Raw genomic sequence first — 144,179 nt, 5'->3', positions numbered from 1 at the left:
ATCCACCAGCCTCTGCCTCCCAAGTGCTAGGACTGAAAGGTGTGCTCTACCACTATCTGGCTAGTTTTTGTGTTTTCATGTGTGTTGGTGCTCATTTATGTGGAGGCCAGAGGTCAACTGAAGTGTCTTCAATTGCTCTCTGCTTTATTTTTGAGACAGGACCTCTCACTGAATCAGTTTGGTCAGATTGGATGACCAGTGAGCCCTGTATGGTGATATTTTATTTGTGCTGAAATGTGATTTTATTTGTATATTAATAAATAAAGTTGCCTGGAGATCAGAGTTCATAGCCACTAAGCAGAAGTCTGGCAGTGGTAGCACATGCCCTTAATCTCATCACGTGGCAGGCAGAGTCTCTGTGTGTTCAAGGACACAGCCAAGCACGGTGACACACATCTTTAATCCCAGTACCAACCATAGAGACCTGGAGATATATATAGATAGGCAGCGATGAGGAAATCATGTGGTTGGGTTTAGAGCCAATGAGAAGGTAGAATAAAAAGGCAATAAAAAGACAGACACACAGGAGAAGGTTGCTCTGAGGGGAAGGATAGCAGTGTGTGGTAAGCTAAAGGCTGTGATCACTTGGGCTATTAACTCCTCATTTGGCTCTGTGTTTCTTATTTAATAAGACCATTTAGAATTTCATCTACATTTGGTGCCCAATGTGGCACAAATTCATTAAAAACTATTGATGGCTTCACAGGCCAGGGGTTTCAAACCCCAGAGCAGCCAGAGTTTACAGGCCCCAGGCCCGGTCAGAGCTACCGGTCTGGCTGCACGAGGTCAGAGCTGCACTCGACTGCAGCTGCAGCAGCTAAACGCAGGCTGCAGCTGGAGTTGCTTGCAGCTGAACCACCAATTCACATGGTCGGAGCTTAAGGATGCCAGAGCTCAGGACCAAATTGGCTCAAGTGGGAGCATGTCGCTGGAGTTTGGCTTTTAGCCAAAATAATACGTGGCTACTCTTTCTTTCTTTCTTTCTTTCTTTCTTTCTTTCTTTCTTTCTTTCTTTCTTTCTTTCTTTCTCTCTCTCTCTCTCTCTCTCTCTCTCTCTCTCTCTCTCTCTCTCTCCCTCTCCCTCTCCACAACCACACTCAGTAGCTGTTTTGAAATTCCCTCAGATTTCTACTGTTCTACACAATTAAGATATCAGATATTTTAAAGGGTAAATCTAATTAAAAGAGAAAATTTTCTTCACATTAAAAAATGGGTAATATCTGTAGAATAGAAGGAAATAGATCTTTGTTTGAAAAACATTAGGCAATCTGAAAATGGAACAATTACATGAGAGGATTAATGTTGATGGGCTATATGTAACATCATTTATGCATATTATTAGTTTACTTATCCTTATTTTACAATTTAAAAAGATAGTCAATTTAAGTGCCAGGATAAAAGCTTTAGAAAAACCTGTTAAAATGAATTATAGAGAAATTCAGACTCAGAAGAATTTAAGGGTAAAATTATTTCAGGATTGGATTATAAGGTTACAGAAAGAAAGCCTGTTTTCAAACAATCAAACTTAATTTATCCAGTAACTGTACAGCAGCTATCTGATCAAGTGAATGTAGAAACTAATTGGACTCCAGTTGAAATGTTAGATTTAAGAAGGTTTAAGGAAGCAATAGTATCTTATGGCATGCATTCCCCATTTGTAAAGCAAATGTAAAACTCCTGGTCAACTTGTAATAGGATTATCCCTCAAGACTAGAAAGAGCTGGTAAATGCTGTCCTTGAACCCAGAGCACAGCTGCAGTGGTGGGCATTTATTACTGTGATGAGGCTAAGATGATAGAAAGTCAATGGAGGGCTAGAGGTGTGGAAATCCCAGGATCAGCTTCTTGGAGAACGCCAATATGCTGAAATACAAAGAAAAATTTTATATGATAATCAAACCCTAATTCTATGTTGAATGGAAGCCATGAATGCATAGGGTAGAATTGAGGAAGCAGGAAAGAAAACTGAGTCATTCATAAAAGTTGTAAAAGGCCCAAAAGGATCCTTCATGAATTTCTTACAAAGAATGTCTTCAGCAGTAAATAGAATGGTCCTGAATTCAGAAGCTAGCCAGATAATAATCGAATCTTTGGCTTTTGAGAATGCAAATGCAGCATGCAAGAGAGTAATCAGGCCAGTAAAGGCAAGATCTGCACCCTTGGAGGACTGGATTAGAGACATGACTAATGTTGAGTCTCATGGCCATGATGATATGGAGATAGGAGACGCAATTTCAAGAGGTTTGAGGAATGTCAGATGTTTTGGATGTGTAAAGCAACATCATTTGAAAAGGGACTGTAAAAAGGGCATTCCTAGAAACAATATTTCTTCAAGGAACTGAGAAAGAATTGGCCTTGGTAGAAAAGAAAGTACATGAAGGGCACATGGATTGTATTGATCCAAAGCTGGATTACATTTTGGTTATTTTACCCTCTAGGCATTCTCCTACAGAAATTTTAATGCAGAGGGAAGATGTTATATTGGAATGGATATTTTTTACCAAATAAACAGAGTAAAAATTAAAAACTTATGTGGAAAAAATCTGTGACTTGATTTTGAAAGGAAAATTGAAACTTCATCAATTAGCAGGAATAGACCCAGCAGAAATCATCATAGCTTTAACTAAGGAGGACATTGAAAAATTATGGGCAGTAAGTGAACTTGCCAAAGAGCTTGCAGTAATTTTTGGGGTTTAACAGCTAATATCCCCAAAGTGATAGATTTGGTCTTATAAAGAGAGCTGATTGGATTTTGCCTAGAATTATATGGGAAACACCCATATCTGGAGCTTGTACATTTTATACAGATGCAAACAAACAAGGAAAGGCAGGTTGCAAATCAGAAAATTTAAGTAAATGGTTCAAAGTCCTTATAATTCAGTTCAAATATCGGAACTGTATACTATCCTGTTGGTATTAATGGATTTTTTAGAAACTTTCAATATAGTAACTGACTCTCAGTATGCTGAAAGAGTGGTATTAAATATTGAGATGGCAGAATTTATCCCTCATGAATCAGAATTAACTTCACTATTTATTCAGTTACAAGATATAATCAGGAACAGGAATCATCCTTTATATATAACTCAAATCTAATCCCATATGGGTCTGCCAGGCCCTCCAGCACAAGGTAATGATGAGATTGAGAAGTTATTGATAGGAAATGTGACGGAGGCCTCAAAATTTCATAAAAACATCATGTCAATAGTAAAGGTTTAAAAAATAGTAAATAGTAAAGTAATAGTAAAGGTTATGATTTTTCCATAACCGGGCAACAAACCAAGGAAATTGTAAGGAAATGTCCTACTTGTTCCTTTTACAATGAGATTCCATTACTAGCAGGATGTAACCAAAAGGGTGCTCAGAGGAATGAAATCTAGCAGATGGATGTGTTTCACTTTGCAGAATATGAAAAATTGAATTATGTACACCATACCATTGATACTTATTCAGGACTTCAATGGGCAACTGCTTTGAGTTCTGAAAAAGCTGATTCTGTAATCATGTATTTGAGGAAGTTATGGCCATCATGGGTATACCTTCACAAATCAAAACTGACAATGCTCCAGCATATGTCTCTGTTAAAATGAAACAGTTTTTTGCTTATTACAATATAAAGCATATTACAGGTATGCCACATAGTCCTACAGGCCAAATGGTTATAGAAAGCTCAAACAGAACTCTAAAGGATATGCTAAATAAACAGAAAGGGGTAGCAAAACCCCCCAGAGATAGACTGCATAATGCTCTATTAACTTTGAATTTTCTCAGTGCTAATGAGAAAGGAACAACAGCTGCAGAGAGACATTGGATAATAGAAAAAGCTACTGAATTAAATCAGCCTATATACTTAAGGACATGCTGACCTCAGAATGGAAACCAGGGTATGTGTTACGTTGGGGACAAGGTTTTGCTTTTGTTTCTACAGGAGAAGATAAGCTGTGGGTATCATCAAAATTGATAAAGGTTCAATTTGAACAAGACAGACCTCTTAGTTAGAAGAGGTGATAGTTCATCAACCAGCATGACCATCCAATTTAAACTACCTTAAACCATTAACACATGCATTTTCATTTAATCAGATATAACTTGTCAAAAGGGAGCATCCCCAAAGTTAGTCTTAGGGAAAGGTTTTTGTTTTAGTCTTTTAGCGGAATTAAAGCTAAGGAATCTGAAGAACACTGGACAAATGAGACATTTGAAGAAAAAGGACAAATCATCTAGAAAAAATGTCCCAAGAAAAAGAGTAAAATGTCCTATTGGTATATCATCTATAAAATTTCATGAGTTTCCTAAATGTTTGTTTCTGCTCTTCTCTAAAAACATTTAACACAAATGGTCTTCTTGTAGTCCCAGTTCAATTAAAAATTAAAGCTGGCTTTGGAGTTGGAGAATGGTTCTCTTCTTCTTTAAACCCAAGCATGTTGTTAAAAGGAAAATACAAACTCCCTGTATCATGTCAGAAGAAAGAACCATCTTCTGATATGGGACAGAAGAAAACAACAACAACAACAAAATAAGGGACTGTTCTAATACTACTAATCTCAATTCTTTGATTCTATTCTGATTCTTGAAACTTTTCTTAAAGTATGAATTTTATATCAAAATTTACAAGATATATATATGTATATATATATATATATATATGTATATTAAATTTTGTTAGGATATTAATGGTCATATAGAGTACTAATTCTAGAAAAAAGGCTTCAATTAGCTGCTTATACATGTCTTTGTGTTCAAGTCTCTATCAGTTTTCTGTAGGAAATCACCACCAGACATCAACTGAAGTTTCCAGGAAGAAGATGGGGCCCCACAACAACAATGATTCCATGCGGACAATAATAATACCACTAAGCTGACAAACATCATCTAGAGATCAGCTTTGGACTACAAACTGCTCAGAGCAATTTTGAGATGACTAGCTGCGATGATCCAATTTCACAGACTACTTGAATAAGGACCTAAGATAAGCCCTGAACTTTGGCATTATGCAGAGACTGGACAACAAATGATATAGCTACCTTTCCTAGAATTTGACAATTAACCCAATTTTTTTCTTTTCAGAATAAAGATGCCTTTGCCCATATCCAACAGGAAGCAAATTTAAGAACATGACATACACATTCCCAAAGAGGTGGTACGGGGCAGGTAGTTTTTTGGTCTTTCAATGGTTTTGGGGTCTGGGATAATTTTCATTGTTTAGGAGGGTTGGTTACAAGTTTTTGTTAAGGGTTAGAAAATGTGCTAAGCAAAGGAGATTAGATTTAAGGTTCTCATTTTTAAAAAAGATATATAGAAATGATGGACTAGAGGGTAGATTATTGAATCTACTCTGAAAGTAAAGAGAAGATATAGATACAATATAGATAAAAAGATAGATTATTGAATCACTTTTAAAAGTCAATTACTAGTTTTAAATACTTTACATTGGACTGGATTTTTGTATATTGTATACAAATTATATATATTGAGATTGATATTGTTAGAAAATGCTATATGTATATTTCTAAACTTGTTCAAGATATTGTACTTACACAGTTCATTTAACTATGTAATGCAATTTGCTAATTCTTGAATGTTATTATTACCAACTATTAGAATATAAAGAAATGAAAGTTAGTAGTTAGAAATTACAGTTAAACTGGTAGTCATATTAGGTATGATTTCAATGTCAAGCAGATATATTTTAGATAGACATGTCATCTTCAAACCTTTCAGAGATCTATAGAATAGAGCATTTAAAATGTTTTAATAACTTAGAATTTTTTTCTTTTTTTATGACATTGAGACATGTCAGCTCCTGGCAGCACCAATACTTCAGAGAAGACTTGGGCATTCAAGAAACTGCATATGGAGTTAACTTTCATTACGGTAAAAGTTAGCCACTGGACAACAAAGTGTCCTCTAATTGACTGCTGACAAACAGGAAAAAATGGACAGAACATGAAAAAAAGGACTACTGATTCTTGCCAAGACAAGTGTGTTTGTGGCTTTAACAATAGGCATTGTCTGAGGCCAGGACAATATGGCACCATCCCTGAAGTGGCCTTTGCAATCAGGAAAAGGTACAGTGCCCCTTTCTTCAAAGGCAGCTAAACTCTAAACTAGCAGTGGACCAATGGCTTCTGATGTGCAGTGGAACAGCAGCTAAAACAGTTATTCTTGAAAGAGTAACTAAGCTGACAGAGTCTAACCTCTAAATGGTAGACTGGCATTTAATAGAGATGAAGCCACCCACAAGCCGAGAAGAATGGACGGCTGAATTAAAAAAAAAAAAAATCAACAATTTCCAAAATTTGAAATCCTGAATCATGACATGACACTAGTGGAATTCAGGTGTTTCTGGTACATGGACTATCCTCACAAAATGTGAGGTCAAACTGTAGGCCTTGTGTACATCCTAATTCACAAATGAGTCTGTTGGATATGCTAAGCCTATAAGCTGAAGATGATGCCCCAATGTTGTGGAGAAATCTTGGGTGACTGTCTAGGCAGCTGGCTGTTTCTGTCAACTCACTTTTTTTTGGAAGCTGATTGCTTGTACTTCCTGGTTTTTTTAAGGTAATATTATTTCCTTCTTGGGTCTCTGAGGGAGTTGAAGTTTAGATACTTATAGTTACAGTTATAGTTAAGGATTAGATAGTTATAGTTTTCTTTGTTAAAAATTTCAGAGAAGAAACTCACTAAAGAGGTGTAAGTGTATAAATTTGAAAGACATTATAAGATAGTTCTGTCAGTTATATAAGTTAGGATAGAAAGTGAATCAGGTACATTTTGGACTTTCCAAAATAGGATAGATAAGGGAATATTTTCTCTGAGTCTATCAAATACAAATGGACTAGACATTGTTTAGGTATTTATTGCTTGTACATATTGTATATAGTTATTGTACTTATTGTATATAGTTTTTCTTATATTAGTTATAACCTTTTTTCCTTTTTTCTTTTTATTTGAATAGAAAAGGGGAAATATGGTGATATTTTATTTGTGCTGAAATGTGATTTTATTTGTATGTTAATAAATAAAGTTGCCTGGAGATCAGAGGTCAAAGCAAACCATAAACAGAGTCAGGCAGTGGTTGTACACACCCTTAATCTGATCACATGGCAGGCAGAGTCTCAGTGTGGTCAAGAACAGAGCCAAACATGGTAACAGGAGCCTTTAATCTCAGTACCAACCATAGAGACCTGGAGGTCTGTATAGACAGGCAGTGATGAGGAAGTCATGTGGCTGGGCTTAGAGCCAATGAGAAGGCAGAACAGGAAAGCAATAAAAGTGCAGGTTAGGCAGGAAGAAGCTTGCTTTCTCTGGGGAAGCTACTGCTGGTGGTAAGTTAAGGCTAGTTGTGGCTATTGCTCTGATTTCTTTGGCTATTTCCTCTACATCTGCCTCTGTGTTTCTTATTTACTAAGACTGTTTAGAATTTTGTCTGTACTTACCATATTTGTCTTTCTGAGTCTGGGTTACCTCACTCAGGATGATTTTTTCTAGATCCATCCATTTGCCTGCAAACCGTGTGATGTCGTTGTTTTTCTCTTCTGAGTAGTATTCCATTGTGTATATGTGCCACAATTTATTTATCCATTCTTCAGTTGAAGGGCATCTAGGTTGTTTCCAGGTCCTCGGGGGAGACCTTGATCTGGAGGAGGTGGGAATGGGGGGTGGGCTGGGGGGAGGGGTGGGCGAGAGGGGGAGAACAGGGGATTCTGTGGCTATTATGTTGAACTGAATGGTGTTGTAAAATAATAATAATAATAATAATAATAATAATAATAATAATAATAAAAAACAAAAAAAAAAGAATTTTGTCTGTACTTATAGCCTAACCAAACTGACAAAAATCTCAGAACCTGCTAGGAATATAACACTATATTGAAAAGACCCACATATGACTAGAGCATCATGTCCTCCTCAGTATCACCTTCCCTCAAGCAAAGTTTCAATTACACATTCATAGCTAGGTATCACTTAATGCTAGGTACCTTAAACTCAACCACCAATGTTACAGGTACACAAAGAGATGGTGTTAGGGCATTCTAACTGCCCCCTGCCTTACAATCAAAGCGTTCTCTCTCTCTCTCTCTCTCTCTCTCTCTCTCTCTCTCTCTCTCTCTCTCTCTCTCTCTCTTTCTCTGTTTGTGTGTGTGTGTCTTTCTCTGTCTCTCTCTATCTCTCCCATGCTCTCTGTCTCTTAAACACACACACATACATACAAACAACTATGTATCTGTCTGTTACTTCTAGAAATTTCCTCCCCACAGCAAAAGTCCCACATACACACACAGGGCTAGGTTTCTACTCCTGCTAGATACAATCTCCCTAGGAAGATCTCAGAAGAACCGCTAAGAGGACATGTTATCTAGCTGTGGAAGAGGAGTATAAAAGCTAGATGTCAGGTACTTTTGGTATCCCCTCCCCTCTCTGTACCTCCATGTTTTATATTCATTTCAGAAATTTGGGAGCCAGATACAGTTGATGGAGATGACCTCTGACATTTGTCTTCCTGGATCTGGGTTCTCTCACTCAATATCATCTTTTTCACATCCATCCATTTACACAGAAAGATGACTTAAAAACAAAGAGGATTATTGTGCTGAGTGTCTGAAACTAGGCCTGTGATTTTGCAATTGCATGCAGTTTACAGGACTCATTTCTTTATTAATGTGGGGCCTAATGTGGGAGCTACAGGCCCAATGTGGGTGCCTCCACCCCTGTGTGTTGGTCCCTAATTGTGTAAGAAAGTAAACTGAAGTAGCTGTGAAGAGCAAGCCAGTAAAGAGCTGTCCTCTGAATCTGCTAGAGATCCTAGAAAACTTCCCTAATGATGGACATTGAACAGGACATGGGGACCAAATAAACTCTTTCAATCACATTGAGTTATGTCAGGATGTGTCTATTAATAATACAATGTATACTAGAACAATATCGCAGGACTGGCCTTAATTTGTAATCCTCCAAACTTCACCTACTGAGTGCTGGCTTTAAGAATATAATATAAACCAGTATGAACAAATGGAAGTTTAAAGTTGACTAGATCTCAGGGAGAAAACAAGTCAAGGACCAGTACAATACAATTCCATGAGGTCAGATTATTTTAATGAAGTTAATCATCGAACACATCTCAAGCAGACAGATTCAATAAATACTGCTGAATGAGGGTGACAGAAGAAATAGTGCCTGATGATATATACAGAGACAGGGAAGGAATCTGAGTGTATTTTTAGTATAAGTACCAATCAGAGGGTATAAACAGAGAAGTGAAATCATATGACTTGAGATAGTTAATCATGGGACATATAAGCAGCAATAGTGGTTGCAGGAAGGTCAGTTTAGGAGGCTGGCAAAAGTGTGAAAACATCATGGCTTGTTCACTTTCTGGATCCAGTGTTGGTGAATATACCCACTGCACTCTGTGGAACATGGCTCATGAGGTCAGAATATATGTTAGCACATTGTGACCAGCATATACAACCATTGTAATACACATAACCTGGCTCATGAGATCAGAGCATGTAGGATATTCTGAATCCTGCCCCAGCAGACAACTCATCTCAATTCCTGTATTCTGGTTGGTGAGTTCAGAAGGGATACCATTTCTAGATCATCCAGCATCAGGAAGTTATCCCACCTACAAACCGGCACTGTGTGTCTCCACACTTGAGCTCAAGCAGAACACAGATGAGCCTAGCACAACCAAACTCTGAACACCAAGCATCAATCTAAACATTCCCCAACATAAAGGAAACAGAAGCACTCAAGTAACAAACTAAATCCAGATGAGCCCATGACAAATGCAGAAGTAACATGAAAAACCCAGGACAACATTGTTGTGGCTACATCTTGAGACCCCTGAGCAAGACCACCATAGAGCTGATATCCGATGCAAAACACACAGGGGTTTATTGATAGCAAGCAAGCCCGGGCTTGGTCCATGTCCAACACTCAACACAGTGGGTGGAGGAGGACAGCCCTGACCTCTCAGGGTGAGGGGTTTTTAATGGAAAAACCACAAGCAGGGTGGCACAAGCCTTGGCATCATATGATTGGGTGAGGGTGTGTAACCTTTGGATTTACTGGTTGGGTTACAGTTATCATCTTGGAGGCAGGCCTGGACAAGTCCCAGGCTTTGTCCTTGAGCTGCCATGGGGGTTGGCTGGCCTAGCATGTACTGACTGTGGGAACTGTCTCAGTAGGCCAGGCTCTGTCCTTGAGCTGCCATGGAGGGTGTCTGACCTCACATGTTCAGATAGACCCATGTACGTATCTCTTAGCTGGTGAGGAGTCCCAGACAGTAAACAACTGGCTGGACCTTGAGCAGTCAGAGTACTTACAGAAAGAGAGCTACTGCAAAAACTATGTCATAGCCCTCCCAGAAACTTCTTGCTCAAGTCTCAGGAAACTGAAATTGAGGCCTGATCTCTGGGAGAAGACTGACAGCCTGTTATGGCATCTGCTTGGTCCTTTCAATGTAACTCCTCCCAAAATGATCAATCCTAAAGTAGTGGCCAACAATAAGAGAGACTTCAACCAAATTCAAGGTTGGGTAACAAGGAAAGCCCAATGGAAGATGCATGGATCTCCCTGGGATTGGGAAAAAAAGAGATCTCCTGGGTGAACTGGGGTCAGGTGAGGATGGGAGCATGAGGGGTTGGGTTGGGAGGTGCATGAAGGGGCACTCTACTGAAATAGGTAACTGGAACAGGGGAGCAAAATGGGGTCAGGTAGAACATGATGCAAGGGGAACTCCCCGAAATCTATGAGGATGAACCCAACTAAGATGTCTAGTAATATCGGATACACAGCCTGAACTGGCCATCTCCTGTGATCAGACTGTTGACTACCTCAATTGTCATCAGAGAGTCTTCATCCAGTAACTGATGGAAATAGATGCAGAGACCCACAAAAAACATTAATCATCTTTGGGTTCAGGGAATTCTGCTGAAGAGAGGGAGGAAAGATTGTGGGTTCAGTGGGGTCAAGAACATCCCAAGATAACAGAAAACAACTAACGTGGATCATATGAACTCAGTCTGAACCAACAACCAGAGAGCCTACTTGAGACTGACTAGGCCCTCTACATATATCTGACAGCTGTGTAGCTTGGTCTACTTGTGAAACTCCTAACAATGGTAACAGGGGCTTTTCCTTGGGCTTTGGCTGGCTCTTGGGAACCTATTTGTGAGTCCCTGCTGTGCAGTGCTCTGTTTCCCAACATGTACTGCTCAATATAATCCCAATTGGACAAGTCCTGACTCACAGAAGGATAGAGTACACTGAGATGAGGTCCTTAGATGGACAAGAAAACATGGCTATTACTCTGGGAATATATTGGTGTCACTGGGCAGATACTGTTGTGGGCTGTGGGATGTGAGCACTTTTGAAGATCTGTCAGATCCAGTGCTGGGTGGTGATTAGGATAACCCACATGGCAGGGATCATGTCAAGGAAGGACTGATGCTCCATTAGTGGAAGCAAACTGCCCATGAGTAATGTCCCCAATGGGTAAGGCTTATTATTATGCATGTCTTTCCTGATCTCACCCAGCAGCTTACTCCCCAGCTTGTCCATTGCTGGGACCCCAGGAAAGTTAAAGCACTCTGAGAGCAGTGGGCTATGGAACCCACCTGGTGAGACTTAAGGAGGACAGATCCACAGTGATGCAAACCCGAGTAAAGCCATATGGAACGCCATGACCATTGACCTTCAGCTGTGTCTTGGCCACAGCATACCTCTCTTCCCACCTTGGGTTTGAATTATACTATGTAGCCATTCAGTGTTATACCTTAATGTCCAAGATCTCATATAGAAAACTACACCCAAATGATGTTGATCCTCCATGGATTATAAGAATGAAGTTAAAGATCAAGACCAAAGGGCAAGTGGCATGGCACTCATGACTATGGGATCTGTTCATTGCTGGTTCATTGCCCACCAGAAAGAAGCAGATGGAATCCATACCATGAGAACTCTTTGGGAATGAAAGCTCAGCAGAGTGGGGAGATTGATTGGAAGACAGTGTCTTCTGGAACATAGAAACTATAGGTATTTCATTCTGGAAGCAACTACATATTTTGAGATTGGAGTCAATTTTGGAATACGATCATTGAAGGAGGACATGACACTTTTAAACATGGTCAGTTCAAGGTCATGTATCCCATGCTTTTTAGTGTAAATGAGAGAGGGCTGGGGGAGAGAAAGAACCACAGATTGACTGTATCAGTCATGGCACCTAAAATGTCACTTGGCATTGCCTGACTAGAGACACATGATTAAGATCACACTAACTACTTGGAGAAGACAAGGATATGTCAGAAGAATATTGAGATGACAAATGCCATAACCAACTGGACAACTCTGCTGATGTCAATGCCATTATTTCCTTCCATTGGGTTGACTTGTGTTTCTATAAATCTGAAGTTAAATAAACCCTGCCTCCTGTAAGTAGATCTTTGCCAACTATTAGACCACACATGAGAAAAATTAGTAGTTGGGTGGCTGGAAACAAGAATGTGAGAGAAAATAAAATCACTATAGCTTTTTGCCAAGCCTTGATTGGACCATAGCATGTGACATCACATGGAGTCCAAGTGATGTAAGCTAGATATCAGCCAATAAAAGGGCGCCACCTAGGGCTGGGTTTTGTGTTTGTACTTCAAAGAAGCAGTTGGTTGATGGAAGAGCAGTTGGATTCAGTTGTTTCTCCTGAATTTGGACTTTTCAAATCCTGTTGGATCTCGACTTAGTGAGTATATTCCCCAGGTTTTCAGTTTAGGCTTTTGTCGTTTGTTATCTATTCATTGCTTTATTTACATCTTTGGTTTGGGTTTTGATTTTTGCCTGTAAATGCTTTTTCCTCATTTCACCTCATTTTCCTTTTATCAATTTCTTTCTTTGTCATTTTTGCCTTTGTTCTTGTGTAATTCACACATATGGTGATATATATTATCTCTATAGCATGAGGAATTTGATCATGACTTCCCATATCTATTTTGCATTTTGATCATATTTACATGGTCTATTTCTCTTACCCACTCATTGAATGTAACAAGTACTTTGAAATGATCTAAGGTTCTTTTCCTCTGCTTGTTCAGGATCCCTAGGAAACAAAATGTGACAGTTGTGTTGGTGGAACTGGAATGTTTGAAGTAACACTTTCTCTAGTTCCAAAAGTTTTCCTGAAAAAGGCATTTCATTCCTTTGATGTCCTATTATAGGACTTACCTCAATGTTGTGTGTACGTTCTGCTTTGTGTCAATTTGTATGTGTGGACGAATCCTAATGTTCCTAGGTTAAGGAATTCTGAAAATGAAGTATGGTCTCCTCCTCCTCCTCCTCCTCCTCCTCCTCCTCCTCTTCCTCCTCCTCCTCCTTCTTCTTCTTCTCCTTCTCCTTCTTCTTCTTTTCATTTTTTCAAGACTGGGTTTCTCTGTGTCATTTTGGTGCATGTCCTGATCTCGCTCTGTAGACCAGGCTGGCCTTGAACTTACGTAGATCCTCTTCCTCCTGAATGCTGGGATTAAAGGCATGTTACAACACCACCTGGCAAAGTACGGTCTTCTTAATGTGCTGTTGAATTTGGTGTGAATTATATCTCATTAAGGATACTCTAATTTATGTTACTCAAGGATATTGCCTGATATTGGCTTTTTTTTTTACCTTTTATTTACTTGGTTTGAGAATAAGGGTAATGCATCTTTTATGAGAAAAAGTTGAAAATGCTCTTTCCCTCAGACTTATAGGGTACTGAAATATCTGAGAACATTGCTGTTAGATGTTGAGATAATATAATTCATCAGTGAATTGTCCTGGTCACTGTATGAGTCTTTCTTGATACTCAATACTTTCAGAGTGTTTTATCAAGTTTTATTTCCTAGACTTTAATTTTCCCTTTGACTTATTATTTCCCTCCTTCTTGGATGTATTTTCTTTTTTTATCAGGGGAGGGAGGGAATGGCCAGAGCTTACAGAAGGACAGTGATGCATGGACAGATCTTCCTTTCAGACAAAAGGTCATTAGTAATGATGCACTGGACATTGAGGGAGTTTTATTCCCACCAGACAAAGTGTGTCTTCATGAACTTCATGGTATTTGTGGGAAAGGAGTTGCTTCAACACCAAGAAGCAGGCTTGGTTAATATGAGACCTATGCTACATGATAGAAAATGGGATCTGAAACTTAGGCTACTTGAAGGGCTCATTGATTATATTCACAGGATGGGTGGGAGGGTTATGATCAATGTGTGACTGTGTGACAGCAATGAATCTATTTTGGCTTCTTGGAAAGTAACAGGAGTGTGGTGGGGATACATTGCAGCCCTCTTTGCTAAGGGCATTAGTCCTTGGGGCAAGAACGTGGATGGAAAAAATAATTTAATAATTTAACTGAAAAATAATTTAAAAAATCACTTTGGTTTTTTGCCAAGCCATGATTGGTCCATTGCATGTGACATCACACAGAGTCCTTGTGAGGTAAGCTAGATACTAGCCAATCAAAGGGCACTGCCTGAGGCTGAGTTTTGTCTGTACTTTGGAGAATCGGTTGGTTGGTGGGAGAGCAGTTGGACTCAGTTATTTCCCCCATATACTTGACTTTTTCCCTGACCTGTTGGATCTGGACATAGTGAGTTTGATTCCCAAGTTCTCAGTTTGGCCTTTTGGCAATTGTCTATTCTTGCGGGCCGCAGAAATATATCATAAGAACTCAGCTGGTTATGGCAAAGTCACTACCTGGAGGGATCAGGGAATTCCTCCAGAGGAAGCCAAATCCCAAGGAGTTTTTGGTGTTACTTGGCTTGTTATATATCAGCTGTCTTCTGTTATGAAAATCATGTGTGCCTTCATAGTTTTCCCAATTGACTTTCCCCTAAGAAGGACTAACAGTGTAGACTGATCACTCTCTGGACATACACATTCCAGGTATTTGGAGAACAGCCTCAGGAAAGGCTTTCTCTGGAACCAGTTATCTCCCTTAACCACTTTCAGGGACTACAGGAAACACCACCCAGGTGGACGCCCAACTTCCAAGGACTAACAAGTGATAGCAGCCCACGTACAAGTCTCCTGACTTACAGTAAATTCACAAGAGGACGCCGACTAGGCCAGGTGGACACTAAGTAATAGTTTTACACAATTTAGCTTAGGCCCTCCTTTCTTACAGCCTTACTAACTTTATAGACCTCTAACTACTTACCTAACCACTTCTAGGAATATTTAGATAAACTTCTGTGCTAACAGCTATGCTCAGCCAGAACTCCCAGTTCAAACCTCCCTGTATCACCAGAGGCATCTAGCTGTACACAGGTTGCCTAGAGACTGAGCACACTTTCCCCCACCCTGCAGTAAACGGCAGACAGCTTGAACAGATAGGAGCCACAGGAAAAAAGAAGACAGTTTTATTTTCTCCCATTGACCTAGCAACTTATAGATTTTTAACATCCTTTACCAAACACATTTAAGGTTATAGTTGTGCACATAAGACCCCTCTTCTTAGATATTACCCATATTTAGCCTTTAGTTAATTCATTAGTCACTTCCCCTTTGGGTCACAAATGGTAATTAACAACTAGTGCCCCTCTTTGTAATTCTTATCAACCCTCCATTTGATCCTGATAGCGGACAATCACTGCCTGAGGAAGTTCAGGCTGAGTGTCCTGGGTGGAGGGGAGGATCGTGATTTTGGGGAGATATATAACTGCAAAGCAGAGGACATTAGAAGAGAAGAGAGAAGAGAATGGAAGAACGAGATGGGTAAGAACTTGAGATGAACAAGCTGAGATGGGGAAGAACTAGATTGAAGAGCTGAAAGAGAGGACTAGAGGAACGAGATGGAAGATGAGGAAGAGCCAGGTGGGGAAGAACAAGATGAGGAAGAGCCAGATGAGAGAGAAGGAGACAGGAGAGGAGCTGATAGGGGAAAGAACTAGATAGATGAGAACCTAGAAGGGACAGAACTAGATGAAGGAATTAAGATAGAACATAGAGGGGACAGTAGATAAATATAGAGAGAAATCAGGCAAGAAAGGAGCTAGACATGAGAACAGAACTGAAGCTGTGTATAAAGGATGTTATGCCAGAGGAAATAAAGCGAATGGATCAAAGAACTCTGAGTGCGTAGACTGATTTACCGACCCTAAAGATTCTCTGCTGGTTGATAGAGCCTTCTGCGGACCCTGGGAGGGGACTATCGAGGGGCTGGACCCCCATAGTCCTCGTTAGTCTATTACTTCTTTCTTTGGGTTTTTCAAGACAAAGGTGTAGCTTTGTGCCTCTCCTGCGTCTCGCTCTGTAGACCAGGCTGACCTCGAACTCACAAAGATCTGCCTGCTTCTGCCTCCTGAGTGCTGGGATTAAAGGCTTGAGCTACCACTGCCCGGCATTTCTTTATTTACATTATTGGTTTTGGTAGTAATTTTTCCCTGTAATTCCTTTTTATTCATTTTAAATGATTTTCCTTCTATTAACTTATTTTGGTCATTTTTGGCTGTGTTCTTGTGTTTTTTAAAAATTTAATGTTATGTAGTAAATGCATAGGTTGAGGAATTTGATCATGACTGATATCTGCCTGTACTCTACTTTGATCATATTTCTCTGTTATACTTCACTTCCTGGCCCATTACATTGGACAATTACTTCCTATTATACAAAGGCTATGCCTCTGCCTGCTCATGATCTGGAGTGAACAAAATGTGATACTTGTGTTTGTGGAACTGGCATATTTGTAGTAACACTTTTACTAATTCCAAGTTTTCGCCTGAATTAGGCATTCCATTCCACTGATGTCTGATTTAGGACTTACCTCAGTGTTGTGTGTATGCTGTGCTCTTTGGCTGTTGATGAATCTTGAGTGTTCCTGGTTAAAGACATCTTGAGCATAAAGTCTTATTAACGTGGTGTTGAATTTTATGTGACCTATCAATTACCCTCATTCAGGTTTTTCTAATCTGTCAGTCAAGGATATTGCCTGATACTACGATAATTTTGAAATATCTTATATAGTTTGGAAATTAGGGGAATAACTCTTTTATGAAATGTGCTTGAAACTGTGCCTTCCCTCAGTTTTATGAACTACTGAAATACTTGCCGGTCATTGTTGCTAGCTGTAGAGATTGGAAAGTTGATTTCCAGTGTGTTGGTTTTGGCTCCTGGGATTTAGATTTCCTGTGTCATATTTATATTTATATTTTTCAGTTTTTCTTTATATTTCATCTTTTTTCATACAGTACATCCTGATTGCATCATTCCCTCCTTCCGCTCCTCCCAGTTGCCCCTCAGCTCCTCTCTCCACCAGATCCACTGCTCCTCTGTTTCCCTTGAGAAAAGAGCAGGCTCCAAGGGATAGCAACTGAACATGGAATAACAAGATGCAATAAGATTATATTAAATTTTTTTGTTTTAGTGATAATTTGTACTTATTTTTATTAATTTCCTCAATAAATGTTACCCAATTTTCATTTTTGAAAATTCAGCCTTTTATTTCCCTTTGGTTTCTTTTCTCCTTTAAAGAAAACATTTTTAAAGTTACTGGACTAAATAAATATATAAAGCAATAAGGTGTATTATAGGTAACATATATGTATAATATAATATTTATAACTGTGTATATTATAATAGATGCTGAGTATATTATGTATAATTCTACTAGTTTAGAGTTTGAATTCATTGAACTATATTACATAATCTTGATCAGCTTTGTTAAGGGGTTTGCCTTGTGGCACATCCTTGTAAAGAAGCAGCTCATTCTTTCAGGGATCTCAGGATTTTCTTTTGCATGCCAACTTTACTTATACCAACACTGATCTTTCTTATGATTCCTCATCCACTGCCTTGGGTTTAGGTTCTTCTAGTATTTTTATATCCTTGAAGAGCATCATTAGATTGTTTGGGATATCTCAGATCTCATGACAGGGAATTCCAAGCTATAGCTTTCCCTCCTTAAACTACATTATTTTTCTTTTAGCATTGTGTGCGTCTGAAATTACCCACAAGATAAAGTGGTTGAAATTGAGCAGAACACCATGGGCAGCCACATGGAAGAGGACATTCTTGAAAAGGATTTCAGGATGTTAATATCTCTAGGGTGTGGTTCATTCGGGGAGGTGAAGCTGGCCTGCCACCTTCCCACACATACACGAGTGGCTGTCAAGGTCCTTGAGAAAAACACCAACAGTGTGGCTGACATCAGTACTGAAGTGAACATACTTCAGTCTTTAGGACACAGGAACATCGTTCGATGTTTTCACATGATCGACACATTGACAACCACTTATCTGATTATGGAGTATGTGGCAGGAGAAGATCTGGAGAGCTGCCTCGGGGCACTGGGCTGTTTTAAGGAGGAGGAGGCTAGAGTGATTTTCCGGCAGGTGGTGTCAGCAGTTCACTTCCTCCATCAGAGACACATCGCACACCGTGATATCAAATTGGAAAACATCCTAGTCGATGCAGCAGGAAATGCAAAGCTTTGTGACTTTGGTATGGCAATTGAAATCACAGAGGGGCAGATGTTGGAGGAGATCTGTGGCTCCTTGCTCTATTGGGCCCCAGAGATCTTGGCAAGAAAGCCCTATGATGGACTGGCAGGTGATATGTGGAGCTTGGGTATCGTCCTGTATGTCCTGGTCACAGGGCACTTTCCATACATGGAAGAAACCCTTGAAGGTATGCACAGGGTCATCACCACCACAATGTGTCCCATTCCTTACCATCTGTCAAAACCCTGTTATTTCATCATTGCCCGACTACTCATGGTCCCTATCTGGTACCGATTCACAATCTGTCAGCTTGTGGAACGACCATGGCTGGGCCCCATTCAAGAACATGTACTGCCTGCCACCAAAGAAATCCTGCCCAGGGTCGTGGAGACCATGTGCACCATCGGCTATACCTGTGAGGAGATTGTTTCATTCCTAACTCACAGGCAAGAAGATAATCATGTAACGGCTACATGCAACATTCTCAAACATCAGTTGAGTGGTGGGGACAGCCATCAGCAAGATCAGATGCCCTGGTTAACTAGCAGCCCTCCAGGTCCTGTTTGCCTCCCTCTCCCCTTGACAAGGAGAGCCAGTGAACCAGCATTTACAACCAGTACACAAGCTGGGAAGAGTCACGTTAAGGTGGAGGGTGTGGAAGAAAGAGGCAAAGGATGTAGAAGCTACAGCATGCCTCACAGACTCTCCTTCCTGGAGGCGATGCCCGTTTCAGACAACACAGTCCCAGAAATAGATGCTCTTGTGGCTGATGTCATCAACACTGCTACAGAGGACACTGAAGTCAAAAGGAATTCTGTTGACCCCCTGCCTGGCAATCTCTCTTCTCCCGAATCAGTCTTCGAGGCTACACCCATGGAATTTCTGAACCTGGGCTTCTGTGAAGAAGATTCATCCCAGGGGTCAGACACTCCCAGTGACCAGCCCCAGGTGGCACCCATGACATCTAGATCCAGGACACTCAGGATCTGGAAACTGGTGAGGAAGCAAATTTCCCATGCACTGAGAGCACTGTGCTGCTGCTGCTGCTGCTGCTGCTGCTGCTGCTGCCTGCCCACCCCAAGGTGAGCCCTGAACCCTTGCATCAGGGGTTCAAGGAAAAGAGGGGACAGTGGAGACCAGTTGGTTGGGCCACACAGATGAATTCCTACATTGTATTTTCAATATACTATTTCAATATCCTATTTAAATGAAACGTTGTACCCACTCAGAGGGCCCAGAATTTAGATATGTGGTACATTAGATGGCAAATTCACAGCTTCCTGTTCATGTAAAGTCCTAGAAGGCTGAGGCAAAAGCAGGTAGCATAGCATGGGAAACACAGCATGGGAAGGAAGGGAGGAGAGTTTGGCTAAATAGGGCAATGATTCAGAATGGAGAAATCAGGGGAGGAATATGGCACAGAACTTTGATCTGCCAAAGTCACTAATAGAGGTGCTTTCATGTTTCTTTCTGCTTTGAAGTGTGGAAACTGAAATGGCCCAATAGAATTCAGACCTCGTGAGGAGCCACGGAAGGGACCCAAGACAGATCGCCAGAGTGCCAGCTCCCTCCAACACAGAGCAACAGGCTCCTGCCTGCATTCATCCTCCAGCAACTGGGGCTGAGCTGCCAATCTGCATCTCTTTCAGCTCAATTCAGCTTCAGAACTGTTGTGGGACAATTGGGGGTCATAAGGCATATGGCTCCCATGACCCTCTACCTTCCTAGCTTTGGTTGTGCTTGTAGGACCACTCACACTTCATGGAAAACAGCAGCCTCTACAAACAGGAAGGACTTCATACCAATCACGGGTGCTCATCATCTTTAACCCTCCAACTTACTCTGTGACTGCCTTATGGACAAAACAGCAAGACCTGTGCAAATCCTCTGGAGAATGGAGGTGGGTGAAGGAGATAAAGGGGACTAATTGGGAAACAGTTTCGAGACAGGAAAAGGGGACATGAGAGTTGTTGTAGAATAAGGAGTAGAGTCTGTCCTGAGGAACTTCCTGTCAACAAAATGACATGAAGGAGATGTGTGTGTGCTGACCTGTGACAGGGGCCATGCACAGTCTAGAGCAGAACAAACCTCCCCTAAAGTGCAGAGTGGGAGGGAGCTAGGAAGAGCCAGCAATGTGGAGGAGAGGGCCTGCTCTGATGGTTCCTACCATGTGTCAAGGCACACAAGTAGGATGTTGACTTGGAAATAACATCCTGTTCTTTCCTACAGATCTGGGGTGAAGCAGGAGAAAGATGCCGCACTATTGCTCAGTGGAGTCCTGTCCTCTTATTGCTGAGTAAGTCCTGTCTGTTAAAGTCACTAAGAGAGGCACTTTCCTTTTTCTTTCAGGTTTTTTTTTTTTTTTTTTTTTGGTTTTTCGAGGCAGGGTTTCTCTGTGTAGCTTTGCGCCTTTCCTGGAGCTCACTTGGTAGCCCAGGCTGGCCTCGAACTCACAGAGATCCGCCTGGCTCTGCCTCCCGAGTGCTGGGATTAAAGGCGTGCGCCACCAACGCCCGGCTTTCTTTCAGGTTTTATTTGGTAAAAGTGAACTGGTGTATTTGAACTACAGTCTTGGTGTGATGTAGTGCAACAGGAAGGATCCAGGCTGGAAATCTGTGTCCTGTGTGATGATACGTTAGGACCACAGTTTCCAGTATCCATCATCCAGGTTAGGGTATCAGCTGCCATCTTCCCCATCCTTCACCTCATTGCTGCCCCTGCACTGTTGCTGAACATCCCTGAGAGTCACGTGTAGCATCAACCCAATGAATGTCTACATCCCTCATGGTTCCTGTAGGACCAGGGTTCCACGACATCTAAAAGGGCTGCCTCTGTCAACAGGACAGACTTGCACATAGATCTCAGGCTTCCCTCTTCTTTGATTCATTCATCACCTCCAAACTGCTTTCTGACTGTCTTTCAGAAGAACTACAGCAACTGTAAATCCACTGGGAGATGGGAGAATGGAGATAAGGGGGAGGAACAGGGGAAAGGAGGTGGAAAGGATAAAGAGAGGACCTGTAGAGAGGGGTAGAGTGTGTCCAGAGGAGCTTACCTGAAATGAGTGGAGAAAAGGAGGCTTTGCTGGGGTAGGTTTTGAAGAAGTGAGACCAGGAACGAATGTCTCAAACAGAGCAAAATGTGACCTCAGCTTTAGAGCCAGCAATGAGGTGGAAGGCCTTGCTTGTGCTTGGCATATGTCAAGGTAGAGAACTATGAGGATGCTTTGGAAGGGATTCTGATTCTGGACTATTGAAGAAGGGTGTTGCAAGAGAAGGGTGGCTGCATCATGCAGTGGGGTCCTCTGCTGGTCTTGTCTGTCATGGCCTTTGGCAGATCTGATGACATCTATGTCTTTTTCTCCATAGCCTCCTCCATGGTGCCTCCAACCTCCTGATCCAAAAATTCTGCATCATTTTTCCATCTCATAGAGGCATTTATAACTGATATTTGACCTTACATTAACATTGTTCTACTCCAATGTGGGAAGGTAAGTAGGCATTGCCAGGCCTGATGCTGAGTATTGCCTTTACAAAAACAGCAGCGATGGGAATTCTTTATGACCAATGACCACCATTGGGGTCAGACTCAGAAGGAAACCTTGATCACCATGGATCTCTTAATGACAGCCCCTGGTGCAGTGTGAAGCACTGGTTGAGTTGTAGTGTCTCAACTGTTTTCCAGGACACCTTCCAGTTAGGGAGCAGCTCACTGATTTGGCAAGGGGAAATGAACTTGACAGGGAATCCAGGGTCCTAATCTGTATGAATCATGCACCTGAAGGTAAGATTGAGTACAGTAAGTATCTGTGTGTGGCAGAAGATAAGTCTCTAAAGTCTGGTCTTGATGTGCTGAAAAGGATCCCTTCAAGTAGCATGTGCCAGCATCCCTGACACAGAGGGAAAGTTATCATTGACTTGCTCAACTGAAGAGCAATGGGAGACTGAGAGACTGCAGAGGTGTGACAAGGGAGGAACCAGCTTCTCTGCTGCAGTTGACCTCAAGCTCCACTCTGACCATCTGATCCTGGGCTGTTAGCAAACACTGATGCATGTTAAAGTCTTTGGCCAGATCTTCCCAGTGGATGATAGCCAGCTTGTGTTGTCACTGACTTCTAGAACCCTGACCATCTGGAGAGTCCCAAGTGCACAATACAAGATCAGTCAGTTTGTTCAGGAAGAGAGAGAGAGAGAAATTTTCAGTTTGTGGGTATCACCTGGTGTCAGACTGTGTTTCTGCTGCATATCAGTGAAGGCAGGGCTGAGAAACGGTTGAGGAGTCTGTTGAAATCTGTTAATGAATAGGGAAATTTCCTGAATCCTCATTTTATATATTTTACTCTTTTTGAGACTGGATCTCACCTTATGGCCCTGGCTATCCTGATACTCTCTGTGTAGAACATACAGCTCTGAAACTCATAGAGATTGACCCCCTTTCTCTGCTTCCTGAGTGCTGTGATTACACATGTGGACTCCCATGCCTGGCTTCACATACTGTTTGTATAGCATCAATGGTAAATTTCTCCAAACATTTGAAGGAAAGGAGACAAGTCCTATCCTTCTTTCATCTCAACAGTGTCAGGGATTGAACTGAAGTTTCTTTCATCCAGGATGGACTACAAACAGCAGCAAAGTCCAAATCTAACTTTCAGAATAGAAGTCTATGTCCACCAGTGAACAGATACCTGGAGGTGAGAACTGCTGTCATGAATTCTTCTGGGGACACCAGTCAGTGGGCTGGAGGCGGTATGTCCTAGCTGATACATTCTTGGAAACAAGGCACAGAGCATGCAAAGGCTACTCTCTAATCCTCTTTTCACAGGATCCTCACCTGCAGTCCAGGCACAAATCACATGACTTCAACCTGACCAATCAGGAGAGTCCAGATTGGCTACCTGGTCTGATTAATTGAGTTCTTTCCATTTGAGCCTTGAGATCACAGCTGAGGACTCAAGGTGGGTCACTGGGACAGCTGGTGCCTGTCTTGGGATGTTGAAAGCAGGGCTCTCACTTTAAGGACACCAGTGGCAGAGGCAGTGCATGAAGCCAAAGATTCTAGATAGCAGCTTCCAGTTCTATTTATCTGACACACAGATTCTGTCTGCTTGTCTGCTGACTTCAACGACTCCTCTTGATCATGGGTCCCACAATGCTTTTGCTATTTGTCAAAACCACTTTGGGTTGCTTTTAGGCCACTGAATCTTGTTCATACTCCCTAGCTAATGGAGAGCCAGGGCTGCAGGTTTCTGGATTCTGAACCAACTAGGACCTGTACACCCCACTCTAGACAGTGCATGATGGTAGAGGTGATCAGCCTCCCAAGAATATTGTGGACAGTTTCAGGAAGACCACTGTCCTATTCCATGTCCTGAGTGTTCTGTTGTTCATGTTCTGATGCCTATAACCTGCAGATTTTGCATATGAAAAAGAAAGTGACCTTTGTCTTTGGGACAAGCTTGTTACACGTAATACAGTCATCCTCAGTTGTATCTGTTTTCTGAAAAATGTGTAAATTTCACTCTTTGGGGGTGAGTATGTGCTCTTTCCCCTGTATGCTCTTCATTTATTTATTCCATTTACTTATTTATTTATCCATTTGTTTATTTATTTATCTATTTATTTATTTCTCTCTATATACATATATATATTCATTCTCTGTGTCTTTTACATCAGGTATTTTGATTACATTCATGTCCCCATCATTTCACATCTGCCCTCCACCCCTACAACTGCCCCAATACAACAAAATTTAACAAAAAAAGGAAACATAAGGTAAAATTAAAAAGGGGGAAAAGGGGGAAACTTAAAGGTTTCCTCATGGAAGCTGCAGTGACCGAGTGTGACAGAGTGAGTCACACTGTGAACCCCTCTGTCCACATATCTTCACTTGTTAGTGCTCATTGCAGAGTCACTGGTCTGGTTCCAGGCCTTCAGTGTCTATGACACTAATTTTATGTTTGATACTGTCATCTGTCCTTTGCATTTGGCACATTAACTTTTTTCACTGACTTCAATATCACAAGTGCCACAGTACAAACCCACTTCTAAATAAAGTGTCATGATTGAGCTGGAGATGGAGAGCAGAGGAAGATAACCAGGGATTGCAGAGGCAGCAGGAAAGAATTGACTAAGGGAGGAATTTAGAGAGAATGGGAGAGACAGATAGGAGGAGCCATGGGGAGAGGGATGCACAGTAGGTCTAGCTTAAGTGCTGCATATTTCAAATTCCCCAAGAGTCTCTTCCCCATGTTTGTCCTCTTTAAAGTGATGAGCTCTCTACATCAGGAGACACAGGGTGACGATTTGCAGGTGTGGCCTGAGACAGCAGAAGCAGGAGCTCTGCAGGAATTCCAGATGGCAGTGTGCCCACTTCCCCAGCATGAAGGGTCTGTGTCCAGCACAGGAGGAGGTGAGCCAATTACCATAGATTTCCCTCCAGAAAATCCTCATTATCAAGGTAATATGATCAAGGGCTGGTGTTTCACAGCATCCTCCTCAATGGGGGCCATGAGCCATTATCACGTGCAAGCTGCCCTTGAACATGCAGACCCTGTGGACCAGACTGCAGGGGAATAACTAGCAGTACTCATTAACCTGTCCACCCTTTAGGTTTCTGATCCTAGTGAAATGTTTCCCCACATGAGGGGAAGGAAGCTCCTTCCTCTCCTTCCTCTCCCTCCTTCCCTGCTGTTGAATTTGAAGCCTTCATTTATCTCTGTGTCCTGACTATCAGAAAAGACATAGCCCCACTGAATGCTGGTCTAGTTTATATGATTTTGAAGGGGCCTCACTGTACGGAGTTCCATCAAAACCATATTTGTCTCCTAACAGGAAAGTGACAGCAAGCTGGAGGAAAATGGGTACCACTTTGGATGGAATGCTGGGACATTGCTCCACTTTGGAAGTGAGTAGGCCTTAGCTAGCCTAGGTCACAGTGGTCAGAGGTGGGGTCAGCACTCCTAAAACTACTTTGTATCCAGTTCCACTGGGTACAGCGGTCAGGCCTAGACATCCTTGTTGACCATAGAGCTATAGCTTTCTGCTAGGCTGTCTGCTTGCTTGTCCTGCTGGGATAATTGTTTAAACTGTTTTCCCGTGCACCTGACAGGCAGATGGCCTCTCCATTCAGTGAAGGATGGCCACTCTGAATGGAATGATTGTCAAGGCTCATTTCTGGGCAGCACATGGCTGAAAGCATCACTGAGACCACTATCTAACAGCCTGTAGTAGATGATTAGTTTTTGGTTTCTGGTCTAAACTTGACTCTGCCTTAGAGGTTAGGAAGAATGAGGCTTCTCAGGCAGGTCTGCCTCAATCCCAAGGGTAGGTGATCATTTAGCTTGTGTTACAGAAGAAGAGAAAAAGAGGGAGAGGAAGGAGAGGAAGGGAGGGAGGGAGGGAGGGAGGGGGAGAGAGAGAAAGAGAGAGAGAGAGAGAGAGAGAGAGAGAGAGAGAGAGAGAGAGAGAGAGAAACAGCTGAGGCATGGCTACAGAGGATATTGAGATAACTTGGTGTAGGTGGCACATCTCTCCCCTCTGATCTTAATACCATTGAGAAGGAACACTTTGAATCAAAGATGGTGAACATCTTCTCAACACCTGTATGTTGTGACATCCATTCTGTCCCTGGACAGTGACTTAGTCTGTGTTGTTTCCAGAGACTGGGGCATGGGGATTCACACAACCTAGCAAGGGAAACCAGCCAAGAGACAATGACCTGCTTGCTCCTCAGCCAATGCCTGGTCTGTTGGTCAATGAGTAACCACTCCGGCAGGCTTCACCCTGATGCACTTAATCGAAACCAGGGCTTGTAGAAGGGAGTCTTGGGTACTATGGCCAGGCATGCAAACTCTCAGGAGACAGCACATGTACACCAGGGCCCTAAACCCTGGTAATAGTCTTTGAGAATGTGGATGTCAGGAAACAGAGTTGATGCATAAGAGGCCAGGTGAGTATAATGTGAACTTTTTATATCCCTGGCCACTGCAAGGAGCATGTGGTCGCCTTTAGATAGTTACATGAGAGAAGTCAGCTTATGATCAGACTCACACACTCAACACCCTCCTTCCCCCACTGCCTGCCTCCTGGAAGCAGTAGGAACAGGTGCAGACAATACATGCTCTTGGTACCAAGAACTTTCCACACACTACCCCAAAGTCGCTCAGTAGTGTTCACTTCCTTGTGGAGAAAAGAGAGTCCGCTTGATCCCGGGTAGCTTGCTCTTTTGCACAGTCTGACTGGTTGGGAATGTTTAAATCACTCTTAGTTCATTGACACAGATTGGATGACTGTTGTGGTAACAGCCTGAGTCTCTTGTATCTGAGAGGTCAACCCCACACCTCTCATTGACATCCTTTCTTTCCTCAGATCTGCAGGTTCTGCTGGATATGTTCTGAGACAAAGCTCATCTTCTCCGTATGTGCATCCTGTCTCATCTAGGCAAGTGTTCAGTGAGCTGGGTGCAGGAAGCACAGCGTCTAGAAACAGACATGTTGGTGAAACTGCATTTCCTTCTTGATCCTAGAGCCCGTTTATGGGACAGTAGCAGAGCAGCTAGGACAAACCAATCCCTGCAATCAGGGCTTCTCAAGGAGACCCCACTGAGTTCTCCCACAGGAAGTCACATGGGAAGAAAAAAGTCATTATCCCTGCCTCATTAGGTCCTGAACTCCACCAGAAATAAACCAGCTGTTATCTGAAAGGCCACAGGTCTATGGTGGTGAATGAATCTTTCTGCCAGCCTCATCTATGGTCTAACATAAGCTTTTTCTTCTAGGTGCCTGGCCATATCCTGAATCGTGGACCCGGAGAATTCCTGACTTGCATGTGTGCACACTGAGCATTGGTGACATGGAGGGAAAAGAGCACCTCTCCCCTCCCCTTCCTGGCAGACTAGCATGCCATTGTCTGAGCTCCAGAAGAACTCAGAGGCTCCACACAGCAACAGGAGGACATGCTGTGGAGGACGATGACATGGTTTCTCTTCCATCATCCAGCTACAGACAACCACCCCAAATAACCAACAAGACCTGGGGAATCTACAGGAGCATCCTTTTGTGGAAGCCTCCCAGTGTTGAATCCTGCCCAACTTAGACCCATCTACATTTTGACAGTTCAGAAAGTCACCTATGCCTCTCTGTCTTCACAGATAACAAAGAAAACCTGCCCAAGCAGTTAAAGAAATATCTCAGAAGAGCCTTGGGAATTAAATGTGCTTCTCTTTCTGAACTCTAGAGTGGATCTCCTGAGAAGGGCAGTACCCATGGACCACCTGTCCCAGGCCTCCAATAACATGAAGAGGCAGAACTTGAGGTCATACATTTGGCCCATCTCTCCCTGGTATAATCCAGAGACAATTTACAAAGCAATACTAAAGTATTTAATTAGAATTCCAACATAATTTCTATAAATTGGCATTCAGAATGCTTTTACCCCTGAAAGAGAGAAATCCAAAGCTATATGAGCTCCCCGCTTCTACCAGTTGTTATTCTAAAGGTGACAGATGTTTGCACTTCATCTATAGACTCAGCAAAACCCAGTCTGATGCTCAAACACAAGATGCATCAACCAATGGGACCTAGACCTGGAAGACATGGCCAAGGACAGGAGAGATCCCTCCACACCCAGATCTTCTTCTTCTAGGACTTCCCACCAAGCCTCAGAGATCCATAAAGGGCTACATGGAAGTAATGGAGACTGGATATGTGGAACAGAACAGAAAGCTCAGAAACAGACCCAGTGAAATCCTGCCAGCTGATTTTCTCATGGTCACCCATGGAAATCCAGGCAGAGAGAATGCCTTGTCCACAAATGATTGTAGAAGAAGATTTAAAATCCAATAAGAAACCCATTGAAAAACTGAACACAGTCAGCATTTCTATTGACCTCAAATACAAACATTATAATGCTCACATAAAGTTATAGAAGAGGACTACATGATTTCCTGCCTTATAGAAAGGAAGATCAAAAATAACACAGAATAGATGAACTGTGGACTCGGGAGCCCTGCTGCCACCAGCCATGAAAATACAGAAGCTGGAGCATGGCTGGAGCAGACACTCCCCCAGGACATCTAAAGAGAGAACCTGGCCCCTGACACACCCCAGCAGACAACAAATCCCTGACAGTGAACGTTGTGTGGCTATGAAGAGGTGGAGGTGTAGTATGTGCTGTGTGGTGTGAGGATGGCTGAAACCTATCACATTGTGTGGGATGGAGATGAGCTGTCCAGCTGATCTGATAACAGCACTGTATTGATGATCCAGTCAGCTGGGGAAAGCAGCAGGTCTGACACCTAGATAATCACATGTGCTACGCATGCCTCTGCCACTATTAACAACTTACATACAGTGCCATGACTGTATATGTATGAAGGACTCCCCTCACCCACATTCTCCACAGAGTTCTCTAGGTATTAGGCCTAGGTATTCAACTCCCTTCTGATGTCCCACATACAATGCTAGATTCTAGACCATGCTAGACAAGCCTCCAACCACAATGTCCTAAGACATGGGGAAATGTACCAGGCCCTGTTGCACACTTTATCTTCTGACAAGGACACACAGTTACTGCTTGGTTCAAACACTCCTGGAATCTTCCTGCACTGACATACAACACTAGGTATAATGCAACGTGGGACACTACAGCCATGCCACCTCACTTGTACTACCAGCTGTCAGACCATGATAAACAACCTCTACAACACACACACACACACACACACACACACACACACACACACAGCCTCTAATACACTTCTAAGTCTTGGGCCATGAATGACTTCTCACCCAACCACACATTGACTGCTAGGTATCCGGCATTGCTAAACCCTCAGACATACCTTACATGTATTCCTAGGTCTGGATCTGGTATGTCACCCACATAATCCTTTATTAACAGCTACTTATCTGGCCATATAGGACACTCTCTTGGTACTGTACCCAAATACTCTGCTAGTATTGGACCCCACTTGACATCTCATCGTCCACTGCCAACCAACTTCAAAATGTGATCAGACCTTGACAGACACCAGCTCAGCCATGAGCTGACACACACTCAGTAGGGATTGTGCAGAGCTCGACACCCCATTCTCCCACTGCTCCCCTCTGACATAGTTATCATCAAACACAATGGACACACCTCCACCCCTGTGACCACACATCCACTCTAGGTACCAGGTCCAGTTTGACCTCACACCCCACATTAATCGACAGCCATCAGACCATGCTGGGAACATTCCCCCTGTCAGGTCTTGCACAATACCTAGCACTTAGCATTGACGGACCCCCTCCTTCTGCTGAAGATACATCCACGCTGCTAGGCATCAGCTTCTACTGGACTCCTTCCTATGCTATACCATGTGCTGGGTCTCAGGCTCTACTGCTAGTTACTGGGCCATGCTGGACATTAACCCCTGTCCAAACCACAGTGCATATAAAGTGATGTGTGTCAGGTTCACTTGAGCACCAGGCTCCATCACATGGGACATGCTAGGTATCCGACAATGTTGACACACACCCTTACCCCCAATATACACTACTGGCCCAGTGAACACTGCAATTTTAAGGCTCTTCTAGACACCTCCATCACTGACATATCAAGTTTCTTGCTATCAGACACTACCACTCTGTGCAGATTTCAGTCATGTATATTGAAGTATATTGTATGCATATACAATAATTGGCTTCAAGTCTTACCCAAAATAGCACCATTCTGTTGACAACATACACTACCAGACAGGGGTATGGGTCTAAGCACAGCTGAGAATTAGCAGGGCTATTGTGGCAGCAGGATGGGTGAGGAAAGAGAAACTTATTAGATGAGGCCTGTTATCCTGCACAACATCCGGGTTAGGACTGGGGAGTCCTGAGGATGTGATACACAGTAGGGCATCCAGGCCTCAGGCAGGTGTGCAGCAAAGCCTGAAACCAAGCAGTGTGTTTCAGGCTATAGTGGCAGGGGTAGGAGTGTCCAGCAGGGCAGTGGTACATGGGTGGGTTTGGCAGCAGGACTAGGGGGCAGTAGCCAACAATGTGCTTCTGCTGCTAGGTGTCCATTACCTACAGCCCATCTCTCTCTCTCTCTCCTCTCTCTCTCCCTCCTCTCCCCTCTCTCCTCTCTTGCTCCTCTCTCTCTCTCCCTTCCTCCCCCTGATTGTCCCCCCCCCACATGTATATATGTACATCTAAGCCACTATACTTATAGGTATATACTTGCCTAGAGACAAAGACTTCCAATACATACGATTTGACTGGTTCTTCAGGGTATTGCCTGCATTATAGGCAAAGCCACCCCCCATCAATACATAAAATATACATACACACACACACACACACACACACACACACACACACACACTAGTGCAGTTATGTGGCAGGTTCTGTTAGATATACACCTGCCTTAGAGTCAAAGCCTTCCAAACAGGGCTAGGTGTCAGCTTCTGTTAGGTCCACCCTTTCCTACAGCCAATATTCCTCTTACGCAGCTAGGTATCCTGACCTCCTAGAGATCCACTGTGATATAGTAAAGTCCCATGCACAAGGCTAGGCATCACATCCTGCTAGGAACCCCGGACACAGGCAAACACCCAGGCACAGCTCTCATATTCATATAAGGCAAGTGTCAGGCTCAGGCACTTGTCTCTAGCCTTACAACCAAAGTTCCACATACACAAACATGGTTAGGTTTTAGGATCTGCTAGGTGCCTTTTTCCCCACAGCAAAACACCAGGTTAACAAACATATAAACATAGAAATGCAAGCATGCACACATGAACATATGCAAACAATCATGCATGCAGGCCTGTGGGAACCCTCTCCAGGAGTTTTTCCCGAAGCCCCATGAATGGAGCTATGGATTTAGGGGAAGGCTAGGACTTGACACCTACCTCTGCATGTGTGGCATTGTTGTAGAATTGGGGTCTTCCTTTTAGGACCGGACAAGTTGTCATGTATGTGTTTATAGCTTTGGCTGTAAGGGTGGGAATACAATGCTACCATTGACACCTAGACCTGTGTGGAGAGCTAGTGCTTAAAATAGAAAGAAGTCCATTAGGACTTGACTTTGTGTGTGTGTGTGTGTGTGTGTGTGTGTGTGTGTGTGTGTGTGTGTGTGTGTTTGTGCTTTAGCAAGGTGAAGTAATACCTAGGTCTTGACATACCTACCTTACAGCCAAAGGCCTTCATACACATATATGGCTCACTATCAGTTCCTGCTGGATAAAACCTTCCTTACAGCCTAGCCAAACTGACACAAATCTCAGAATCTGCTAGGAATACCATACTCTATTGAACAGACCCACCAATGACTAGGGTATCATGTCCTCCTCAGTATCACCTCCCCTAAAGGAAACCTTCAACTATATATTCATGGTGAGGTGTCACAACATGCTAGGTACCCTAATCTCTACATCCAATGTTACAGGTACACAGAGATGGTGTTAAGTCATTCTGACTGCCCCCTGCCTTATAATCAGTCTCTCTCTCTCTCTCTCTCTCTCTCTCTCTCTCTCTCTCTCTCTCTCTCTCTCTCTTCTCTCTCTCTCTCATACACACACAACTGTGTTTCTTTTACTTCTAGACATTTTCTCCCCATAGTAAAAGTCCCACATACACACACAGGACTAGGTTTCTACTCCTACTAGATACCATCTCCCTAGTAGGATTTCAGGAGGATCTCTAAGAGGACATGGTATCTAGCTGTGGAAGAAGAATATATACAGTCAAAGCTAGACACACAAAGCTAGTGTCAGGTACTTTTGGTATCCCCTCCCCTCTCTGTACCTCCATGTTTTATACTCACTTCAGATGTTTGAGAGCCAGAAACAGCTGACGGAGATGACCTCTGGCATTTGTCTTTCTGGATCTGGGTTCTCTCACTCAATATCATCTTTTTCACATTCATCCAATACAAAGAAAGATGCTTAAAAACAAAGAGAATTATTGTGCTGAGTATCTGAAAGTAGTCCTGTGATTTTGCTGTTTCATGAAGTTTACAGGATTCATTTCTTTATTAATGCCTAAAGTGGGAGATCAGGCCCCATGTGGGTGCCTTCATCTCTGTATGTCGGTCCTGAATTGTGTAAGAAAGTAAAGTGAAGTAGCCCTGAAGAGCAAGTCGGTAAAGAACTGTCCTCTGAATCTACTGGAGTTCCTAGAAAACTTCCCTAATGATGGACATTGAACAGGACATGGGAGCCAAATGAACTATTTCTACCATATTGGGTTATATCAGGATGTATCTATAAACAATACAAAGTATACTAGGACAGTTTCCCAGGACTGGCCTCAATTTGTAATCCTCCAAACTTCACCTACTGACCACTGGCTTTAACAATGTAATATAAACATATATAAACAAATAGAAGTTTTAAGGTTGACTAGATCTCAGGGAGAAAACAAATCAAGGACCAGTACAATACAAATCCATGGAGTGAGGTTATTTTAATGAAGTTAATCATAGGACACATCTCAAGCAGACAGGTTGGAGAAATACTGCTGAATGAGGATAGACACAAGAAATAGTGCCCAATGATATATATATAGAGAGCCAGGGGAGAAATCTGAGTGTATTTTTTAATATGATAAGCACCAGTCAGAGGGTATAAACAGAGGAGTGAAATCATATGACTTGAGATAGCTAATCATGGGGCATGTAATCAGTAACATTGGTTGCTGAAACTTCAGGAGGCAGGCAGAACTGTGAAAACATCATGGCTTGTTAATGCTCTGGATTATACACTTTGGTGAATATACCCATGTCACTCTGTGGAACATGGCTCATGGGGTCAGAATATATGTTAGCACATCATGATCAGCACACACAACCACTGTAATAGACATAACCTGGCTCATGAGATCAGAGGATGTGAGCCTTTCTGAATCCTGCCCCAGCACACATCTCATCTCAACTCCTGCATTCTGGTTGGTGAGATCAGAAGGGATAGCACTGCTAGATCATCCAGCATCAGGAAGTTATTCCATCTACAAACCATCACTGTGTGTCTCCACACCTGAGCTCAAGCATAACACAGATGAACCTAGCCCAGCCATACCAAGGATTAATCCAAATACTCCCCAACAGAAAGCAAACAGAAACATTCAAGTAACAAACTAAATCCAGATGAGCAAGAAGTAACATGAAAATCCAGGACAACATAACTCCTCCCCAAATGACCAATCACAAAGTAGTGGCCAACAATAAGAGAGACTTAACCAAATTCAAGGCTGTGTAACAAGGAAAGCCTGATGGCAGATGCATAGATCTCCCTGAAAGGGGGAAATAAAAGAATATCTCCTGGGAGCAGGTGAGGATGGGAGCATGAGGGTTTGGGTTGGGAGGTGCATGAAGGGGCACTCTACTGAGAGATGACTGGAACAGGGGAGCCTAATGGGGCCAGGTAGAACATGATGCATGGGGAACTCCCCAAAATCTATAAGGATGATCCCAGCTAAGACTTTTAGTAATAGTGGATACACAGCCTGAACTGGGCATCTCTAGTGGTCAGTTTGATGGCTACCTCAATTGTCATCAGGGAGCCCTCATTCAGTAACTGATGGAAACAGATGCAGAGACCCACAGCCAAACATTAGGCCTCTTTGGGTTCAGGGAATCCTACTGAAGAGAGGGAAGAAGGATTATAGGTGTCAGAGGGGTCAAGAACATCCAAAGATAACAGAACAAACTAATCTGGCCCATAGAAATTCACAGAGTCTGAACCAACAACCAGGGAACCCACATGGCAATGACTTGGCCCTCTACATATATCTGACAGCTGTGTAGCTTGGTCTACTTGTGGGACTCCTAACAATGGTAACAGGGGCTATCCCTTGGGCTTTGGCTGGCTCTTGGAAACCTATTTGTGAGTCCCTGCTGTGCAGTGCTCTGCTTCCCAACATGTACTGCTCAGTATAATCCCAATTGGACAAGTCCTTACTCACAGAAGGATAGAGAACACTGAGATGAGGTCTGTAGAAGGACAAGAAAACATGGCTATTACTCTGGGAATATATTGGTGTCATTGGGCAGATACTGTTGTGGGCTGTGGGATGTGAGCACTTTTGAAGATCTGGCAGACCCAGTGCTGGGTGGTGATTAGGATAACCCATATGACAGGGACCCACAAGGAAGGACTGATGCTCCACTGGTGGAAACAAACTGCCCATGAGTAATGTCCCCAATGGGTAAGGTTTGTTATTATGCATGCCTTTCCTGACCTCAACCAGCAGGTTACTCCCCAACTTGCCCATTGCTGGTGCCCCAGGAAAGTTAAAGCACTCTGAGAGCAGTGGGCTATGGAGACCACCTGGTGAGACTTAAGGAGGACAGCTCCACAGTGATGCCAACCCCAGTAAAGCAAAGTGGAATGCCATGACCATTGACCTTCAGCTGTGTCTTCGCCACAGCATACCTCCCTTCCCACCTTGGTTTTGAATTATAATGCATAGACATTCAGTGTCAAATGTTAATGACCAATATCTCATATAGAAAACAACACCCAAATGATGTTGATCCTCCATGGACTGTAAGAATGAAGTTAAAGACTAAGGCCAAAGGGCAAGTGGCATGACACTCATGACTATGGGATCTGTTCATTGATGGTTCATTGCGCACCAGAAAAAAAACAGATGGAATCCATACCATGAGAACTCTTTGGGAATGAAAGCTCAGCAGAGTGGGGAGATTGGATGAAGGTAAAAGTTTCCATAGCAGCCCATGCCACGAGCAGCTGAGTGGGTAAGAGGCCTTATTTCCTACACTAACACACCTTATACCTTATACCAGGCAAGTGTTCCCCAATCACTAAGGAGTGACAGGGGATCTGTCATCACCCTCAGGTACTCTGTCTTTTCTGCAGCCATCACTGAGCCAGTCCTGGACACTTCTCTGGTACCCTGACTCACATGTAGACACAACTGAAGATTCTGACTCTAACTTGTATTGATGAATTCTCAGGGATCACATGGTTCTGTGGGTAAGACAAAGGGAGAACACTACCCATTTTCAGTCCTTGTGAGACTTTTGGCCCCTCCTTTCATCTAAACACTCCCCTTCAAATCAAGATTGGGACTGAACTTCAGAGTCTCAGAGCTCAATGAACACTGGCTTGAAAATCTTCTGCTGGTTTTCCCTGGTTCACACCTATCCAGTTCTTAAATTCTCAGAAGACTTTTGGTGATAGGGTGAACATTACCTTTGCATTTAGATTTTACAGTCCTGGCAGGTAAACCAGGAGCCTAGGGTTACATATCCTCACTGCCCTGGTCGTCATCCCTTATGCCAAGATCTGAAAACAAAGTAACCCTGACTTACCTGATACAGGCCCTCAATCTGCTAGGAAAGTCATTGAACTTTCTGATAAGTTTTTGAACCCTGAAGGCAATCCAAATTAAACTGAATCAGAATTAGAAAAGCCCAGGATTAATGGTTAAAGTGTTCCCAGATGAATCCCCCTCCCCTCAGAGAGGAGACAGGGATGGTAGACTGGAAGAACCACATGTCTGTTTTCTGGGATTCAGCTCTGGGGGAGGAGCTGTGTTTGGCAGGCTTTGAAGGGGTGGATTTGGGGAGGAACTGTGTTTGGTGAGCTTTGAAGGGGCAGGTTTGGGGAAAGAAATGGGGGAGGGGAGTTAAGATGGATCTTCCACCAGACTCCTTCCAAACATTCCAGACTCTTTGGGCATAGGGAAGCCAGGGTGCCAGGGGCTGAGGTGGAGATCCCACCCAAATATTCCAGACTCTTTGGGTATAGGGGTACTGGTTCAAGTCTGACTACTTCCTTCAGGCATGGGGCGACATGAGGAAGAGGGGTTGGGAGTTGCTGGGCTCACATACAGCAGAAGGTGTGAGGGGAGGAGCCGCCAGTCAATTGTCATCCTGGAGACATCAGGCATCTGTTTCCTGAGGAAGCAAGGAAGGCAAGTTTCTATGAAATATACATTATTAACATCTGCTCTAGTTGTACTGTAAAGATGAATGTACAGAGCAGAAGAGCAGACAGACCCTTTATTGGGACATCTTGGAAAACAGAGGGTTGCTGAGGATGTCTTTCTGTATGCTGTGAATGTGTGTTGCTTTGATTTGGTTGATAAATAAAACACTGATTGTCCAGTAGCCAGGCAGGAAGTATAGTGGAGGTGGGAAAAGCAGGGAGGAGAATTCTGGGAACAGGAAGGTTGAGTCAGGAGTCACCAGCCAGACACAGAGGAAGCAAGATGACAAGGCAGAACTGAGAAAAGGAACCAAGCCACGTGACTAAACATAAACAAGAATTATGAGTTAATTTAAGTGTAAGAGCTAGTCAATAGTTAGCCTGAGCTAATGGCCAAGCAGTTTTAATTAATATAAGCCTCTTTGTGTTTACTAAGCAGCCTCAGGGCCACAGGAGCCAGGTAGGGTCAGGAAAACTTCAGCTACAGAGGGTGGAGGGACCCAGCTGCTGGACAGACCTTGTATCCTGAATAGGTGCCCATTTGAGCCTGGAGAGATGGTACCAGCATGGATGTCCCAGGAGCTTGGCCTTGAGGGGGTGGTGAGGATCACAGTATGAATGGAGAAGGGATCTCAGGAGAGAGAGGGAGGGGAGGTACCTGGATAGAGGGGGAGTTTTGGCTGGGAGGTAGCGATTGAGGAGGAAGGGCCTTCCATAAAGGATCTCAAAAGGCCTTAAACATGTGGGAGAACATGGGGTGGCCTGGAGGTGGGTAAGGGCAATGGGGAGATGGGAGGGCCAAGATAACCTGAGTACAATAGAGAGCTTGGTGAGCTATTGTTTGATGAGTCCATTGGCCTTCTCAGCCTTTCCTGAGGATAAAGGTGTCAGCCATAGTTAGGGGATAACTGAGTTCTTTATGTGTGGGCATGTGAGTGAAGCCCACCTGCCAACCCTCGCCTAGTTGGTGTCCTCCAAACTGGTGCAGAGGCTGACATATGTGGAAGACCCCAGTGAATTGGCCTGTGAAATATTCAAGAGAGTGTGGGGGCCAAGGTGAGTATGGCCCCCAAAAGGCTGAGAATATTGTGACCAAGCAGAGGTGCAGGGCAAGCAGGTATGACCAGAAGAAGAGTGTGAGAAGAATCACCATGCAAGAATGCAGGGCAGTATCTGGGTCTCAAGTGGGAAGGAAGGAATCCTGTCCACCCCTGAGACAGAAATTGGTGAGGGAACTGTAGGACTTGAGTGAGATGTCAAAACAGAATATGTAGTTCCCATGTCCAAAAGAAAGCCAATGGACTTACCCGTTACCTGCAGCGTCACCCTAGGCTTGGAGAGCACAATGGGAATCAGCAGGTCTAGACTGTGTCAGTTCTCCACCAGGCTTAGGAATTCTCAGTTGCCAGGATGAACCTGTATGGGGGCATTTCCAGTGCCCAGGCTGTCTGCAGACAGGGCATGGCCTCCTGGGTGGCTGGGGGTCAGGGCAATACCATGACCAGTGGCCCTGCTTGCCGCATTTGAAGCAACTTTTTGGCGGGTTGATTTGGGCTGAGCTCCAGCAGGATTGAGCCTCATGGCTGACTTCCCTTGTACCCCTTGTGGGGGCCCTGGTGTCCTCAGAGAAGCTGCTTAGGCTTGGGCTTGGAGACTATTCTGTTACAGCTCTGTCCGTGGGGTTGACTCAGCTGTCATTCTCAAGCATTAAAAACTTTAAAAGCCATTTTCACCAATTCCTGTAGGGGAGTTTGGCGATCCTCCCCAGCCTTTTAACATTTCTTTCTAATATCTGGCACTGACTGAGAAATGAAATGGGTGGGAAGGCAGGAGTCTGGTGAGACCAAGGATAAGAAGAAACCTGGGAAGATTTGGGGGTGTTAGGCCAGTGTGTAGTTTGAGGCATTGGGAGATAGGGAGAGGAGTAGGGGGAGGGAGGACAGGAAGGAAGATAAGGAGGAGGAATTTGGTCTTAGATTTGTGGCCCCTGAGGAGGGGGTTGGTTAGGTAGAGTTTAGGGGAAGGGGGCGGTTAGTGTCTCCTGCAGTGAATGGACCATGCTGTGAGACATTGGCTCCTGTAGGGAGGGCAGGAATGCAAAACCCAAAAAACGTGGATGTAGGGCAGTTCTATTCAATTATATCAAATAGCTCCAACTTGAATAGATCTTGTAAAAGGCCCCACAGGTTTGTTTCGGGATCAGGCTTTGAAAGGCAAGTGCCATTTCTCAAGTCTATGTCGGGGATCCGAAGCCTAGCAGAATGCATCCACTGTGGTAAGTCTTAGGTCAAAAAATGGGTATGTGTGTGAAATTCACTTCAACAGAATATCTTCTGGAGAAGGGGTGCCATGGAACAAAATTCCTAAGGAAATTAAGTGCTGAAATGAAATTCCATAAAACCCCCTCCTTCGTTCAGCTGGAAGCAGTTAATACAGCTGTGTCCACTACCTTGCAAAGCTCAAAGTTTCTCCAGTCTATCATAAGTAAGTTATTCTGTTATATTTATTCATATTGAAGAAGCAAGGGTCCATGAAAGGGATGTGATGTGCAATGTCACCATTGTCACATAGGTTTGTATACTTGTCCCCACCAGACTATGCTCTTGAGGACATAGTGCAATCCATGCAGACAGAACCTACCAGAAAATCTTCGGTGATTGGAGGAACAGGGGATGAAAATGTCATGTAGGCAAGTACATCACACTCCTGATGTACATCCTAGGAATTTCCACATTATGTTTCCTTATGCCTTGTAAATCTGAGGTTAAAGAAGCTCCCCTCTCATAAGTAAATCATTTAAAGCTACTTGATCACAGCCATGAGAAGAATTAGTGTAGTTGTTCAGGATGGAACGGGAGAGGAGGAAACAACAACAAATACAAAATACTGTTGGTTTTCTTGAGCCGTGATTTGCCCATTGCATGTGACATCACAAGGACTCGCTGTGAGGCAAGTTAGATACCAGTCTCAGGACCTCTGGAAGAACAGCCAGTGCTCTTAACTTCTGAGCCATTTCTCCAGCCCAGGTTTTTTTGTTTTTCCATATGAAGTTAAGTATTGTTATTTCCAAGTCTGTGAAGAATTGTGTTGGGATTTTGATGGGGATTGCATTGAATCTATAGATTGCTTTTGGTAAGATTACCGATTTTACTGTTAATTCTATCTATCCATTAGCATGGGAGATCTTTCCATTTTTTAATATCTGCTTTGATTTTTTTTCTTCAGAGACATAAATTTCTTATCATACAGGTCTTTCACTTGCTTAGTTAGAATTACCCCAAGGAATTTTATATTATTTGTGGCTATTGTAAAGGGTGATGTTTCTCTGATTTCTTTCTCAGTCCATTTATCATTTGTATATAGGAGGGCTACTGATTTTTTTGAGTTAATCTTGTATTCTGCCACATTACTAAAAGGAGTTTATCAGCTGTAGGAGTTCCTTGGTAAAATTTTTTGGGTCACTTATGTAAACTATCATATTGTCTGCAAATAGGGAAAGCTTGACTTCTTCCTTTCCAGTTTTTATCCCCTTGATCTCCTTTCATTGTCTTATTGCTCTAAGTAGAACTTCAAGTACTATATTGAATAAATATGGTGAGAGTGAACAGCCTTGTCTTTTTCCTGATTTTCTTGGAAGCGCTTTGAGTTTACCTCAATTTAATTTGATGTTGACTGTCAGTTTGCTGTAAATTGCCATTGTTATATTTAGGTATGTTTCATGTATTCCAGATCTCTCTAGAACCTTTATCATGAAGGAGTGTTGGATTTTGTCAAAGGCTTTTTCAGCATCTAATGAGATGATCATATGTTTTTTTTTCCTTTCAGTTTGTTTATGTGGTGTATTACATTGACAGATTTTTGTTTGTTGAACCACCCTCGCATCCCTGGGATGAAGCCTAGTTGGTCATGGTGGATATGTTTTTTATTGGGTTTTTGGATTCAGTTTTCCAGTATTTTATTTGTTGAGTGGTCTTCAACATTGGTATAGATAGCAACCCTTCAGCTGAGTCTTCTTCTAGCTATTTACGAAGTTCCCAAGGTAGAAGAAAACTTTGCTGCTCTGAGCATTTCAAGGAAGTATTTGGTTATGAGTGTTCCTCCTTTCACTGAATTATTGCAGGATTCCTATGTCTGGATGGTGACATTATATGTCATAGTCACTCATATTAAGTCCATTTATGTATGGGGTGAACTTTAAGGATGAGAACATCATCCTGAACGTTCGGATCCTGGTATTTTGTCAAACATTGTCAGGTCTAGAGGCAGTTTCAGGTAAATGAAGGTTCTAGATTGGGTTCATACGTCAGTGGGAAGTTGTGACCACCTTTCCAGCAGGGGCCCCATTCATCTGCTCTTTTTTATACACAGCAGCATTTTCCATGAATGCTCACAGAAATGGATGTGCAGAGAAGCCATGCCAAGAATCTTCTCAAGAAACACATTTCACGTGGAGGTGCACACCCACAGTGCCATTTACTCTGGAGGCCCAGGCATGTGTAACCCTTGAACTCGGGGCTTTGAGATCATCCTGGGCATCATAGTAAAGACCAGCCTCAAAAAATACACATGATAAACTTAGTGTTGAAATACATTTTTTCTTCCTATTGTATGTTTCTTCCCTAGTCTAGGGATGAAGGTCAATGGGTCAGTTGTTTACCTAGCATGCACATTGTCCTGGGCACCATCCTCAGCACTCACACAATAGGGCATGGTGCTGCCTGCCTGTAATTGAAGGACATGGGAGGCGAAGTCTGATGGATCAGAAGTTCTAGGTCATCCTTGCTACACAGTGAGGAGTAAAAGGGCCAGCCAGGTGTACATGAGACCCTGCCTCATTAAAACAAACAGTGTACTGTCTCTCACACAGGTATCCTGGCTTTGAATATTTTCTTTTGTGTGTTTTTGGAGTACATGTGGAAGCCAGGTAATTAGAGACAGGCCATTGGGGATGGACTCGTGAGAGCAGGTGGGTTTAGTAAAATACAGGTAAAAAATCAAGGTAGATAGGCGAAATGCTCAGAGTGGAAAGGTTCAAACATGGATTTGGAAGGGACACATTCGGAAAAGACTTAACTAGAATGAAGGGCATGTGAAAAAGCTATAAGAAAACCTACATCTTGCGGCCAAATAAAAAAATACAATCAGAAGGGATAGTAAACACAGGTGGCATGCAAGAATGGGGGAGTACACTCCAGGTTAAAGGCATAAGTTTGGCTGGCAGCAGGCTGGTAGGGGAGAGCGGGGTGGGGAGGGTAATCTGTGCAAGGGTGAGTTAACAAAAACTAAAGATGTCGGAAGAAGCCTTTTGACCATCCAGTCTTTGTAAGCTTATTACAAATGAAACGAAGATAAAAGCATGTTGGTAAGGATACTGTCCCCATGTCATTTCCATTCCAGTGCAGTAAGAGGCTTAGCTGTGAATGAAGCAGATGCTGAAACAGTCAGTGAGGAGGTTTTGTAATGCTGGTCCTTTAAAAGCTGGAGATCCAAAGGTTAACAAAGCTACAAGTTTCACTAGGTGTTGATGTCCATTTCTTAATCTACAGAACCTGTGATTTCAGTGCCCACAATGGAGCTGAATGAATGAATCGATTAATTGAATAAAGCATGCAATCCGGGAGACATCATGAGCAGAAGAAAATGAGACTGAATGGGTTTTCCCGGTTGGTGGTCATTAGGGACTTGCTGGATGAATAATTACAGTGGAACAAATATCCATGTGTGACCTAGCTACAATTTAACAGCCAGGTAAATCGTGTATGGAACAAGTTAAATACACCTGAACAGCAGGAGTTACAGTTCCCTGGGTCTGATGATTCACACCTGTTTATCAGGGTTCGGGAGACTGAGGTAGGAGATTACAGGCATGCAGAAGATATCAAGTTTACGTGGGTGCTGAGGATTGAACCCAGGGCCTCATGTATGCTACACTTCTAGTCCCTGGAAGGAATATGAAATTTAGATAAAACCCTTTAAATTTTTAATATGGATTTTTGTGCAAATTTGAGGCCAGCCTGGGCTACATGGTAAGATCATGTCTAAAGAGTAATTGTTCAACGACATCATGGGAACAAGTCAGAAAAGGACTAAAAATATCCTTTGAATTCAGCAAAGGGTTTAGATACCAATTTTAGGTGATAGATTTGCTCATTACTTTGACACAGCTATTCTTACCTCTAACACTGTGCATAGCACAAGGTAGTTCCTAAAGTAACTTATTTGATATTGTTATCATTTGGCAAAAGTCAGTTAACTTACATTCATATTTCAGTGGCATTAACAAGACCAATTTCAAAATTTTAATGTTACCCACTGCGTGCAGATTCTGGGAGGAATGACAACAGAAAGAACTCACACTATCCGTTGTCTATGCTGGAATAAGAAGCTCAGGGCCACAGTACTGTGCTGGAATTCAAGAAGCAGTTCTCAACCTTTGGGCCTTGACCCCTTTATGAACCTCCAAAATAGCTCCAAAAATATTTACAATTCAAAACAGTAGCAAAATTACAGTTATGAAGTAGCAATGAAAATAATTTTATGCCTGGGGATCACCACAATATGAGGAACTCGGCCTGTTTAAGGAGGCACTGAAAATGCCTGAATGGAAAGACATTGAATGACAGAGAGGATAACACAGGCGTCCAGGAGACAAATGTAAATCACGTGCGGACAGGAACTGGGAAAGAGCATCATAGATTTGATCGTGAAGCTCGCCTTCAATGACTTTAAAATGTTACATCATCTCCATAAACACAATGTGATATCCTCTCTTAAGGGGAGATGTTCAACCAGCCACGGCGGATCGTGTCTATAAGTCCAGTCCTCAAGAGGTTAAGTCAGGAGGCTTGCCTGGAGTATTGAGGCCACGGCCCATCTGAGGGCACACCAAGGATGCTCCCTGTGGTTGGTGCCTTCCCATTTCCCAGCTCCATAGAGCTGAGAGAGGCGGGTGCTGCAATAGTCCTGCCCCACCTCCTGCTAGCATTTAGTGCTTTCCCAGTGGGGCTGGAAACCTGCCCCTCTGAGAGCAGTCTTGAAGGTACGCTCCCTTTCACCGCCCTTTGCTGGAAGATCTCAACCAAGTGTGAGCATAGTACTCACCAGGCATGCTGGCTGCGGAGACACCCTCCAGGTGCAACAATATGCGGTCCTCTCTGCCTCCTAGCGGGCAAGGCCGAGAAGCTTGCAGAAAACTGGCAGACTCCTCCGAGTGGGGCGTGGGATGAGTTGCGGGTGCAGCAAGGCAGAACTTAGGGGCGCACCCAAGCCTGGGCCGACGGGTATTCGAGCCAGAGAACGGGGATCCTTAGAGCGATTCCCTGAATCCCTCCCAGACTGGACCAGGCTGGGACTCTCTCTGAGGTCTTCTGAGCGTGCTCAGAAGGTCTAGGTTTCTACAGAATATCACCGCTGCGATTCATCCTTGCTAGGCAGCTTGGGAAGTATTGGAGCATTGATCTTTTCTTCTCAGAATTCGAGTTTCCTTCTTTTCTGAAAGGAGTTTTGTATCACTGATGGGAAGAGGAAGAGTCGGGGAGTTACGAAATAATTGCTTGAGAGTAATGTCTGGAAATTGATACAAGTCTACACCTGGGTGTTGCTAATGGCATCCACAAGTACTCAGTGAGAGTCAAGAAACCAGGTGTAGTGAAGCCTGCCGGTCAGCAGCACAGGGCTCGGGAGGTGGAGGTGGGAGGGTCCAGAGTTCAAGGACAGCCTGAGTTACTTGAGATCCTGTCTCAAAGAAACCATTTTTTTTTCTTTTCTTTTTTCTTTTTTATATTAAGACAGGGTCTCAGTTTGTAGCCCTGGCTGTCACAGAACTCCCTATGGAGACCAGGCTAGCCTCTAGCTCACAGATCACAGAGATCTGAATGAAAAATGAGGAGTGGCTGCTCCAAGGAATGGTCGACAACAAGGTTTATTGTACATGTGAGGGAAAGCCAGTGACATCTGGAAGAATCCAGACTGGACCTGACCAGAAGACTGAGCAGCAGGAGAGAGAGGGACAGAGGGAGAGGAAGAAAGAAGGAGCAAAGACAGCACATGAAACCCAACAAACCAAGCAGGCAAAATGCCTGAGTTATATAGAGAAGAGAAGCTGGGGGAAGGGAAGGGAAGCTCAGGGACTGGAGAGGTGGAGGGTAGGGGTGGGGTGTGTCCTCCAGAAGGACTCTGTAACAGGTACTTGGTATGCTGAGAGATTCTGGGAGAACCTCTTGGCCAGTGTCTACTTTGATAAGTTAAATAGGCACCTCAGACAGACACTTGTCCCAGGGTTCTTTGAGACCTAACAAGATCCACCTGCCTCTGTCTCTGCAGATTATAGGCTTGTACCACCACACCCAGGCCTGGGCCAACTTTCTCTACTATGGCTCTGTCATTTCTAGACCCACATCTAGAACACCTTACAATTCCAGCAGAGGCTGGATTCTGACCTGTAGGTCTTACGTGTGTGTGTGTGTGTGTGTGTGTGTGTGTGTGTGTGTGTGTGTGAGAGAGAGAGAGAGAGAGAGAGAGAGAGAGAGAGAGAGAGAGAGAGAGAATGTGAGAAGAAAACTAATAATGACCAAGATTAGCCTGGTGATCACCCTGGCACAGATAGTGCCAGACCCACAGCAGAACCCACAAAGGCAGCTCAGAATAGAAACAATCACCTGGTCTTTAGTGAGGACCTAAGTGCCTCCATTTACCTTCTTATCTTTATGGCAAATTATGATGGAATCCAGAGCATATTGTAGAAAAGGCATGTATAAATATCACTGAGCCAAGACAGAGCATAGGGTGGGAGTGTGTGATTCTAGGCAGAGGCTCCACCCATGAGCCACAACCCCAGCCCCTCATAAGGGGATCCTAGGGAGGGGCTATACCCCTGAGCAAGACCACCAGCCTCTCACTGGGGGACTCTGGACAGGGGCTCTACCCCTTAGCCACGCCCCAAGTTTCTCACTGGGGGATCCTCGGCAGGTGCTCCAACCCTGAGCCATGCTCTAACCCTGAAAAGAACTATTTTTAATAAAATACATTTACTTCTGAAGGCTATAAGAACAAAGAATGGGTTGATGCTCCTAATAGACTGTCTGGCATCTTGCAGAAAGAGACACAAATGCCATATAGGTCAAGTGCATGAGACCATTCTGCAACAACTGAAGACAAATGAGGCCTTTGCTCCAGGCCAGCAGGAGAAGCTGGTCTATAACCCAAGAAAAAAATGAAACACAGTAGGAGTGTCTCTTCCAGATCTGACAGGCACTCTACAAAAGGTATGGTAACCTAAAAGAGGGGCTCTGAAGGATGAAGAGGAGTTTGTTCATGATATTGGCCAGTAGAAGGAGGGTGTGGTAGTTTTCACTGCCTGCTTTTATAAATATTTATATCAAGGCAGAATATTGCATGTGGCCACTTTTGCTACAATACCAAAAAATGAATAGTCACAAGAGAGGCTGAGGGCTGACAAGGCTGTGATATTTACCTCTTGGTCACTTCCAGACATTTGAGGCCTCTGACTTTGCAGAAGTGTGACTCAGCACCACAAGCCTGAAAGTCCAACAGCCTAGGGATGACATCAGCTCTGGGATCCTGTGCTGTGAAGTAGCAGGAGGGACAAGGCTGAAAGAAGCTCCCCATGACAGGGGGGGGGACACAGCAACAGTTCCCACAAGCACCATGGGCATGCTCAAGACAGACAAGACACAAGCTTCAGTTTTCTGGTCTTTCCCCACATTACAAGGAGCCATCTTTTGGTAGAATATGGATCATTTGAGGCCGAGGTGCAGCTCAGTGGTGGGGAACTTGCCTGGCATGTTTGAGGTCCTGGATTCTATCCCCAGGCCCCCCAAATAAAACACTTGGTTCAATACAGACAGGCACACCTGACTAACAGCACACAATGTCACCCTAGCTACTGGGGAATCTAAGGCAGGAGGATGTGAATTTAAGGCCAGTCTGGTCTACATCGTGAGTTGCAGGACAGTCAGGGCTATACAGAGAAAGCCTGTCTTTTATTTTTCAGGATTTAACTGCCTTTATTTTATGCTTAAAATATACATATAAAAGAGGGGTGGGAGAGATTAAGGGAAAATAAATAGACTGTGCCAAAACAAACACTTGAAGTTCTAGCCAGAGGTAAGACCCATAATAAACGACCAACTGATGTTGGAAGGAGGTAAATTCGAGAAGTCTGATTCAAGCCTGTATGAGTGGTGTCTCATTAGTTCCAACTTTATTGTATCTTCAAGAACACTGGCATTCACAGTTGTCAGGTCCACTGCCACATGTGGGTGGGTGAGTGTGAGAAATGGCTCTCCATGCCTGGGGTGATATAGAGAGCTCCTATTGGAATTGGGTGGAGAACTGAGGAGACACGGGCACAGTCGTCACCAGCAGCTCACTTTACTTCACCTCCACTGCTGAGACCAGGCAGATTGGATTCGCCTTGTGTGCCAGCTCTTTCCTTAGCCTGGCTAGCTCCTCCTCTTCCTGTGCCTCTTCCTGCTGCCTGACTTCCTCCAACTGCTGCATTTTCAAGGCTTTCATTTCAGCCATTCTCTTTTCCGTCTCCTGCTGCTCCTTGGCTCTCTTCTCCCTGGGCAGTTGAAAGGGTTCCTGAACTAGGGAACCAGAGAGGTTCTCAGCAACTGATTTCTTCTCTTTCTTGGGAAAAAAGGGCTCCTGGAAGATGATGGTGTTTGGACCAGCCTTGAAGCAGGTGGCTTCCTTCCTGCTGCTTCAGTTCTTCCTCTACCTGTTGCTTGCTCATCTCAGCCTTATAGGCACCTCTCTTGTCTGTCTCCAGGGAGAAAGGCTCAGCTTGAGTCACATTCTTTACCTTTTTCTCTGGCAAGTTAATGGTGTCACAGGAAGGGCCTTGAACTTGGGCACCTCCCCTTTCTGCATTTCTTTTATTTTCTCCTTCTGGAGCAACTGGCACTCTTTGTCCCGGGTATCAAAGGAGAAAGGGCACACCTCCATGTTTCTTGCCTCTGGGAGGTGGGGCTTATAAGGCGCCCCATAATGTGGCACAGTTTGAGCTCTTTTCTATCCTATACCTCTAAGTGGATCTTTTAACCATGTGTAATTTTTCTATTGCTATATTTTATTCTTTTATAAAGTATTTGTAAACAAGTCTCATCATGCAATATTAGAGAAACTCCTTGTATTAATGTTACCACCTTCCTCAGAAATGTAGTTAAGTACCAGAAACTGCTAAAATTCTGGTGAGAGATGGTTTTCCAAAATTGTTAATATTTTATATTTAATACTTTAGGTATTTACTCATTTATTTTTGAGTCATGGTTTTATTATGTAGACCTGGCTGGCAAGGAACATGTTATATAAACCACACTGGACTCAAACTCACAGAGATCCTCCTGTCTCTGTCTCCTGAGTGCTAGGATTAAAGTAAAGGAATGTGCCACCAACCCTGGATGGAATTCATTTACCAAAATATCAATTTTTAATAAAAATTTTAATTTAACAACTGTCTAGTCATTTGTTGATTGTTTTCCTTAAATACCAACTCCTTCTCAGCACACAATCAACAGGAACCAGATCTAAGAGTTGGGAGCAGAGGCATGGGCTAATATGTCAGATTTTCTTTTAAATCCACCTACCTATGTGAAAATTTGATTCAGTGTGTTGTGCCCTGAGTAAGACCACCCCAGAGCCAATATCTGATGAAAGCACATGGGTTTGTCAATAACAAAACATGCCCAGGCTTTGTCTGTGGCCCACACTTAACATAGTGAGTGGAGGAGGATGCCCCCCAGCACTCACTCCAAGGAGTTTCCTATAAGAAAGATTTATGTGCAGAGAGTTACATATCTCGGGATTGGATGAAGAGGCGAGGGGTGAGGTAGTTCTTTGAAGTTACTGGCTGAACTATAAGGTAACTATGAGGTTACTAGTGGCTAACAGGATGCAGGGTATCTACAGAGACATATATCTTTTACTCCCTATGTCCTGCTTTTGCTGAACCCAGGATATATACATTCAGATTTATTGTTCCAGTCCTATTTTTCCATAAGTTCAATTTCTGGTTGGTTGAGTCCATTACTCCTCATATTCTGTTTTGCCAAGTCTGGGTATATAGATTTATTGTTCCAGCCTTATCTTCCCATGAGTTCAACTTCTGGTCAGTTCTAAAATTGCTGGTCAGCAAATACCTTTAGAGGAGGGGGAGGGAGCATCTCTCAAGAGGGCTGCTGATTTTTCCCTTCAATTCCCTCCTCTCCTAGTAACTCAAGGACACCCAGTCATGGGTTGTCAATACCTAGTTTGCAAATATGTACCCTAAGTCAAGCGGGCCATTTTTATATCTTGGTTGAGGATCTGATATTGAGTTTGAGTCCTTTGCACCATTATTTGGGTGGTCTCGAAACTTTTTCTGATGAATTGCATCAGCCTGTTTATGAGGAAAGGCCCAAATTAATTAATTTGATTTGATTTAAGTTAATATGAGGGCTAGTAGCATTAGGGGTCCCAAAAGAATGGAGGTTAGAGTTGTTACCCAGAGGGAACTGTTATACCAAGATTCAAACCATCCTTGGCCAGCTTCCCTGTCCCTCTTTCACTTGTTGAGGCCTTTTCTTACTTTGGCCAGAGAGTCCTTAACCAGCCCAGAGTGATCTATATAAAAATATCATTTCTCTCCCAGGGCTGCATATAGTCCCTCTTGTTGTAAGAATTGGAGGTCTAGCCCTAGCCTATTCTGTAACATGACCTCTGAAAACAAGGTGAGGGATTCTAGCATTATCAGTTTAGTGGCATCCAAACAGGAATTATTGTTTAGATAAGACTTCAATGAAGTAAGAGCCAACAGTAATTAGCAGAAGCAGAAGGGCCTAAAGCCCTGTGATGGCTGACAGAGTTCCTTATCCTGAAGGAACTTGGAAATGAAAATAGGACCAGTTATTATTTTATCTCAGGTTCTCTGTGACAAGAATTTTTTTTTGACCTAACATTCCAGAGGGAATAAGGGAGATGTTTTCATTTCTGTAATTATTTCCTGCTGATGATGTTGGTACATTGTTTTCAGGGCCCTGAAAAGCAAGAATATTAGCCAAAAGCAAGGAGGGGGTTTAGAAGCATCTGGTTTATTGACCAGCTGAAGAGACAGCATTTAAATTGGCTGGATTGGTCCATATCAGCTTTCAGCAAGTCCATGTGCCGAAGGTTGAAGTCAGTAGCCAATGCCTGGATCTATCTGCCAGCCAAATGGAAGCCCGCTGAAACAGATGTAGACTAGAGACAAAAGTTAACTTATTTGGAATTTTTAGGCCCACAGCCTTAGTAAATATATTAGTATTATCCATCAGTACTGAAATACATATTGTAGAAAAAGCAGGTAACAGGAATCTATCTGTAAGTCTACATTCAGAAGATAACCAAAAGAAACCAAAAATTTTGAGCGCATAATCCAAACAGTAAGCAGTCATTACTCTATTATCTTATCAGAATCCTATTAATGTTAAATTCTGAACTTTTTAAGTTTTAATGCATAATGATAGTATGATAAAGGAAAGAAATTTTGTAGTATCTTTTATAAGAACAGCCATTCAAATTATGTTTAAAACCTATTTGTCCCTTAATATGAAGCATGTAATGCAAACCTGTTTGTCTCTTTCTTTTTTTTAGGAGACCTAGTAGCTTTAATTATTTATTCATTGTTCAACAAATTAATAAGGTGGCTGCAACCCCATGGAAACTGGTTGCTTGATGTTGCTAAGCTGACAAAGTTGTAGCTACCTAATCGTCAATGCCATCAGAGATCTGAGAAGGATAAATTTTACCTGAGTACAGACTTCCAAATCTATTAAAGAATGGCAGAGACTATCCATTGCCCAGACTGCCATCATCCCAAGCTCCTGTTGTCTTCATAACCTTGGCAGGACAGGTGTCAGGACAGCATCAATCTTGGCTGCTGGGCCCATACTGTGAAAGTTCTTGTGAAGGGGCAACTTTGGGAAAGACTGAGCTTATCTTGTCAGTGTCTCATATGTCCATTCTAGGCCAGATCCCTGGCAGTAGGTGTTGAGTCTGGGTGTCATCTTATCTTGTCATTGTTCCATGACTTCTTGGAAACCTTGGGAGTTAAAGCTAGGAACTGGGAGTCTCTGTTTGTTCTAGTGAGCTAGTAAGCTTTTTATCAAATAATTTAAATAATATATTCATTAGATCTTTGACAGGTTTGAGGACCATTGTCTATTAAATATATCTGAGCTAAACAAGTCTAAGCCTAATCTTGAAAACATCTCCAAGTTTGGTAACAATAACCAGGTCAATTTGTTATCCTGTAGATGCATTAGTCAAATGGACCTCTCAGGTTGTTTTCTTTTTTAATAGCTTATTGTTACATAAGAGTTAACAGTTTATGCTTTAAACTAGTACCTGGATAGCTGGGTGACTAGCATTAGCATGTATTCCTTAACAAGGAGGACATACAAACTCAGACATTCAAAATCAAACATACAAGTGGCCCCGTTTTTATCCATACCTATAGAGTACACAGACATTTTTAAAACTATAAACCTTTGGAGTCTCAGTGTAACAGCAGAATAGCAAAAGCAAGAGATCCAAAAAATGTTTTATTTTTCATACATCTCAAATCATTTTTTATCATTACTTAAGTCTTTTAATGCTCAGAATTTGATAAATTTCTTTTACATATTCTAATAACTTGCATTTCATATATTTTCCTTCTTCCCAAAACATTCTTTTTATATTCCCATACCTAAAACCTTTATATTTTAGACCCCATATAAACTTTATTTATATTTAAATCTCATAACTTATTTAAAATTTAAAGTTTCATATTTTTATATCTTAAACTACTTCCTCAGACCCAGTACAGTATGTATTCAATCTCTAATGACATACTTAAGCCTTTAAATTTTTATAAAAATATTACATCGTAAAAATATCTTTTTTCTGCTTAATTCACTAGTTATCTTCTACTTGGAATTTGATATGTTTTTTTCTTATCTTAACCAATAATAATTTGTAACTGATCCTCCTCAATGATGGCAAGTATTTGTAACCCATTTAACTGAAATGACCAAAATCCATGTATTTTGTGTGTATGTGTGGAAACAAAATTGCCCCGCCTGCAGTACTTCAACGGGTTCTCAACCACCCTAAGGAGGGAATGTAGGGACAGGAGATCCAAAGGAAAAGACACCAAGTCTAGATTCTGATCAAGGTGCTACTTTATTTCTCTTCCACAAAGGTTTATATAGTTCCGCAGGGTGGGGGGAGCAAGAAGCTGTCATCTGCATAAGGTGGGGCAAGCTAACAGGATGTTTGTATAGGATGTTTACAGGGTGAAAGGGTCAAGGGCTCTGACTCAATGTCCTGTTGCTAGGCAACCTGACTGTAAGCTGATCTAGTTCCCTGTCTTATGGGGGTCTGTACTTTTCCACTAACTAGAGATTCTGTCCTTGTCCCTGACACAAAATCAAAATTTTTAAAAACATAATGTATCTTTAACATTTTTTCTAAGCATTACCAGGACAGAGAAGGTTTAACATGGGAAGCTAATGATGAACTTGGCTTAGGAAGGAAGGGAGGGGGATTTAGATTCAGAGTGTGCAGGCAGTAAACTCCCCACCTTACCTATCTCCCCCACCTCTGCCTGCCTGTAGAGAGAATGCATTTCCCCCCTCTGTGAGAGCCACAGGAGCCTCTCCTGCAGGCTAATACCAGCCCTGCCCATCCTGGCCCTGAGTCTGTTCCAAGCTCCTGTGAGGAAGGCATCTGCCCGCCCACCCAGGGCCTCTCTTGCAGGGTCTGCCTGCTCTGGGAATTCACCTCCCTGCTTTCTTGGGGAGGGCCCAGTCTCAGAACTTCCAAGTGATAAGCACTCAGCATGTGGCCCTGCTGATGAGCTTCCCTTGCCTTCCAGTGCTGTGGGCCTGATAGCAATAAGGGAAGCTAGTAGACAGAAACAAGAAACATTTACATAGACATAAGTGCCAGAAGGGCCAGTGGTGAAAGGGTTGATTCCCACCTTGATCAAGGAGAACAGTAGCTCTTATGGGAAAGGCAATCTAACCAGGATCAGGAGTTTCTCCTCTCTGCCCCTGTGTACCTTCACAGCTGGCACAGCTGGTCTTCCCCCTAGGGCAGGGTTTGTGGGAACCACAGGGAGCTCTTCCTTGGCCAGCATCAAAGGTTCCCTCAGGAGGCCAAGTAAACATTGGAAGAGACCCATTCTGCACCATTACAGCATTCAATTGATAATAGAACTTTATTCAATTATTACATTAAATTATAAATAGAAATAAGAAAACACTTATCTCTTTAATGAATGCATTCTCATTTTATTAACAAATTGAAAAAAAATACCATTTCTGTTGAATTTAATAATTTTATATTTTTTAAAGCTGAAGGGCACTCACACTAAGACCAGTCTCAAATTCATGAACCTCCTGCCTCAGCATCCCAAGTTGGTAGCTTTGGAAATATGCACCACCATACCAAATAAAATGTATTTCTCAAACTGGATAGTCAGATCTATGTACTTACATTTATAAGGTATATGTAATTGGAGTTTATATAGCTACTGCCAGGTTGCCCTCTCTAGAAGCAACTGCAGAGTTTAAAATGAAACATAGGTCTGTTTTCCAGTTTCCTGTCTCAAACCTTGCACTTGTGTCTTTCATAGGGCCCTACTGTTATTGAGTGGAAGTTTGCATGAACAAAGCTCTAGATAGATACTTTGATGAAGGTAGAACTTGCTACCTCCTTTCAATATTATCCCAGCCCAAAATCATTCTTCTATCTTGGCAACTGATTCAACAACACCTTTGTTGGGGATTTTGCTGGGCTTCAGCTGCATGACCGCACATGCACAGTTCAGGAGCTACACAAGGGGTCTGGGGTCTTGTGTCTTAAGTCATCACTATGCGCTGGTGATTATGTATGCCTCACGAAATCTAGCATGCATGGTGTAGCTCTGTAAGCTCATCTGCACCCTTAAAGAACCAGACACAGACCTCACCTCCTCTCTATCTGTTTTGTTCTCTCTCTTCACCCTCCACCCACCATCTTTCTCTCTCTCTCCTTCCCCAGGCCTGGTTCTCTTGTCCCCCCCAACCCTCTTCCTCCTAATAAAGCTCTGATACTGATACTGGGGTTTGTCATGGCCATGACTTTTCCTCACAGTAACCAGTGCTGGTAACGGGCACAGATTATCATTATTCCAACCTTCAGAACCAAAAGTGACCCTGATGGAAGACAGAGGAGGCACATCTTGAGAAGCCTCACAGTAAGACTAAAATAAAATCTGTTTTCATGGACACAAACTGTTTTCCTCCTTTCTCTTCTGCATGACAGTTCTTATCTTAGATATGATAAAATCACTCAAACATATGCTTTTGACATTTCTCAGCCATGAGCCACTAAGCCATTTTACATGCCAAATGTTTACCAAACCACGTGGGCAAGTGAATGATAAGGGTGCAGTCCCGCTGATGCAAGCTCCTTGTCCATGCTGAGTCACAAGAATGCCAAGCTGATGACCTGATACAAAATCAACATTGTTAGGTACCACTTCCTCACTGGGACTCAACACAGCCAGTTCTGCGGAATAGACGTCAACTCTAATCTAGCTGTCTGTGGAATTGACTTGACTAGGGTCCCTGTCCCATACCAGCAGCTGTGTGATTTTGAGAAAGAGACTATTTGGTTGTCATTTTAATTTTCTCCTTTTTGCAATAAAGCAGCACAATCTGGTGGCCTTTCAGAGGGCCAAATGGGTTTTCTGCTAAGGTAAGAGGATGTGAGGCTAGGTCAGGTTAAGATGAGGCAAGGTGAGACAGTACAAGAACTATGGGATGGTAGGTGTGCAGCTCTGGCCACAAGGCCTCCCTCTGTCATTTATGAGCAGACTACCTAGGCCTGAGTATCCACTTGTCCTGTGCTGATCTGGAATTCTGAGATATGCAGACCCCAGTGTTGAGAGGCTCCACAATATCTGTTCCTTTGAGACACTGTAGACATTTCTCACCAAAGCCACATCCCACCAGAAAATGCCAGCCTCCAAATAGAGCCACATGCAACACATCCAATCATAAATGGCATGTGAGGCTTAAGCCCACCCCTGAAGCACTCTGGCCCAATGAGCATCCGGGCAGAGACTCTAATCCTCCCCCATTCCACCTTGGTCTTCCTGCCTGGGACATTGAGCATGCTCAGACTTGAGGACGTTAAGGAAATGCTGAGGAGCTGCTGAGCCGTTGTGGAGGAGGTCTCTGGAGTTTATCTGGTGAGGGCAGTTCCAGGCCAGGGTGGCCAGGCTCAGGGTCTCTTCGGAGTCTGGACTTCCTCACAGACCTGGTTCTGGGGAGGCTGAGGTGAAGACAAACCTGCCTTCTTGACAGCAGTCTCCTCTTAGACCAGGTCTAGTGAGGCTGTCTTCTCGAAGCCTGGAGACTCCTCACAGCCCAGTCCTCATGAGGCTGAGATGGCCTCAGTGAAGATCCAGGATGGCAGGATGCAGTTCTGAAAAAAATTATAGGCTTTCATCCAGATTATTATGGGCTTAATGTTTTCTGTATTTCTTTATTTCATGTTAGTACCTGTGGGATCTGCAATATCCCCTTTCTCATTCCTTATGTGAGTAACTTTAATAATCTTTCATTTTTCTTTGCTAGTGTGCCTAGAGATTTATCAGTGTTGTATAGATATACGTCTTTTTCTTTCCTTTGTCATGTTTATTTTCAATTGATTGAATTTTAAAAATTGACTAGGGGCTTCTTATTCACTTTCTTTTTAGTATTTATATAAAATTTATGTCATAGATTACAAATCTACTTAAGTCAGGTGTTAAGTATTTCATATCTATAACCCAAGCCCTTGGGAATCAGTATTCTATGAGTTTGAGAACAGTGTGGGTCACACACATAGCTCTGGATACACTGCTACAGAGTGAGAGATCTTATTGTAGAACATACAAACAAAATCCAAATGTATTCACTTTCATATAAAGTCATTTAATGTTTTAGTTTTTTCTAATCATGGTTTAGCTTATTCCATAAATTTGGTTATATTTTATTTCCACTTCAATACTTTTACCTTCGCTATGACTTTCTATTTTAATTAATTGATTATTTTAAGAATGAAATATTTAATTTTCATTTACTGGGGATTATCAAGATACTATTCTGTTCTTAACTTGCCTTTTAATTTCACTGTATTCAGATTGCCCACATCACTTTATATCAGGTTTTTATGTTTATTTAAACCTGTTTAGTAGCTTGTAACGTGGAGTATGTTGAAAAGTGACTTGTGTGTTCTGGAAATGCTGTCTTAAGCTGTCATTTGAGGAGGTGTTCTGTAAATGTCTGTCAGGTGAAATTGATTGACAGCAGTGTTCATGTTCTCCTTGTCCTTAATGACTTTCTCTGCTTTTCATTCTTTCTTTTCTCTTTTTACTCTAAAAGAACTTAATTTGGTTATAATTTAAAATTTTCTTATTACCAAATCTTGTCATGTGGATATATCAGGAGTTAAATGGAATTTTCTATTCCAAATACAACATCTTAAAGCCTTGTTATATAGGAACTTCTGTCCCTATGTCAAAATTGCACTGAGTTACTCAATATGTTCATGTTTTTTAAAAGTCTAAAACCTCCTTCATTTGACAGCTTCTTATTGTTTAGTTCATATCAACAAATGGTAGAAAGTTAAAGTCAATTTTTTTATGCATGCATTGTATTTTTTATTGATTCTTTGGGAATTTCATACCGTACACTCTAATCTCACTCCTCTCCCAGACCCTCCATATTTGCCCCAACCTCTTGTAGAGTCCCGTCACAAAGGAAAGCAAAAAAGGAATAAAAATAAGATAAAAAATAAACAATAATAAAAAAAGAAGAAGAAAACAGTAAAGCACTTTGGTCCCCCAGCCCCCATCTTTCCCACCTCTCCATCACCTCTCCATCATCTCTACACCATCATAGTGGCATTGGGAGCTGTTGTGTGTCATGCAGGTCTAGTATTGATGGTGTACTGAAGCCACGGTCCTTGAACCTGACCAACATCCCATTACACAATGAACATTTGCAAGGGAAGCTGTTGGACTTTCCCTCCTTTTGTTCTGTCGACTCCCATCTCCAACTTTAATTGTGGATTTGTCAGTTTCCATCCACTTTCTCATCTAGGTTGTAGGATTCGTAGTTATATACTTCTCAAGGGGAGTGTTCTGTCTGCCTGAGAAATTAATCCCCTTTCAACACACACATGTATAATATTTGTGTTATTCAGAGTAGATACTTTCCCTGGTAAAACTTACTGTTCAGCAGTTTACTTTGGTAGCAGCATGGGTACTAGAGTGTTTTTAAGAATTCTGCCTTTTCCTGCCTCATTACTCTGACACTCTGCCCATACATTTGTTTTCTATACATCATAGAGTGAAATCCTGTGTTGTTGTTTATATTCTCTGGTGATTTCTCCCATCTAGAACTTTATGTTTAATGCAGTTACATGGTTAGTTTGAGTCTTCTATCTTGATTGTTTTCAGTTCTCTGTTTCTGTCCAAAATGTCTTTTGTGTCTGGTTTTGGGTTCAGTTTATCATTCTATTTATCCCCTCACCAAGTTTGTTATTTAGACATCTTTTAGTGGTGCACGCCTTTAATCCCAGCACTTGGGAGGCAGAGGCAGGCGGATCTCTGTGAGTCCGAGGCCAGCCTGGGCTACCAAGTGAGTTCCAGGAAAGGTGCAAAGCTACACAGAGAAACCCTGTCTCGAAAAACCAAAAAAAAATAAAAAAATAAAAAATAAAATAAAAAAAATTAATAGCTGCTTTTCAGGCACTGAAGTCCTGAGAGCTACTAAACTCAGAGCTCCTTCCTTGCTAAAAATGCCAGAAAGCTGCCAGACCTCTGGAGCTCATCCATTATGTGTTATATCAGCTGAGCCAAATAATAGTTTATATTTTACAGATTATTTGTGCCAAAATTTCTGTCTTTTGTTATGGTGGAATTCAAGACTTTTGTAAACCTCTCTTAATTAAATACACATGATGAATGACAATATGGTGATGGAACACTGTGCCTTTTAGTGACTGAAACTAATGAAATGCTAAGAAATCCTTATAAAGTTTAAATTTTATGCAGATTTATTTGTATCAACTCTGTACAACTCAGGTGTCTTGCATGATCCAACTATTTTATATTTCCCTGGCACTATCTTTTTATGGTTCTGGGTTCCAGAATGACTTTATGGTACTTACATTCTGTTTGGTCACAATCCTTTATTCTTACAACTGAGAGTATGAGATGAACTAACATCATGTACTGCATGGGTGTAAGCCTCTCTGCCTCCCTGGGTCCATAAAATAAACTGAGAAATTATGAAACAATGATTTGAAAATTGCACATATGTATTTAGACATGTAGGTATGTACACATGAGTGCAGTTCCCACAGAGATGAGAAGAGGCTCCAGATTACCTGGAACTAGAGATATTGGTGTTTGATTTTGGGTCACGGTGATGGGTGATGGAAACTGAACTCAATTCCTATGAAAGAGTACAGGGTGCACTTTTCTGTTAGGCCAACTCTAACACCATCATTCAAAAACCTTAAGAGAAGTTTGGAAGATAGTAAAAATGTAGTCATTATGATTAGTTGTATAAAAATATATGAGCCCTTGTGCAAATAAGTAATTCTTTTTCTGTTTTGTTACTTCTAAAATTAATCTTATTATTCTGTATATTTTAATTATAAAAAATAAGTCATTTATTTCTGTACACCACCTTGTTTCCCAGTTATACTCCCTTCATTTAAAATATTTCCCCTCACACTTCCTCAAAAAAATTTAACCCCTTTTTCCTATTTTTCTAGATTCCATTTATGAGAGAAGATATGTGTTAATTGTTTTTGGAGAGTTGTCTGTTTCTCAACTTGATATATAGTTGGAACAATTTTCTTGAGAATTATGCAAATTTTTTCTACAATTTTTATTTTGAATTATCTTGCATTATTTATACATATTGTGTTGTTTTTCATCATTCATATAATGGTGGTCATCTGAGCTCATTCCCTGAATCATCTATTGCAGGTAGTACAGTGGTAAAAAATTACACACAAACTCACCTTACATATTTAGTGATTCACTGTCATTAATTTTGATCACTATGCACACCCAGGAGTGGTACAGCGGGCATGTCTATGTTAAATTTTCATTCATAACCATCGTTATAGCGTCCACAGTACCTGTAATGTTTTAGTTTACAATGGACATGGCGTATATGTTCTTGTTCCACCTCCTTTGCAGCATTTAAAAAATTATATTGGGTGAAAAATGTAATCATTTTAAAGACACTTAAAGCTGGAATTATGGGGCAATCTGAATATTATTTTACTAATGTGACAAATGGGTCTGGGGCCCAAGAAAATGACCACAGAGTCTATAGTATTTGAGCCAGGCTGTAAGTCCTGCTGACAATTTATTCTATTGAAATATTTGTCATGCATTGTTCTGAGTGGTCAGAGCTGGACCTCATATTACTTCATGGCTGGTGACCTCAAATTGGTCCATTTGGTAAGAAGAATGTACTTGTGAATACCTACTTTAACTTTGCACCCATATTTGTAGTTCATATATTTGTTGGCATGTGAGATACTGTCTCAGATATACTGATTGTGAAAAATTGTTTTCATCATGCAGAAAATGAAACTCTGCTCTCTATCTTCTACCATACACTAGCTCTGCACCAAATGTGCCATAGACCAGATACCCTGAAAATGCCAAAGGACACAGTAGAGAAAATACTCCTACTGCTAAGCACAGGTAAGGATTTTCTGAATAGGACTCTTGTCCAATAGTAAATGAGACCAAAAATCAACAAATAGGATCTCATGAAATTAAGACATTTTATTTCAGCATAAGAAAATATAATTTAAGTGGTAGCATACAGAATATGAGAAAGTTACTCGTGTAATGGTGGCATGAGCGTTATTGTGTAATTAACTTCCTTCTGATCTGGTGAGGCCTTCACTATAGGAAGGAATTGGTACCTGCTACTGTGTACCTGGTCAAAAGACATTGGCTTGACAGGTCATAGCCCTTTAGATGGTGCTACCATTGTTACTTAGTGTAGTAGCAACTGCTTTGTAAATATTTTTGTTTCACACATAGATCTCTTCAGCTCTCAGTCTTGGCCAGAGGTTCTCTTTCTGTGGTTTGCAGCAGCAAATGCACAGCCTCATAACTTCAAAATGTTGAAATGACCATGAATGCTCATTCCTAAATGGGACCTGTAGATCAACCACTTCCCCTAGGATAGGAAACATCCTGGAAGTTGGTCCTGAATGTCCTGACTGAGCATGAGGGAACTGCTGTGACATGCTGTCCTTTGGACATAACATAGCCATTCCTCACTCACAAGAGTTGTGATCACCTGCAGCTTCAGGTGACCGTGTTCAGGACTGACTGTGAACATACCTATCTGTCCCAAACCAGACAGCTGGAAGAGGCAGCCTGCTGGTGGAAGATAAATCCTACTGAGCCTCTGTCTCAGTACAGAAAATAAAAAGGAAGCTAGAAGTTGGCCTTTTGTATTACTTATCATTTCCCCTTTCTTTATGTGTCTGCCTCCCAGGGAAGACTGTGATTCCTATTCCCTCAAATGAATGAGTTTATTGAGGTTAATACAGGTGTATAGGTATGGGATCACTTATAGGAATATGAATAACTCTAATGTGTGGCATCACAAAGGCTCTCATTAGAATGGGTGACTCATGAGGACTAGAACTCTGAATGTGTCTCCATGACTTGTTTGCAGCTGAATGGGACAGAGGGTCTCCTTTCTTCAGTTCTCCTTAGTTATCACCCATTTAACATTGGAAGTGGAAGGGCCTTGTTAATCCTGTAAGTTTCAGCTTTCTTAGCCATGGTTTAATTGCTGGATATTATGAACCTCTTCTCTTTTTTCATAAAACTTTCTGAGACTTAAGGGAATAGTCCTGCCCAGGGAAGAGCACACCAGTTGGATACTCAATATCAAATGGTCATTCCTGAAAACATATATGCTAGCCATACAGAATGATTGGTTTACATTTAGGAAATATAACTATATGTATGTATATACATATATCTTCATACACACACACACACACACACACACACACACACACACACACACCTGGGTTTAATCCTGGTCTACTTTCACTTTAGGTGCTTAGCATGGGCTTTTTCAGGGGCCTTGTTGGCCTGGGGTACTTTCAGGGTGTGTCTGTATCTAGTCAGCTTTTGTGTTAGAGTTAAGCTTGGTTACATTGATATTCGGGGACTGTTGGTACCTGTTTCTCTTCAGGGTTGAAGCGGGGGATACTTTTGAGTGGAGGTTTGACTGAAGCTATTTTGTATTTGTAATCTGCCTTGGATTATGCTCAGCCGTTCTGAATAAAAATAATATGTGGATATTGATAGAAGACTGTATTTATTGTGTTTCTCTTACATCTCAAGTATATTCTGAGGAACATTGGCTCTTTCAAGGGAAATGGGCACAGACACCAACACACAGCGCAGACTCTAGATGAAATAAACTACATATTACACAAATAGAAAGGTGAAGTAGGGAGGAGACAGTGGTGCTTGGGGAGTCCTTTCTGCTGCATTGGTGACTGTGGCCACCATGTGCAAATTGTTGCTTCTCAGTAAAGATAACAAAATAGAGTCCCAACAAGGACTCTGCTGCCTTTCCTTCCTTCTGTGGTCTGCTCCCATGAAGGCATATCACAGGCAGTTAATTTAACAGCAGAGGCTGGTCCTCCTTTGATCTAGAGGCTGCCTTGATAGGCACATGAGGGATGTACAGATCTTCATGATGCCTCTTATGCAGTGTGGGTATGGTGTCCTGTCCTATATGTCATTCATGGCATGCACTATGAGGGTGTTCCTCTTGTCCTTGCTATGGAAACACTTCTCAAAATGTCATTTGTCTTCTACCTTGAAAACCCCTGGAACAATGAACCAGTCCTTTGTGATCCCTTTTAAGAATCCCTTTCAAGATCCCTTTCAAATGTCCACTCACTGATGTGAGATAATGTCTTCCCACAAAGAATGTTTGCACTGACTTACCAGATTGATTCCTGTACATGTTATTATTGTTGTGACTCACAGCCCACTTTAATAGAGTGAGCTGCCAACCTGTTACGGGCACACATGTAACCATGACAATGATTCCTTGTGTAGTGTCACAGAGGCCAGGCCACACTCTGTTCAGTGAAGCACAAAGGTGGTCAAGCTATGCAGATGTCTTTGTACTGGTAATTAGGGAAGGTGCCCGAAGGCTACAGTTATCATCATTGCTCAGGGGCAACATCCCACCCAATTGTCATGTCCTACTACAGAAGCTCACTGCTGAGAAGAGGAAGGTCATTGGAGAAGGGACAGACTCAGTCCATATGTATATGGTTCAAATACTGGTCTATCATTGCTGAGACTCAGTTTATTATCAAGAGTCTCTCATTATGAAGCTATTATTGTGCCATCCGTAGTACCTGGGTTTGGGGAACAGAGCTGTTTGAAATTTGCCCTCCAGCCTGTCCCTTCACCATCATTAAACACACCTTGAAGTGGAATTGACCAGAAAGCAGAAAGCCATGAGGTTTTCCCTACCTCCTCTCATCATGGTAATTGATGACTTCTGAGGCTGTCACTCACTGGATAGCAGTGTAACAGCAGTTCATCCTGTCCCATTTGGAAAGTGGAGTCCTGGGACAGGTGCTGACTCTGCCTCAGCTGTTGTCATCTTTTCTAACAAACACAAGTGGAAATTAGGAGTAGAAAACAAGGGACATATCCCACTCTGGGCATACCCCTTCCCAATCTCCCACTGTCCTTTGACTTCATGCCTCTGTCCCTCCCTGAAAGTTTATCCCTCAAGGCTGGTCTCAGATTTCCAGCAATCCTTCTAACTCAGGGTCCTCATTATTGGGTTTGTTTTTATTCTTCTTTGTGGGATGACTCATCCCTAACAGGCTTGAGGGCCACCTGCCCCATGCAAGTGAAAGATACTTTCTGAGAGCCAGCCTGGGTCTGCCTAATGGTCATGGCAACAGCAGCTGAAACATGATCTGGAAATGACCTGGATCAATGAGAGACAGCATGTCACACCAGCTGATGCATATTCATCAGACCTCCCCCCATGGAGGGGTGGAGGGTATATAAGGCTTGCCTCTAACTGAATAAACTGAGCTTGTTGGTTCCACATTCTCCCTGATTCTGTGTGATTTGACTCTGTGTCTACTTGGCCCCTCCCACAAAGGGAACAACAGCAAAGGACCCCGCTACACTTCTTTACCATGGATGCTTTTTTCTTGCCCTAACGCGACATTTGAAGGGTAGTGGGAAGGAGGCATCTTAGCTCTCTGAGGAGTTAGTCAAGATATCACAGTGTTCCATTCGTCTGTCTTATTGCAGATGAAAACCTACAGTTAAGAATTGTGGCATGCAAAAAGAAAGAAAACAAAACTGAGTTAAATCTTTTTCTACTGGTCCTCAACCAATCAAATCTCAGTTATAAAAGAAAAACTGTGGGGAAATTGTTCCTGTGATTTCTAGATGAAGTGTAAGCATTGTGCTACCCTCAAAAACTAACAGGATTTAGGGAGGGTGGCCTCAATTAAACCAGCTATCTAATCACAGAGCTTGAAATCCTTTTCCTGTCTGCAGCAGCAGAATCTGGAAGAAGAGAAGTTATACAGTTGCCCAGCAGAGATGCCCCTTTGCTGTCTCAACCTGGATGCCTGTTGCAAAAGTTGCAGTAGGAACAGCCCACTGGAAATCTTCTTGTCAGCATCATTGGAACCTGGGAACCCACAATTTCCTGCTCTTCACCAAGTTCTGGATAGCTAGTAAGCATTGTTAGACTTACTTGATGGGGGGTGATTTACTATAATCTGAAAGGGCAGTGGAGGAGGAAGGAGAAACTGAAAACTTACCTGTGCTTGGTGTCAAATGGTATCTGAGGAACTTAACATGTGACATAGATTGTAGATCTCCATCTAAGAAAGATGCTGAAACATCTACACATTGTTAGTAACATCTTAGACAACATCAGTGCTCTAGAAGCATGGAAGTTCCATGCACAGAGTGAAGCATGATCAAGCATGCCCCACCTCACTGAAATAGTGCTATTACCCCATCATAAAAGATGAGGGCACCATCAGTGTTGTGCCACAATACACACATGCTTGTTTCTATACAACATACACAAATATGTGCACACATTTATACATTTAAAAACATGTATGTGTCTACACCTTTGCATGCACACACACAGACACAGACACACATACACACACACACACAGAATTATACTTTGAATTCTATTTAGATGTATAATAAATTGGCATAACAAGAAATTAAAAAGAAACAAACAACCTTTGTGGCATTGGTATGCATGTGTATGGTATGCATGTTGTATGCAGAACTATGAGTATAGTTATGTGCATATTTTTATAAGTATCTATATGATATACCTAATATGTAAAACCATATCTAACTGTATATACATGTGTATATAAATATAAAGATAAACTGAAATCCCAACTTCCAGACACCAGCCAAGGAGGCAGCAGAACTTTCCCAGTGGCCAGCTTGATGTGTCAGCTCTTTCCTGCCTTCAACTCTGAGTGCCTGTTATGTTTATTAACAGTATCATTCATTTGAAACAAAATTCTGCACAAATTTTTCACAATGCCCTTTAATATTAAAATATTCTCTAACTTTCAGAACCACAAGAAAACACTCTAAGGCAGAAAGCCACGAGTTGATCATGAAAAGTACCAGGGAATGGCCAATGAGATGGCTAGTTGGGTGGAAGGAAAGAGCTGACTCCTCCTAATTTGTTCATTGTCCATATGAACAGAATGACAGAATGGCATGGTGTGTATTCTATGTTCATTCTCTCTCTACCATATGTATGTATTTATTTCCTCATCACAAAATAGATAGATGTTATTATATTAAATACCAATCAGAAAATGTCTATACATTCATCATATGAAATACTTATTTTTAAAATAATGAAAAAAAATCTTATGCAGCTCACAACTTTTGTAACTCCAGGACCAGAGTTTTCAACACCCTCACACAGGCATACATGAAGACAAAACACCAATGCACATAAAATAGTGAATAAACAATTAAATATTTGTAGGAACTAGTGGGGTCAGGAGCCCTACAAGCATCCCACAGAACTTACTGACCTAGGCTCATAGTGACTCAGAGACTGAACCACAAACTTGGGAGTATGCATGGGACTGAAGTATGTCCTCAGCATATATTTTACAGTTGTATAACTTGGTCATCTTGTGAGACTCCTAACAGCGGGAGCAGGCTTGTCTCTAATGCCTGGTTTTGGGACCCATTCCTCCTACTGAATTGCTATGTCCTGCCTTAATTTAAGAAGTCCTGCTTAGTCTCACGACAACTTGATATAACTTGGCAGGCAGATATGCCCTGGAGGTCTGCACATTTTTGAAGAGAAAAAAGAGAAGGAGGAATGGATGGGGAGCAGGAAGAGTGGAGGTTGGGGGAAGGACTGAGAGGAGAGGATGGAGGAGAAATTTTGGTTAGGATGTAAAAAAATAAATAAATAAATAAATAAAACTAAATTTATTCCAAAAGTGGAAGAATATTGATGGTTATCATATTTAAATTTGAGATACTAAAAGAATGTCCCTCCAGAGACAATGCCACTTATTCTAACTTTATAATGTGTTTGCAGTTGTACAGCGATTGCTGGGGATGTCTTTCTGTATGCTGTGAATGTGTTGCTCTGAGTGATTAATAAATAAATGCTGATTGGACAGTAGCCAGGCAGGAAGTATAGTATAGGCAGGATAAGCAGAGAGGAGAATGCTGGGAGTGGAAGGCTGAGTCAGGAGAAGCCACCGCCACCATGAGAAGTAAGATCAAGATACCAGTAAGCCACAAGCTAAATGGCAACTTACAGATTAATAGAAATGAGTTAATTTAAGATATAAGAACTAGATAGCAAGAAGCCTGCTGCGGCCATACAGTTTATAAGTAATATAAGTCTCTGTGTGTTTACTTGGATCTGAGCTGCTGAAGGAGCTGTGTAGACACAGGAAAACTCCAACTACAAGGGATAATTAAATCATGTTAGGCATAATTTTGAGCTGGTCTAATACATAATGTGTTTGTGTTGTACTCTGAATAATTATATAATGTTTAGGCAATATTAAGACCTGGATATTGTTTTACATTTGGAAATTAGTCATGACATCAAAAGATATAATTGTGTGTCAAGTTGACAAGTGTGCAGTTGTGATAGCTATTTTTGTTTGTCAAATTTATTACATCTGAAATTCATTAAACCCCAAAATGGAGGGGCATGCCTGTGAGGTATTTTTGCTTAATTTGAAGAGAGAAAATCCACATGTAATCCTGATATTTGCATTAGAAAGACATTCTGTTAATCTGGATATTGATGGGGAAAGAAACACCTATAACTCAGATGTTTTGAGCCCCAAAACCCCACTTGTAATCTCAGCCAGGCCTTGTGCTGGAAGCCCATATAAAGAAATGGAAGAAGGGAGTTTTCTCTTTAGCTGCTTGCTCTCACCTTGCTAGCATGTCCATGCCTTCACTAGCATTGGAGCCAACTGCTTTGGGATTCCAGACTATACTGCTGATGGGCTGAGACATCAATCATACTGGACTGAGCAAGTACTGGATTCGAGGACTTTGCCATTATAGCCAGCCAATGTTCAATTAGCTGGACCACAGCCTCTAAGTCATTCTAAAACATAGCCTTTTGTATATATGTATAGAAATTCAGTTACCCCATAAAACCCTAACCAATGCACCGGACAGGTATAGAATTTTTAGAGTAGTTTGGGCCTGAAATTAACTCTGAGTCCCATGGATGGGAAATCCTTGTGCATCTCAAGTTTCCTGGAACTTAATGAGATACATTCCAGCCTGTGAGTTCAGGGTTTACAGGAGTGTGAAACCTCACCTGCCTAAAGAAGAGTCTCAGAGTGAAGTTTGAAATTGCATTTTATTCATAAATTACATTCATTTTACTCAATGGGTCTTTCAAAACAGCAGTCCTTATATACAATGTATAGCCATAGCAAACTATTAAAACAATGACAAGAATATAAGACATAACAAATATTAACAAAACCTTAAACCAAAATGAAAAAAAACAAAATCTAAAGCATAAATATCCCAACATATAAACAAAAAAATTAAGCACATTTCAGGATCACTTGGAATTTCATTACGGGAGAGCAAATGATGTGAGGAACTAGCTTATTCTCTGCAGTGAATTATCTTCAGCAAAACTTGCACATGACATGGCTTCAAGTCAGCTTGCACAAGTCAGCTTCAGCACTGCACTGGAGAGAATCTTATGCTTTTGGGTGAGGTCTGTCTGGATGGCAGTGTGATGTTAACACAGTCTTCCTTGTCAGATTTCCCATCACATATGGAGTCAGCTTGTCAAAGCCCTTGATAGTAAGCTGACAGAAGAACTCTTGCTCACCCACATGTCCTCTTCATTTTGTTTTGCCCGTCACTGGGGCCACGTGCTGATGGATGTCAGGGTTCTTAGTAATTTGTGTTGTGCCCTCTGAATCTCAGACAAAATGTGATACAATCTTTTCTCTGGGAATAGTGAGCCACAGATGTGGATCAGATTGTGGCTGGATCGCCTGATGGTAGGTTGATATTTACCTCACTAGTGAGTTCACAGCTGAAAAGAGGTGGCATTTTCTGAGGAGGCCGAGAACCTGGAGTGTAGAATGTCATGCCTTCAAGGTGTCTCTGGCTTCTTCCAGCCTTCTCAGTTTTCTGAAGAGGTGCTGTTAGGGAAAATCAACAAAGAAAATATTCAGAATCAGTTTTGCTGTGCCACTGTCAAGAAAAATCAGGGACTATTTATCCCTAGTAAACAAAAGTTAAGAAAGAAAACACACCCCATGAACACCCTGGCTGCTGGGGATGGGGCTCAATGGTGGCTTACTTGCCTAGAACATAGTGTTTCTGCACCAGCAGCTCCTTCTGCAGGAGGCTCTCTTCCTGGGCTGTGGTCTGCTCCAGTTCCACCTGGAGATTTTCAAACCTAGGGGAGGAAGGCAGCTGGGGCACAAGCCTGGTGGGGACCTGCCATGTCAGCTTTTGAGCCCCCACCAGCTCTACTCAGCTAAACAGTCGAGCATTACCTTTCAGCTGAGTTCATTCCTTGCTTGCCTAAGGGAAAAGGGTCAGAGAGCACCTGGGCAGGATTTTTTTCTCAGCTTTTAAAAACTGCTAGAAGTTGGACTGGTAAACATACTGTGCTGCATTAGAAAAAAAAACAGCATATTTCTCCAACAGTCCAAAAACATCATTTTGGAGAAATATCAGTATGTTAAAGTCTTACGCACAGTTCAGGAAAGATATCACTGGCCTTGAATAGATACCAGGTGAATGTCAATATACTGGAAAACTCTATGCCTGCCCTCTAGTGGAGTCTACACGGCAATGCAAAGAAGGCTCTGGTTATTCCTACAACTTAGAGCCCTGCATGGGATTAATTTGTCAGCTCCTCCTCTGTTTATGACCAAGAGTAAATCTTCTCATGAGAAACTTATAAACACTGCAAAGAGCCTGCAATCCACGGGAGTGTGCTTTATGCAAATTAGCAAAAGGTGGACACTTCTCTCTAAACGTGATGTTCCTGATGGAAAAGATGCAGGAGGACACACTTTCCTTCATGATCAATGATCCTCCTTTCTAGGTTTCTGGCTGCCATGGGAATATTTGTTGGGAGATCTAATCTAAGAGATGAGATACTAGAGGATACTAGAGGTCTCAGAAAGGAAGAGGAGGACACAGTCCCCATCAGACCAAGGAGAAAGCATATTGCTTCCTGTTGACTGCGCCAGCAAGGACACTCTGAGGGTTTCTTTCCCTGGGGTGGCTGGCAGCTTTGCCAATTGACAAAACACAAAGAGGACAGAGATCCAGGTACAGTGGACCCACTTGGATCCACCTGCTTCTGGAAGCCTGGGCTCCTACCTCATCTGGGACACAGTGAAGTGATGCTGCAGCTTTAATGCCAAGTCCCTTTGCCGGGTGAGCAGCTCCTTCTGCTTCAGCAGAGACTGAAGATTTTCCTCAAGTGTTTGATGTTCCTGTTCATTAGAAGATTGTGTTTTTAGTGGAGGTTTCCTCACCATGTACATAAACATGCATTCTCTCTCTCTCTCTAGGACATACATGTATATAGATGCACACATACAAGCAGACTACATTCCATCCACACTTAGTTTCCCAGATACTCTTATGTAAGAAGAGATCACCTGGGATACTATGGAGAACAAAGTTACCTTTCATTAACCTAGAACCTGTCTACCCATATTCCTGCCCGGAGGCAGGAAACACAGGATGCTCTGAGCACAGGGATGTGGAGAAGATCATGTACTTTTACTAAGTGTTGATAATTTTTCAGTTTATTTTTAATTTATATGTGCAGATGTACAGCCTGCTTTTGTGTCTGTATAACATGTGCATGCCTTGTGACCTGGTAGAAGAACTCAGTGTGCAGATAAGTCAATGCAGTGCTTGCCTTGAAATCCTGTACACAGACAGGTGAACACCAGGGTTCCTTGATCTGTAATCTAAGCTCTCCTAGCAAGTTCCCCAGTCTGTGCATTGAAGGCTTAGTTCTCCAGCACAGGACCACTGGATGGCAGTGGACCAGCCCCTTGCTCTCACTCAGTGCTTCCCAGTACCTCAAGGAGGGCAGCTTTCTCCTAAAGAAGTTCTGTATACCACAGGTTGCCTCCATTTAGGCCCAAAGGAATGAGCTCAGAAAACTAGAAAATCTCTCCAATCCGGAGTCTATATTAAACTTTCCTCCAAGTAATTTGATTGTGTTAGGGATTTCTTTGAGTAACAGAAGGTTGACTAACTCACGGCCAAAAGACTGCATATATTATTCCATACTTAACAATATCCCATGGACCACATTGTATGTTTGCACTCATCAGTGATGGGTATCTGAAGAGTTTGTAGCTGGACTGTTCTGATGAGTCCTGCTGTATCCCTGTTGTCCCCTATTCTCTGTGGACAACACTTTCCATTCTGGAATCATTGCTCCACCTGAAGTCTGTAGATCCACTTTCTGAATAATTGCACATAGCTTCTCACAGGGCTGCACCATTTTACACTACTAGCAATGTCTGAGAGATCACACTTCTCCCAACTCTCCATCAGGCTGAACTTAACTCAGTATGAAGAAGTTTGGAATAAAAGCAATTTCTGAGTGCTGCAGAAACAACATGGAGTGGGTACTTGAGAGTATGATAAGCCTAAGCAGTGCCCTGAGACAGCCTCTTCTCACACTTCAGCATAGCTGTGGGACTTCTGCTGGGCTGGGATGCAGCCACAAGCCCCTCTGCAGTTCAGAATTTCTCTGAGAATAAAGTCCAGGACAGCTCCAAGGGCAAGGTTAGCTGAACCAAGTTTAGTCAAAGGTGAAAGGAAAATGGCAGCATGCGAAGTGGAGAAAAACAAAACAAGTGCAGGGAAGTCATCAGTGGTCAGCCTCCTTTCACACAGAGGAGAGGGACACAAACCTTTCCTGCCTTTCCTGCCTCTCAGTAGCCTCTCTCTCACCATCATGGACCCCATTACTTTGTTTTTTTCCAGAGGATTTCTTTGCAGAAATATAATTCTTCCCCTACAAATACCTGAAAAACTTTAGCTTGAATCAATTTTATGTCTTATGTTGTAATTAGTTGTGTGGACATGCAGAAGGATGGGCAGCTCTGCTTGTTCTTTGACTGTGGCAAAGTGGTACTAACAAGATTAGGCACAGTACTTTCTCATTGAAATCCATCTCCATCATCCTTAAAGATGTTCCATTGTTTCGTGACAGAGTGAACATACACTTAGAGGCTCAAACACACATTCTCATTCCACAAAGATACACATAGAGACAACACACACACACACACACACACACACACACACACACACACACACACACACACACACACACCTACCTTTCTTGAATCCAGAAAGGCAAGGTAGAAGACTAGAATGTTGCAGCACCTTTTCTACTCTAGGGGGAGGTAGTGGGTCCTCCCTGCAGTCTACAAGCCTCTTAGACCCAGCCACGCTCTTCTGCCCTGGCCTGAACTTATTTCCCTTCGCAGGGAAGTTCTTATCACCAGACTCACTGATCATACAGAGAAGTAACAACCTCTGCACAACTGAGTTGGACCACACAAAACCAAGTGCTGGGGGAAGAGGGTCGGACATGAAGCCTCCCGATAGATTTAAGTTGAATCATCATAGTCTCCTCACTAAACTTACCTAGACTCCTCCACAGAAGACATTAACAGCACCAGAGACTAGAAGTCACCCATTGTCAATACCAAACAGGTTTTGACCAGATTACAGTGCACATTACATGAAAACAGGCCAGTCAGTGGAAGGCTACTTAGATCATCCACAGGACTTTTCTAAAATGCAGCACTCTATACAACTATGAGTTGGACTCTGTCCTAAGAGTGAGCTTCAAAATATCAGGTTCCATGTTGTGAAGCCAGTAGACAAAACAGACCTTTTCAGGGAAGTTACCTCTATGGTGTGAAAGAAAACAAGTCTACTTCTTTATTTTTAAAGTAGCTCCATTGTTTGATTTTTGTTATTTATTATAAGACACATTAATTCCAAAGTAATAAAAATGTTTAAAAATGAAGAGAAACCTATAAGTCAGTTCTTTTTCTGAACAAATGAACCATTTAACAATGAAATGAGACAGAAAAAGACAGGCTGCTCTACTGTGAGGAGACAGGAGATACAAAGATCTGTGGCTATCCAGCTTAGCCAGAACAGAAATTTTCAGGTTCAGTGAGAGACTCGGGCTGAAGGGAATAAGGGAGAAAGCCACAGAGGACACTTGATGTCATCATCACACCTTCGAAAACACGCACAGATGTATGCGCCCACACACAGGCATACTCACACACAGACACAAATCCCTCAAATCATCACTGATCAGAACTCAATGAGGAGGACATGACACTGGATGAGGATGACATTGCCAGTTGGTTTTAGACTCCTCACAGTAGCTGTTATAAGTGAGTCCCACAGTTCTGCATCATTTGGGACTAAAAATGCCTAGAGAAACATGCTGTGTCTCTGCAGGCTATGTTGATGCAGTTGGCTCAAATCTGTCACCCTGATCCCCGCCTTTCATAAGCCCTTGTCACATCCCTGGTCATCCATTGAGCTTCTGAATGTAAGATCCAGGATGGGAGAACTGGCCAATGCCACTCACAGCAAATAGTACTGACAAGCTGTTAATTTAGTTTCTGTCACTGTGAACCAAGAGCTTGGCCAGGTAAAGAGAACACCATGGCAGTCTGGGAACAAGAGGGTAAAATGTCATATGACAACCCAAAAGCTGTCTAGGAGCCCTGGTCATTTGGCTTTTTCAGGGGGTGTTCCTCCTTCCATGCTGTGTCTGCCTCTGATCTCACATGACCCCTGCCAAGCAAATGAGACCCAGACCCTTGACCTGACTCACTCAGATCTCTGTGGCTCCCATCATAGCACGGCTCCTCCCATACTGACATACAGGTGAGTGGTATGTGATTGACCCATCTCCCTCAATGGGCTGTGGCTTCCAGCAGAGCAGTAGGGTTTGCTTGCTCTAAGAGACTAACTCCCAGAAAGACTTGTGAATGATCACAGAAGTGAACTATTGGATGGGATGGGTCAGGTGGAGGAGTGAGTAAATGGTTGCATGGGTGTGAATATATGTGTGTGTATGGTCAGACTGGTGGCAAGGTTGGCCCTGCTGCTTCAACCTACCTGCAGCTGCCTTGTCCAGAGGTCATAGATCTTCTCATGGGCCTCTTCACCGAGCCTCTTTGCCTCCTCACAGGACTCTTGTAGTAAAATCTGTTCCCCCTGCAGCTTTTTCTTGTCATCTAGCAAGATTCTTACTTTCTCCTTCAGCTGAGTCTGTTCACTCAGGTGCTGACTGTAGAGGGTGCTGAAATATCACCAAAAATGATGATCTCTGCCTCCATCTCCCACTCCTGCCTCCTAATACCATGATTCCTGCAAGGTCCCATGTCCCCATCCCCAACAGACCTGTGCTGGAACCCACATTAGTCATGGCAGCATCACTCAGGTGCAGGCCAAAGCCAGAGAATAGCCCATTCCAGAAAGATTTACACTACTTCTGAAGACCCTGACAGCAAAAGGGATCCATGTACCTCTGAAGACTGGATCTTCTGCATCCCACAAACATACCCTGGTACTTAACTGTTCACAGTATTGGGAAAATATTAGGATGTAGAGGGAAGCCATGCTCTGAGGGAGACAGAAGACACATCAGGAATACTTTCCATCCATGTGTCCGAAGAAACCAGCTCTCTAAGTTCCTGCCAGAGCCACAGAAACCATTCATGGTGCAAACTATGTTTTCTGTCTAGAAGTTCCAGAAGCTGACCGGCAAAAGTTGGGAGGGGCTATCAGACTCTTAACACTTAGGAGAACTCAGTCTAGGAGGGACAAACCCAAGAGCAATAAGGCAGGCTGCTTGCTAAGAGGTAAACAGACTAGAACCACCGCCATCACTTTGGTTTAAAGGTGGAGAAGGGAAGAAGATGCTGTGGGATGTCTTTCTGTATGCCGTGAATATGTATTGCTTCCATTGGTAAATAAATAAGCTGCTTTGGCCTTTGGCAAGGCAGGAAGGAGCTCGGCATGAAAGTCCAGGAGAGACAGAGAAGAAAAGCAGAACTGGAGGAGATGCCAGCTGCCACCCAAGGAGCAACATGCCAGCAGCCTGGCATTCAGCAGCCATGTGGGAAAACAGTGATGAATAGAATTGGGTTAATTTAAGATGATAGATATAGCTAGGCTGAAACTTAAGCCATTGGCCATATAGTTTGTAAGTAATGAGTGCTTCTGTGTGTTTATTTGGGATCATTTTGCTGCAGGAGGCAGGTGGGACAGATTCCTCCTGGCAGCAGGGTCAGGCAGGACTGGAGAAACTTCAGACAACAAGAAACACTCCTTAGCAAGTTCTGGAGTCCACCCAAGTCATGCACTCAACAGTAAATTTTGGTCTCACTCAGCTCTGTGCATTTGTACAAGGCCTCACTAATTTCTTTGGGTATTTTCTTCACATCTGACATATCCTTCTTATGCTCTGTGTTCTGCATCTCATTATCCGAATTCAGCCTGTGGTAGGGCATAGCCCCAGGAGCAAAGAACCCTGTGAACACAGGCCTCAGGGACCCCATGAATTAAGGTTGCATTTTGCACTACCCAAGTCTACTGGATGTCACATCCTGAATCCTATGTACTGGGAACTCCTCATGTGCATTAGACTTTCTACCCTGCCCCAGGGCCAGGAAAGGCTGGGTGTCAACAGGGAGGGAGACAGGGCTCCATGAGCTCCCTCAGTAGGCCTAGAGAGGTAGACTAGCACTCTAAAAAGGTCCATCAGTGTGGGCATACCTGAAAACTGTGATGACATTTCCACTGGCATGAGAACAGAAATGCTTGTCCTTACAAGGATAACCAGAACTCATCATCAGTATTGCCATGCATGAGGCACTCCATGAGGATGGCTTTATAAACTCACAAGGGGATTCCAATGGGGCACCAGGGTGAGCACAAAGACTGAGAACAGTGATGCTCAAAGTGGAGCTCCCTGGTCTCAGCCCTTATATCACCTGAAATGTTTGAAACAGGCAAATCCTCAGGCCTACTATCAATATGCAGCTCACAAGATCTGAAGGGACACACACACACACACACACACACACACACACACACTTTAAGCGAGCCTCTCAGAGACAGTACAGAAGACACTGACACCAAATCCTGAGCACAAAGAGATGCATTTCCCCAGCAGGGCAAGCATGGCATTGGGAGCCTGCCTCTGGATCAGGCAAAGGCAGACAACATGCAGCAGGCTTTTTTCAGCAGTGGGATTTTAAATAGAAAGGTTAAGTCTGTGCTAGGGTGAGTTGCTGAGATCTGATTGGACAGGTTGGCAAGTGCAGCCGAGTAATGAATTCTGATTGTTGCACTTTGGTGTTCACTTTTAAGAATGAGCCAGTGTCCAAAAAAGGGAATGAACTTTGGGGACTAAATTTAGGAATCTAATCTAATGGTTTATCAAGGGAGAGGGAAGTGAAAAGGGCAAAACCTGACACTGCCATGTTTGCGATATTTGGGCCCCTTAGAGGGCAATTCACATGCACACAAACCCACAGTTAGGATGTCAGAGAAATGCAGGTGGGTGGCATTGTCTCACAGTACAAGGAACAAGACCAGAGAGGAGCTGGGATGGACAGCAGGCCTTCCAGACACACAGAGATGGACCAAGTATGACCACCAGGCCCTTCAAGCTGCTCCCAGAGCAACAAGCAAAACTAAATATCTTGTCAAATACAGAGACTCAGGTTAAACTCAGAGCACCCAGCATCTCCTACAAGCCAACACTGTCAAGGTCTCTTGAAATGCATGTTGTGATCTTACACCCTACTGCCCCTCTCTGTGGATTGTGATTCAGGCCACAGGCTCTGGTTTTCATAAGGAGGAAGCAGAACAGCCTGTGTCCCTTCTCACTCCTACAGACTTCAGTTCTGCCTCTCAGATGCATTCAGGAAAATTTGTTTGTGCAGGTCACCCTGCAGGTGCAGTTTCCAGTGACCTAAGGACTGCTGGAATTGACACAGGAGGGTCAAGGCATTCACCAGAGAACAGGCACGATGAATACCTGTTGTTCAATTCATTGTTGTAATGGGCCAGGAATTCACGCAGTTCATTCCTGTCATTGGTCATCATCTGTAGCTGAAGTTTCAGTTTTTCCACCTGGTTCAGCTGCTGCTCCTGTTCAATGAGGTAGAAAGTTGTGGATGATGCCTTCCTAGCAGCCCCTGTAGGTACATAAACACAAGTGATTTTCTAGAGATGAATGGCATAAGCCAAGATCATCATGTGCAGTCCCAAGAGGAGGCCTGAGGAAGAGGAAATGCATGGAATCCATTGAAGCCCTCAAAGATCAGAGCAGATCCTTAAGCTGGTCCTCATATGCCATGTGTCTGACTCCAATCACTATGGCTAGATATATGCCTCAGCCCCTACTGCAGCCCCACTGGCCCTGAAATAGATAAGCAAGGCCAGCCATGTTGGTTTGGAATTGTCATCTCATACCTGATGTGATGCAAGGAAGTCCAGGAGTCCCTAGTGTTCTTCGCCTAACAGCCCTCATAACCTGTGTCCATGACTAAAAGGAACTGAATGTCTCAGACCTGGGTACATGGATGGAAACTTTCCCTTCCTAGTATTTACATCAGATATAAAATGCAACAACATCCCATTCTGATACCACATTAGTGGTTCTGGGCCTCCTGTTGCATTCTTTGCCACTCAGAATGAACTGAAGGAGGTCACAGCACAGCAGCTGCAGCTTTGACCATCCCTGGCCCTCTGCCAACTAACCATCAGGAATCCTCCACCTTGAATCTGCTCTTTAAGAACCAGGATAAGCAGCATAGGCCCATTGCTTCATGATCACAGCTACTGAACCCCAATACTAGAAGGTCAAGTTCTAGCCTCACCTCCTTAGAAAACTCTCTCTGCCAATCAGTGTGATCAGTCTTGCCAACATGTCAATTTGGTGAACTCTATAAGTACTTGGTGAATGCCTCAAGGGCAGTTGGCATTGCCCAGACTCTGGTGATTTCACAGACGATGCCAAGGGCTCTCCAGGATACAATAGAATTTCCAGAGAATGGACTGTTAGGGCCACTGCCAATGGTCATCACCTATCTGATAACAAGCTCTTCCCCGATTCACCAATAGCCAACCTGCCCTCTCCAGGAGCCTTTCCTGAATAACAAGGGAAGGCCTTCAGCACCTCCTCCTTCCAATCCTGAGATCTCTCTGATTCATTAGAATCTAGTTCATTCTAATTCAACAGTTCATCATGTGTGGAGAGCAAGAGTCACTTTCCAAACACTGCCCAAAAATGGCTCTTCTCATTCTTATAATCCCAAGCTAATAAGATGAGAAATTAAGGATTCTAAGAAAATAGCTCAGGATAATGGGGTAGGAAGATCTGTTCCATGAGATGAACAAGAACATTAGAGAAGATCCACGGGGCAGTTACAATGTATTGGAAGGTGGATGATTATGTGGGTCCTGTCAGAACAATGATAAGTCATATTGGAAATGATGGAACTTTTGCTAAAACCTTCAGCAGAACACATTTCAACCATCATGAAGGTAGCAAAAGTGTTATCAACTACTAATAGGTATGACTGAAAATAATTAAGGACTGGGCATCCCCAGGTGAGCTGTCAGTCACCAAGAACAAATACTTACAGGAAGAGTGATGTCCCAGTCCTGAACTCAAGGTAGAGGAAAGAGGACTGGCTAGTGAGAGGGCAGGAACTTAGAAACCTTAGGGGTCACTGACATGTGGCAATACTTGGTGGCTCCTGCCCTGCCAGTGGTTGTTATTTAAAATGTGAGACTCTCTAGCTCTGGCCAGAGGACTTTACTCTCTCTGTTATTAGTGACACACACCAAAAGAAATCCAGTGTGGGTGAAGTGCAGGGCTGGAACTGAAACCTCTTTAGTCCCTCTGTGCTTCCTTCCCACTCAGAGTGAAAGCAGAGGGCCCTCAAAAGAGCAGCTTCAGCCTTTAACTTCCCTGGCTCTCTGCAAACTAACCATGGAAAATCCTCAACTCTGGGTCTGCTCTTGAAGAACTCAGAGGACCAGGATAGGCCCATTGCTTCTCAGAAACTCTCCTCTCCTGAGCTCCACTCCTGGAAGGATCAGCTGAAGCCTTCCTCCTTCAGGAGCTCCCCTTCCCTTTCCCAGGACTCACTGTGCTTTCCCCAGAACCATTTGTTTCTTGATGTGTGACATGGTGACTGAAGGCCATCTTCCTTCTGCCTCCCTCTGATCTCCCTTTGCTCGCCATCCTGTCTCCCAAGAATCCTGTTCAGTCTAGTCAGCATGTCTGTCGGTGAAACATGAGACACACCACAAAGGCCCCAATGACAGTTGGTGTTGCCACAACACTGGTGACATCACATGGAATGCCAGGGCTCTCCAGGAGACAGTAGAATGTCCATATGCTGATGTCACATGGTATAGCTATTTCATTCCTGCTACATTCCTCACCCCAAAATGACTTGAAACCAAGGTGCCATTTCCATGAGCTTCTGTGGTCACAATGGGAGCCTTTAGGTAGATCCTCCTTCTAAAGTCAGAAATCTAGCCCTCTGCTTCATTAGAAATTTTATCTAACTGAAGTTGTATTTCATATATATTCCTTCTTCCCAAAATATTCTTTTTATATTCCCATACCGAAAACCTTATAGACCCCATATAACCTTTAGTCCCATATAAACTTTATTTATATTCAAATCTCATAACTTATTTAGCTTTAATGTTCCATATTTTTATGTTAAACTACTTCTACAGACCCAATACAAAAATTATACCATCTCTCAAGACATACTTAAGCCTTTAATTTTTATAAACATATTACATCTTTAAATATCTTTTTCTATTTAATTCATTGAGTTATCTTCTGCTTGAAATTTGACCCAGTTTTTTCTTATATTAACCAATAATAATCTGTAACCAATTCTCTTAAATGATGGCAAGTATTTGTAACCATTGAACAGAAATGACCAAAATTCATGTTTTTTTGTCTCTGTGTATGTGTGTGTGTGTAAACAAAATCATAATTTTTTAAATCATAATGTATCTTTAACATTTTTCTATGCATTACCAGGACAGAGAGGGGTTAAAATGGGAAGCCAATGAAGAACTTGGCTTAGGAAGGAAGGGAGGGGGATTTAGATTCAGAGTGTGCAGGCAGTAAACTCCCAACTGCCCCTATCTCCCCCACCTCTGCCTGCCTGTAGAGAGTGCATTTCCCCCCTCTGTGAGAGCCACAGGAGCCTCTCCTGCAGGCTAATACCAGCCTTGCCTGTCTTGGCCCTGAGTCTGTTCCAAATTCCTTGAGGGAGGCATCTGCCCACTCAGAGCCTCTTCTGCAGGGTCTGCTAACTCTGGGAACTCACCTCCTAGCTTGGGTAATTAGGGGAGGTGCCTGAAGTCTACAGTTATCATCATTGGTTGTGGACAACTTCCCTTCCAATCATCCTGTCCTGCTCCAGAAGTTCACTGCTGAGATGAGGAAGGACATGGGGAAGGGGCAGACTCAGTCCATATGAACACAGTTCCAATACTGCTTCTATTCATGAGACTCACTTTATCATCAAGATTCTCTTATCATGAGGCTTTTATTGTGCCATCTGCAGTACCTGGGTCTTGGGGAACAGAGCTGTTTGAAATTTGCCCTCCAGCCTGTCCCTTCACCATCATTAAACACACCTTGAAGTGGGATTGACCAGAAAGCAGAAAGTCATGAGGCTTTCCCTACCTCCTCTCATCATGGTAGTTGATGACTTCTGAGGCTGTCACTCACTGGATAGCAGTGTATCAGCAGTTGATCGTGTCCCATTTGGAAAGTGGAGTCCTGGGATAGTGCTGACTCTGCCTCAGCTGTTGTCATCATTTCTAACAGACACAAATGGAGATGAGGAGTAGAATACAATAGACATATCTGACTCTGAGCATATTCATTCCCAATCTCCCACTGTCCTTTGCCTCATGCCTCTCTCCTTCCCTGAAAGTTTATCCCTGAAGGCTGGTCTCAGATTTCCAGCAATGCTTCTAATTCAGTTCCTCATTGTTGGGTTTTCTTTTTATTCTTCTTTTCCATAGATGCTTTTTTTCTTGCCCTAACATGACATTTGAAGGATAGTGGGAAGGAGGCATCTTAGAGATCTGAGGTCAGGGTATCACAGTGTTCCATTCCTCTGTCCTATTGAAGATGGAAAACTACACTTAATAACTGTGGCATGTAAAAATAAAGAGAACAAAACTGAATTAACATCTTTTTCTACTGGTCCTCAACCAATCAAATCTCAGTTATAAAGGCAAAACTGTGGGGAAATTCTTCCTGTGATTTCTAGATGAAGTGTAAGCATTGTGCTACCCTCAATGCCAAACAGAATTTAGGGAAGGTGACCTCAGTTAAACCAGCAATCTAATCACAGAGCTTGAAATCCTTTTCCTGTCTGCAGCAGCAGAATCTGGAAGAAGAGAAGTTATATAGTTACCCAGCAGGGATACCCATTTGCTGTCTCAGCCTGGATGCCTGTGGTAACAGTTGCAGTAGTAACATCCCACCTGGAAGTCTTGCTGTCACTATCATTGGATCCTGGGCACCCACAATTTCCTGCTCTTCACCAAGTTCTGGATAGCCAGTAAGTGTTTTTAGACTTACTTGATGGGGATGATTTACCATAATCTGAATGTGCATTCGAGGAGGAAGGAGAAACTGAAACTTATCTGTGCTTGATGTCAAATGGTATCCGAGGGACTTAGCATGTGACATAGATTGTAGATATCCATCTTAGAAAGATGTAGCTAGAGTTTACCTGCCTGGCCCACAGTCAGGACAAATCTTTATTACCTGACAGTCCCACAGCCGCTCAGACCCAACCAAGTAAACACAGAGACTTATATTGCTTACAAACTGTATGGCTGTGGCAGGCTTCTTGCTGACTGTTCTTATATCTTAAATTAATCCATTTCCATAAATCTATACCTTGCCACATGGCTCATGGCTTACCGGCATCTTCACATATTGCTTGTCCTGGAGTCAGCTGGCAGTGACTCCTTCTGCCTTCCTGTTCTTTCTTTTCTCCTCTCTGTTAGTCCCAGCTATATTTCCTTCCTAGCCACTGGCCAATCAGTATTTTATCTATTGAGCAATCAGAACAATACATTTGCCATAGAGAACATCCCACAGCAGAAAGACCCTGAAACATCTACACATTGTTAGTAACATCTTAGACAATATCAGTGCTCTAGAAGCATGAAAGTTCCATGCACAGAATGAAGCATGAACAAGCATGCCCCACCCCACTGTAATAATGCTATGACCCCATCATAAAGCATGAGGGCACCATCATATTGTGCCACAATACACACATGCTTGTTTCCATACAACACTCACAAATATGTGCCCATATTCATACATTTAAAAACATGTACGTGTCTACAACTTTGCATGCACACACACACAGACACACACATACACACACAGAATTATACTTTGAAATTAAATTAGATGTACAGTAAATTGGCATAACAAGAAATTAAAAAGAAACAAACAACTTTTGTGGCATTGTTATGCATGTATATGGTATGCATGTTGAATGCAGAACTATGAATATAATTATGTACATATTTTTATAAGTATCTATATGATATACCTAATATGTACAACCATATCTAGCTGCATATACATGTGTATATAAATATAAAGATGAACTGAAATCCCAACTCCCAGACACCAGCCAAGGAGGCAGCAGAACTTTCCGAGTGGCTGGCTTGATGTGTTTGCTCTTTCCTGCCTTCAACTCTGAGTGCCTGTTATTTTTCTTAATATTATCATTCATTTGAAACAAAATTCTGCATAAATTTTTCACAATGCCCTTAATATTAAAATATTCTCTAACTTTCAGAACCACAAGAAAACCCTCTAAGGCAGAAAGCCATGAGTCAATCATGAAAAGTACCAGGGAATGGCCAATGAGATGGCTAGTTTGCTGGAAGGAAAGAGCTGACTCCTCCTAATTTGTTTATTGACCTCCATAGGAACAGAATGACAAAATACATGGCATGGCATGTATTTTATGTTCATTCTCTCTCTATTGTATATATGTTTTTATTTCCTCATCACTAAGTAAGTAAATAGAGAGATAGATATTATTATTTTAAATACCAATCAGAAGATTTCTATACACTTATCATATGAAATAATTTTTTTTTTTTGGTTTTTCGAAACAGGGTTTCTCTTGTGTAGCTTTGCGCCTTTCCTGGAACTAACTTGGTAGCCCAGGCTGGCCTGGAACTCACAGAGATCGGCCTGCCTCTGCCTCCCAAGTGCTGGGATTAAAGGTGTGCGCCACCAGCGCCCGGCTTGAAATAATTTTTAAAAGAATGAAAAAAATCTCATGCAGCTTACAACTGTTGGTAACTCCAGGACTAGAGGAGTCAACACCCTCCCACAGGCAAACATGAAGGCAAAACACAAATGCACATAAATTAATGAATAAACAATTAAATATTTGTAGGAGCTAGTGGGGTCATGAACCCCACAAGCATCCCACAGAACTAACTAACCTAGGCTCATAGTGATTCACAGACTGAACCACCAACCAGGGATCATGCATGGGGCTGACCTAAGCCCTCTGCATGTTTTTTACAGTTGTATAACTTGATCCTCTTGTGAGACTCCTAATGGTGTGAGCAGGGCTTGTCTCTATTGCCTGCTTTTGGAACCCATTCCTCCTACTGCTGTGCCCAGCCTCAATGTAAGAAGTCATGCCTAGTCTCACCACAACTTGATATAACATGGCAGGCAGATATGCACAGGCGGCCTGCCCATTTCTGAAGAGAAAAAAGAGAAGGAGGAATGGATGGGGAGCAGGAAGAGTGGAGGTGGGGGGAGGGACTGAGAGGAGAGGATGGAGGGGAAATTTTGGTTAGGATGTAAAACAAAAATAAACAAATAAATAAAACTAAATTTATTAAAAAAGAGGGAGAATATTGAAAGTTATCATATTTAAATTTGAGATACTAAAAGAATGTCCCTCCAGGGACATTGCCACTTATTCTAACTTTATAATGTGTTTGCAGTTGTAAGGGATTGCTGAGGATGTCTTTCTCTATGCTGTGAATGTGTTGCTCTGAGTGATTGATAAATAAAATGCTGATTGGACAGTAGCCAGGCAGGAAGTATAGTATAGGCAGGATAAGCAGAGAGGAGAATGCTGGGAGTGGAAGGCTGAGTCAGGAGAAGCCACCACCATGAGAAGTTAGATGTAAAGTACAAGTAACCCACAAGCCACATGGCAACTTACATATTAATAGAAATGGGTTAATTTAAGATATAAGAACTAGATAGTAAGAAGCCTGCCACAGCCATACAGTTTATAAGTAATATAAGAATCTGTGTGTTTACTTAGGTCTGAGCTGCTGAAAGAGCTGGGTGGACACAGGAAAACTCCAACTACAAGGGATAATTAAATCATGTTAAGCATAATTTTGAGCTGGTCTAATACATAATGTGTTTGTGTTGTACTCTGAATAATTACATCATGTTTAGGAAATATTAAAACATGGTTATTGTTTTACATTTGGAAATTAATCATGACATATTAGATATAATTGTGTCTCAAGTTCACAAGGGTGCAGATGTGATAGCTATTTCTGTTTGTCAAATTTATTACATCTGAAATTCATTAAAACCCCAAAATGGAGGGGCATGCCTGTGAGGTATTTTTGCTTAATTTGAAGAGAGAAAATCCACATGTAATCCTGATCTTTGCTTTAGAAAGACATTCCATTAATCTGGATATTGATGGGGAAAGAAACACCTATAACTCAGATGTTGTGAGCCCCAAAACCCCACCTGTAATCTCAGCCAGGCCTCATGCTGGAAGCCCACATAACAAAATGGAAGAAGGGAGTATATTTGGTAAGGTAGTCTTGTAGAGTTGCCTTAAGAGTATAAGCTTGTAAGAATATAAATAATTATATGTTGAATGTGAGTTTGTGTAAAAGTGTAAATGTTAAATGTGAGTCTATGCTTAATGTATATGATGAAGGAACCTAGGATACAGAAAACAGTGTCCATAGCGAACTGCAAGCTAGCAGTCTGGGCTGTTTCAGAAACTTCAAAAGCTCCTAAGAATGGTAGATGCCAGAGCCACCACAATGGCCATGGTCAGGCATCCACAGCTGAGACCTGTGTAATATCAACACAGCACTGAAAAACCTGAGCTAGCAGCAAAAGCATTGCAGTTTCTATTTGATAGCTAAAAGAAAGTCTCTTTTGAGAGGACTTTGCACCAACCAGCACTTATGGAACTAACAGCTTTCACCCTGAAGGAAAAACTGCCATAAAATGCCGCTGTAACTAAAAATGTCTCTGGCCTGAGAACAAAAGTTGCAGAGATGCTTGTTTGAACTAATTGTTAAATGCAAAAAGTTTTTGACTGTAAAATGTTTCTTCATATTTGGAAGTGGAATTCTAGTACCAAATTTGTTTGAACTTTTTGAACTTACAAAAAAATAAGGTAAAACTCCAAAAAGGTTTTGGTTATGGGTTTCTTCATATTTGGAAGGCTTTTACCATAATTTATTATTTGAATTTTTGGACTTAAGAAGTGACTTGGACAGTAATGATTTCTTAAAAATGGGACAGTTTTAATTTACTTATGCATATAGACTGTATCCATGGTGGTGACTTAGGAACAGTTTTATGGAATTGTGTTAACAATGGAAATGTTTAAATGGAAAATTTTATTTATTTTTTACTTAGTCTCAAGATTTAGCTTTGTGAATGCATATATGCTTTACTAACTGTGGTGATTCATGAATTGTTTTGTGTTAAAAATGGAACTGCTTAAAATGGAGCTATTTAAATAGAGAAATTTGTTTTTTGTCTAATAAATTATAAAGAAAAGAAGGAGTATTAATATTCCTCAGTCTATTTAATTTAAAAATATTTTAGTGTTACTTGAGTGAATTAATGTTATGTTTTGTATAGTTCTATTAAGAAATTGTTTTTGTACAGTGTTTGTAAGAAAGTATTAATGGCAATAGTTAGAATATTGCCTTTGAATGTATGTTCGTAGGAATAATAATGGTGTATAGTAATGTTCATGTAAGAATCATTATGTTAATATAAAATGTTTATATTAAAATGTTTACATTAAATTAATTAAATATAAATTTATTGATATTAATGCACCCTTCTTTGGTTAAGAAAGTATTTAAGTTTGATGTGAATACATCAGAAGTTTATCCTATGTTTTGTTAGCAAGAAATTCAAATGGTTCTAATAAGAGTTTGCTTTAAGATGTAAGATTGAGAGAATTGTTAATGTGTATAGCAATATTCATATTAGAATTATGTTAACCTTTAAATGTTAATGATGAAGCTATTGGTGTTTTTAAGACTGATGCAGTTGCATCAGGAGTTTCTGGATTTAAAGGGCTTGTGCAGCCAGGACTGCTTTAGTCACCTTAGTCCCATTTTGAAAAAGAAATGCCATCTTTATCATCCTCTACTCCCATACTGGGAGACCTGACAGGTATGGATATTGCTGTGAGCTCTTAATGGGGGCTCATTGTTTTTTATAGATTAAGAAGGGGGGACACATTGGAGCCCATTTTTAGGTTTTCTAGTGGCTTTACCTAGCAGGTATGTGTGGTGGTATTGTGTTCCCCAAAATATTGTGTACCTTAATAAACTTATCTGGGGTCAGAGAACATAAAAGCCACTAGATACTTAGGATAGGCAGTGATAGCACACGCCTTTAATCCTAGCATTTCAGAGGTAGAATTTCTCTGGATCTCTGAGTTCAAGGCCACATTGGAAACAACCAAGCATAGTGACACATGCCTTTAGTCCCAGAGAGCAAGCCTTTAATCCCAGGGAGTGATGGTAGAAGGCAGAAAGATATATAAGGCATGAGGATCAGGAACTAGAGGCATTTGGCCTGCTTAAGCATTTGGCCTGCTTAAGCATTTGGCTGGTTAAGCTTCAGGCTTTTAAGCAGCAATTCAGCTGAGAGCCATTGGGATGAGGACACAGAAGCTTCCAGTCTGAGGAAACAAGACCAGCTGAGAAGTTGACCAAGTGAGGCAGGCTGTGGCTTGTTCTGTCTCTCTGATCATCCAGATATGTTTATTAAGATACAAAATATTTTAGGGAACACAATACCACCACAGGACTGCATAGAGATTGGACCATGGGCCTGAGTGCAGGTGTCTGAGATGGTCTGCACTTGTCTGTGTGGGGGCAGAGGGGAAACCTTTTGCTCCACGCCTTGGCATTCCTTGATATACCCTAGGGCAGAGATAGTCGACTATCTTGCATTTCTCTCTGTTTCTTCCTCTCTATCCTAACTAATATTTCCTGCTGCTCCTACTCAAGAGTACTCAGGAGGAAATGAGGCAGTGAGGGATGGTTTTTCACAGAGGGGCACTATTAGGAGGGGCACTATTATTAATGGTTTTGTTGGTGTGGATGTGGCCTTAGTGGAGGAAGTGTGTCACTGTAGAGGCAGGCTTTGAGTTCTCATGTATGCTCAAGATGAGTGAATCAGATCACTTCATGTTGTTTCCAAGTCAATATGTAGGGACTTTCAGCTCCGGCTCTAGCACCATGTCTGCCTGCCTGTTGCCTTGCTTTTTACCATGATGATAAAGAAGTAAACCTCTGAACTGTAAGAGAGCCACAAAATTTAATTGTTTTCCTTTATAAGAGTAATAGAAACCCTAAGTAAAACAGAGAAAAAAGTTAATATTACAGAGTTAGCAGGGAAAATAACATAAAAATTCCTCAGTCAGTTAAAAATAGAGAATTCACTGTATACACTAAGTGGGTAATTCCACCATCATACATATGAAAACAACACATGACATGTGCTGGTCAAGAACACATCTCCATTCATGTTTACTGAAGCATAATTTAGAGTGCACACAATTAGAAATGACTTGATTGTCCTTCAACACATGAATACAAGATATTGCATTATTTGATTTTTTTAATGCAGAGAAACATTTTTCTTTTGGTTTTGAGATTGTAATATAATCATGCCTGCTCTCACCTCCCTTTCCTCCCTTCATATTTTCCCATACAGCTCTCCATGGGCTCCTTGATTATCAGAAGTTGTATCATTAGTAACTATTATTACATACATCATATATATATATATGTGTGTGTGTGTGTGTGTGTGTGTGTGTGTGTGTGTGTGTGTGTGTGTGTGTGTGTATTCCTACATACATATAAGTAGCAATCAACCTTTCAAGAAAGGCAATCCTATTATTTTGAACATATAGATGAATGCAGAGATTATGTTCAGGAACATGAGCTAGACACAAAAAACCAAATGCTGTCTGACCTCATTCAAAACTGGATCCTAAAGTCAATCCCCTGACCTAAGTTTGAATGGTGACTGTGAGAGGCTGAATATCAGGGTGTTGAGGAATTGCTTGTCAAAGGACACATTTCAGTGTCAAAAGAGGGGTAATTTAAAGAAATACTTCAAGCTGTGTGCAGAAGAGCTAATAATAATAATAATAATAATATACAGTGTTGAATTGAAAAGTAATTTGTGTATATTTTAAGGACTCCAGTAATCAAAATTTTGTAAGGTTATACATAAGAGACATCCATCCATTTATTTATTTATTGAATATAATTACTTGATTTCTCCTTCCATTTATGTACTCCAAATTTTCCAGTGTAGTCCTCATTGCCCCTTGAAAATCCATGACCTGTTTTTTCATAAATTGTTGCTATCTAAGTAACTTATATACATATATAAAAATTTGATTTGTGTTATACGATATAATAATTATCTGTAATATAGAACAAAATCATGAAATTATATCAACTGTATTTCTGATGCATAGTATTACAGGAGAGAGGGAAGAGGTGTAGAAATTAAGCATGATTCTATTTCATTGTGAATTTTTACAAAATATATATAGAGAGGGGAAAGGAGGTACCAGAGTGCACTAATAGCAGAACACAGATTACTGTTTTGGAACCTTAATATTTTGAATATTTGAGGTGGGAAATGATCTTCTGGACTTTTCTGGACATCCTTACTCCTTTCTTCATCTTCATAATTATTTCTACAAGGAGGAGAGAACAGACCAGGGAGTCAAGATTGATACAAGTTCACTGTACTTTTGAATGGCAGACACTAGAAACTGACATCACCACTTCACTCTCTTGTGAAATCATTGTATGGAATATTACAAGTGCATGCTTTGTTGCGGCTAGCTATGGCTTTTTCTCAGTGTTTATGATTTTTATCTGTGTCTTCCAAAACAGCAATCTAAATCAAACCATCTGGATTGATGACCCACAATTCTGTCTCAGGCTGTGGTGCTCTTGAAAAGTCACTGTGGACAATTATGAAATCATAGAGGTGGGGGAAGAAAGAAAGAAACAAACATGTTTTCCACCAGCATAGAGGATGCAGGTGAAGAGCCCCAGGACTAAGATCCCCAGAGCATATATGCATGAGAGGGAAATAGAAGCAAGAAAAAGCCAGCAAATTCAGGGCCACTCTAGTTACAGTTGGGGAGAAGCTCAGCACTCTGACTTACCCTCAGTTGTCTGGACTTTGCTACTGTCTGTGCCCTTGTCTTTCATGAGAACAATAGATTATGTGCAGCCTGAGAACCTGATGCAACATCAGGAACAGCTGTAGCATACAGAGTCTCCTATGACACTGTTGAGGTCTGAGCCTGTTCCATGACCTAAGCCAATCATCTCCTCCACAGCTCAGTCTAGTTGCAGGACATTGTCTCTGTGTGGAGCAGACCCTGACATGTCCCTTTCTTTGCTTTGTCTCTTCCTACTCCTGCAGTCTTTGTTTACATTAGGTGAAATGAATCATCAGAGATGCTTTGATTACTGGAAGCCCAGCACCTACATGAAGACTGACATCATCCTAGGTGGATTTGTCCCCATTTACATCACAATGGAAGGATTCTACAATAGCCATATATTTTTTGATACCAAACCAGATATATTTGATAAATTTCTGTAAGTATTTGTGTGACTGTGCTAAGGGTATTCTGGCTACATGACAGTGTATGCTCCTCTGTGCACATGTAATTCCTTTGAGTATAATGAACTGTATACACAGAAATGTGAAACTCATTTGCAAACTTTCCTCCTTCATTATGCATCTTACAGACCTTTGCTTTCCTTTTGTTTATTTTTTAGTCAGGTAGAGATCAAAGAGGGAAAACAATTTTTGTGTCTGTCCATTCTGTGAGTCCACAGACAGTCTTATATTGTTTTCACACATTGACTCTAACCTGACAAGGGGAGGCTCCACCCTGTTCTCATATTTTTGAGAATCTAAATGACTCCTGTAGGAATGTCTCTTTCTTTCTACAGACCTGGATATTTTCTGCTAAAACCCCATGTCCTTAGTACATGGTTTAGCATCTCCTCTCCCTCAGGTTCTTGCATTGGTCTCTTTAAAATATCTCAGAGTTTGGACACTGTGGTCATGTTTATTACTTATTAATTCCTTATTGATATTTTAATGCAGTGTTTTGAAATCACATCCTTCATGCCTGATAGTCTGTCTTCTGCTTAGTCAGTTCTCCTGGGGTCACTTTCCCCTGTGTTTTTATTGGAGGTTTTGTGTTTTTCATTTCCAACATTTCTATCTGTTCTCCCCCCTGGAAGAATCTCAGTTTCCATTTAGGATTTGACTTTCTTGGTACTGAGTCTTTGATATATATGTATATGTACAATTACTGTTGTCCTTGTCCCTCAGCCTTTGTTTTCCTGTACAGTGTTGCATCTTGTCTCAATGCCCAGTTGGTTTTGCTTGCTTGTTTCTATGTTCTTTTAGGACATCATCTTTTTGCCTTTTGAACTACTCATCTGGCACTTGGTCTCTCTCAGTATCTTTGAGTTCATTTGTTGGTTTCTTATGATATTGTGGAGGATTTGTTTGGCCTTGCTTTTCCATATTTCCTACTTTTATCTACTGTTGCTATTGTTGGTACCTTTGTTCATTTAAACATTAATTCTAGATTAAGATTGTCCTCTGCTGAGAAGTATCTTCTTGAAGGTCCAATCCATGCACTGCTCTGTGAACAGGAAACAGTCTTCCAGACCTGTAGTCCTGGTAGTTGTGGTATTATGGAGTATGTGAAAAGAAAAATGCCAACATACATGCCTAATTTATTTAGCACTTAAAGTTCTCTTAGGAATGCTTTTACAGGATGGAAAGACTGTATGTAGTTCAGTATCATGCTACAGCAGGAGGCAGATTGAGTCCCAAGGCCAGGAGAAAGAGAGAGTCCATCCTCAGGGATAGGCAGTAGAGAGGAAAGCTGGAACTGTTAACTGACAGGAGCTTCTTTCAGGAGCCTGTTTGATCTGTCATAGGTGGATTCAAGTCACGACTTCCTGAAGCTTACATTAATTTTTTTAAATTTACTTTCAGAGATAAAAGTTTTAAATATATTGTCATGAACACTGTCTGTAATCGGTGCTTAAGTCCTCATTGTATAAAAGAACAAAACCAGTGTTTGTGTACAGGTGGGGTAGACTTGTACTTTATAGACTTAGTAAAAACTTGGGGACCCAAAGGATGGTGCTCAGTTACAAACATGAATACTTTTTCTTCTGGCCAAGTTTTATACTCTCTCTTTCTCTCTCTCTCTCTCTCTCTCTCTCTCTCTCTATATATATATATATATATATATATATATATATATGTGTGTGTGTGTACATATACATATATATGTCATATGTATATGACATGGATATTTTCAGCACAGTCAGCCAGCAGCACTTTTAAGTCTATGTTTAGTAAACTATGAAAGAAAATTAAAAATTTTGGCCTGTGACGATAATAATAGTAGCCAGTGTTTTGCCAAGCCTAGATTAATAGCTTATTAGAACTCCACTAACTACTAACATAAAACTCTGAAGCTTAGAAATCTTTAAGTCTTATTTTCACATAGCATAAATCACTTCCTCAGACCTTTCCAACTTGTGTGTACATAATATATCCCTTCCTAAGACCCTCAAACTTATATAAACTTTAATCCTTTTTTTCTATCCAATCATTTACCAGAAGACATATATGGCTGGTTAATAGGAAGAATGATTGAAAAGCAAGTTCCTTTAATAAATGAATAGTAAACAGTTTTTTCTTTTTTGCTGAATAATAGCATGATAGCTTCAGTTTGGTTTTCATTTAAACCTAGTTTGTGAGGATATCTTTTTCAGTATGAAGCCTGTCAGCAAGATGACCCTGTCTTGAGTCTGCCTTCTTCAGCAGATGACCTATTATTTAAAAATAAACAACACATAATTTTCACATATTATGTGGACTGATCATGCAGCTGTAGCCTTGTTGGGAGGTGCTGTGGATATTGCTATATGTAAATAAATCTGATTGGCCAATAGCCAGACAGGAAGTATAGGCAGGACTAACAGGAAAATTGAGCTAGGAGCAAGGAGAAGGGAGACTGCCTGGAGCTGCCGCCAGGACAAGCAAGATGTAAGGTACCAATAAGCCGAGCCATGTGGCAAAGTATAAATTAATAGAAAAGGGCTAAATATAAGAGTGAGAGCTAAACAATGATAGGCCTGAGCTAATGGCCAAGCAGTTTAAATAATGTAAGAGTCTGTGTCTTTATTTTACAAGTGGGTTCTGGGACTGGTGGGACTTGGGAGCTGGAGAGAAACTCTCCAGCTACAGGGAGGAGCTGGGTAGGTCTGCTTGCTTCTGCTAAACTTATAAAACAACAACTTGTTAGAAATCAGAGAGAAAAATTTGAGCAGGAAGTATATCAAAACTACCCCTGTATCAGTTAAAATGACAGAGACTTACCTGATACCTAAGCATCCATCTGGAATTCTCCATGGTGGTCTCTATGACTCTGTTGGGAGCAGGGCTGTCATTTCTTGGATGTGACACACAAGACACTATTAAGACGTTGGTTGCCACACAGGGGAGCATCTACCTTCAAACACCAGACTCCTGAGGTCTGAGAGATGTTTCTGTGAAGGAGGAACTAGGGAAAACTGTCCTACCTTGGCTGGGCAGAGTAGGGCATCTAACTCAATAGTGTCCACATTTTGGCACGGACCTGGTGGTGGGTAAATTGTGTGCCAGGTATGAGCCCAGTTGTCCACATTAGCACAACTGAGGAAAGGTCAAGGTGGAGTATGTTCTTCCACCATATTTGTGAATAGTCTTAGAAGCTGATTCTAGAAGCTAGTATTTTTGTGTATCAGGGGAAGCTTTTTTGTTAAATAGTCTACATTCCATATTCAGCAGATCTCTCTGAGCAGTGTGTGGGACATCATTTAATTAATTAACTATACCTGATTTTAAACAAACTTTACTTATTTTCAGTTACTTGCTTCGTGCTTGTCCTTGATAGCATGTACAGAAGGCTATGGCTTGCCCCTCTGTAAATGAATTACATTTAAACTCAGCATTACCAAAACCACAGTTTGGAGCACAGTAAAAAGTTTGATTATTTATAAAGTAACTGACTGTTGCTTAGATTCTAATGGCTCCCTTGGGGGAGGAGGTGAGATGGCACAGCATCATCGGCACAGAAACCAAGAGTCCATTGAAGGCAAATAACAAACTCTCTTATTCAATAACAGGGAAGCCCTTATATACCCTCCTCCCAGTGCCTAGTCTGTGTGGTCATCCCTCATTGGCTGGGCATGATCAGGAACTTAGACAAGGACTGTTGCTAGGTCCTAGGCAGACTCTGCATGATCAGGAACTCTGACAGTAGTCAGAACCTCTGACAGTGACCAGGAACTCTGATAGCTCCTGTTGCTAGGCCCTCATGCAGACTCCAGGTTTGCTCCAGGTTGGAAGTACATTGTGTGCATGCCTTGGCTACTGGTCTGAGCCAATTTCCTCGGCCCTATGGGCCTATCTAACTACAACTGACCATTAACTTCCGTGTCTTATCTTCTACAGTTTATACCAAGTTCATAGTTTGTATAAGATTAGAATTTTATAGTTTTATCCCTGTCAATCTGAGCCTTAAAATTTTTAGTTAAAGATTTATTTGAAGATCCTTTAGCATCAAAGTAAAACCTTAAACCATAAATACAGTCCACATTGTACAGTTTAGCTTCTTTGTCAAAAATCAGATGTTCATATTCAAGTGGATTAATGTCAGGTCTTCAGTTTGATTCTGTTGGTCCACAGATCATTTTTATGCCAATACAAAGCTGTTTTTATGACTAAAGCTGTAGTCAAACTTGAGATCAGGGATGGTGGTGCCTCCAGAGGTTGCTTTACTGTAGAGGTTTGTTTTATCTATCTTAGGTTTTTGTTTTTCCATATGAAGTTGAGTATCGTACTTTCCAGGTATGGGAAAAATTGTGTTGGGATTTTGATGGAGACTGCATTCAATCAGTAGACTGCTTTTGGTAAGATTGTCCTTTTAACTATGTTAATCCTACCTATCAATGAGAGTGGGAGAATTTTCCATTTTCTGATATTGCCTTCAGTTTCTTTCTTCAAAGACTTGAACTTTTTGTCATATAGATCTTTCACTTGCTTAGTTAGAGTTACCCCATGGTATTTTATATTATTTGTGACTATGGTAAAAGGTGATATTTCTCTGATTTCTTTTTCAGCCCATTTATCATTTGTATGTAGGAGAGCTAAATTTTTATTGAATTAATCTTGTATCCTGCCACATTAATGAAAGTGTTTATCAGCTGCAGAAGTTCCCTGGTAGAATTTTGGGCGTCACTTATGTATACTATCATATCGTCTACAAATAGAGAAAGTTTGACTTCTTCCTTTCCAATTTATATTACTTTGATCTCCTTTTTTGTCTTATTACTCTGGCTAGAACTTCAAGTGCTATATTGATTAGATATTGAGAGAGTAGACAGCCTTCTTGTTCTCATTTTAGTGAAATTGCTTTGAGTTTCTCTCCATTTAATTTGATGTTGGCTGTTGGCTTGCTGTAAATTGTCTTTTTATGTTTATGTATGTTCCTTGTATTACTGATCTCTCCCAGACCTTTACCATGATGGGGTGTTGGATTTTGTCAAAGGCCTTTTCAACATCTAATGAGATGATCATGTAGGTTTTTTTCTTTCAGTTTTTTTATATGGTGTATTACATTGACAGATTTTTATGTGTTGAACCATCTTTGCATCTCTGAGATAAAGCCTACTTGATCATGGTGGATAATTTTTTGATGTGTTCGATTTGGCAATATTTTATTGAGTATTTTTGCATCAATGTTCATGAGGGAGATTGATCTGTAACTCTCTTTCTTTGTTGCATCTTTGTGTGGCTTGGGAATCAGAGTAACTATAGCCTCATAAAAGGAGTTTTATAATATTCCGTATGTTTCTATTGTGTGGAACAATTTGAAGAGTATTGGTATTAAATGTTCTTTGAAAATCTGGTAGAATTCTGCATTGAAGCCATCTGGTCATGTGCTTTATTTTTGGTTGGGAGACTTTTAATGACTGTTTCTATTTCCTGAGGGGTTAGTGGTCTATTTAAATTGTTTTTCTCATCTTGGTTTGACTTTGGTATGTGGTACCTAATTAGGAAATTGTCCATTTCTTTTAAATTTTCTAATTTTGTGGAATACAGGTGTTTGAAGTATGACCTGAGGATTCTCTGTATTTCCTTGTTGTCTGTTGTTATGTCTCTCTTTTCATTTCTGATTTTATTAATTTAGATGCTCTCTCTCTGTCTTTGGTTAGCTTGGATAAGGGTTTGTCTATCTTGTTGATTTTCTCAAAGAACCAACTCTTTCCTTCATTGATTCTTTGATTTGTTTTCTTTGTTTCCATTTTAATGATTTCAACTCTCAATTTGATTATTTCCTGGCATCCATTCCTCCTTGTTTCTTTGCTTCTTTTTTTTAGAGCTGTTAAAGTGTGCTGTTATGTCACTAGTGTGAAATTCCCCAACTTCTTTATGTGGGCATTTAGTGCTATGAATTTTCCTCTTAGCACTGATTTCATAGTGTCCCACAAGATTGGGTATGTAGTACATTCATTTTCATTGAATTCTAGGAAGTCTTTAATATCTTTCTTTATTTCTTTCTTGACCCAGTGGTGATTCAGTTGGGCATTATTCAGTTTCCATGAGATTGTAGGCTTTCTGTAATTTTTGTTGTTAAAATCTAACTTTAAGCCATGGTGGTCCAATTGAATGCATGAGGTTATTCCATTTTTTTGTATCTGTTGAGATTTGCTCTGTGACTGAGTATCTGGTTGATTTTAGAGAACGTTCCACGGGGTGCTGAAAAGAATGTATATTGTTTGTTGTTAAGGTAGAATGTTCTGTAGATATCACTTAAGGCCATTTGAGTCATAACATCTGTTAGGTCCCTTATTTCTCTGTTAAGTTTTGATCTGACAGATCTGTCCAGTGGTGACAGTGGGGTGTTGAAGTCTCCCACTATTAATGAATGGGGTTTGATGTGTGATTTAAGCTTTAGTAATGTTTCTTTTACATATGTGAGTGCCTTTGTATTTGGGGCATAAGTGTTCAGAATTTAGACTTCATATTGTTGGATCTTTCCTGTGATGAATATGTAGTGTCCTTCCTGATTAATTTTAGTCTGAAATCTATTTTATTAGATGTTAGGATAGCTACACCAGCTTGCTTCATATGTCCATTTGATTGGAAAGCCTTTTCTCAGTCTTTTACTCTGAGATAGTGGCTATCTTTGAAATTGAGGTGTGTGCAGCAGAAGGATAGTTTCTGATTTTGTATCCATTCTGTTAGCCTATGTCCTTTTATAGGAGAATTGAGTCCATTGATATTAAGGGATGTTAATAACCAGTGATTTTTTTGGTTGTAGTGTGTGTTTATTTCCCTTCTTTTGCGGTTATCTGTTGTTTGTGGTTTTGAGTGTACATTTGACTTCCTTAGCTTGGAGTTTTCCTTCTAGTGCTTTCTGTAGGGCTGGGTTTGTGGATAGGTATTATTTAAATCTGGTTTTGTCTTGTAATATCTTGTTCAGTCTGTCTATGGTGATTGAAAGTTTTGCTGGGTATATTAACCTAGGCTAGCATTCATAGTCTCTTATTGTCTGCATTACATCTGTCCAGGATCTTTTGGCTTTCAAAGTCTCCATTGAGGAGTCAGATGTTATTCTGATTGGTCTGCCTTTTTAAATCACTTGAATGAGAAAGGAGAAACTTTGGTGCTCTTAATATTCTTTCTTTATTCTTTATGTTTAGTGGTTTAATTATTATGTGGTTAGAAGACTTTTTTTTGGTTCTAGTCTATTTGGTGTTCTATAAACTTCTTGTATCTTCATAGGTATTTCCTTCTTTATGTTGGGAAATATCTTTCATGATTTTGTTGAATATATTGTCTGTGCCTTTGAGTTGGTATTCTTCTCCTTCTTCTATCCCTATTATTCATATGTTTAGCCTTTTCATGGTATCCAAGATTTCCTGGATATTTTGTGTTATGACTCTTTTGGCTTTACTGTTTTCTTTTACCAATGAATCCATTTCCTCTGCTGTATCTTCTATACCAACGATTCTCTCTTCTATCTCTTGTATTCTGTTGGTTATGCTTGCATCTGTGTTTCCTGTTTGTTTAATCAGATTTTTTATTTCCAGCATTTTCTCTGTTTATGTCTTCTTCATTGTTTCTATTTAAAATTTCAGGTCTTGAACTGTTTCCTTCACATGTTTATTTGCTTTTTCATTGTTTTCTTGGCTTTCTTTAAGGGATTTATTGATTTCTTCATTTCTCTTTCCCTCAGTTTCTTTAAGAAAAAATTTCATTTCCTCTTTAAAGGCCTCTAGCATCTTTATTTAGTTATTTTTAAGGTTACCTTCTTCTACATTGTGATATTCAGATCTTGCTGTTGCAGGCAGGCTAGGTGTTGGTGATGCCAGATTTCTCTTTATGCTGTTGTATGTATTTTTGCACTGACATCTACTCATTTCTTCCTCCAATAGTTGCAAGAGGTGCTTGTGTCTGATCTATCTGATCTTGGTCCACTCTGTGCTTGCTGTGTCTGTGTCTCAGGGGGCCCTTCTGGGTCCAATCTTAGCTCTTGCTCTAATTGAAGCTGGCAGATTCTGTATGTCAGGGAACTGCTCTTGGTCCAGTCCAAGGTAGCTGATTCTGAGACTCAGGGAGCCTCTCTTGGTCTTATTAGAACTCTTGGTCCAGTCAGAGCTGGCAGATTCTGTGTCTCAGGAAGCATCTTTTGGTCCAATATGAGCTAGCAGATTGTATGTCTCAGGAAGCTACTGGTATCACAGGGTGATGCTATTGGGGTAGGGCATGGGTCTTGTAGATTGCTGGGTCCTGTGGGGAGTTTTGGTGGTGGTGCCTGACACCGGAATCTTACCTCCTGGCCAGCAACTCTTTCTGCAATGAGAGCTGGCATATTTCCATGTGTCAGGAAGTTACTGGTGTTGTAGGTAGATGGTTATTGTGGTAAGGCATGGGTCCTGTAGAATGCAGAGTCTGATGGGGGTTTTTGGTGGAGGAGCTTGCCCACAGGAGTTTTTTCTACTGGCTGGCAACTTGGGCAGTGTTGGGTGGGGGTTCTCATAGACAGGCTGTGTCCTAGGGCCTGGATCCTTGAGGCAGTTCTCTTTGGGTGGGAGAAGAGTTACTCACCTCTTGGTCTAATGAGAGCTGGTAGATTCCTTATCTCTGGAAGTTACTGGGGTCACACGCAGATGGGTATTGGGTAGGGCATTGGTCTTGTAGATTGCAGGGTCCAGTGGGAGATTTTAGCAGGGGAGTCTACCCACAGCACTTTTTCTTGCTGGCCAGCAACTAGGACAGAGTTGGTTTGGGGTTCTTGGAGACTGTCTGTGTCCCAGGGCCTGGGTCCTAGAGGCAGGACTGTCTAGATGGGAGAAGAGTCCCTCACCTCTTGGTCCAATGAGAGCTGGTAGATTCATCAAACATTTGCTGTTAAGTTTTGTTTTCCACAAACAGTAATTGAATGAAAGTCACATATACAGTGTGCTGTGTCACATGGGTCTTCCAGAACAAGAGTTAAATTACAGTTACACAGAAGCATGATGTAGATTTTATCTCTCAATCCTTTTTTTAAAATAAATTTTACCATAACTTTTTGTTACAGATTTTACAGATTTTTCAACCACATTCAATGAATTTACAAACCCTGAGATAGAGAAAGTTTACAGACTTTTCTTACAAACATAAAGATAAACTTTATACTTTAGTAAAAGCTTTAGGGATGTAAGAGAGGGAAGCCGATTAGCATCCCTGACCTGTATCAGGAATAACTTACTTTTTAGCTGTTTTTTAAACACACAGCATTGTTTTCTGTTCTATTCTGCTTTCTCTACTTCTCTTGTCACAGGTTGAGGTGGCTCACCTAACACAGAACAGATTTGAACGAAAGCCTTAAACAGAATGCTCAGGTCTGGAGGGAGAGAACTAAAACCCAACCCCACAGACACTTTATTTATAGAACACAAAAGCATGAAACAATTTTAATATTATAATATTATCCATATCCCAAATATATGTGAATGTTTGTAAAACTGTATCTAGTGGTGAGAGAAGGGACTGGAGCAAGCAGAGAAGAAGGAAGGCTCTGAGATAACACAAGAGCAGGGAGCTAAGACCCAGAGACAAGAGATTTTTGAGATAGGAGGGAGGGAGGGAGGGAGAGAGAGAGAGGGAGATAGAGAGAGAATTTAGTTTGGGATCATATGCTTATGATAACAGAAATTGTTACAGTCTGTGGGCATGGGAAGTCCAGTGTGCCATCTATGGTCACTGAGCTGTCCTGAAGCCAAGTCATGTTCAATAAGACAACTAGGATTAATGGAATCTCCAAGTCTGAGAAGGAAAAGAGATTGGAGAAGGCACATGAGGAGTATGCAGAGCAAGATCCGGGTGTAAGGAGGGAACACACTAGGAGGGAGAGCAAGGATGGGAGAGAGAAGGGTAAGTGTCCCGGTGACAAGAATTTCAACCATGATGTCTCCAAGTGACCTAGAGATTTGTCAAAAGGAAATGTCTGAAATAACAAAGGAGCAGCATCCCTTTCTATGTGACTGACACACAGGCTACACACACTCTAGACAACTCATTCACACATCAACATGGAGTGGCCTCAAGACTGCGTCTCAAACATTCTCACTTCATCTAAAACCAGAGAAGTTGGGATAACAGGAAACAGAGATCCCAATGTCTTATCAACAAGCATTGATTTAACTCTAGATAAAACAAACAACCCAATTTAAAACACATGGCACTGAAATGAGAGTGCAGAAAACATGGAATACAAATGCCTGAGAAAGATTTTAAAGGTGTTCAATCTCCTTAGCAACCAGTGAAATAAACATTGAAGCTTCTTTGATATTTTGTCTTACCCAAGAACGCAAATTACAACAAATGCTGGCCCTTATGTCGGTTAAGGGGACCACAGACTGCTGTAGGCCCTATGTAAATTAGTGTGGAGGCTTTCTAAAAGTGTGGAAAGAGATCTACAATATCATCTATGTTTATCAATCCTGAGTATATACATAAAGGCCTACACATCCTACTAAAGAAATTCTTGATCATCCATGTTCATTCTTGCTATATTCACTGTAGCCACGAAGTGAAAGCAGCATAGATGTCCCTCTACTGATGTATGGATATTGAAACTGTAGTACATGTACACCAACTGATTTTATCCAGCTGAAAACACAAATAGAATTATAAAATTTACTTGTAATGGATGCAGCTGGAATTACCACTCTGAATAGGGTAACCCAAACACAATAATACAAAGCTAAATGCTCTCTCTCATAAGCAGATGATAATTTTGAATCTTGAGTTATCTCTACTTACTGGTGTACCCATGTAAATCAGGGAACTAGTAAGGTGCAATAGAAAAGGGATTTCACTAGCAGAGGAATGGAGCACATGTGGTATGAACAGGGGAATGGAAATACTGGAACAGGAAGGGTAGGCTGTGAGTTCTGGGAGTGCAGATAAGCAGAGGGAGTGTGTGAAGGATTAACAGTAAGACCTTGGAGAAAACTACATGGGAATGTACTAATATTGAATCATCCTAAAATACATACATAAATAATTTAAATATCATTATTCTATAGCTGCAGAATAGTGCTTCTCCTAGATACCGTGGGCCATCAAACAAAAATCCCATCGCTAGGTATGTTTCAAGTTGTTTGTCAATGCTGTCAATACACACCCAAACATTACAAGCTATTTCTGTTGTTCGTGGTTACCCTCCAGAATTTGCTGGTGTTTGCATACTTGAGTTATAGGACTTGGAGAAATCAAGCTGGTGCTTACATGGAAACTTTATTCCTACCTGCTAGCATCCACAGAGCTGAAAAGTTTTATGCACATTAATAAAAAGAAAACATAATCAACTGTCTAACACACCAGTGACACCCGAAACCTACAACTATGACTGGCAGGGAAAGCTATGCACACTGGTGGCATATCTTTATAGTGGCATGAATATTACAAGGGTAACTCATAATATTCTTATCATATTTAAGTCCAGTTCCATTAGACAGATCTCATGCCTCACTCCCTTAACTGACCTAAGAAACTCTGGCTAGTCATGCCATTAATCCAAAATGAGAACTACTATAATTATTATGCTAAACAGACAAATATTGTACCTGCCTCCTCAGTTCTTACCTTTATATGGGCAGTTCAATGAATACTTCTTTCATATCTTTTCAGAGAAGCTTCATTTTCCAATAGCTGTTGGTTACTACATAGACCTATAAGTGGTCACCAACCAGATAATAAGAGACTGTGCTCAGCTCTACATGGGGCATGTTTCATGCAGTCTTTACAAAATCTCAGAGACTACGTCAGATTATGGGTAGACTTTTCTAAGAGTAAAAAGTAGTGCATGATTTGGGGTGAAATTATTCCTTACATCACATGGTCATGGCACACAGGAACCTACTGCACAGGACCTGCAGGAAAAGACCCCCCAAACACATTAATGGGATAGAGGATCATGAATACTTTTCTGCCTGATGAGCCTTTGGCATTTAGCAGCTTCTGGGAATGAGAAATACAGTTTTCTTTAGGGTGTAAACACTGAGAGGATTCCCATACTGCAGCAGAAGGCCTTACTGCAATGTATATGTTGGTAATGCAGAGTGGACTCTCTGGGGAATTACAGAGAATGCACTTGAATTTGGGTGGAGAAAGTGTCAGGAAGAATAAGGGAGGAATATGTGGTAATGGGGGTGGTGCAGATTTGATAAAAACATATGCTATGCATATAAGGTATTCTCAAGTAATTTAAGTATACAAACTCTGCTAAATGGGGTGGAGAAAATTTTAATCAAGTATAAAAATAAAGAAAAGAAGATGAGGACTAGCAGAAAGGAATCCCCTGTCCTTAGTAATTGCAGACTGCCGGCTGAACATATAGAGGGAGGTCAGCTGACAGTGTGGACTCTTGTCTTTTCTTTGGCTTATGTTGTTCTTGAGTCTTTATTAGATAAGAGTATGATGTCCACCAGCCTGTGCTCATAGGCACCATTTTCCCAACTGGTATATCAGAGCTATGTAGCCACTTTGAGCTGTGAATTCTGGGTACTGGCTCTATTCTCTCACTCTTTGGGGCCAACCCCAACCATACTGCTCTGGTTACTGTTTAGCTGGAGGATGTCTCCTTGGTGACTTGAGACCGGGAAGCCACCATATCATGAGAACATTACAGGCAATGACACTTGAAAACCTGTTCAGTATTAATCACCAGGTGAGAGGGCAGCTGTGTGACTCTCAGACTGACAACAGGATGTCACAGTCTTGTCCTTCACTGCAATGACCAACAGGTTTGCAATTCTGTATTTTTTACTGACCTCGTAGTTTCAGCGGTTTCATTCAAATCCCAGGATAACTCTGTGGGGAGAAGCTTGGTTTGTGATTGCCCTGGACTGGGCTCTCTTTCTTATGTCCTTCCTGGAATAGCTTGCCTGCTGCCTAATCCCTTTGGTCCATAATTTTCCTACACTCCTTCTCTCTAAAATATACATTCTATACTTTCTATCACTCAGGACATGAGGCAGACTAAATACAGTACTCATAAAAATATCTCAGACAATATATTTTGAACTTTCTGCTTCCCAACACCTCAATATTTAAGATGCAATTCTATCGTTTCCTCTTTCATTTTCTACCTCCAACTCTATCCTGTCCTCCCAGCCCTACTCCCTCTCAAATTAAATTTGTTTTATGATTTTTATGAAGAAGGGTGCATACATATATAAACAAATGAGTACACAAATTTAACCAACTGAACCAACTGTTTCGTGTTGAGTATTACTTTTGTGTCATAGGAAAAACCTCAACCCTCAGATCAAACAGAAGAGACAATTCATTCTAGAACCATATTTCAGTGACTATGGCTGGTGACCACAGATTTGGCTGACCCCAGATTACATGTTCCAAGGTGGGGGCAGTTTCATGAAGTTTTTGTAGTAAAATATAAGAAATTTGTAAATCAAAAGATTAGTGAAAACAACAGAGAGGAAGTCACAGGCAAGATGTGAAAACTTATCCCACAGACCCAAGATGCTATGCAATGTCATTTTTAGCTTTTAGGTTGTTGGAAGTCAGTTGTCTCATAAGTTAGTAGATTTCAAACATCTTTAATTAACTAGTTATAGGAGGTTAGCTCACCTGCAGACATGTCCAAGAAATGGCTGTTCAGGGTGCTACAGTTAGCCTGGAATAAGTTAATGAGTCTCTAGACATACAACACTTCAACCTTCCATATCACAGAAGTTCTATTCAGTCAGTTTTTAGACATGGCTCTTTCCAGGGATTCTCATGTATGTATTTATAAACATGCATACAATTATACACATGTATGCATTTAAACACATCTAGGAATTTGTACACATGTATGTATTTATACACAAGTATGCAATTATATTTACATGTATGCATTTATATACCTATATGCATTTATACACATGCTTATACTTCTATACATGTATATTTATACACATGTATACATTTGTACACATTTATTGTATTGTACACATGTATGCATTTATAGAAATTCATAATTCATACACAATTCATTTATACACATACATGCATTTATACACGTGTATTCTTTTATAAGCATGCATAGACTATAGCATGTTATACATGCATATATTTATACATATGTATGTATTTATAAACCTGCATGCATTTATACTCACGCATACATTTATATACACATATGCATTTTATACATGAATACATTTATATGCATCTATTCATTTTTACAATATATGCATTTATATACATGCATACATTTATATACATGTATTCATTTATACACATGCATGCATGTGTACACAGGCATACATTTGTACACATAGATGCACTTATGCACATGTATTCATTTATATACATGCATACATTGATACACATGTATACATTTATAGACATGTATACACTTTTACTGCTGAATATTTGGTATTAGATAATCCCTGGGGGAAAATAATTTCTCCCTCCCTCTCTCCATAGCTTCCAATTACCAGGTTTCGTACAACAGATTCTCTCTTAACATAGCATCTAGCCGTAGATCCCAAATTAACACAGTGTAAACAAACTGCATTTCTTCCTGCTGCCCTCAGGCCTCTAGGTAGATTCTGCTTCAACAGAACCCAGGGGACTTGGGCCTCATGAATTCTCTGACTTGTCTGCAGTGGGACTAGGCAGGCTCTTGTCAAGCAAAGTTTTGAAAGCACCCTCTAGAGACCGCTCCCCAACCACCAAATGACATGTGTGAGACAGTTCAGCCCAACTTCCTGCATCCAGAGTTTCCTTTCCTCTCATTCTGAGCACTCTTCACTGCCTTCATGGATGTGGGAGCTTTTCCTCTTTTTCATATTCTATTTTCAGGAACTTTGATTCTTTCACTGGCTTACACAGGAGATGCTATCACTCATTTAATCTGCAACCTTAGAGAAACTCTCTTTTCTTTCTTTATTAGTTTTTCAATTTTTAATTTTTTTATTTTATGTCTATGAGTGTTTTCCCTACATGTCTATCTGTGTACCATATGTGTTCCTTCTGACTGAAGAGGCCAGAGGAGAACACATGACTTCTTAAAACTGGTATACACTATTGTAAGCCGAAGAGTAGCTTCTTTGACCTGTTAGAGCACTCCCCAAGAACAGCAAGTAGTCTTAACCTCTCAGTCACTTCTCAAGCCCCAGAAGCACTTCCAAAAAGGTTTATTTATTTTTATGTCAGGTGTTTGAGTGCTTTCCTTATTATATATGTGTGTATGCTACATGTGTGCCTGGGGCCCAAATATGCTAGGAGAGGAGCTCCTGGCTAAATCTACAGATGGTTCTGAGCCACCATGTAGGTTCTGGGATTGTTGCAAGGTTTCCTACAACAGGAGGCAGATGCCTACTGCGTAGCTCTCTGTCTATGTCCATAAGAAACACTTTAACACTAGGCATGCATGGAAACAAAATTATTACACTTTTCAAGAATGAGTATGAAATCAAATCATTACAAAATAAAAGGATATGAAACTCTTATTCACAATCCTAGAGAGAACAGTAGTGTCTTCCGTTGCCCAATGCTTCAGTGTATAGATACATCATAAGCACCATGTACTGATCAGCCACAGGACACAGACAAGTGACACTAAATCCACACTATGCTCTTCAAGAAACCAAGTACTGAGACTTTGAGTCATTCCATGATGTTTCTGAGCTGTCAGGGGCTCATTCACACAAGCTTTATGTGTCAGGAAAGAAGTCAGAACTTAATGACGTCTAATTTCTTGAATTTGCTAACGAGTTTCTAAAAACAATGGCCTGACTGTACCCATCATTCTGCCCCTCCTGTTTAGATGGAGATGGAAAAACTATCAATATTTGCTGGCATTCTACTTTGCCATTGAGGAGATCAATAAGGATGTCCACCTGCTTCCCAATGTGACCTTGGGTTTCCACCTCTACAATGCCTTTAACTCCCACCGGAGAACCTTGGAGGGCCCTCTGATGTGGCTGTCTGGAAGGAGTGAGTTTATCCCTAACTACAAATTCAAAACTCAACACAAAGCTCTTGGAATCATTGCAGGAACCAGGCCTGAATTTTCTGCTGCAATTGGAACACTTTTAGAGCTCTACAAAGTTCCACAAGTAAGTTGGCAAAGTTTTGGTGTCCATAATCACATAAAACATCTGACCAAAAGAAAATGAAGAAGTTTTCTATATTTCCTGCTGGTGACTTCAAATGTAAGTGAAAGAAGTACGTGCATCCTGCTATGATCAACAGTGGAGTGTGGTGAAAAACATGAGCAGTAAATACTTGGATTTCTATGAAGATCATTTAGTAATATTCATGATTCTATCTCCAGTCACTGGCAAGATGTACTTGGCAGCTCATAGCTGAGTGCTGTTCATAAGTCAAACATACAACCCAGATAACTAACTGCCCAAGCTGGGGTATAACCATCTTATAGTTAACCCTGTGTTCAATGAGTGACAGATAGAGGAATAGTAAGTTCAGGACATGTAAACAAATCTGGGACAATCCTTGGACCATCACAAATGAAAATGTTCCAAGGAGTTTATTTTCTCATTCTGGAAAGTAGATCTCTGAATAGCACTCACTGAGAACATCTACTTAGATACATCCTGACAATTGGCTCTTGCCAGGCACTACTGAAGCGAAGCAACCATCAGTAGGCATCACTGCAAATAGAGAAAATATTCGGTGAGTGACTTACTCATGGATAATCAAGATTAGAAAATCAGACAATGTAAAACTGATCATTATCACTCAGTGAAACAATTCATACATTTATTGTATCCTAAAGTAAGAAAAATTATATACACAAGAATTTCCATCTATCTCAGAGATTTGCATTTTAAATTAGTTTCTTGGTAATGACTTTGTCAAACCTATCATTTGGGAAGTATGATGCAACAATGCTTGGTGAAATTCCCCCAGATATTCATGATTTGCTCTTTTCTAAAACAGGAGCGAATCTGTGACGAAAAATGTGTTATTTACATTCTTGAAGGCAGAGGATCTAGGGAAGGTGATGTCCTGTGGTCAGAGTAAAGCACTTGGTAATGCTTCTGCAGTCTAACTCTACATCCCATACTCTGTTCCATTGTTATTGGAACAAGAGAAATCCATGGTGCCTTTAAAATCTAACATGAACAGAATATTGTTCACTCAATTGCTTCAGAGTTCTTAGTAACTCTGTAGCCCATAGTACTTGACAAAGACCATATTCCATCACACAATGAGAGAGAGAAGCTAATATCACAGAAGACAGTCTCCTTACCAACATTCAGTTTCCTGATACCCTTATGCGAATAATGAACTCACTTTCTCTCTAAGGGTGAGGAATCCAAATACCTAGAAACTCAGAATCCCCTTTTTTTTCTGTTTGCTTCTGCAGGTCACATATGGAACTTTTGATTCTATGCTAAGTGACAGAGATACATTCCCATCCCTTTACCAGATGTCTCCCAAAGACACAGCTCTAACCCAAGGGGTGACCTCTCTACTGCTGCACTTTGGCTGGAAGTGGGTAGGGCTCATAGTGTCTGATGATCTGAAAGGAAAGGAGTTCCTCTCTGACCTGAAAGCAGAGATGGTATCAGAAGATATCTGTGTGGCTTTTGCAGAAAAACTCCAGGCTAATTGGAAGTTTCAGTTAACATCTGATGTTGTGTTGGTGAATTTGATCCAACATACACAAGCAAATGTGCATGTATTCTATGGTGATATAGATGACTTAGTATTTTTCTGCAGGCAAAATGAAATCATGAAAGCCAAAAGGAAGGTGTGGATCATGGCAAAGTGCCACTTAGTTTATTTAGAGTCTGTATTCTATGAAAAAAACGATTTTATGGACTTTTTTGAAGGAAGCTTCTCATTTTCAAAGAAGAGAGATATCCCTGGCTTCAAGCCCTTTCTAGAGGCACTTACACCCTCCCGGTACCCAGGTGAGCTTTACTTTAATAAATTCTGGATTGACAATTTTTATTGCTCACCTCCTCCTCTGCTATGTGGAAATCATAAACCCTGCCCACTGAATATATCCCTAAAGACAAAGCAAGAAATAAATGTGATGATCACTTCTGAGCCTAGCTTTTCCATATGGAATGCAGTGTATGCAGTGGCCCACACCCTCCATAAAATGCTTTTGGGGACAACAGGAATAAGATCTCATGAAGACACAAACCATGACAGGCTTCTACCCTGGCAGGTAAGCCTATCTCAAAAGCAAGGGAAGCGCTGGGAACTAATTAGTAGTTGAGTCATTGAAGTCAAACGTACAACACATTTTCATCTTATAATAAAAATAAAAGGCAAAATGGAAAGAGATCTTTCACAGTGGGTAAGTATGTGTCTGTAATTATGGTGCACGATTTGGGCTACTGTAGCTTTGATTTCAAGACATGAAATTTGTGCATATTTTAAAAAATGTTTTCCTTTTATGTAATGAAATTCTGTTAAAATATTCAAAATCAATTATTGTCAAAGTTAGCAAGTTCAATAATAATAATTTATATAATTTCATGGAATATATCTGGTGCCATCAGATAGAGACATAGTCACCATATCTAACAGCAGCTATTTCACATAAAATATAATATATATTTAACCACCCAAGACCATAGGGAGAAACTTTTATGGAAAATAAAAATAGGCTGTCATAACCTCAAAAGTAACTGAGAAAGAAATTGCTTTTTACAGACTATTTACTCTTAAATAAGATAAAATTAAGGAGAAACCAAAGACTATGCCTCCATTATTAAATATTTTAATACAGATTGTGCTCATGAGCCTAAGCCATATCACCTTTTTATAGTTACAAGTGGGTATGTTTGGGCTTAAACCATCCTGATATAAACTTCTGACTCAATTATACCTATGAGCCTTGATGTTCCCGTTCAAATAGGTGATCCTCAAGAAGTTTGGTGAACAAACTTTTCACTTTTATTTCATTTTAATTCAGTCTAAAGTAGATAAATAGAAAATGAACTCTGAATGTATAGTGTACTATGTAGCTTTTAGTATTATGGATAATAATATTTGACATAGACATGGACACAGTTTGTGAACATGGCTTCCAGAGATGTGATATTAGGTAAGTTAGTGTGTCTCTTGTACAGATAACTTAATATCTAAAAAAAACGGTTCTTTATGAAATGAGTTGTTAAATAGTTAACACAATAGTGAATCTCAGAATGTGAAAAATTAACCCATTGTATTAATTTAAATATGTAATGAAATCAAGCTGGAGGGATGGCTCTTTAGTTAGGGGCACTTGATGCTCAGTCAGAGGAACTCTGTTTGGTTGTTAGCATGGCAGCTCACAGTTGTCTGTAACTCCAGGTTTTAGGAATGTGTCACTCTCTTCTGCTCTCTGCAGATATCAGGAATACAGTTTGTGAATATACATACATATACATAGGCAATACGCAGAATTAAAAATAATACAAATCTAGGGACCAGAGAGGGATGTGAAGTCAGATGTAACTGCTGCTCTTGACAAGATGCAGGTTCAGTTCCTAGTATCTACATTGCAGCTTACAAATGTCTCCAAGTCCACTTCCACTCAGTCCAGCACACTCTTCTGGTCTTCACGGGCACCAGGAACATGTGTAGTGCACATACATATGTCCAGGAAGGAAATTCATACACAAAATAAATTAATATAAAAATATTAGAAATCATTTTAAAAATTTAGCTTAATCACAGAACATTTAAATTTTAATTTTGACTCCAATATTGTTCTTATCAAAGTTGAAAGACAAAAGTTGTGACCCAAACTGAATTAAGGATTGGAGGCAGGCAGTGGGTCTATTTCCAATTTCCTGTAAAACAAATTGCATACAAAATTTCTGCATATTAATATATATTGTCAAGAATATGGAATTTTGAATAAACCCCTGCTAATATTATCAAGTCCAGACACTCTCTCTATCTACATGTACACATATCTACCTACCTAACCATACACACATAGGTTCATGGTGTGCCATAAAGAAGGTAAATATCTTAACACCTATAAACAAATAGACTAGTGTTGCTTCCATTTTGTTCCAGATTCACTCAGAAATCATCTGTATTTTCTAATTAGAGACATTTTTTCCTTGCTGGGGAGAGACACAGGGCCTTGTTCCCACTAAAACATGGTCCACACTGCACTATGTTCCACCCCTTAGACAACATTTTTCTTTTTGTTCAGCTACTTCCACATTAATTTCATAGGGAGAAAAGTTCATCTCACTGGAACAAGTGGGGGAGACAATTGCTCAAATGAAGTCTCTTCAAAAAGAAAGCCAGCGTAGGGAGAGAGAAAGAGGATTGCTCTTAGGGACCACAAGTGAGAGATTTGCATACACTACTCATATCCAATTGATGTCTCTCTCCAGCTTCATCCTTTTCTGAGAAAAATTCAATTTACAAATGCTGCTGGAGACCAAATATGCTTTGATGAGAACAAGAATCATGTGGAAAAGTATGATGTACAAAATTTTATGGGACATACAAATCATTATTCATTTCTAGTTAAAGTAGGAGAGTTTGTCTCCAGGAGTCCACAAGATCAAGGCCTTTTCATCAATGAAGTTATGATCAAATGGCCAAGCAACTTCAATCAGGTCTGGCTGAATTTCAATATTTAATATATAGACAAATATCTGCAAAGATTTATGAGAACTGATTGTGATGTCTCTTTGAAATTTTAAATTATTTTTATATTCTAATTTCTTAGCTTCTGTTGTGAGGTTGTGTATGAATTCTCCTGCATGTCACTGCCTGTGGTTGTTGTGGCGACAGTCAGCACTGGTTAACTTCCTCATTTTTTCTCCATTTTATTGTGAACATAGTCTCTCTCTGAACCCCTTGCTTTATGATTTAGCTGTATTCAACGGGACAGTGACACCCTGTCTCTATGAATGCCATATTGGGAATACAGAAACACAGTTCTCCACCTCACGTTTCTATATTTCCCTTCTGCATGATCAAATTCAGGACCTCATGCTTATATTGCAAGTACATTAAGTACTGAGCCATCTCCTTAGTTCTGTTTGATATCTTCAATTTAGAAATAAATCAATCTTTTGATTTTGACTTTGATATATGTATAGATATGCATATACATGTTCAGGTACATATACATATACACACAAGCACACACATTTCGATGGATAATGCTGGTAGATAGAATTAGTTTAAATTGAAATTCAATTTGGGTGTGTTCATTCATGCTGCAGGGAATGAATAAATCAGCGTTCATGACTGTATATATGAGTGTGTGTTTCTGTGAGTATTCACATACATGCACACAATCATGTGTATAAATATATACATATTTTCCTTATATATATATGCATGCTGATGATTAATTTTCCCTCAGTCTAAGATAACTCATACTCAAACATGCCCACAGGTTTTACAAAGAGGAAATAAATTACCAATATTTATGCAATTTCTCATTATAACTGATGTTTGTGAGCTGCCTGGTTTGTATACTGGGAGCTGAACTCAGGTTTCTCTGTGAAAGCAGCCTGCACTCTGAATCACTGAGCTGGTTCTCCAGCCCCATGTATCTATTAATATGTAGATATTTATGAAACAGACACTGACTTCCAAATCATGGCAAGAAGCATGTCTAAGGGAAGGAGAGAAATATATCCTTGCATATACAATTTCCAAAACTATTAATATTAAAATTGTATATAGTTGTTTTTAATATAAATATATTTTTAATTCCTTCTTTCTTCGTTTATATTATTGAGAAATTTTCTATTCAATTTATTATCAACCACAGATCCCCTCTCCTCCCTCCTTTCGCCCCACAGCCTTCCCTCCCAACCTACCCCCCCCCAGTCCTGCCTCCTCCAAGGTAAGCCCTCGAATGGGGAGTAAGAAGAGCCTGGCACATTCAGTAGAGACAGGTCCAAAGCCCTCTCTGGACTGCACCAAGGTTGTGTAAGGTGTCCCACCATAGGCACTGGGCTCAAAAAAGCCTGATCATGCACTAGGGATGGATCCTGACCCCACTGCCAGGGGTCCCCTTAAACAGTTCAACCTATTCAACTATCTCTCCTTTGCAGAAGGCCTAGTGTGGTCCATGGGGGCTCCACAGCTATTAGTCCACAGTCCCTGAGTTCCCACTAGTTTGCTTGGTTGTCTCTGTAGGCTTCTCCATTGTGATCTTGATGCCTCTTGATCATAGAATCCCTCTTTTCTTTCATCAACTGGACTCCTAGAGCTTGGCCTGGTGCTTGGCTTTGAATCTCTGCACCTGTGTCCATCAGTTACTGGATGAAGCCCCCCCCACCCCCCGCGCAAGTTTGTTCATGGAGAGCTCATCTATTTCTCCTTCACAGGGTGATCCATTCATTCCTCTTTGGGTCATCCTCATTAACTAGCTTCTTTGGAACTGCGGGTTGGAGTCTGGTTATCCTTTGCTTTACATCTAGTGTGCACTTATGAGCAAGTACATACCAGGTGCCCTTCTAAGTCTGGGTTACCTCACTCAGGGTATTTTTTCTAGTTATATTCATTTGCCTGCAAATTTCATGTTGTCATTGATTTTTACTGCTGAGTAGTACTCCATTGTGTATATGTGCCACCTTTTATTTATCCATTCTTCAGCTGAGGGGCATCTAGGTTGTTTCCAGGTTCTGGCTATTATGAATAATGCTGCTATGAATATAGTTGAGCATGTGTGCTTGTGGTATGACTGAAATTCCTTGGGTACATGCCCAAGAGTGGTATAGCTGGGTCTTGAGATAGATTGGTTCCCAATTTTCTGACAAACCGCCATACTGATTTCCACAGTAGTTGTACAAGTTTGCATTCCTACCAACAGTGAAGGAGTGTTCCCTTTGCTCCATAACCTCTCCAACAGAAGCTATTATCAGTGTTTTTGATCATAGCCACTCTGACAGTTGTAAGATGGTATCTCAGAGTTGTTTTAATTAGCATTTCCCTGATGGCTAAGGATGTTGAGCAATTTCTTAAATGTCTTTTAGCCACTTGAGATACTTCTGTTGAGAATTCTTTGTTAACTCTGTAGTCCATTAGTGTATTTTTAATTGGATTGTTTGGTATTTTGATGTCTAGTTTCTTGAATTCTTTATATATTTTGGAAATTTAGACCTCTGTCAGATGTGGGTCTGGTGAAGATCTTTTCACATTCTATAGGCTGTTGTTTTGTCTTAATGACCTTGTCCTTTGCCCTACAAAAGCATTTCAGTTTCAGGCAGTCCTATTTATTAATTGTTACTCTCAGTTTCTGTGCTACTGGTGTTATATTTAGGAAGTGGTCTCCCATGCCAATGCCTTCAAGACTACTTGTTGTGGGATAATGCCCTTGTATACTGGTTTAATAAAATGCTGATTGGCCAGTAGCCAGGCAGAAAGTATAGGCAGAGTGAGTAGATGAGGAGAATTCTGGGAAGAGGAAAGGCTGAGTCAGGAGTTGCCAGACAGACACAGAGGAAGCAAGATGACAAGGCAGAACTGAGAAAAGGTACAAGCCACATGATTAAACATAAATAAGAATTATGGGTTAATTTAAGTGTAAGATCTAGTCAGTAATAAGCCTGAGCTTTTATAAGCAGTTATAATTAATATAAGCCTCTGTGTATTTACTTGTGGGACACAAGTGGGAGAGATTTGTCCCTAGAGCTGGCTAGCCAGGACACAGGAAAACTTTCAACTACAACTACTTCTTACTTTTTCTTCTATCAAATTCAGTGTAACTGGATTTGTGTTGAGGACTTTGATCCATTTGGAATTGAGTTTTGTGCATGGTGACAGTTATGGATCTATTTGCAGTTTTCTACATGTTGACATCCTGTTATGCCAGCACCATTTATTGAAGATGCTTTCTTTTTTCCATTGTACAGTTTTGACTTCTTTGTCAAAAATCAGGTGTTCATAGGTGTGTGTGTGTTAATGTCAGGGTCTTCAATTTGATTCCATTGTTCTGCTGTATTTTTTTTTTTTTTTTTTTTACTGTAGCTCTATAGTAAAGCTTGAGGTCAGGCATGGTGATGCCTCCAGGGGTTGCTTTATTGTACAGGATTCTTTTTGCTATCCTGGGTTTTTTGTTTTTCCTTATGAAGTTGAATATTGTTCTTTCAAGTCTGTGAAGAATTTTGTTGAGATTTTGATGGGTATTCCATTTTATCTGTAGATTGCTTTTGGTAAAATTGTCATTTTTACTATGTTAATCCTATCTATCCATGAGCATGGGAGAACTTTCCATTTTCCGATGTCTTCTTCAATTTATTTTTTCAGAAATTTAAAGTTCTTATCATATTTGTCTTTCACTTGCTCAGTTATAGTTACCTCAAGATATTTTATATTATCTGTGGCTATTATAAAGGGTGATGTTATCTTATTTTTTTCTCAGCCCACTTATCATTTGTATATAGGAGGGCTCCTGAATTTTTTGAGTTAATAATGTATCTTGCCACATTACTGAAGGAGTTTATCAGATGTAGGAGTTCCCTGGTAGAATCTTTGGGGTCACTTATGTATACTATCATATCATCTGCAAATAGCAAAAGTTTGACTTCTTCTTTCAAATTTATATTCCCTTGATCTCCTTTTGTTGTCCCATTACTATAGCTAGAACTTTGAGTAATATCTTGAATAGATATGGAGAGAGTGGACAACTTTGTCTTATTCCTGATTTTAGTGGAATTGTTTTGTGTTTCTCTCCATTTAATTTGATGTTGGCTGTTAAAATGCTGTAAATTGCCTTTATTATGTTAAGGTATGTTCCTTGTATTTCTGATCTCTCCAGGACCTTTATCATGAATAGGTGTTAGATTTTGTTGAAGGATTTTTTTTAGCACCTAATGGGATGATCATGTTTTTTTTTCTTTCAGTTTGTTTATATGATGAATTACATTGACAGATTTTTATATGTTGAACCATCCTTGCATCCATGAGATAAAGCCTACTTGGTCATGGTGGATAATTTTTTTGATGTGTTCTTGGATTCAGTTTGCCAACATTTTATTGAATATTTTTTCATCAATGTTCATGAGGGAGATTGGTCTGTAATTCTCTTTCTTTGATGCATCTTTGTGTGGTTTGGGTATCAGGCTAACTGTAGCCTCATAAAAGGAGTTCGGTAATGTTCCTTCTGGTTCTATTGTTTGGAACAATTTGAAGAGTATTGGTATTAGCTCTTCTTTGAAAATCTGGTAGAATTATCTGCTGAAACTATTGGGTCCTGTGTTTTTTTGTTTTTTGTTTTTTGTTTTTTTGTTTTTTTGTTTTAGACAGAATTTCTCTGTGTAGCTTTGGAGCCTGTCCTGGACCTTGCTCTCTAGTGCAGGCTGGCCTATAACTCACAGATATCTGCCTGCCTCTGCCTTCCAAGTGCTGGTATTAAAGGCATGTTCTGCCACATCTGGCCAGATTGGGAGACTTTTAATGGCTGTTTCTATATCATTAGGGGTTATAGATGTATTTAAATTGTTTGTCTGATCTCAAATTAACTTTGGTAAGTGATACCTATCCAGAAAATTATCTATTTCTTTTAGATTTTCCAATTTTGTGGAGTACAGGTTTTTTAAGTATGTCATCATGATTCTCTGGATTTCCTCATTATCTGTTGCTATGTCTCCCTTTTCCTTTTTGATTTTGTAAATTTGGATGCTCTGTTTTTCCCTTTTGGTTAGTCTGGGTAAGAGCTTATCTATCTTGTTGATTTTCTCAAAGAACCAACTCTTTGTTTTCATTGATTTCTTGTATTGTTTTCTTTGTTTCTCTTTTATTGATTTCAGCCCTCAATTTGATTATGTCCTGACATCTATTCCTCCTTGGTGAGTTTGCTTCTTTTTGCTCTAGAGCTTTCAGGTGTGCTGTTAAGTCACTAGTATGACATTTCTCCATCTTCTTTATGTGGCCATTTAGTGCAATGAATTTTCCTCTTAGCACTGCTTTCATGGTGTCCCAGAAGTTTGGGTATGTTGATCATTCATTTTCTCTGAATTCTAGGAAGTCTTTAATGTCTTTCTTTATTTCTTCCTTGACCCAGTGGTGATTCAGTTGGGCATTATTCAGTTCCCATAAAATTTTAGACTTTATGTAATTTTTGTTATTGTTGAAATCTAACTTTAATCCAATGTGGTCTGATAAAATACAGGAGGTTATTCCAATTTTTTTTTGTATCTGTTGAGATTTGCTTTGTGACCAAGCATGTTGCCAGTTTTAGAGGAGGTTCCCTGGGGTGTTGAGAAGGAGGTATATTCTTTGTTGTTAAGGTGGAATGTTCTGTAGAGATCTATTAAGTCCATTTGAGTTATAATATCTCTTAGTTCCCTTATTTTTCTGTTATGTTTCTGTCTGGCTGACCTGTCCATTGGTGAGAGTGGGGTGTTGCCATCTCCCAATACTAGCATGTGGGGTTTGATGTGTGATTTAAACTTTAGTAATGTTTCTTTTACATATGTGGATGCTCTTGTGTTTGGGGTTATAAATATTCAGAATTGAGATTTCATCTTGGGGGATTTTTCCTGTGATGAATATGTAATGTCTTTTCTGATCTCTTTTGATTGATTTTAGTTTGAAGTCTATTTTATTAGATACTAGGATAGCTATACCAGCTTGCTTCTTAAATCCATTTGATTGGAAAATCTTTTCCCAGCCTTTTATTCTGAGGTAGTGTCTGTTTTTGAAGTTGAGGTGTGTTTCTTAAATGCAGCAGAAGGATAGTTCCTGATTTTGTATCCATTCTGTTAGCCTGTGTGTTTTTATAGGTAAATTAAATCCATTGATATTGATGGATATTAATGACCAGTGATTGTTAATTTTTGTTATCTTTTGGTGGAAGTGTGTCTGTGTGTGTTTCTCTTCTTTGGTATTTACTGCTGCGGGGTTATCTATTGCCTGTGTTTTTGTGGGTGTATCTGACTTCCTTTTTTAAATTTAGTTTTTCTTTTTAAAAATTTATTTATTTTTCTATTATCAGCTTGATACAGTATAAATTCTTATCATAATAGTGAAATGTTTCATTGAGACTTGCTCAGTAACTGAGTAAAACCAAAACTTATTATAAGCCACAGTCATTCTAGGGTGCCCCCTGCTATATAGCCTGCATGGTTCTGTGCATTGTAGTCTGATTGTTCTTTGATTTATATCTAGAATCCACTTATGAATGAGTACATACCATGTTTGTCCTCCTGGGTTTGGGTTACCTCACTCAGGATGATTATTTCTAGTTCCATCCATTTGCCTGCAAATTTCATGCGGTCATTATTTTTCTCTGCTGAGTAGTATTCTATTGTGTATATGTACTACATTTTCTTAATCCATTCTTCAGTTGACAGGCATGTAGGTTGTTTCAAGGTTCTGGCTATTACAAATAGTGCTGCTATGAACATAGTTGAGCATGTATGTTTGTGGTATGATTGGGCATTCCTTGGGCATATACCCAACAGTGATTTGGCTGGGTCTTGAGGTAGATCGATTGCCAAGTTTCTGAGAAACCGCCATATTGATTTCCACAGTGACTGTACAAGTTTCCATCCCACCAACAGTGGAGGAGTGTTCCCTTTGCTCTGAATCCTTTCCAACATTGATTGTCATTAGTGCCTTGATCATAGCCATTCTGACAGGTGTAAGGTGATATCTCAGAGTCATTTTGATTTGCATTTCTCTGATGATTAAGGATGTTGAGCATTTCTTTAAATGTCTTTCAGCCATTTGGGGATTCTTCTTTTGTGAATTCTCTGTTTAGCTCTTTAGCCCATTTTTAATTTGATTGTTCAGTATTTTGATGTCTAGTTTTTTGAGTTCTTTATATACTGTGGAAATCAGTCCTCTGTCAGTTGTGGGGTTGGCTTCAGTGCAGAATTCTACCAGATTGTCAAAGAAGAACTAATTTCAATGCTCTTCAAATTGTTCCACACAATAGAAACTGACTTCCTTAGGTTGGAATTTTCCTACTAGTGCTTTCTGTAGAGCGGGATTTGTGGATAGGTAATGTTTAAATCTGGTTTTGTATTGAAATGCCTTGTTCACTCCATCTATGGTAATTGAAAGTTTTCTGGGTATACTAGTCTAGGCTGGCATCTATGGTCTCTTTGTGTCTGCATAACAGCTGCCCAGTACCTTCTGTTTTTCAAAGTCTCCATTGAGAAGTCCAGTGTTATTTTGATGTATCTGCCTTTATAAGTCACTTGGCCTTTTTCCTTTGCTGCTCTTAATATTCTTTCTTCGTTCTGTATGTTTAGTGGTTTAATTATTATGTGTTGAGGGGACATTTTGGGAGGTCTAGTCTATTTGGTGTTCTATAGGCTTCTTGTATCTTCATAGGTATTTCCTACTTTATGAAGGGAAAATTTTTTTTCATGTTTATGTTGAATATATTTTCTGTTCCTTCGAGTTGGTATTCTTCTCCTTCTTCTGTCCCTATTATTCTTATGTTTGGTCTTTTCATGGTGTCCCAGATTTCCTGGAGATTTTGTGTTATGACTTTGTTGGCTTTAATGTTTTCTTTGACTGAGGAATCTATTTCCTCTATTGCATATTCAGCACCAGAGATTCTCTCTTCCATCTCTTTCATTCTGTTGTTTATGCTTGCCTCTTTGTTTCCTGTTTATTTACTCAGATTTTCTATTTCCAGGCTTCCCTCAGTTTGTATCTTCTTTATTGCCTCTATTTCAGTTTTCAAATCTTGGACTGTTTCCTTCACTTGTTTAATTGCTTTTTGGGGGGTTTTCTTTAAGGGATTTATTGATTTCTTCCAATTTTTTGTTTATCTTTCCCCAATTTCTTTAAAGGAATTTTTCATTTCCTCTTTAAAGACCTCTGTCATCTTCTTAAAATAATTTGAGGTCAATTTATTCTGCTTCTTCTGCATTGGGATGTTCAGGTCTTACTGATGTAGAACCACTAGGTTCTGGTGTTGCCATATTGGTCTTTATATTGTTGACTGTATTTTTACACTGGTGTGTACTCATCTCTTTCTCTACTTGGTGAAAGTGGTGTCTGTGTCTGAGGGAGCCTCTCAGTTCAATTCATACTCTTGGTCCAATGGGAACTCTTGGTCTAAAATCGGATCTCTTGGTCTAGTCAGTGCTGATGGACTCTGTGTCTCAGGGAGCAGCTGTGGTTTTAAAGCGTGAGTGGGTTTCAGAGGTGGGGTGGGGCTTTTACTTACAGGGTCCAGTGGGGGATGGTGGTAGTCTGACCTGCCTGCAAGAGACCTGCCTGCTGGCCTCAATCTGGGACTGCAATGGGTGGTGAGGGGGCACAGGGACGAGCCCTTGGGCCCAAAGCCTGGAGGCTGGGGTGATCAGCTATGAAAGTAGACTCACCTCTTAGTCTAATCTGCACTGGTAGACTCTCAGAAGTATAGTTATTAAGTGATTAACTACGAATGCAATTGATGAAAATTCTAAGTAATGAAGCCACTAATGTTTGGAACAAAAAACTTAGCACTATTCTGAATAGGGGGAGTCAAGGATAAAAGTCACAGTAATGGATCATAATTCAGCATCTATGGACTATCAACATATGATGGTGTCAGGAGAAGCTGTGGCCATCCACAAATGGCCATAGCTTCTTTCATGAGAAATGTGAATCAGACTGAATGGTTGTGACTACAAGCTGGGAAGGTAAAGGTAGAAATGGATAGAGAAATGTGTCTGGGTTTATGTCTGACAACTCAGCTGTTCCATAATTCATACAAGGAAGGATTTCTGGCTTTCTGCCTCACAGGAGAGAATATATAGATGTCCTACACATTTCACAAAAGCCAGCAGAAGTTAGTCACAGTTGGGGCACCATAATGAAATTTTGAACTTTCAGCATCGGGAAGTGTGATAACTTCAACTCTACATTCTACACTACCTTATGGAGACATCACAGTGCCTCATAAATATGTACAATTTTCAGAGTCTGCTTGTAGTTTAGGTAGTTTAGCTTAAAAATATTTTAAGGCTGTGACTGATGCTCAAAATTATGATGATTTTTTTTCTGTGTTGCCCTCAGACTCCTCAATCTGTATGTACACAGAGCTGTGGTCCAGGTTTCTGGAAAATTCTAGAAGATGAAAGACCGATCTGCTGTTTTACCTGTATGCTTTGTCCAGAGAGTTACATTTCCAATCAGACAGGTAGAGAATTAATACTTTCCTCAATCTGCTTGTGAATGTAGAAGGAGAAAACTAAGACATGACCGTGGTGTTGTGATGCAGCAGCGTTCTCCATATCTTTCCCACTCATCCCCATATTCATTAGTAATCACTGCTGATGTCACACAATGTGTGAACATTTGAGTGGCAGTCTTCATGTTATTGTGTCATCTGCATCCCTACTTCCCCAAACTGCCTTTCATTATTGGTAGTTTCATTTCAGCTCTTGTAGTGATTCATGCTATGTACTGCCAGACAATATGAGGTGTGCAAGTGTCCAGGATGCATGTGTATTCCTTGAATAAATTAATCCAATGATTCTTTCCTGAAAATAAGTTCTGGAAAAGTGCATGTGGGGCTGTTTCCTTAATGTACCATATAAAGAATTAAGTTTACAACATTTAGAATTGTCATTTGGAATATTAAACATAGTATGCAAAACAAGTCTTTGTAAAGGAAGGTACAGCTGTTGACCTTTGTCTAGGATGATGGTTATCCCTGAGATCATATATACCTCTAATATTATATAGACATAACAGATGGTATTTAGGAATACATGCATTCATGCACACACACAAATCAACAGTTAATGAAAAAGAGGAATAAATTTAACAGAAAATAAGACGATGTTGAGTCCAGGAGAGGGATTAGAGGGAAAAAGAGAAGAGAGGTAATGAGGTAATTATATTACAATTTAAATAAGGAAGGATAACATAAAGAAAAATTGGTGAAAGTAGAATATGAAATTCTAATAATGATGACAATTTACTTTTTAACTACTGGCTTCAATAAAACCAACACTAAGCAACTGTATAACAAATGGAATATGTTATCACAAGAAAATTAAAGACAGGGAGATTAATTAAATAGAATTTAGTTTTCTGAAAGCTAAATTACCATAGGTGAAATGTTACCATAGGTGAAATTATTGGCAGAGCGCGCTGTTATTGTCATCATCATAAGGGTAGGATAACTGGAAATATCTAATTCCTTACTGGACTTCTTCAGATAAAGAAAAGGTCATTAAAATAACTCTTTCTGATTATTTTGATGTGTGTGTGTGTGCATGTGTGCATGCATGTATGTGCCATAGCTGACATATGGAGAACACAGGACATCTTTGTGGAGCTGGGGCATCTTCCTTGACTTTGACATGTTTAGAGTTCAAACTCAGGTTGTCAGGTTTGCATGGTAAGCCCTTTTCCCTACAGAGTTATATATTATACTAACACCTACCCTGATTCTTAGAGCATTTGCTATATCAAGCATTTGTTTTTTGTTTCCTTTTCCTTTGATTTTGAAATTATAATGAAATTGTGTTATTTTTCTTTCATTTTCCTTGATGTGAAATGTGTCATATACACCTTATTACTCTTTTTCACATTACAGCCTTTTTTCATTGATTGGATTACAATTATATATGTATACATATGAATTACTAATATAACTGGATTGTTCTGTATGACATTACTTGAATATATGTTTTTAGGGCTGACCATTTTGTTTTGAGTGACAAACTCTGCTCTTCCCTGGGGAAGACCATTTCTCCCCCTCTCAACATTTTGTAGTTGCATCCTGTTCTTTGGGTAGGGTTGGGGCATTGTGATCATTCACCTGAATACTTTGTCATGTCTGCCCCTTTTGTCTCTGGTCAGTTCCACATATCTAGGTGGTCATGTTGGTAGGACTTATGTATGGGTTTAGCTTATGATTTTACTAGGAGACAAAATCTCACAGACAAACCCTTGAACTTTCGTTTATTATGATCTTTCCACACCCTAATCTGAAATGTTCTGTGAGCCTTAGGTTTGGGAATGGTATTGGAGATTTATCCACTGGAGGTGCCCTCCACAACTCTGCATTTGATTGATTGGTCCATAATGGTCTCATCTGTTGTAAAGAGAAGTTTTCTTGCTGGGGAGTACAGACTACAATTATCTGTGGGAATCAGGGCAAACATTTACAGATTGCTGTTACAGATCATGCTGGTCTAGTAAATTAGTAATAATCATGACTTCACTATCACTGAGTACTTAGGTTTCAGGCATAGGAATGGTTTCTTTATTGTTGAGGGGGTCTTGGGTCCTATTTAAAGAGCTGTTGAATACTGTCAAGGTATGAATTCCACTACCTCACCCTTAGGGTTTTGTGCTATGCTGGTCATTGATATGGCTCTTAGTGGACATAACAGGCTTGGACTGTTGGTTGTCTCAATCATTTGGAAGCTTGCATGATGTCTTCTGGTACTGTGAAAAGCCAGTCCTCAGAGAAAGGGCATTCATATAAGTTCCACCTCAAGGGTCTCTGTGCTCTGTTTCTGAAGTACATGGTGTCATCTGCAGTAGGGACTCACTTTTCAACTCTGCAGGATGAACAAGGGCAGCAGTGATAGGCGGTATGCTTTGGGAACCCTTCAACAACCCTGGACAACAGCCCCAAAGGAAGTTTCTCATGTCTGGTGTTGGGTTTTTGTTTATATCAGTATAAAGAGAATTAATGGTATTGTAGGGTTTTTCTAGTTATAGTAATATTATGAGACTCTGTGGATTTCAGACATCCTTACTGATATTTTACCACCTCCCTCCTTGTTCTGTATTTACTTCCCTTCCTTTTCCCTAAAGTTCCCTCATCCCTTTTTTTCCTTTTTGATCACATCACTCATTCTGGACATCCTTATTGTTATTTCAGTCTCTTCCCTCCCTCACCTGTACTTATCTCTCTCTTACCTCCACGATTAGAGTCTCCCTCTTTTGTATGTCCCTTTTCTGGTCATCTCTTCTCTGCTATTCCATTCTGTTATTCCCCAGCTCCTGCAGTGGTCCTGCTCAGTTTCCTGTCTTCTGCAGTTTCTCCAGGACATGTACTCACATCTGAAGATTTGGAGATAGGAGCCTCAGATGAGAAAGAACATGTGACATTTGTCTTGGTGGGTCAGGATTTTTTGACTCAATATAATCTTTTCTAGTTCCTCCCGTATATCCACAGTGTTTATGATTTCATTTTTCTTTATACTCAAATGGTTTCCATGGATTATGTGTATCAGAGTTTTATTATCCACTAGTCAGTTCTAGAGTATTTAGAAGTTTTTCTATTTCCTAATTGCTTTAAACAAAGCCGCATTGCACATGCAGAGCAGATACCTGTGGAGCAGGATTTGGAGTCCTAGGGATGTAAGACAAGGAGTGGTACTGCTGGGTCATATGGCAGAATTACTTTTCCCCATTTTGCACAGTGGCTGCCCCAGTTATAATCCCACCATAAATGAATGAGGATTTCCTTTTCCTCTGTGTTACTCAAGCATTTGTTGGTTGTTCTGTGGATCTTTATATTCTTCCTGTGGTAACATGAAATCTAAAGTTGTTTTGATTTATGTTTCCATAATTTCTAAGGATGGCAGACTTTTTTGAATTATTAATTAGCCATTTTATTTCCAACTGATAATCTCATTTCAGATGCCAGGATCATTTCTTATAGAATAGGTCATTTGTTTTTTAAGACTTTGTTTTTTTCACTTCTTTGTATATTCTGGATATCAATCCACTGTCAGATATATACCCGGCAAAGATTCTCTCCCATTCTGCAGGCTTTATCCCCACTCAGTTGACTGTTTCTTTGGCTGTAAAGAGGCATTTTATTTCATGAACTCCTACTTTTCAGTTGTTAGAATTAATTCTTAGTCAAGTGGAGTCCTATTCAGAAAGTCTTATCCTGAACCTGGATCATGGAGACTTTTGATTATGTTTTCTTCTAACAATTTCAGTGTTCCTGTTTTCAGGTTCAGGTCTTTGATCCTTTGGAGTTACAATTTGCAACGGTGCTAGTTATGGGTGTAATTGCATTTTTCTACTTGTGGAACTCCAGTTTTTCAAAGAACATGTCTTCATGATGCTTTCAATTCTCAATCTTGTTTTTAGTGTCTTTATTGAATATTAAATGACTAATCTAACAGGTGCTCAAATTTGGGTTTTGGATTTATGTATTGATCTACAGGTATATTTTTCTGCCAGTGCCATATTAATTTGTGGTTGTTTTTGGCACAGCCATATCTCAATGTAATGGCAGAAATCATAAATCCAGCACAGCTGATTGACAAAGATCCAGCAGATCTGAGCCACATGATGGCTGCCATGCAACCTTTGGTTTTCATCTCTACCTGTTACATACTTGGGGTACTTTTAATATTTGTACAATTTGGGGATGTTGGACTGATGGAAAATTCCATATGAATCAATTATGCCTACTCCAAGGAATGCTGCTTCTAAGCTTACCCAGGAAAGTCCTGAACATACTACCCCCCTCCCCCTCCCTCGACTTTGAGGGAGATATCCTTATCTACTTGAAGGTCTTCCTTATGCTTTGGAGATTGTAACATAAAGAAGAAGCCAGATGTCTCTTCATGAGGTTATGTGACATTCTTGAAACATCTGTCCCTGTACTTACACTGGAGCAAGATATTCAAGACAAAGTAAATTCAAAAAGGTCAACAAGATCTGGTAGGCTAGAGGAGTTGGCCACAGTTCAGATTATTAGTCTCTTCCCACTGTACACTCAGACATTTATGTGGCATACAACTCTGTAGCAGGAGTCTTAAAAGTTCTTATTAATAAATCAAACCTGAGGCCAGTTATTGGAGTGAATACTGGAAGACCAGAGAAACCGAACAAGCCACAGCTACCTCACCTTGACAGTTCCTCAGCTGATCCTGTTTCCTCAGACTGGAAGCTTCTCAGTCCTCATCCAGAAGGGGGCTCTGCTGAACTGCTGCTAGAAGCCTGAAAGCTTAACCAGCCAAATGCTTCTAGTTTCTGGTCTTCAAGCCTTATATATCATTCTGTTTTTGCCATCACTCCCTGGGATTAAAGGCTAGCTTCTTGGGATTAAAGATATGTGTCACCATGCCTGGCTGTTTCCAATGTGGCCTTAAACAGATAGATTTCTGCCTCTGGAATGCTAGGATTAAAGGTGTGTGCTACCACTGCCTATCCTAAGTACCTAGTGGCTTTTCTGTTCTCTGACCCCAGATAAGTTTATTAGGGTACACAGTATTTTGGAGAACACAATACCACCACACAAGTCTGCCCTACATAGAGACATATTGATGAGCAAAGTGTGGAGTGGAAAGATGATAAAAGTATGAGGTGTTAGGTCCTCCCTCTCTTAGAAGTTAGCTCATGTAGAGCTATAATGTCATATGACCAAGGAATAACAGAATGCCAGGATTAGACATATAGACGAATTCTATAATGATATAAATGGGAACATTGATTGTATTATGCCAGAATTTGAATTATAACTGCAGCAGCTTTAGCCTGAGGATTTTTCCTGGGTACTCTGACCACTAGGAGTTATTAATACACTGCCTGGGACATGGCAAAATGCCCAGGGTGGTTGAAGATTTTGTTTTGGTCTAATGTCCTTGAAGCAACCAAAACAACCAGCCTGAGCACATGCTGTCATATTCCTCTAGATTCTCAAAAATTGGGTTATGGGGTTTATGAGTAAGAATGATAACTCTATTAATGATGTCAAAACTTGAGGGGAAATGACTGGAAATGATAACTCTGTTCTGTCATAGTTTATTAATGATGACTAAAAGATGAGCAAAAGGGAGTGAGACATATGTCAAAAACAAAAATGATATGATCTATGTTTTGGAACATCGTTAATGTATCCCTGCTGACTAAATTCTGAATAAATAAACACTCTGGCTGCTAGTCATTCAGGTTGCAAGATTCTCCTGACCACCATGGCCTGGCTCACTTCATTCTCCTGTGGACTCCTTACATCCTCCTCAGGACCCATCCACCACCGGGGAATGGCTTCTGGCAAGTTTTGGCATTTTTTTTTTTTATCTATGCCTCTGTAATATATCATAAAATTCAGAATGGTAATCCTTCTGTCATAGTTATTTCTTATTCAGTATTATTTTGGTCTCCTTGGTGTGTTGAATTTTGTTATAGTTGTTTTCTATCTGCAACAAATGAGATCACGATTTTGATTGGGTTTGCATTGAATTTATAAATAGCTTTCAGTAGAATGTTCAGTTTTATAAACTTAATTCTACCAATCAGTGATCACAGGATGGGATGTCTTTTAATTTTCTACTGTCTTTCCTGTTTTTTTCCAAGGGTTTAAAATTCTCCTGTCAAAGTCCTTTGCTTCCTTGCTTAGATTTATTCCTAAGTAATTCATATTCTTTAGGAGAATTGTGAATGGGAGTCTGTCCATGCTCTCTTTCCTATGTTTGTTGTTAGTGTATAAAAAAGGACATTGATTTGTGCAAGATGATTCTGCATCTTGTCACATAGTTGTATTTGTTAATCATTTCAAGAATTTTTTTGGTATATTTGGGGGGATCTCTAGTGTATAATACCATATCATCTGCAAATAGGGATATTTTGACTTCTTTCTCTATTTGTATTCCTTTAACTTACTTGTTGCCTTATTGCTCCAGCTAATACTTTGAAATATTGAAAAGGAGTGGGAGTGGTGGACTTAGTTGTCTGATTTCTTACTTCAGTGGAATTGTTTTAAGTTTTTCTGCATTGAGAATGATATTGCCTATGGGTTTCTTATATATTGATTTTATTGTGTTGAGGTATGTTCCCTCTTTCTGTATGTTGTCTAGAACATTTATGATAAAGGGAGTTGAATTTTGTCACCTTTTTTCATCTATTGAGATGTTCATGTGACTTCTGTCTATAATCCATTTATGTGAATTTTACATTTATTGAGTTAAATATGTTGAACTATTCCTACATTTCAATGATAAGACTATCTTAGTCATGGTATACAATAGTTTTGATGTGAGTCTGTATTCTATTTGCAACCATTTTATTGAGTCTATGTTTCTCAGGGATAATGGCATGTGGTTTTCTTGTTTTTGTTGGGACATTCCCTAGTTTTGGTATTAGAATGAAAATGGCTTTCTAAGGGAGCTTGGAAATGATCCTTCTCTTCTATTTTTTAAATATTTTAAGAAGGTCTGACTGTATATCTTCTTTGAATGTCTGGTGGAATTCTGCTGTGAGTTCATCTGGACCTGGATATTTTTATAGCTGGAAGGAATTTATTGTTGTTTCAATCTGCTGTGTATTATGTGTTTGTTTAGCTTGTTGACTTGGTGTTTTGATTTTTTAATGGTTTGGCCGTATCTAAAAACTTATCCATTTCATATAGTTTTTCAAGAATACTGGAATACAGATTTTCTTTTTTTTTTTTTTTTATAATAGTCCTTTACTATAGTCTATGCTTCTTGGAGTTTGTTGTAATATTTCCCTGTCATTTCTGATTTCTTTTTCTTTCTTCCTTTCTTCCTTCCTTCCTTCCTTCCTTCCTTCCTTCCTTCCTTCCTTCCTTCCTTTCTTTCTTTCTTTCTTTTCGGTTATTTCTGATTTCTTAATCTGACTCCTCCATTTCTTTCTTTGGGCTACTTGAACCAAGTGTCTGTCTTTATTTATCTCCTCAAAGAGTCAGTTCTTATGTTGGTTGCTTCTTTGTATTGTTTTCTTTGTTTCTCTTTCAATTACTTCTGCTCTGATTTTTGTGGTGGTATTGTGTTCCCCGAAATATTGTGCACCTTAATAAACTTATTTGGGGTCAGAGACAGACTATCCACAATATTAAACATAGAGGATAGGCAGTGGTAGCACATGCCTTTAATCCTAGCTTTCCAGAGGCAGAAATTCATGTATTCAAGGATACAGCCAAGCATGGTGACTCACGCCTTTAATCCCAGAAAGCAAGTCTTTAATCCCAGGGAGTGATGGTAGAAAGCAGAAAGGTATATAAGGCATGAGGGCCAGAAACTAGAAGCATTTGGCTGGTTAAGCTTTTAGGCTTCTAGCAGCTGTTCAGCTGAGAGCCATTGGGATAAGGACACAGAAGCTTCCTGTCTGAGGAAACAGGATCAGCTGAGGAACTGTCAAGGTGAGGAAGCTGTGGCTTTTTCTGCTTCTCTGATCTTCCAGCATTCACCCCAATAACTGGCCTCAGGTTTGTTTTTATTAATAAGACTCTTTAATATTCATGCTACAGATTTTATTATTTCTTGCTATTATTTTGGCTTGTGTTTGCATTTTTTGTTTTTCCAATTTTTGAGTTGCATCATTAAACCATCTACTTGTGTTCCATCTGATACTTTTAACGTAGGCACATAGAGCTGTAAATTTCCCTTGTAAAACACCTTTCAATGTGTCCCAGGGGTTTTGTTGGTTTGTGTTTTCATTTTCATTTAGTTCCAGGAAATTTTTTATTTCTGTCTTGATTTCTTCTTTGACTCATTCGTCAGTAAGTACTGAGTTGTTTCATCTCCAAGGAGTCTGTGTATTTACTACAGATATATTTGCTGTCAAGCTTAAGTTTTGTTGTGTTGTGATAAGATAGGACAGGTATTTCAATCTTTTTGAATTTGTAAATACCTGTTTTGTGTTCCATGATTTGGTCTATTTTTGAAGTGCTCCCATGTGTTAAAGAATAGAATAAATTTTCTTTGCAGTTTGTGGGGGATACTATGTAGATATCTGTTGAGTTCAGGAGATTTTAGATGTGACTTAATTTTGATATATTTCTCTTTATTTTTCCCAGATGCCCTGTTTGTTGGAGAAAGTGGGCTTTTGAATTCACACTCTATTAGTAGATTGTTGTTAATGTGTCACTAATCACAGCAGTACAATTTTCATAAAATTAGCTGCCCCGGAATTGGATGCATACACGTGTAGAGTTGTAATGTCTTTTTTGATTGCTCTTCCCTTGATTAGAATGTAGTTTCCTGTTTTACTTTTTCTAATTAGTTTTAAATTAAAATCTACTTTGCCAGATGTCATGGTGGCATGCATGCTTGCTTCCTGAATGTTTGTAACTGGAGTATTTTCTCTGTCGTTTTATTTTAAGGTGGTATTTATCTTTAAAATCAAAATATGTTTCTTGAAGGGAAGAGGCAGACAGATTTTGTTTTATGATCCATTCAGCTAGTCCACATTTTTAAATGAAGAATTGAGGCCATTGATATTTAAGATATTGTAGAAACTTATGTTATTGCGGTCACTCTGCTGTTGAAATTTGTTGTTTTCTGTGGTTGCAGCGGTGTTTCATGTTGTAATAATTTTGCCTTCTTATTTCTTCCCAACATCTCTGCTGTATTCATTGCTCTCTTCAGTCTAAAATATAACTTCGTGTATTTTCCTTAGTTCTGGTTTGGTGGATATGATGTTGTAGGCCGTTTATATCTTGGAAAGTTTGTATTTTTCCTTCAGTTTGGCAGTTATTTTTGCTGGGTACATTTCTCTAGGCTGGCCAATATAGTCTTTCAGGACTTGACATGCTTTGCTCTAGGCTTTTCTGGCTCTCATGGATTCCATTTAGAAATTAGTTTCTATTCTCTTAGATTTTCATTTATATTTGCCTTGTCTTTTGTTTTCCTCTTGCAGCTTTCAGCACACCTTCTTATTATATTTTTTAAGTGAGAATTAAAATTTATTCTAAAATATTTTTCTTTGTTAGTGTTTTAGTAATAATATGCTATAGGGATTTTCTTTTCTGGTCTTGTCTATTGGTGTACTCTGTGCTTCCTCTACATATTTGGAGATATCTTTCCATGGTTTCAGTAACTCTTCTTCTATGAAACTGACCTTATTGAAAAACTGGTCTATGTCATTGACCTGAAATTCTTCTCCATCATCTATGCCAATAATGTAAAGATTCAGTTTTCTCAAAGCATCCCACACTTCCTTTTAAGTTTCAATTTTTCATATTTCTTGATTATTTTTTATCCTCTATTCTATCTTGGATCCTAACTTCTCCTTTCTGCTTGTTTCCTCTGACATGGAAGGCTGTCCTGGAGTTTCTGGCTGGCCGATGTGTTTTTTCAGTCCTGTCCTCATTTCAGCTTCAGTCTTCATCACACTTTCTATTTCTTTGTTGAATTCCATGTACAAGTCTTGCATTGTCTTCATCATTTACTTCAGGTTTATGTTTGTGTTTTCTCGGGCATCATTATGGCATTGATTCTCCTTGACTTATTTCTCTTTAGTTTTATTAAACTGTTTGTGTCTTCTTTCAACTGCTTAAATTACTCTATGATTATAAGGAGTGTTCTTTTACAGTCGGTGTCCTGAATTTTATTAGGTAATACTCATTGGCAAACATTTCTACCAGACTGTTATATTTGGAGAGAATATACTGTCTGTATCTGTGATATTATTGGTATTTTTTGATAATATTTGGGCATGTGGATGTTTTATTTCTCCTAATATTCATATACACAATGCAAATTGTGGCAAAAGAGATTATATATAAGTTTGATATGTCTAGAGGTTGAAAATGGCTTATATGTAATGAAATAAATTACAACGAATGGCCTGGGCTTTTGTACAGCATGTGGGTCCTGACTGATGCCTGAAGTGTGGGGGTACATCCGGCTGGATGCAGAGTTTGGATGAAGAATTTGGATGTTGCTGAAACATTCATGAATAATTAAAATGTGATGGAGGTATTATTATCCCAGTTCTAAGTTTTACTATAGGGTTAAAGTAATAAAAAAAGGATGGTATTGGCATAAAAGCAAACACATAAGCCAAGGGAATTGAATTGAAGACCCAGACATAAATCCACACACATATGGACACCTGATATTTTATGAAGAACCTGAAAATACACACTGAAAAAAGGATAGCATCTTCAAAAAATGATGCTCATCTAACTGCATGACTGCATGTAGAAGAATGCAAATAGACACATACTAATTATTCTGCACAAAACTAAACTGCAGATGGATCAATAACTTCACCATAAGGCCAGATATATTGAACCTCATAGAGGAGAAAGTGGGGAGTGCCCTTAAACCAATTTTCACAGGAATGACCTTCTGGAGAGAATATCATTAGCACAATCACTAAGAACATCAATTAATATGTAGGACTTCATGGTGTGGAAATGGTTCTGTATAACAAGGACACCAGAATTGAGCAAAGTTACATTCTACTAAGTTGGAAAATATTTCTACCAATTATATTTCTGAGAGATGGTTAATATATAAAATGTGTAAAGAACTCAAAAGAGAACTGAACATCAAAATACAAGACAGTTAAAATGGAGTACAGAAGGAAGCAGAGTTTTCTTAAAAGATAAAACTGAATTGGCTGGGAAACACTAAAAAATGTTCAACATCTCTAGTCACTAGGAAATACAGATCAAAACTACAGGATTGCAAAGTCTATGAAACAAATGACAGTATTCCCTGGCAAAGGTCTGAGGAAGGGAGAATGTTTACTTATCCATCACTAGTGGTTGTGCAGACTTGTACAGACCCTATGAAAGCAGTGACGGTTCCTCAGGAAGCTGGGAATAATTCTCCCTCTAGATCCAGATAAACCACACTTTGGTTCTATCAAAAGGACCTGCACCCTACTACAGAGACCCTTACTCAACCATGTTCATTGCTGCTCTACTTTCAATAGTCAGAGCCTGGAAAGAGCTTAAATATCAAGCAATGGATAATAGATAATGCACATTTGGTACATTTAGACATTGGGATATAATTCAGTTGTTAAAGAATAAAATCAATTTCCCACAAAGGGGTCCTATTGGATGTATTAAACACATTTGAGGGCAGGCCCCATTCAAATCATTAGAAAGCCAATAAAAAATGAACTCAATTGTATGTTTGTACACTTTTTTCTTCTCATTTTGCTTTAGTGGGAATTTTTTCCTTTTTTTTTCTTTGCTTGTTTAATTTCATTTCTGCTTTTATGGAGTGTGTGTGTGTGTGTGTGTGTGTGTGTGTGTGTGTGTGTGTGTGTGTTTAGGATATTTTCTATCCTAAAGACAGAGGGAGAAAATAAGAAAAAGAGGGAGGGAATATAAAATTTGTGGTGTCTTATTTAGAGTTTCAATTACTATGAAGAGACACCTTGACCAAACCAAGTTTAATAATTAGAAACATTTAATTTACTTTATACTCTCAGAGGTTACTCCATTATCATCACACTATGGTAAAGGGGATTCTTTCCTTTATTTCTTCCTCAGCCCCTTTATCATTTTGTATGAAGAAGGGGTACTGGTTTTTTAGTTAATTTTGTATCCAGCCACTCTGCTGAATGTGTTTATCAGGTGTAGGAGTTCCATGGTACAATTTTTTGGGTCGCTTATATATACTATCATATCATCAGCAAATAGTGAAAGTTTGACTTATTCTTTTCCAATTTGTGTCCTCTTGGTCTCCTTTATTTGTCTTAGTGCTCTAGTTAGAACTTCAAGTACTATGTTGAGTAAATATGGGGAGAGTGGACAACATTGTCTTGTCCCTGATTTTTGTGGAATCTTTTGAATTTCAGTTTAATTTGATGTTGGCTATCAGCTTCCTATATGTTGCCTTGATTATCTTTAAGTGTGTTCCTTGGTTTCCTGATCTCATAAAGACTTTTATCAGAAAGGCGTGTTGGATTTTGTGAAAGGCTTTTTCAGCATCTATTCAGATGACCATGTGTTTTTTTTTTTCAGTTTGTTTATGTGGTGAATGAATTGACAGATTTGTGTATGTTGAATCAGCCCTGCATCTCTGAGAAGAAGCCTACTTGATCCTGATGGATGATCTTTGTGATACATTCTTGGATTTGGTTTGCAAGTAATTTATTGGGTATTTTTGCATCAAAGTTAAAGAGAGAAGTTGGTCTGTAAATCTCTTTCTTTTTGAGTCTTGGTGTGTTGCAGGTATCAGGGTGACTGTGCCCTCATCAAATGAATTGACAATGTCCCTTCTGTTTCTATTTTGTAGAATAATTTGAGGAGTATTGGTATAAGCTATTCTTTGAAGGTCTGATAGAATTTGGCACTAAAACTGTCTGGCCCTGGGCTTTTGTTTATTGGGATACTTTTAATGATGATTTCTATTTCCCTGGGAGTTATAGGTATATTTATATGGCTTATCTGTTTTGATATAAATTTGGTATGTGGTACCTATCTAGAAAACTATCCATTTCCTATAGATTTTTCAAATTAGTGGAGTACTGATTTGTGAAGTACTGATTTATGACCTAATGATTCTTTGGATTTCCTCAGTGTGTGTTATGTCCTGCTTTTGGTTTCTGATTTTGTAAATTTCAATATTTTCTCATTGCTTTCTAGTTAGTTTTGGTTTGACTATCATGCTGATTTTCTCAAAGAACCAGCTCTTTGTTTCATTGATTTCTCTGTATTCTCTTTGTTTCTATTTATTGACTTCAGCATTCACTTTTATTTCTTGCCACCTACTCCTCTTGGGTAGGCCTTCTTCTCTTTGTTCTACACCTTTCAAGTGTGTTGTTAAGTTTCTGGTATGAAAATTCTCTAATTTCTTTATAAAGGCACTTGGTGCTATGAATTTTTCTCTTAGCACCACTTTCCTTGTGTACCATCAGTTTGCCTATGTTGTGTGTTCATTTTCATTGAATTCTAGGAAGGCTTTAATTCCTTTCTTTATTTCTTCCTTGACCCAGTGGTCATTCTTTAGAGAATTGTTAAGTTTTCCTAAGTTTGTAGGCTTTATCTCATTTAACCCATGGTGGTCTGATAGGATACAGAGAGCTATTTCAATATTTTTTATAGCTACAGAGATTTGCTTTATGACTAAGTATATGGTCAATTTTGGAGAAGGTTCTATGATGTGCTGAGAAAAAGACATATTCTTTTGTGTTTGGGTGAAATGTTTTGTAGTTACCTGATAGGTCCATTTGAGTCATAATGTTTGTTAATTCCATTATTTCTTTGTTTAGTTTCTATCCGGATGGCCTGTCCAATGGCAAGAGTGTGGTGTTGAAGTTTCCCACTATTAATGTGGGGGCTCGATGTGTGATGTACGCTTTAGAAATGTGTCTTTCACAAATGCCACAAATGTGCATTTGAGGTATAGATGTTCAAAATCGAGATGTCATCCTGGTGGATTTTTCCAATTATGAACTTCCTTCTTCATCTCTTTTGATTAACTTTGGTTTGAGCCTATGCTGTTACATATTAAGAGAGTTACATCAGCTTGCTTCTTAGGTCCATTTGATTGGAAAATCTTTATTCAGTCATTTACTCTGAGGTAATATCTAACTTTAATGTTGAGGTATGTTTCTTGTATACAACATAAGGGTGAATCCTATTTTGTATCCATTCTGGTGGATGGATACAAAACATAGCCAGTGTGTTTTTATTGGTGGAATGTAGTCCCTTGATGTTGAGAGATATTAATGACCAGTGATTGTAATTGTTGTTATTATGTTTCTGGTGCTGGTGATAATTTTGTGTGTGTGTGTGTGTGTGTGTGTGTGTGTGTGTGTGTGTGTGTGTGTGTTTCCTTCTTTAGATTTTGCTGGTGAAAGATTATCTATTGCTAGTGTATGTGTGGTGTTATTTAACTTAGGTTAGAGTTTTCCTTTGAGTACCTTCTATAGGACTGGATTTGTGGGTAGGTATTGTTTAAATTTGACTTTTTTTTCTATCTGTGGTGATTGAAAGTTTCACTGGGTGTATTAGTCTGGGCTGTCATCTGTTGTCTTTTAAAGGCTGTGGTTTGGAATCTCTGTTGAGAAGTCGTGTGGTTGTTATAGGCCAGTCTTTATATTTTACTTAGCCTTTTTTCCCTTTCACCTTTTAGTAGTCTTTCTTTGTTCTGTACATGTAGCTTTTTGAGTATTATGTGACATGGGAACTTTCTTTTCTGATCTAATCTATTTGTTGTTGTTGTTTTGGTAAACTTCTTGTTCTTTTGTACGCATGTCCTTCTTTAAGTAATGGAAAATTTCATCTATGACTTTGTTAAATGTATTTTCTAGGTTTTTATGCTGAGATTCTTCTCCTTTTTCTTTATGGTTATTGCTAAATTTGGTCATTTCATGGTGTCCCAGATTTCCTTGATGTTTTGTGTTAGGAGTTTTTTAGATTGAGTATTTTATTTGCCCAATGAAACTATTTCTATTGCATTCAACACCTTGCATCTCTTTTATTATGTTGGTGCTGCTTGTATCTGTAGTTCATGTTTGCTCACCCAGATTGTCCTTTTCTTGAAATCCATCAGTTTGTGTTTTTGTTATTGCTTCTATTTCAATTTTCATACCATAAATACTTTTCTCTACCTGCTTGCACTATTCTTGGCTATCCTGACGTTATTTAAGAGATTTGTTCATTTCATCTTATTCTTTGATTAGCTTTGCATCAATTTATTTAATGGAGTATTTCATTTCTCCTTAAGGAGTTCTATCATATTCAATAAAGTTGTTTCAATGTCATTTTCTTTTGCTTTGGCAATGTTGTAATACTAAGGTCTTGATGTCAAAGGATGGGTGGGCTCTTGTGGGGTCATATTGCTCTAGCTGTTGTTTATTGTATTTGTATACTGGCATTTATGCATCTAGGTTTGGAATGATTAGTTCTGTTCCCTGAATTCTGAGTTACTCTTCATTGGTTTGGTATTTTCTTTCTTGGTTTCTGTTTAATCTTTAGTTTTCTAGCCTAGTTGGGAATCCTTGTTCAAGTTGGAAATTGTCCTTCTGGCTGTTAGCTTGGCCTTTGGTGTAGCAGGGGTTCACTGTTTTCTGACTGGTTTGGCATGCATCTGTGATGGGGAATCTCTTTCTGTATGCTGTGAATGTGTTGCTCTGATTGGTTGATAAATAAAATTCTGATTGGCCAGTAGCCAGGCAGGATGTATAGGCAGGATAAATTGACAAGAAGAATTCTGGGAAGAGGAAGGCTAAGTCAGCAGAGGCCAGCCTGCAGTCCAGAGAGCAGCATGTAACAGCACACAGGTGAAGCCACAGAACATATGGCAACATATCGATTAACAAAAATGGGCTGAGTTTAAGTGTAAGAGATAGTCAGTGGTAGGCCTGAGTTAATGGCCATATAGTTACAATAAAAATAAGCCTCTGTGTGTTTACTTGAGGGATGTGATTGAGAGAGATATGTCCCTACTGCCAGCAGGTGGGGACACAAAAAATCTTTCTGACTACACACATGAGCACCTGAAGACTGATCAAGCTGGTGTGAGTTAAGTTTAGAATTCTTTAAAGGATTACTTGAGAGTTTTATTTCAATTGAACAAGTAGATTACAATTTTATTTTCATTACCCTAGAAAAACAAGAATAAACTTGTCAACACATGGTGTACCATGAGGTATTCATGGCAGAATTAGGAAGGGGATGTCTAAAGAGTTAGTGTCCTTCTTGACATGATAGTAAGGCAGAATGAACAAGGCTACACACAACCTCAGTGTTCTTCATGGCTGAAGTACAAAATGTAAATAATTATAGAAGCTTAAATGTTGATTCATTTCCTCCCGTAGATCAGCAGGAGTGTATCCCTTGCCCACTTCAAGAGTATCCAAACCCTGAAAGAAACAACTGCCTTCCCAAGTCAGTGACATTCCTGTCCTTTGAGGATTCTCTGGGAAAGGCTCTGGCCTGCACAGCTCTGTGCTTCTCTGTCAGCACAGCTGTAGTTTTGGGGATCTTTCTCAAACACCAAGACTCACCCATTGTTAAGGCCAATAACCGGACGCTCAGCTTCATCCTGCTCATCTCCCTCCTCCTCTGTTTTCTATGTTCCTTTCTCTTCATTGGCCACCCAAGCACAGCCTCCTGCATATTGCAGCAAATTGCATTTGCACTTGTGTTCACTCTGGCTCTTTCTACTGTTTTGACCAAAACTATAACTGTAATTCTGGCCTTTAGAGCCCTGAAGCCAGGAAGGACAATGAGAAGGCTGCTTGTCTCAGGCATCCATAACTCTGTCATCCCCATCTGTGTCCTGATCCAGCTTATTCTTCTTGGAGTCTGGCTGGGAACCTCACCTCCCTATATTGAGGCAGATGCATACTCTGAACAGAGTCACATCATCATTTTGTGCAACAAGGGCTCACTTACTGCTTTCTACTGTGTGCTGGGATACTTGGGGATCCTGGCCCTAGGGAGCTTCACTCTGGCTTTCCTGGCCAGGAACCTGCCTGACACATTCAATGAAGCCAAGTTCCTGACATTCAGCATGCTGGTGTTCTGCAGTGTCTGGGTCACCTTCCTCCTTGTCTACCACAGCACCAAGGACAAGGCCATGGTGGCTGTGGAGGTCTTCTCCATCTTGACTTCAAGTGCAGGACTGTTAGGATGCATCTTTTTCCCAAAGTGCTACATTATTCTTGTTAAACCTGATGAAAACTCTTTGAAATATTTTAAGAACAAAACACAATCTAGAAAACATTGACTGGTTAATGAATTGAGTCTTTTTCATAAAATCCTTTAGTATAGTAAAAATTGAACTTACTTAACTTTTCAGTAAGATTTTCTGAAATATATATTTAAATAAAGTAGAAGAGCCCCTCAGTGTGTCTCACATACAGACAATCTATTTCCAAATAGAAGCTACTGCTGAAAATTTACTTTATTTAGCTATTCTTGTTATCTATAAATTAATGGGTAACAGACATATTCAAAATTCAATTACAGCCAAGAGAACAGCCCCCTGCAACACCAGTGAAACCCAGAGCCACAAGTCCACCTTGAACCAGTTGGGAACATTTAAGGCCCCATCTCTGGACTGGGCAGACCAGGTCCCTAGTTCCTAGGCCCTGGAGGGAACACCCTGTGCCTCTTCTCTAAGCCATTGGAGCCCCAGGGACTAGCCAGCTGCCCCTTCCCCCGCCTCCTTCCCTAGAAAACAGCCCAGTGTGACACCAGTGAAAACCAGAAACATACGCCCACCCTGCACCAATTGGGAATTGAAAACAGGTCCCACTCTGCACCCATTGGGAGTAGCTCCTCCCTGAGACAGAGCCCACTCTGCTCTTAGCAGACTAAGTTCTGCTCCCTGAGACACAAAATCCATCAGCACAGATTTGACCAAGAGCCTGGATTAGACCAAGAGCGCCCATCAGACCAAAAGTGTCAATCGAACCCATAGAGTCTCCATTAAAACCAGACAGCAGTTTCATGGAATGGAGGAAAAGATGGGTAGACACCAGTACAAAAATACAGTCAACAACATACAGACTAATATGGCACCATCAGAACCTAGTGGTGCTACATCAGTAAGACATGAACATCCCAAAGCAGAAGAAACAGAAGGAATAGACCTTTAAAATGACTGTAAGAAGATGATAGAAGCCTTTAAAGAGGAAATGAAGACTGCCCTTAAAGAACTCAAAGAAAAGACAAACAAATAATTGGGAGAAATCAGTAAATCCCTTAAAGAAAGCCAAGAAAAAGCAATTAAATAGGTGAATGAAAAAGTCCAAGATTTGGAAACTGAAATAGAGGCAACAATAAAGAAGATGCAAAGTGAGGGAAGACTGGAAATGGAATATCTGAGTAAACAAACAGGAACTACAGATGCAAGCATAACTAACAGATGCAAGAGATGGAAGAGAGAATCTCTGGCATTGGAGATACAATAGAGGAAACAGATTCATCAGTCAAAGAAAACACTAAAGTCAAAAGTGTCTTAACATAAAACATCCAGGAAATCTTTGACACCATGAAAAGACCAGACCTAAGAATAATAGGGATAGAAGCAGGAAAAGAATACCAACTCAAAGGCATAGAAAATATATTCAAAAACATCATAGAAGAAAGCTTTCCCAACTTAAAGAAGGAAATGCCTATGAAGGTACAAGAAGCTAATAGAACACCAAATAGACTGGATCTAAAAAAAAAGATCCTTTGCCACATAATAATCAAACCACTAAACATATAGAATAAAGATATAATATTAAGAGCTGCAAAGGAAAAAGGCCAAATAACATATAAAGGCAGACCCATCAGAAAAACACCTGACTTCTCAATGGAGACTCTGAAAGCCAGAATTTCCTGGACAGAACTAATACAGAAACTAAAAGACCATAGATGCTAATCCAAACTATTATATCCAGCAAAACTCTCCATCACTATAAATGGAGCAAACAAAATATTCCATGATAAAAACAGATTTAAACAATACCTATCCACATATCCAACCCTACAGAAAGCACTAGAAGGAAAAATCCAACCTAAAGAAGTTAGATACAACCATGAAAACACAGGCAATAGATAATTCCACACCAACAAACACCAAAGAAGAGAAACAACAATTACCAACAAAAATAACAGGAATTAACAATCACTGTTATTAATATTCATTAATATCAATGGTCTCAATTCACCTATAAAAAGACATAGGCTGAGAAAATGGATACAAAAACAGGATCAATCCTTCTGTTGTGTAGATGTAACCAATTGTCTTATTAAAATAAGAAACACAGAGCCAATGTAAAAGAGAAAGCCGAGAGGTCAGAGCTCAGAGATAAAATCTTACCTCCTGAAGTGCTCCTAGCTTCCCCAAGAGAGAGCTTCCTCCTGTGTGTCTGTCTTTAAATAGTCTTTCTGTTCTGCCTTCTCATTGGTTGTAAGCCCAACCACATGACTGCCTCGTCACTGCCTGTAAGTACTGCCCTCCAGGTCTTAAAGGCGTATGTCTCCAATACTGGCTGTATCCCTGAACACACAGAAATCTACCTAGCTCTTCTAACCACCACACTCTTGCTATGGCTCTAATAGCTCTGACCCCAGGGCAACTTTATTTATTAACATACAATTAAAATCATATTTCAGTACAAATAAAATATCACCATACTGTAGCATACAAGAAACATACCTCAACTTTAAAGACAGACACTAGCTCAGAATAAAAGGCTGGAAAAAGACTTTCCAATCAAATGGACATAAGAAGCAAGCTGGTGTAGCTAACCTAATATTTAATAAAATAGACATCAAACTAAAATCAATTGAAAGAGATCAGCAAGGACATTTCATACTTATCACAGGGAAAATCCACCAAGATAAAGTCTTAATTCTGAATATTTATGCCCCAAACACAAGAGCACCCACATATGCAAAAGAAACATTACTAAAGGTTAAATCGTACACCAAGCCCCACATATTAATAGTGGGAGATTTCAACATCCCAACTTACCACTGGGTGAATCTGCCAGGTTGAAACTTAACAGAGAAATAAGGGACCTAATAGAAGTTATAACTCAAATGGACTTAATAGATATATACAGAACATTTCACTGAAGCATAAAAGAATATAACTTCTCAGCACCCCATGGAACCTTCTCTAAAATCGACCACATGCTCTATCACAAAGGAAATCTCAATGGATAAAAAAAAATTGAAATAGCCTCCTGTATCCTTTTGGACCACCATGGCTTAAAGTTTGATTTCAACAACAACAAAATTTACAGAAAGTCTCATGGAAACTGGACAGTGCACAAATGAATCACCAATGAGTCAAGGAAGAAATAAAGAAAGAAATTAAGATTTCCTAGAATTCAATGAAAATGAAAGTACTTCATACCCAAACTTATGGAACAGTATGAAAGCAGGGCTAAGAGGAAAATTCATAGCACTAAATGCTCACATAAAGAAGATGGAGAAATCTAACACTCATGACTTAACAGCTCACCTGAAAGCTCTAAAACAAAAAGAAGCAAAACTCTTCTGGAAGGCATAGATACTAGGAAATGATCAAATTGAGGGCTAAAATCAATGAAATAGAAACAGAGAATAATAAAACAATAAATAAAACAAGGAGTTGGTTCTTTGAAAAAAAATCAACAATATAGATAAACCCTTATCCAAATTAACCAAAAGGCAATGAGAGAGAGAGAGAATACAAATTAACAAAATCAGAAATGAAAAGGGAGACATAACAACAGACAATGAGGAAATCCAGATAATCATCAAGTCATACTTCAAAAACCTGTATTCCATAAAATTGGGAAATTAAAAAAATTGGACAGTTTTCTGGATAGGTACCACATACCAAAATTAAATCAACACCAGATAAACAATTTAAATACCTATAACTCCTAAGTAAATAGAAGCAGTTGTTAATATTAAATTCCCCTCAGTTGCCTGGCCTGAGATTTCTTCCAGAGTCCTGAGGAAGACGCTATGCGGGCAGGGGTTACCAATCTCAAGGATATCAAATGAAACTACTTACATGAAACTGTTAGGTTCATTCACTTTATTCTTCTGAGACAAAATTCTATCTACACAGCTTCAATTCTGTTCTCATCCTTAGCTCCTCTCTGTCCCTACTCCTCCTGTCCTCTCATAGTTCTAAGTTCTTTGTATTCAATTCTCCGCATTCTCTTCACTCCTCTCTTCATCCTTGTTCCTTCCTCTCCTCTCCCTGTGTCCCGTCCATATACCTACCATCACCAATATTCTGGCCCTCCTTCTTTCTGGTCAGGTGGGGTAAGTCTGCTCAGAGCTAGGAAATATGCCCCATAGCTTGGACGGGTCACAGGGAGAGGAGAGGAAGGAACAAGGATGAAGAGAGGAGTGCCTTTGGTTAATTTGGATAAGGGTTTATCTATCTTGTTGATTTTTTTCAAAGAACCAACCCTTTGTTTTATTTATTGTTTTATTTTTCTCTGTTTCTATTTCATTGATTTTAGCCCTCAATTTGATCATTTCCTAGTATCTATGCCTTCCGGAAGAGTTTTGCTTCTTTTTGTTTTAGAGCTTTCAGGTGAGCTGTTAAGTCATGAGTGTTAGATTTCTCCATCTTCTTTATGTGGGCATTTAGTGTTATGAATTTTCCTCTTAGCCCTGCTTAGTGTTCCATAAGTTTGGGTATGAAGTACTTTCATTTTCATTGAATTCTGGGAAATCTTAATTTCTTTCTTTATTTCTTCCTTGGCAAGACAGTTACCCTAATATACAAACCACTCAAAGACACAATGATGAAAGAGAATTATAGGCCAAATTCACTCATGAACATTTATGTGAAAATACTCAATAAAATACTGGCATATTGAATCCAAAAACACATCAAAAAAATCATCCACTATGATCAAGTAGGCTTCATCCCAGAGATGCAGAGATGGTTCAACATACAAAAATCTGTCAATGTAATCTACCACATAAACAAATGGAAAGAAAAAAACCATGATCATCTCATTAGATGTTGAAATAGCCTCAACAAAATCCAACAGCCCTTCATATAAAGGTCTTGGAGAGATCAGGTATAAAAAGAACATAGTTAAAAATAATAAAACAACACACAGCAAGCCAACATCAAACTAAATGGACATAAACTCAAAGCAATTTCATTAAAATCAGAAAAAAGACAAGGTTGTCCACTCTCTCCAGGTCTAGTCAATCTAGTACGCAAAGTTCTAGCTAGAGCAATAAGACAATAAAAGAAGATCAAGGGGATAAAAATTGGAAAGGAAGAAGTCAAACTTTCGTTATTTCCAGATGATATGATAGTATATATAAATGACCCCCAAAACTCTTCCAGGGAATTCCTGCCACTGATGAACACCTTTAATAATGTGGCAGGATACAAGATTAACTCGAAACAGTATCCCTCATATACACAAATGATAAGCAGGCTGAGAAGGAATTAGAGAAACATCACCCTTTACAATAGCCAAAAATAACATAAAATATCTTGGGGTAACTCTAACCTAATAAGTGAAAGATCTGTATGACAAGACTTTAAGTTTTTGAAGAAAGGAATTGAAGAATATATCAGAAAATGGAAAGATCTCCTATGCTCTTGAATAGGTAGGATCAACATAGTAAACATGGCAATCTTATCAAAAGCAAGCTAAAGGTTCAATGCAATCCCCATCAAAATTCCAAAGCAATTCTTCACAGACTTCAAAAGAACAATACCCAAATTCATATTAAAAAAATACAGTATAGTCAAACCAATCCTGTATAATAAAGGAACTTCTGGAGACATCAGACTCCCTGACTTCAAGCTCTACTATGGAGCTATAGTAACAAAACAGCTTGTTATTGACATAAAAACTGACATGTGGACCAGTGGAATCAAGTTGAAGATCCTTACATTAATCCACACGATTATGAATGCCTGATTTTTGACAAAGAATCCAAAACTATACAATGGAAAAAAGAAAGTTTCTTCAACAAATGGTGCTGGCATAACTGGCTGTCAACATGTGTAGAAAAATTCAAATAGATCCATATCTATCACCATGCACAAAACTCAAGTTCATATGGATGAAAGACTTCAACATAAATCCAGCTACACTGAACCTGATAGAAGAGAAAGTAGGAAGTAGTCTTGAATGCATTAACATGGAAGACCACTTCCTAAATATAACACCCATAGCACAGACACTGAGAGAAATAATTAATAAATGGGACCTCCTGAAACTGAGAAGCTTCTGTAAGACAAAGGACACAGTAAATAAGACAAAACAATAGCCTACATAATTGGAAAAGATTTTTACCAACCCCACATCTGATAGAGGGCTGATCTCCAAAATATATAAAGAACTCAAGAAACTAGACATCAAAATAACAAATAATCCAATTAAATATGGGGCACAGATCTAATCAGAGAATTCTCAACAGAAAAATCTCAAATGGCCCAAAGACAAGTGTTCAACATCCTTAGCCATCAGGGAAATGCCAATCAAAAGGACTCTGAGATATCATCTTATGCCTCTCAGTATGACTAAGATCAAAAACACTGATGATGACCCCTTATGCTGGAGAGGATATAGAGCAAGGGGAACACTTCTCCACTGCTGGTGGGAGTGCAATATTGTACAGTCATTTTGGAAATCAGTATGGCAGTATTTCAGAAAACTGGGATTCGACCTACCTCAAGACCCAGCAATACCACTCTTGGACATATACTCAAAAGATGTTCACCCATACCACAAGGATATTTGCTCAACTATGTTCATGGCAGCACTATTCATAATAGCCAGAACTTGAAAACATCCTAGTTGCCCTTCAACTGAAGAATGGATAGAGAAATTTTGGCACATTTACACAATGGAGTATTACGTAGTCATAAGAAAACAAACAAACAAAAAAACAAACAAAAAAAACAATGCCATCCTGAAATTTGCAGCCAGTTGATGGAACTAGAAAAAAAAAATATCTTGAATCACATGACCCAGACCCAGAGACAAACATGGTATGTTCTCACTCATAAGTGAATATTAGCGGCAAAGCAAAGGATAAACAGGTTATAAACCACAGCTCCAGAGAAGCCGGTAAAGATGAGGACCCTAAAAGTAACACACATGGATCACCCCAGGAAGGGGAATGGATTAAGATGTCTTGGGTAAACTAGGAGCTAGGGAGTAGAAGGGAGGAGATGAGAGGAACATGAGGGTTCGAGATGGCCAACTTCGGGGAAGGACAGTGAGGGAGGGTAATGACAGAGATATCTTGACAAAGTGAGCCATTATGGGGTTAGGGAGAAATGTGATGTATGCTTTAGAAATGTGTCTTTCACACATCCACAATGATGTTCCCAGCTAAGACTCATAGCAATGGTGGAGAGGGTGCTTGAAATAGCTTTCCTCTGTACTCAGATCAGTGACAACCCTAATTTTCATCATGGAACCTATATCCAGTGACAGATCGAAGCAGATGCAGAGACCCATAGCCAAGCACTTGGCCAAGCTCCTAGAGTTCAGCTGATGAGAGGGAGGAGAAATTATAGGAGCAAGGTGAGTCAAGATTATGATGGGAAAGACCACAGAGACAGTGGAATCCATGGATACTGAACTGACAGCTGGGGAATTTGCATGGGACCACACTAGGCCCTCTGAATGAGGGTGAAAGTTGTGCATTTGATGTGTTTGTGGGTTCCCTGGCAATGGGACCAGGACTCATCCTGAGGGCATGAACTGACTTTTTTAAAGTCTGTTCACTATGGTGCCATGCCTTACTCAGCCTTGATGCAGGGGCAGGGAGTTGAGTCTGCCCCAACTTGATGAGACAGCTTGTGTTGAATACTCAAGGGAGGTCTTACCCACTATGAGTAGTGGATGGGAGTGGGATGGGGAGAGGTGGGGGGAAGCGGGAGAAGGGGAGGGAGAGGGAAAAGTGGACTTATAAAGAAAACAACAATTTTAAATTAATAGATAAACCTTTAAAAACCAAGAAGAAGAGCAAAAAGAAATAAGATCCTCTTTCATGGGAATGCAGTGGTATTTGCTCTGCCCATGACCTTGGGCTATAGGAACAGTAGGAGGTGGTGCTTCTTGCCATTGTATGTGACCTCTTAAAAGGAAAAGGGGAAGTGTGATGAGCCCTTGCTCCCTGCTGGCTGGTTCCTAGTGTGATTGAACTGCCAGATGGATTTGCCCTGGTCAGATCAGAGGAAGACTTCAGCTGTCTACTCTGTTCTGTATTCATGAGTGTATTTCCTCAATTTACGCTAATAAATTTCACCAATACTCCTTAAGCAGACTCCAATGGATTTATTTCATTACCAGGGCCTATACTGCCTCCCTGACTCCTATCCCTGGGGACTCCAGGGTGTCAGGTCAAAAAAAAAATTGGAACCAATTGCTAACTGTGAAGCATATCAGCATAACAAAATACATGCTGGTTTCCAGGTTCTCTCAGCATCTGAAGTAGCTCTTACAGAGTGCATGCTGGCATCCTGGTTCCTACCAGCTTTTCTCACAATGCTGCCTACCACAAAATTTTCATTCATGGGTTCTCTTCCTCCAGGTTCTCATTCATATATAGCCCTGCAATTTTGGCCTTGTGCCCTCTTGGCTGTCTTGTGGTCCTCTTGGTCCCCTCTCTCTTGACCCTTTCTCCTCTTTGTACTCCCTCTTCTGGCTCCTCTGTCTCTGTCATTGTCTCTCTGTTTCTCTCTCTCTCTATTCCTGTCTCTCTCCTTTCATGGCCCAGTTCAGTAGTCTACTGACCATGTTTAGTCTACTAATTTCTTTCCCTCCTCTAGACTCTTCCAGATGCCCATGGCTGTACTTTTCTTCCTTTCAACATTAAGAACCTTCTCCTCGGGGCTGGAGAGATGGCTCAGAGGTTAAGAGAACTGGCTGTTCTTCCAGGGATCCTGAGTTCAATTCCCAACCACCACATGGTGGCTCACAGCCAT

The 144,179-nt window shown here is 40.4% G+C and overlaps 3 protein-coding genes across 3 annotated transcripts; 2 read left to right on the top strand and 1 right to left on the bottom strand.

Annotated features, from left to right (window-relative positions):
- The first annotated feature begins 14,531 nt into the window (after nucleotides 1-14,531).
- LOC107400223 (putative sperm motility kinase W) lies at nucleotides 14,532-29,213 on the top strand. The gene is made up of 13 exons (XM_076560156.1): nucleotides 14,532-14,622; nucleotides 17,959-19,554; nucleotides 19,954-20,372; nucleotides 20,702-20,768; nucleotides 21,841-21,962; nucleotides 22,157-22,255; nucleotides 23,048-23,162; nucleotides 23,294-23,426; nucleotides 24,781-24,880; nucleotides 25,303-25,375; nucleotides 26,839-26,910; nucleotides 27,248-27,541; nucleotides 27,620-29,213. The coding sequence occupies exons 2-3, from the start codon at nucleotides 18,017-18,019 to the stop codon at nucleotides 19,976-19,978; spliced, it is 1,563 nt and encodes a 520-aa protein (XP_076416271.1). The 5' UTR covers nucleotides 14,532-14,622; nucleotides 17,959-18,016; the 3' UTR covers nucleotides 19,979-20,372; nucleotides 20,702-20,768; nucleotides 21,841-21,962; nucleotides 22,157-22,255; nucleotides 23,048-23,162; nucleotides 23,294-23,426; nucleotides 24,781-24,880; nucleotides 25,303-25,375; nucleotides 26,839-26,910; nucleotides 27,248-27,541; nucleotides 27,620-29,213.
- A 36,957-nt stretch (nucleotides 29,214-66,170) lies between these two features.
- LOC143270414 (disks large homolog 5-like) lies at nucleotides 66,171-80,145 on the bottom strand. The gene is made up of 5 exons (XM_076560340.1): nucleotides 80,140-80,145; nucleotides 75,190-75,377; nucleotides 72,258-72,441; nucleotides 68,448-68,563; nucleotides 66,171-67,509 (listed from the first exon to the last, which is right to left on the bottom strand). Exons 1-5 carry the CDS (start codon nucleotides 80,143-80,145, stop codon nucleotides 67,407-67,409), a joined length of 597 nt encoding a protein of 198 aa, XP_076416455.1. The 3' UTR covers nucleotides 66,171-67,406.
- On the top strand, nucleotides 79,654-135,846 carry LOC143270610 (vomeronasal type-2 receptor 116-like). Its single transcript, XM_076561137.1, has 8 exons — nucleotides 79,654-79,771; nucleotides 87,432-87,582; nucleotides 87,973-88,151; nucleotides 103,976-104,267; nucleotides 105,542-106,354; nucleotides 108,531-108,758; nucleotides 118,129-118,252; nucleotides 134,572-135,846. Exons 2-8 carry the CDS (start codon nucleotides 87,577-87,579, stop codon nucleotides 135,483-135,485), a joined length of 2,556 nt encoding a protein of 851 aa, XP_076417252.1. The 5' UTR covers nucleotides 79,654-79,771; nucleotides 87,432-87,576; the 3' UTR covers nucleotides 135,486-135,846.
- The last annotated feature ends 8,333 nt before the right edge of the window (nucleotides 135,847-144,179 follow it).

Source organism: Peromyscus maniculatus, chromosome 23 (genome assembly GCF_049852395.1).
Source record: "Peromyscus maniculatus bairdii isolate BWxNUB_F1_BW_parent chromosome 23, HU_Pman_BW_mat_3.1, whole genome shotgun sequence".
NCBI classification, from domain to species: Eukaryota; Metazoa; Chordata; class Mammalia; order Rodentia; family Cricetidae; genus Peromyscus; species Peromyscus maniculatus.
This window is presented reverse-complemented; position numbering and strand designations above follow the sequence as displayed.

Coding starts and splice junctions, on each gene's coding strand:
- LOC107400223 (XM_076560156.1), top strand. CDS start 18,017: ATGGGCAGCCACATGGAAGAGGACATTCTTGAAAAGGATTTCAGGATG. Junction 19,555..19,953: donor TGCTGCCTGCCCACCCCAAG/GTGAGCCCTGAA, acceptor TCTGCTTTGAAG/TGTGGAAACTGAAATGGCCC.
- LOC143270414 (XM_076560340.1), bottom strand. Junction 72,442..75,189: donor AACAATGAATTGAACAACAG/GTATTCATCGTG, acceptor GTGATATTTCAG/CACCCTCTACAGTCAGCACC. Junction 68,564..72,257: donor TCTGGACAAGGCAGCTGCAG/GTAGGTTGAAGC, acceptor TCTAATGAACAG/GAACATCAAACACTTGAGGA.
- LOC143270610 (XM_076561137.1), top strand. Junction 108,759..118,128: donor GGCCAAGCAACTTCAATCAG/GTCTGGCTGAAT, acceptor TGTTGCCCTCAG/ACTCCTCAATCTGTATGTAC. Junction 118,253..134,571: donor TTACATTTCCAATCAGACAG/GTAGAGAATTAA, acceptor TTCCTCCCGTAG/ATCAGCAGGAGTGTATCCCT.